Raw genomic sequence first — 144,179 nt, 5'->3', positions numbered from 1 at the left:
TAATTTAACCCGTACTTTTAAATCTAAATCAAAAATATAATATAACATGTATATAAATATTATGTGAAATATATATTAAAAAATAGAGTGTTGAACTTTATAGATAGTGTAGGAGTTTAAAGAGAAAATACCAAAAATACTATTTTTCCTAATTTTTTTTGCAAAAATACGTTCTTTTTAAAAAATTTGCAAGAATACGGTTTGCAACCAAAACCAACCAAATATGCAACTTAACTGAAAAATTACTGACTTTTTTTTGTTGCAATCGAGCTTGAATCGTGTTGCATTTGAGGTTACATCTGATTGCAGTGGGTTGCACCCGGTTGTTGCGGGTTATAAATTCGTATTTTTGCAAGAAAAAAAATTGTAAAATCGTATTTTTGCAAATTAAAATTACAAAAAATTGTATTTTTTCAAAAAATAAATAAATTAACTTATTTTTGAAAAACCACTAGTTTAAATTATAAAGTAAAGTACATTTGACCCTAAATGAAAATAATAAAGTTACATGAATAAAATCTTATGTGAAAATTTTATTTTAAAAAATAGAGTGCAGAACATATCGTAAAATTTTATAAATAGAGTGTTGTACTTCAAATTATAAAATTTATTACTTTTAAATCTAAATAAAAAATATAATGCAACGTGCATAATAAACAATAATGTGAAAAAATATATTAAAAAAATAGAGTGCAGAACATATCGTAGAACTTTATAAATAGACTGTAGTTTTTTATTTTTTTATTTTAGGTAACCCGCAGCCGCTATCTTCTGGGTGCGCACTGGGTAAACCCTACGGGTTCACGCAAACGCAATAGCCTGCAAATCACGTGAATCAAGATAACCAAATTTAAGCGACAGGCTCTGACTCAGGAGGCATAATCATAAATTCTCCTCCCGTAGGAATCGAACCTGTGACCAAGAGGATAGTTATCCCCTCTTTAATCAACTGAACCAAGTAGTACTTTTAAACCTAAATAAAAAATATAATGCAACTTGCGTAATAAAATATTATGTGAAAAATATATTAAAAAATAAAGTGCAAAACATATCATAGAACTTTATAAATAGAGTGTAGTACTTAAAATTATTAGATGTATTACTTTTAAATCTAAATAAAAAATATAATACAGCTTGCAGAATAAAATATTATGTGAAAAGAATTATTAAAAATATAGAGTGTATAACATATTGTAGATTTTTTATAAATAAAGCGCAGTTCTTTAAAATCTAAATAAAAATATAATTTAACTTACAAAACATATATTATGTGAAAAATATATTTAAAAATAGAGTTCTAGTGCATAACTAATGAAAACTATGGTATAATATATTTTGATGTAGAGTAAATAAAAAAAATTAGGCTTAAATAAAAAGTTTTTATACAAAAAAAAAAGTTTTTATATGGAGTAAGATAGAATAAACTACATGATGCGATGTAAATAAGGTACTGTAGTTTTTTATAGACAAATATGACTTATAACTTTATGAGTATGTGTTCTCATAAATTCGAGGATCGAAACTGGGACATGAGAAGACGGAGGATAAACTTATAATTACTTGAGTTATCTAATTGTGCTCAATAAAAGACTGCACTTAGTTTTTGGGTTTTATACACATCTTATCCGAGTCGTCCATTTTATCCAATCTAACGACCTATAAATAGGACTCCAGGTCTCCTTATAAAAAACAGGCTACACTAGACTTTTCTCATAAGTTATAAAAATGTTAAATATTCTGACAAAAATTACGAAGGAAAAATGTAAAATACATTAACTTATAGGTCACCAAATTTTACAATGATAAGTTTTAAAATTAATTTCTAAAATAATAGTCAACACATGCATTTTAAACTAAAAACCATTTATAAATGTAAATGTTAAAACTTAAATTATTAAGAAGTAAAGAAGTAAAGCAAAAGAAATAATCTAAAGGTAAAAGATGTTAATAGGAACTTTCCAAACTTATTATCATAAAGGTAAAATTGAATTCATAAGCTGACTGGACAACAATTGTAATAAATTATAATAAGGTGTAATGTACTTGTGAAAAAAAAGTCTTTTCCAAATCATGTTGCTAAATTTTGTTTTCTAACTACATCGAATATTTCGTAAATTGGTTAAATTTAAGTATAACATACCGTATTATACTTTTAAATTTGTGAAAAACTTTGGTATTAATATTTGTTAACAAATTATAAAAAAGATAGTCAATGTGATAGATACACGAGACAGAGAGATGGAAATGGTAAAAGTTTGATAACTATCTTTCCCGAAAATTGAATTTTACAATAACAGGTATAACGGAGATGAAGGTAATTTTGTGCAAACTAAGCGCTTTAAATTATTCAACGGGATTATGAAAAACCTATTAATAAAAATTGGGATCTTTTTAGCTTGTTACACTATGCCATAGATTTCATACTGCAACCCTCAACAAGCGAAACTTTTATAATGAAAAGCTTGTAGGAACTATTTGATTTATTTTCATATTTCCCAAAAATAAGAACCCTGTTTCGTCAATTTCATCAATATCAAACAATCATTACATCATTAATACATAGAATAAACATTCATCTAATAACCTAAAATGCTCGTTAAGCACCTTATTACTAGTACAAATGTGAGGACTATGTTAGATATATTTGTGATGTCATGTCTAATAATGATTTGTGTTTAGATTTCAGATCTTAACTAACATGACAAATCAGGACTTAACTGGAAATCAGTACTTATACTGAAGTCAGAACTTAAGATATCAGAACTTAAGTTATCAGAACTTAAGATATCAGAAGATATTTATCCGGAGATAATATCAGGACTTAAGAAGACATTTAGATGAGGAAGACGGCTGATTGAAGGAAAGAAGATTAAGGCAAACACAATAAGAGATATGCATGGAGAAGAATTCTATGAATAATAGAATACTTGGATGAAAAGATAACTAGTTGATATATTTTAGGATGCAGACTTATGTTCGATATCAATTAGAAGTTTATCTTGTAACTGTGTGTCTATATAAACACAACATAGGGTTTACACTATAAGTGTTATCTTAATCGAGAATATTATTCATTGTAACCCTAGCAGCTCTCGTGATATTTGTTCATCACTGAGAGAGAACGGTTCCATTGTAATACTGTTTTATTAATAAGATTATTATGTGTTTCATACGTGTGTTCTTAAATTGATTTGATTGTAGTATACACTGTATTCAACCCCCTTCTACAGTGTGTGTGACCTAACAAGTGGTATCAGAGCAGTATGTTAACACATATACAGTAAAGATCCAAAACAATCATGTCTGAAGAAGAGAAAACTCCAACCAAGCCCACCAAAACTGAAGAAACTCCAAAGACTCAAATCCATAATTGATATGAGACTATTAGGGTTCCCATACTGAAACCTTCTGAGTATCCCATATGGAAAGTGAGGATGACTATGTTTCTGGAAGCTACAGATCCAGAATACCTTGACAGAATTAATGAAGGTCCACATATGCCAACCAAGCTTTCTGTTGTAGTTGTAGATCAGCCAGCACAGACTGTACTAAAGGAGAAAAGTGAATATACAGCTGAAAATATCTCATCTATTGCCAAGGATGCAAAGGTAAGGCATTTGCTGCATAGTGCCATTGATAATGTCATGTCAAACAGGGTAATTAACTGCAAGACTGCAAAGGAGATATGAGATGCCTTGGAGATAAGATGTCAGGGAACTGATTCAATTAAGAAGAACAGGAGGACTATACTCACACAAGAGTATGAACACTTTGACTCAAAACCTGATGAGTCATTAACTGGTTTATATGACAGATTTGTCAAACTCTTGAATGATCTGTCACTGGTTGATAAGGAATATGATCTTGAAGATACTAATCTTAAATTCCTTTTAGCTCTTCCTGAAAGTTAGGATTTGAAGGCAACTACTATAAGAGACAACTATGCACTTGATGAAACTACTCTTGATGAAATTTATGGTATGCTCAAAACTCATGAACTTGAGATGGATCAAAGAAGCAAGAGGCATGGGAGAAAGTCAAGAACAATTGCTCTTAAGGCTGAGGAGGAATCCCCCAAAGGGGTTATCTCAAAGAAAGGCAAAGGAAAGGCTCTCATCACAAAGTCTGATACTGAGTCATCAAGTTCTGATAGTGATGAGGATTCAGAAACTGAAAGTCTATATGAGATGAATGCTGATGAAGAGATGATGAAATTGTGTGCTCTTATGGTGAAGGGTATCACAAAGATAGCCTACAGGAAATTCAGAAGGGGAAAGAAGTTTTCCAGGAAAAGTAGAAGTTCTGATAAGAAGGAGTTCTAGAAATTCTGAAGGTAAAGCTGGAAAGTTTGACAAAGGAGATTACTCAAATGTTAAATGCTACAATTGTGGTGAGAAAGGCCACATATCTTCTGATTGCAAGAAAGGAAAAGGTGACAAAGGCAAGCCACTTATCACAAAGAAGAAAAGCTGGACAGACACTTCAGATTCTGAGAATGAGGTGAACTATGCCTTGATGGCAAATACTGATAGCAGTTCTGAAGCTGCTGAGTTAAAGGTACCTCAAACAACTTATGCTTTTCATACTAAAGATATTACTAAGTTGAAATCTTATCTTAAAACCATATTCATTAGTTATAGAAATCAAACTTTAACTTGTGATAGGTTAACTTCTGAAAATCTGGCTTTTAAGAAAAGGAATGACTATTTAGAAAAAGAGTTAGTTATGTTCCATCAAACTCAGAAAGAAAGAGATGATGTTTTTTATGTTAGAGATGAAGTGTTAAAATTGAATCAATCTCTAAAAACTGAGTTAGAAAAGGAAAGAGAGATTATCAGGACTTGGACTAATTCTGGCAGAACAACTCAAAATTTATTAAGTAGTGGAAACTGGAAAGAGGGCTTAGGTTATGGAGATGATAAAAGTGAAACAGGAACTGAAAAATTAAGCCAATTATTGTTAAATAGACTACTAAGCCAAAGTTAAATCCTGTTAAGTTTGTAGCTAAATATGTAAAGTATGATTCTGAAAAGATGAAAGATACTGAGATAGAAGTAAAGGCAGAGTCAACTTCTGACAAATTGAAATATGATAAGACAATTGAAGTTAACATAGGCTTAATGACAAAGAAGCAGCTTAAGTACAAGCTGAAAGAGATTAAGGATGTAAACAAGGTAAAGCCACCTAGGAAAAATAGGAATGGAAAGGAAGGTGTGAATAAAAGCAATAATTATATGCCTGTTCCTAATGCTCCTAGAAAGAAATGCTATAACTGTGGAAATTCTAACCATCTGGCTTCTTTTTGCAGGAAGAATAAGAATATAAACTCATTATCTTCTAAGTCAGGAGTTAAGAGTCACTTTGTTAAATTTAAGCCACAAAATCCTTGTTTTCATTGTGGTAGTTTATGGCATTCCATTTATACTTGTAAGGAATATCATAGTTTATACTATGATTATTATCAAATAAAACCTTCTTTAAAGAAAGTTAGAATTATTCCTTCCAGTGTAAGTTCTGATGCAAAGTCTGATACTGTAAATTCTGATAAGAAAAATGTTAACATAAACTCTGATGTTAAATCTGTTGCAAATGTTAACAAACTTAATAAGGCCAAAGGATCCAGGAAAGTCTGGGTCCTTAAAACTAATCATTAGTTGTCTTTGTGATTCAGGGCAACAGGAAAAACATCCTTGTTCTGGACAGTGGATGTTCAGGACATATGACTGGAAATAAAGCCCTGCTATCAGACTTTATGGAGAAAGCTGGCCCATGTGTTTCTTATGGAGATGGCAACATGGGAAAAACTCTGGGATATGGCAATATCAATCTTGGGAATGTCATCATTGAAAAAGTAGCTCTAGTCTCAGGACTTAAACATAATCTGCTGAGTGTTAGTCAAATCTGTGACAAAGGTTATCATGTGGATTTCTTTGAAGAACACTGTGAAGTTGTAAGCAAATCTACAGGCAAAGTTATTCTAAAGGGATACAGGCATGGTAACATTTATGAAGCTAAGCTTTCAACAAGTTCTGATGGTTCTGCAATCTGTCTGTTAAGTAGAGCATCAATTGAAGAAAGCTGGGATTGGCACAAGAAACTCTCTCATTTAAATTTCAACAATATAAATGAACTAGTCAAGAAAGATCTTGCGAAAGGACTGCCAAAATCAGTATTTGCTCCTGGTGGCCTTTGTGATTCATGTCAAAAGGCAAAACAAAGAAAATCCTCATTCAAGAGCAAGAGCGAATCTTCAATTCTTGAGCCTTATCACCTACTACATGTTGATCTATTTGGTCCAGTGAATGTCATGTCTATTGCAAAGAAGAAATATGTTATGGTCATAGTAGATGAGTTTACCAGATACACATGGGTGTATTTCTTGCACACAAAAAGTGAAACTGCATCTATCTTGATTGATATGGATGGCAATTGGGTCGGTTGAAACGGGTTTTGCAAAAACCAAACCCGAACCCGATTGTCTTTGCCAAACCCGAACCCTAACCCGAACCCGAAAAAACCCGAATTATCAAACCCGAACCTGAACCGATTGGGTTTTATTCGGGTTCGATTCGAGTTCGGGTTTGTAGATCTCTACCAAATTGTACTTTAATTTTCACAATTTCTTTGAAGGATTAATAAGATTTTATTCGAGCAAAGGGCTCATAGATCTAACAATATTGAAATTTTTGGATTGAATTAGATGATTCAGAGTAGGAAATGGATCTGAATTCTAAGGACGAAGTTGTGGGTTAAAAAATGCAACAATCTTGGCTTAGAGTATACTTGTATCGAACTCTGCTACTGATAACATGTTTAACGATAGTAGTCCACTAATGTTGGACTTTTTACGTAATAGTTTGTACAAAGTATAATCATTTTACTACTAATATTAGTAATATATGATATCATAAATTATATTAATACTTTTAAGATATAAAATATTATTTATATATTAACACGGGTTTCGGTTCGGGTTCGGGTTCGGGTCGGAACAAAATGGATTTCGGGTTTTCGGGTCGGGTTCGAAACGGTATGCCTTAAACCTAAACCCGACCCGAAAAGAGTTCGGGTTTAAAAATCATACCCAAACCCGAACCGAAACCCGAAATATTCGGGTTCGGTAAAACCCGATCGGACCGGTACAGATCGGGTATCCATCGGTTCGGTATAAATTGCCATCCCTATTGATTGATCATGTCAAACAACTGGATAAATTGGTCAAAGACTCTGTTAAAATATTAAGAAGTGATAATGGCACTGAGTTCAAGATATTGATCATGGAAGAGTTCTGCAAAGACCATAGAATAAAGCAGGAATTCTTTGCTCCTGGAACTCAACAGCAAAATGGAGTTGTTGAAAGAAAGAATAGAACTCTTATTGAAGCTGCACGAACTATGCTTGATGAAGCAAAGTTACCAATCTACTTTTGGGCCGAAACTGTGCATACTGCTTGTTTTACTCATAATGCAACACTTATCAACATGCATGGAAAGACACCATATGAGATGGTGAAGAAAAAGAAGCCAAATCTGAAGTACTTTCATGTATTTGGATGCAAGTGTTTTATTCTTAAGACTCATCCTGAACAGCTATCTAAATTTGATCTAAAAGCTGATGAAGGAATTTTTGTTGGATATCCACTTTCCACAAAAGCCTTCAGAGTCTACAATTTAAGAACAAGGGTTGTCATGGAATCTATCAATGTCTCTTTTGATGATAAGAAGATTACTGGACTTGAAGATTTCAATGATCATGATTAGCTGAGATTTGAGAATGAAGTTTTAAATTCTGATTCTGTAAATTCTGATAGTCTAAATCCTGATACTGCAAACTCTGATGGGTTGAACTCTGATGTTATTGAAACTGTGGTGACTACACCAAAGGAAAATGCACCTGTGCAGGGGGAGCATATTGAAGATCCAACCACATCTCAAGAAGCATCAGAACCTAGAACAGGCTCTTCAAGTTCTGATTCGTCAAGTTCTGATGGGCCAAGTTCTGATAATTCTGGAAACTCAAATTCTGAAGGATCCAACTCAGAGAGCATGATCTCAGGGGGAGCATCAGATAATGTTGATGGAGACAACATGGATCATGGGGGAGCATCCAGTTCTAGAGATAATCTTCCATCTGCAAGGAAGTGGACTAAAGCACATACACCTGACTTGATTATTGGAGATTTTGAAGCAGGTATTAGAACTAGAACAACAACACCAAATGAATGTCTCTATCATTCTTTTCTTTCTCAGGCTGAACCAAAGAAAGTGGAAGAAGCTCTTCAAGATGCTGATTGGGTGCAAGCAATGCAGGAAGAGTTAAATAAATTTGAAAGAAATATAGTCTGGACCCTAGTGCCAAGACCAAAGAACAGATCTGTTGTTGGTACAAAATGGGTGTTCAGAAACAAAACTGACAGTGATGGCATAATTACAAGGAATAAAGCAAGGCTGGTTGCAAAAGGATATTCTCAACATGAGGGAATTGATTATGATGAAACATTTGCACCAGTTGCTAGATTGGAAGCCATAAGGATATTTTTGGCTTATGCTGCTCACAAAAAGTTTACAGTCTTTCAAATGGATGTAAAAAGTGCTTTTCTTAATGGAGAATTGGAAGAAGGAGTATATGTTGAACAACCTCCAGGTTTTGTAGATTCAAAATTTCCTCATCATGTCTACTTACTTGATAAAGCACTTTATGGCCTTAAGCAAGCTCCAAGAGCATGGTATGAGACATTAGCTCAGTTTCTTCTGGAAAGTGGATTTAACAGAGGGACTATTGATAAAACTTTATTCTATCTCAACCATGGAAAGGAATTACTTTTGGTACAGATATATGTTGATGATATCATTTTTGGTTCTACAAATGACAGACTTTGTAAAAGGTTTGTCAAGCTAATGGAGTCAAGATATCAAATGAGTATGATGGGAGAACTTAGCTATTTTCTAGGCCTTCAAGTCAAGCAGAATGAAGAAGGAACTTTTATTTGTCAATCTAAGTACATCAGAAATTTTTTGAAGAAATTTGGAATGCAAGACTGTTCAAGTGCATTGTAACACCCCCAAATCCGGGGTCGGGGATCCGGGTTGTCACGAGTTCCATTTCCCTTAATAACACCCAATTTTAATAAACAATCAACTACTCTGTACTGTGACCCCACAATATACACACACACACCATAAGTTATAGTCTCAGAGATGAATTCCTAAAAATAATCACAAGTCACTTTATTCCACAATTATCTGTCAATACACCTTAAAAGGTTTTCTGAATAAATTTACATTTTCTTTGCCATTATTACAATTGATAAAGATACATAAGTCTGGTACATCAAAAGTTGAAAGCCTAGCCTATTGGTAGTTCCTACCTCAGCTACAGCGACATCAACGCCTATAGGAAACTGCGGAACGTTTCCTAATCGCTTGCAAATTGGAAGCTTTGTCCTGGTTATCTTGTCTATCTGATGTTGTGTGATGAAAGAAGAAAGCAAGGGTGAGCAGCAAGCCCACCAAAATAATATGTATAATGATTAACAATATATGAGCCTTCTCATAGTACTCATGAAAGTCTTGGTCAAAAGAAATGAACCAAGTTGATATCTTAATGCGATGAAGTCGCAAAATATTCAGTATATATATACATATATACTTTTCAAAATATTGGAAGTCCTCTTCCATGCATAATACACACAGAGTTCCAGTGTATAACTGTATAAAAATACCGTTGCAAGGTGATCTCATATATCTAACCTTGTCTCAACGTTTTTCTGAAAATCTTTGTCATGCATAAGATAATCATTTACTAGATATAAGTTTAAAAGATGAAGTTACAAGATACTCCAATATACTTATATCTTTTCTAGATACTACTTGAACTACCACCGTTCAAGTTATAATTAGTTCAAAAGTTCATCACATAGATGAGACTACAAGATAATACTTGAATAGATTCAACCTTTAAAATATCAACAAAATAAAATGAAGTTATGAGATACTTCATTTGATGCAAACATCATTTTGAAAACTTGACCCTGCCAACACTCAACAATCGCCCAACCGTAGCCTATCTATCGAAGTGCTCTGGGTAGTGTTGCAGAAATATCCAATTGGATGATGAACTCATTACGGGAGTTTGCCGCGCCAGGAAGACCACTTACGATGATCAGTCGTAGTAGTACAACCCCACCAATTTCTACATGTAGAGGAGAACCTGTCGGATTTACTTGTCAACCGAACACTGAACTCCTAAGGAATGGACCGCCTTAGCGGAACTTCCAGGCCATTTGGGCCAATATAATAAGGCTGGGCCGGCGCCACTCGACCACTTACGCCACTCCTAGTTCAGATGAAATCCATGACTCTGAAACGTAAAGCTCGTTCCCCCTTTCCCCAAGTAGAAACTTGTTGATACGGCTCTACCAAGAAGTCGTATCTAGTTGGAAAGGAGAACTCACCGATATTTCCCAGGCGATGCCTGTTAATGGATTAACTTGTTCCAAGAATTTTACTTCCCGAGTGTTGGGTAAGTAATCAATTCATTTATCAAAACAGCAACCTTGTTGCGAATATAAAACACACCACTGAGCCGGATCCCTCAGGTTTTGAGCGAGTATTTAAATCCCCTTCGAAAGGAGGATCTTAAATATAAAAATGAGTTTTGGGATCCACTCTAACTTTTTTAAAAATCATTTTGAAGACTCGCAAAACATTTTTAAGAATGTTTGGAGTGATGCTGATTAAAAAAATAAATCAGTCCCAATATATTAGAAAATATCTGAATATTATTATTTAAATAATATTCCCATAAAGAATAATCTTTATAAAAATAATTGAAGTAGAAGTTTTAAAACTTATACTTGAAATGAATATTAAATAACCAAAGATATACCTATACGAAAGTACTATCTTTATTTGAATAATCAAAAGTGAGTTTGATTATCGACACCTTATTCTTTAATAAAATAAAGAATATATCTCAGCAAATAATCGGAGTCATAGATCCTCAAATGAATATTCAATAAATAAAATAAGCTGAGTCATAAGCCCTCGAATGAATATTCGAAATAATATTCAATAATAAAATAAAGGAGTCATAAGTCCTCGGATGAATATTCAAAATAATATTCAATAATAAAATAAAATAAAGGAGTCATAAGTCCTCGGATGAATATTCGAAATAATATTCAGTAATAAAATAAAGTTATCGAATAAAACTTATTCGATTAATAGTTTTGAAAACTATAACCATATATATATATAAATATATATATATATAAAATCTACTCGGGATCCTCGACTCCCGGTTTTAGAAAATGTTTTCACCTTTGGGTCCCTATACTAAGGGTATATGCAAACTACTGCTATTCTCTAGCATAGGTATTATCAACTGAACCAACAGATATATATGGCAAGAATACGAAACATGCATGCATATATATACCATATCAGCATGCTTCAATATATCGCAACATTTGCTAATTAACCAACATGCATCTATCGCAAGATAATGCATATAAATATATACATCACAACAACAGTATAACGGGTAGAAAACTTGCCTGAACGACTGGGGGTGATAAAAGGCTCGGGACGAGTCTGGTAACCTATAAACAACAAGTAAGTTGGAATTAAACCAAAGTCACTTGTAAATCTATACTTTAACCAACTTAGACTCTAACGTTCGTTTTGCGCTCACTGATTCTCTTAAGTCACTCGAGTACCCTCGGCTCCACCATTTTTAATAAATTAACCATTACGAGTTTTAAGGCGATTCCTTCGCGAGTGTCTTACCAACTGCCTAACACTCTTACCATAATTGTTTCATGCATTAATTAACCCTTTTTGGTCTTTAACCTATGTTTCAAAGTAAGGCGAGGGGAAAAGTTTCGTTCGCGAAACGCCGTTACTTGAAACGGTCGTTTCTCCTAAACCGTGCATCGGAATCGAACGAACTACATATCAAAACGAAGCTCGTAACATGAGCTATCTAAAAATGGCAATGGTCATAATCTAGGAGGGAGTTCTCGGGTCCTAATGTTATGAACAAAAGCAGTCTAAAGTAAATCGGACATTACGACGGCTATGTTTACGCGATTTCCCAAATTCAAACCAATTCAAACAACCACAATTTCAACTCCAATTCACAACCCAATCAAACCTCCATCTAAACTACATTACAACAGCCCCAACTCAACTCATTGTAATCAATTTACTTAACCCCAAAACTTGTATTTAAACTATACTACATTCTTTAACCAACTCTTAAGATTTCAACAAATCAACCACCACCATTCCAACCCAAACTCTTAAACAAACAAGTTTCAAGCTACTCTATCACCATAATAATCAAAATCATCTTATTATACATAGGAATCTAGGGTTTGGAGATGATATACCTTCCTTGAAGTGGTGGGAGTAGCTAGGAAGCCTTAAGAAGCTTTGAGAAGTCTTAGGGATGCTTGGATCTTAAAGGAAAACAAGAAAAATACAAGTTAAAAACTTTGAAATCACTATTCATTATCTTCTTCATTGATTTATTGAAGAAGATTGAGAAAGAATTGAAGGCTTAAACTCATGATATAGCCATAACTATGCATAAGGATGATTAGGGAATTATCTTACCAATTTAGGAAGCCTTGATCTTGAGTTTTGAATTTTCTTGCCTTTGAAATAGTAAAAAGCCGAGAGCAAGCTTTTGTTGAAGAGAAAGAAATGATTTTGTGTTTTGATGAAAATGATTTGTTTGGCTTGGTTGATTTGGTTTTGTTTTTGTTTTAGTTAATTACCTATTTAACCTTGGACTTTGTGTGGTTCTCATTCAACCACACCTCCTTCCTTCCCATGTCATGCTTATGTCATGTTATGATGTCATCTTCCCCTCTTTGCCCTCTTCTCATTGGTTGGGTGACATCATCTTCTCTTATCCCTTTGATTAACTTCCTAATTGTTTGCCTAATGACCGCTGATCTGTTATACGGTTCGCTTAACTTTCGTTTTCATTTATCGTTTGAGGGATCATACCCGGAATCTTATTACTTAGGTTCCCTTAACCTTTCTCAATATATTATATTCCTTTTATGATCCTCTCTTATAATCCTTTAATTTAAATCCTTTTTATCCTGTTACCTTATACTCAATTATTTCCGTATCTAGTGGATTTCCGGGAAAATCAAAGTATTCGGAATTGGATTCTGACGATCTTTACATACACTTATATACCATATAGAGTACTAATAAAATCTCAGAATATCCATAACAGAACCCCTATATAGTGTGGCATGAAAAATTTTCTCATTCAGCAAAAACACTATTCATAAGGGTTTGAAAAATTTCCAAAAATTGGGGTTATTACATGCATCCACTCCTATGGCCACTGTAACAAAATTGGATTAGGATACTGGTATATCAGTAGATATTACTGATTACAGAGGTATGATAGGCTTATTACTCTATCTAACTGCAAGTAGACCTGATATCATGTATGCTACCTGTCTTTGTGCAAGATTTCAAGCAGATCCAAGAGAACCTCACTTAACAGCTGTGAAAAGAATTTTCAAGTACCTTAAGGGTACAACTGATCTGGGATTGTGGTATCCTAGGGAATCGGACTTTAAGCTAATAGGTTACTCAGATGCAGATTTTGCAGGGTGCAAAGTTGACAGGAAAAGCACAAGTGGAAGCTGCCAATTTCTTGGAGGCAGATTAGTTTCTTGGTTTAGCAAGAAATAGAAGTCAATTTCCACATCAACTGTAGAGGCAGAGTACATTGCTGCAGGAAGCTGTTGTGCACAGATTCTTTGGATGAAGAATCAGTTACTGGATTATGGGTTAGAATTTTCTAAAATTCCGATTTACTGTGATAATCAAAGTGCTATTGCTATGACAGGTAATCCAGTTCAACACTCAATGACAAAGCACATCAGCATTAGGTACCATTTCATAAGGGAACATGTGATGGAAGGTACAGTGGAATTGCATTTTGTTCCAACAAATCAACAACTAGCAGATATCTTCACAAAACCACTATGTGAAGCTACTTTTACAAGATTGGTAAATGAACTTGGAATGGTGTCAGGTTCTTTCTCTAAATCTGTTTAGTTTATGTTCCGATACATCAGACTTTATGATCAGTATTTACATATATTACTCTCTTTATGTAATCTGTGCTTAAACTGAAATTTACCTAAGTGTTGATTGTTGTCTGATATGAATTTCTAAACTCTGATAGTGATATGAATGTTTCTATAACTATTCAATCCAATGAGGATAAATGTGCTAGATGCTGACCTAGTAGTCTTTAATATACTAAAGATCCCATGTTTGAAGTAATTGTTTATGTGGAAATCTTTTGACACAAGCAAATTCGGATATTGAGCTTGGATAGGTTTACTTTGTGTATCTTATTACTAAGTCAAAAACTAGAATGGTGCTTCTTATCTGTTAAGTTCTGATGTTTGTAAATCTTATGGGTGTACTAAGTGTTGATAAGCCTCACTTATCAAAAGAAAAAGAAAAGAAAAGAAATAAATATCAGGTACTCCTTTGAGATCTAGAGAAAAATATATGTGGAAGGGAAGACCCAAGTGCATTGCTGGTATTAAGTAATATGCATTAGAAAAGCAAAATAAAATTTTCTTGGTGACTTTTCACATTCTCCGATTATTGGAAAAATACTCTGATAATAGCATAAATTCTGATAAGCAGTCGTGACTCACTTACACTGAGAAGCCACTGTAAAAAGGAATTTCAAAAGATGCATAAAATGAGCACAAAACAATTGAGGTGGACTCATGCATGAACTCATTCTATAGTAAACTTCAGACTAATGACAGATTTTGAGCAAAGTTCTTAGTTATGCCTTATTTCTAAGATGTACTGAAGTGAATCAGACTTTACTCTTTGTCTGATATTTAGCTTAATGCACACACTTACACTCGATATGAATGATGAAAATTATTGTGGTGATCAATGTTATTTTAGATGAACAGTTTAAGTGTCGGTTGCATAAATTCTGAGGACAAGTTTGAAGGGTTTTTGGCACATAAACGAAGCGAAAACGTAAATTTAAATCTTAAAAAAAACCGAAACCCTTCGCAGGATCCATGCAAAAAATAATATTTAATTCGTAGTTCAGTATGTTTACCTTAAGAAGCTTTACGTTAATGGAAAGATGGAGGTCTTTAATGGCGATCCAAAAATAATGAACGGAGATCCTTAGCAGCTGCTCTTCAAGTGTGAAGCACTCCACCGGTATCCACCAAGAAAATGATGTAATGAAGGAGGAGGAGATGGAGAGAATTAGGGTTTTTTCAATCTTTTTGGTTGAGGCAAAAATAGGGTTTATAATAGTATATTTATAGGAAAAAATTTTAGCTGAAAATTTTCTCATAAAATATTATTATTATTAACCCTTTATTATTCTCACTAATAACTAAAACACCTTTTAATTATTAATCCTTTTTCTAAACTCTTTAGAAATAATTCTCTCACTTGATTTAATTTCCAAAAATTAAATTCTTAATTAATAATATTAAGAACCTTTTCTTAATTAATTTATAATCAATTAAATCTCATTTAATCAATTATTAAATTTTCCAATTAATTATTTATTTCATAAATAAATAATTATCAGCCATTATTAATTAATTTCTCCACCATTAAATCATTCTCTTTTATGGTGTGACCCTGTATGTTCATTATTAAGCCGGTAGTAGAAATAAATAATAATAAAACTATTTTATCATTATTTATATAAATTCTCTAATTCATTAAATATGATTAATTAATTAATCATATTTATTCTACATCGTGAGGGATACTTCTCAGCATATCGCGACTATCCGGATAATACGAATTCACTGCTTAGAATACCAAGAACCTATTCAGTGAGTAGTTACCGTATAATCAATTCCTTCTACCCTGCAATGTCACGATTAAATACAAGGCATGGAACTTGTGTCAAGCCTATCTTATTTAATCACTTGCTTTCCCATTCACTATGCTTAGTTCTATTTAATGTAAATTAGAAACTCCTTTCTAATTTCATTCACTCTGGCCAGAGATTCCTGAACTAGCATAAGTGGATCAGCATTGAACATTCTCTTCCTTCACTGGAAGGGGTAGATCCTTTATTGATCATACACTATCTTCGTGTAGAAATTCCTATACCCGGTAGAGCCCTAATAATTGTCCCTGGAGACTAAGAAATAAACCAAAGCATAGTTTAGTGTACACAAGATGACTATGATGACCTCAAGTCTAAGGATACTTGTACAACTATCACTATGTGAACAACTGCTGACATGTGAGTGAACTCCATCAGTTGTTCAGCTGTGCGAGTCATGTTCAGTAAACTTATTCCATAATAAGCACCTACATACTAGCTATAGTGTCACCACACAAATGTCTATGAGAACAGACATCCTTCATAATGAAGCAAGCATAGTATGTACCGATCTTTGCGGATTACTAATTACCAGTTAGTAATCCTACGACCAGGAAATATTTAAGTTTAGAGTTATCATCTTTTAGGTCTCATTATTATGATCTCATCATAATCCATAAAAAGCTTTACTCTAAACTATAGTATATCTTATTTAAACACTTAAATAGATAAAGCCCGCAATAAAACCAAAACAAGTCTTTTATTAATATCAATAAAATCAAAACAGATTACATAAAAGTTATTCCTAAATCATCATATATGATTGGACTTAGGACACATCTCTTTCAAAGTTCTGATGGAAATTCTGATGATTAAGTTCTGAGGAAACCATATCAGTATTTGTGTGAAGAATTACAGAAATAAACATTCACTTTTTGGGTCAAGAAGCCATATTCTGATGACTTTTAAATTCTGATAATAATCAAGTTCCGATGCTTACGTGGCAGTATTTATTTACTTGATTTATTTTTAAGTCAATACTTGAACGGTTATATTTTATCAGAATATTGGTTTATGTGAGATAAATCAGTCATAATCATTTGTTTAGTGGGAACAGTTTTTTTTTTGAAAAACTGCATGTACATGGTCATCATTACTTATTTCCCGTGCCCATTAACTTTTGTTTTAACTGCTGCATGCTTGGAAGGTGTAAAGTCTGTTCCACTTCTCAATAACTGTTGTCACGTGGGGTGTCTAAGTAAAAGAGATAAAAGATTTTCAAATCTTTTATTTACATTTCTATTCTACTTACTCTATCTTTTTTTCTTATTCTCTCATATTTTCTGACGATTTACTATACAGACATATTATCAAACACTTTTCAGGCATTCTAAATTCTCACTCATTTTCAATGGAACCCAAGGATATAATCTTTGATGGAGCAAAGTTCGTCCCCAACAACTATGTTGCCATTCTCACTAAGAGTAAAGCTCCTTCTGAATTTCATTTTATTCAGGATTTCTTATCTCATAGTGAAATTGGGTTCGTATTGACACAGCCATCCAGTATATCTGGAACTCAAGTTCTGACATTCTGGCATACTAAACATTATGATGATGGTGGTAAGCATGGGACTCCAAGCATCGTATTTACAGTAAATGAGGTTGAGTATGTTGTTACTCCAGGAGCAGTTCATAAAGTTCTACATCTACCTGAATCCTGTTAATTCAGTTCTGCTGTTGAAGAGCCCCTGCTACAGTAAATGATGGCTAATCTTGGGTATGACCGGAGTTTGGCTAAGTTGGGTCAACTCAAACGCCCATATATTCAAAAGGAATGGAGCTTCTTCTTCAATTGCATCACGAAGACATTTGCCAACAAATGCTCAAATTTTGATGTCATTCCTATTCTGACACAACAAATTGGGTATGCACTCTTAAACCGGTCTCATTTTGATTATGCAAAGACTATGTTATGTTTTATAGGCGATAGAATAAAAGAGGATAGGAATGTAGTTTACTTCGCTAGATTCTATCAGTTAATTTACAATTACTGTACAGAAGATGAACCAAAACTAGCAGGTGAACTCATAGAACCTTTTAGGTTAGCAAAGAGTGCTTTTACTGATCTTTTCACTGCTGACAACAAGAAGGGAGTTTTGAGACCTTTACAAATCCCTTTATCAGTAAAGCAAGCTCTGGTAAATACTGATGTTGCTACCTATTCATTGCTATATCCTGATGTCCAACCCACCAACACACAACAGCCACCAGCACCAACCATCACTCAACCATAAACATCAGCATATACCACTCCACCATCAGCACCTACAGTGAAGCCTTCTTCTTCTTCTAAATCAAAGAGGACAAAGATTGTACCTCAGACACAACAAAAGAGAAGGAGGACGATTCTGAGAGATGAATCAGAAGATGAGGCACAGGTTCAAACATCAGAAACTGTTGCAAAAGTAGCTGAGAAGGTCTCTTCTCAGAAAGTTCAGGAAACTGGAAGTTCTAGGCCACTCAAAACTCTAAGAAAGATAAATTCTGATGACAAAGCTCCCACCGTCTCTCCACCCTTGAAGAGATGGAAGAAACAAAGAGCTAACAGGGACACAGTTGAGTCAGATTCAGAGGATGTGGAAGCAGTAGCTAAGGAAGAGGATCAGGAATCTCTAATCTCAAAGGAGCCAATTGTGATTGAATCCTTTCCTTCTACATAACCAGAATTTGTTGAAGCCACTGTATCTACACCTCCACTGTCACCAATTCAAGCTGAAGACACTGCTCAAGACAGAGAGCCCAGGTACAAGTGCTGAAATAGATATTCACAACTTGGTTGTGCCTGAGGTTCTGTACTTAGAAGCTCCAACCATTCTTCAACAAACTACACCAACAACACCAATTTTAGATGCTAATCTCAATGCAGATATTCCAACAACACCTCTTCTAAATCTAGATGATGAAGCTCAGATATTAGGTGAGCATCAGAATTTGGATGTTGATCAGAACGTAGAGGATGATTTTGAAACCTCTATAACCTCACACACTATCATTTTATCAGAGGAAGCTGATTCTGAATTCTCTGTAAGTTTTGATGCTGCAAATGTTGACACTACTGGTGAAGCTGCTATAGATGAAAATGCTGATACAGCTGGTCCTTCAGGACATGCACCTCTACCAGCAGTTAATAAAGCTGATTTGATTAAGAAGTTTGTGAGAGGGGAAGCACCAGTACCTTGGAGTGAAACTCCAAGAGGACAAGAATGGATCAAGGAGTGGAACAAAGTTAATTTTGTTCCTACTACAAATATTCTTGCTGAGCACCTGGCTAAAGCTGATGAGATGCTTATGAATGATGATTTCAAAGCACAGCTCAGAGTTACTGCATTGAGTACAAGGCACCTTCAAGGTCAACACTCAATAACTCAAGCCAAGGTGAACAAAATTCAAGAAACCCTAATTCAGCAAGACATGAATGTCAAATTGGAAAAGAACAGGTTTTTTAAGCCAGCCTTTGACCGCATTGGGTACATAGAAAAGACTCAAGAAAAGCAGCAAACTCAAATATCTGATATTTTGAAGAATCAAGCTCCTCAACAAGATCAACTCAATGAAACCCAAAACTCTGTGGAATTGCTTGTCTTTCTCCTATTACCTGATGATGCCCAAAAGGGGGAGAAAGTGATTAAGTCCAAATGCAAAACTGATCAACCATTGAAGGGTAAGGATGATGATAATGAAGACCAGGGAAACTCTGAAAGGGGTAGAGGTCAAAGTCAAGGCTCTTTATCTAGGAAAGGCAGGAACTTCTACACAGAGAACAAGTTCTGATGCTGGGAGAAGAACAAGTTCTGATACTGTTAAAAGGATGAGTTCTAGTGAACAAACTTTGAAACTTGATGAAGAGATTTCTAAAAGGCTATTCCTAAAGGATAATCCAGGCATGGATATTGAAAGTCTGAAGGAAGAAGAAGCCAGACTTAAAGCAGAATATGTCAAATCCAAGTCTAAAGCTCAAGTTATTGCAAAGAAACCACCTAAGCGTAAGGGGCATTATGATTGAAGAGAAGACAAACTCTGAGGCAATCAAATCTGAATCCAAAGCCAAATCACAGGTGGAAGTTGATTCTAGATCCAAGGGTAAAGCAAAAATTGATGAACCTGTAAAGGTATATATGCCAATTATGGATCTGGAAGCAAAATCTGATGAAGATACTAGTCTGATTTTGAAGAAAAAGAATATTCAAACAACCTCTGATATAGTTCATATTGTTCAAGATCAGGACTTAGTAAATTCCGATATTACAATGAAGCAAGCAACCTCTGACCGATCTTAAGTTGGCTTGATATCATAAGATAAAGGAAAGGAAACCTCTGACATTGCTCATGTTAAACCTTCAAAAATTCTACTACCTGGGTTTACTAAAGCTCAACAATCTACAGAACTTTTGAAGACTACATCAAGTGTTTTTGAAGCAAGAGTTATTAGAGGAAAGGAAGCTAGAGACAAATCAGGATTGGGTAGTGAAAGGAATATGTCCTAAGTCCAATCATGTATTAGGATTTAGGAATAACTTTTATGTAATCTGTTTTGATTTCATTGATATTAATAAAGACTTGTTTTGTTTTTATTACGGGCTTTATCTATTTAAGTGTTTAAATAAGATATACCATAGTTTAGAGTAAAGCTTTTTATGGATTATGATGAGATCATAATAGTGAGACCTAAAAAGATGATAACTCTAAACTTAAATAGTTCCTGGTCATAGGATTACTAACTGGTAATTAATAATCCGCAAAGATCGGTACATACTATGCTTGCTTCATTATGAAGGATGTCTGTTCTCATAGACATTTGTGTGGTGACACTATAGCTAGTATGTAGGTGCTTATTATGGAATAAGTTCACTGAACATGACTCGCACAGCTGAACAACTGATGGAGTTCATTCACGTGTCAGCAGTTGTTCACATAGTGATAGTTGTACAAGTATCATTAGACTTGAGGTCATCATAGTCATCTTGTGTATACTGAACTATGCTTTGGTTTAGTTCTTAGTCTCCAGGGACAATTATTAGGGCTCTTTTGGGTATAGGAATTTGTACACGAAGATAGTGTATGATCAATAAAGGATCTACCCCTTCCAGTAAAGGAAGCGAATGTTCAAGGCTGATCCACTTATGCTAGTTCAGGAATCTCTGGCTAGAGTAAATGAAATTAGAAAGGAGTTTCTAATTTGCATAGAACTACGCATAGTAAATGGTAAGCCAAGTGATTGAATTAGATAGGCTTGACACGAGATCCATGCCTTGTATTTATTCGGGACATTGTAGGGTAGAAGGAGTTTATTGTACGATAACTATTCACTGAATAGGTTCTTGGTATTCTAAGCGGTGAATTCATATTATCCGGATGGTCGCGATATGCTGAGAAGTATCCCTCACGATGTAGAATAAATGTGATTAATTAATTAATCATATTTAATAAATTAGAGAATTTATATAAATAATGATAAAATAGTTTTATTATTATTTATTTCTACTACCGGCTTAATATTGAACCTACAGGGTTACACCATAAAAAGAGAATGATTTAATGGTGGAGGAATTAATTAATAATGGCTAATAATTATTTATTTATGAAATAAATAATTAATTGGAAAATTTAATAATTGAATAAATGAGATTTAATTGATTATAAATTAATTAAGAAAAGTTCTTAATATTATTAATTAAGGATTTAATTTTTGGAAATTAAATTAAGAGAGATAAATATTTCTAAAGTGTTTAGAAAAAGGATTAATAATTAAAAGGTGTTTTAATTATTAATGAGAATAATAAATGGGATAATAATAATATTATTTATGGGAAAATTTCAGCTGAAAATTTTGCCTATAAATACACTATTATAGACCCTAATTTTATTATAATCCGAAAACCCAAAAAGTTTGGAAAACCCAATTCTCTCCATATTCTTCCTCCTCCTTAACATCGTTTTCTTGGTGGATACCGGTGGAGTGCTTCATACTTGAGGAGCAACTGCTAAGGATCTCTGATCGTTGTCTCCGAATTATTTTAAAAGGTTAGATTCGATCCCTCGAATTTTTATTCACGATTTATATGCTTTTATTTGGATTTTGTATGTGTAAAAAGTGTTTTGCCATGCCCCGCTGCATTAAAAATCCAACAATGGTATCAGAGCATAGGTTGTATGCATATAGATCTGTGTTAAAAATTTCAGAATTTTATGTGCTTGTATGAATTAATTATGATTTTTACAAGTTATATCATGGATTAATTTTGTCTGATAAGAAATCGTTTCTCAGAATAATTTTGAATGTTGATTTGGGTTCTATAAGTGTTGTAGATCGTCTGGGTATTTTTTTCATAATTTTAGGATGCATAGATTTTTTATTATGAATTTTTGAAGTTCTTGTAATTAAATTCGTAATTAAATAATTATATATATATATATGAATTGTATGTATGTATATACATCTGTTATATGTATATCTGCTGTACAATTTGCTGCTGTACGGAGAAGAACAGATAGAACAGGTGAGAATGTCAGGCACACTGATCGAGAAAGAAAAAGGCGGCGGCAGCTGCTGAAAAAGAAAAAAATAATAAAAAAATTAAGGGGTGTCACGGAATGCGTTACACCCTTAAATGGCTTAAAAGGTGTGTAACGCATCACCGGAATGCGTTACAGGGCTTGTAACGCGTTCCTGTAATGCGTTACAGCTAGAGCCGGCCAAACGGGCGGTTTGGCTCGGCACGAACGTAACTCGGCTCGCCGAGTATTCGCCTAAATCGCCTCGTCACGGTCCGGTTCGTTATTCGGCACTATTCGTTTATGCAGACGAGCCGAGCACGAATTACAATATTAAAAATCGTAACCGGCCCGGAACCGTTCGCAAAAACCGAAGCTGAATAAGTAATGATTTAAACCGGTTAACCGGGGTTATTCGGCCCGCTTATTCACCTGATTCGCGGTTATTCGGCCCGCAAACCGCCCAGATTCGCCTGATTCGCGGTTATTCGCGGAGCGCGGTTCGCGGTTCAACCCACGCGTCTTCCCCCACGCGTCAACTGGCTCCTGCTGGCTGCTGCACGGTGCAACTTCAACGGCCACCTACAAGACTGCAACTTCAACGGCCACCTGCAAGTCTGCAACTCAAGCTCTGCACCTCCAACGTCTCTGCACCTCCAACGTTCATCTCCAACGTTCCAGTTTCTTTACCCTATAAATATACTTCCAGTCCTCCACCTCTCTGCACTTACAGTTCTCATTCTTAATCTCTGTTTTCTCAATCTCTCATTATTAATCTCTGTTTTTATTCAAATATACTCAGTCACGTATTCACCTCACCAGTTGCACACAATTGTCCGGCGAGTTTTATAAAATTCCGGTGAGATTTACAATTTTCCGGAGACAAGCTTTACAAAAATGGAGGAAGGAAGGGGCACACAATCATCCCAGGGCTCCAGTCAAGCAAATTTAATGCGACCCCCTCGACCTGCAGGCATGGAAGCTGGTAAGATTTTATTTTCGAATTATTTGTTTGAATTTTAAGTTCAAAATATTTATTTTGTTTTTTTTAATAAAATATTCTGTGATTTCATAAAATATCTTGTAATTTTTAACAATTGTTTATATATTATAATTTTGGTTCAGAAAATTCGAATGTTAATTTGAATAGGTAATTGATTGTTAACTTTTTTTATATACAAAATTTTCAGGGAGCTCCTGTACTTCGTGACATTCCTCACATGTTTGGAATTATTTTTCGAGACAAGCAATACCGGAAGATCCCAACAAATTTAAATGTTTTTGTTTACTTTGTATTCAAAGTGGCCGAAATCAATCCCCTTTTCATCACTCTAAAGGGGCCGGTACGGGTACACTTGATCGGCACTTGAAAACTCAACACGGAATTTCAAAACAAAGTCACGAAAGAGGAGAGGCACGTGGAGAATCACCGCAACAAACACAAATTGGTGGTTTCGTGCAAGCGTCTCCCGGTGGAGGTATGCCTTTCCTTTATAGTAGAGATAGAATGATTGAATCTTTTGCTACTTATGTTACACTAGACGAGTTACCTTTTTCTCACGGTGAGAGTCCGAATTTAGAACACATGATGAAAGAATCAATAAACCCGGCATTTAAAAGAATTCCTAGAAACACGCTTAAACGTCACACACAAAAACAATATTATAGTCAACGTGCGCAATTAATTGAATTTTTTCGTGATTATGATGGCATGGTTTCTTTAACTAGTGATTGTTGGAGTTCGAGTTGCGGTGAGCCATTTATTTGTGTTACCGTTCATTGGATTGATTCAGATTATTTTTTACAAAAACGAATAATTGCCTTGATGTTATGGACGAGTCACACACCGGTTATAATATAAAGACGAGATTTGTCGAAACTATTAATGAATTTAATTTGCAACATAAGGTGTTTACTATTTCTTTAGATAATGCTTCGGCAAATGATAAAGCTATTTACTATATTGCACAAGATATTCCTACTACTTTAGACGGTGTTTTCTTGCATGTTAGATGTTGTGCACACATAATCAACTTATCGGCTCAAAAGGGTATTCAACAGATAACTGAATTTTTAGCACCTATTAGAAAAATAATTAAGTATTTACGTATCGCACACACATTAAAGAGACAATATAAAAAATTGTGTAGAGAAAACAGATTAATACCCAAAAAGTGGGGAATTGATTGTCCCACGAGATGGAGTTCGACTTATAAATTACTATGCGAGGCAATTAAATATAAGGTAGTTATCACCGAGTTATATAATTCTGATCCAAGAAATCAAGTGGAGGATAGACTTATTACCGAAAATGATTGGGACTTGGCAATTAGGGTACGTGATTTGCTTGATTGTTATGCACGTGGTACTAAGATATTTTCTTACGTTTACGAGCCAAATGTACATCTTGTTATTATTGAGTGTGTTAATATTATTACTACTTTAAAAGCATATGAAAAAGATAATTGTTTTGGTGCAATTATTGTTGATATGAAAAAAAAGTGGATAGAATATTTTACTGAATTTCCTTTTATTTATGGTGTTGCATGTCTTATTGATCCCGGTGTTAGAAAAGAAGGTTTAGAAAATATGTTAGAACATTATTACTCGGTATTAGGAGTTTCATATAATCACGTGCTTTATGTGCAAAATTGTTTAGACTTATTACACCGTCTTATAGATCTATATACTCCTAGAACTCAAAATATTATACCACCTAAGACTAGTCAGTCTAGTAGGTTTAATCCCATATTGCTTGGTATCCTAACTAAAAAACAAAAGTGTAGAATTCCCGAAAATGCATCTACACCTCAAACTTCATTTAGCATGCTTAGAGAGTTTTTTTCACATAACTATGAGTTCGATGAGGATTTTTCAATACTAACATGGTGGAAGAATCACGAGAACCAATTTCCGGTATTAGCTAAAATTGCAAGGGACATTTTAGTAGTTCCTGCCTCTACCATTGCTTCCGAGTCTGCTTTTAGTGCCGGTAGAAGAGTGTTGGACGAGAAAAGATCAAGTCTTGCACCGGATGTGGTCAAGATATATGTTTGCAAAAAGGATTGGGATCAAGCGGCAAAGATACAACAAGGGAGGAAAAAAGATGATTCGGACGGCGAAGAGGATACTTGGATGACGATGGACACTTCATCGGAATCGGGCATGTCAGCGAACGATCCACAAGAAGAAGAATTTGAATAGTTGATAACATATTTTTGCCTTATATTTTTAAAATTTGTTCTGTTTTGTATTTTATTTAAAATGTAAACACGGTTTGTTCCGTTTTTTAGAGAGGAGTCCTCTCAAATCACTTGTAACATTTTTTAATTAATAAAATTTATAGAGATACCGTCCTCTTTTACTTATTTTAAATACATATTATATTAATACATATCAGTTTTTCAAGAAAATATATTTAAACAAAAAAAAAATCAGATCAAAAAAAAGGTAAAAACAAAATTAACATATACAGTTTGCATACAATACGTGTACAAAACAAAAACAAACAAAAAAAACAAAAACAAAAAAAAAAGAAAAAAGAAAAAAACGTGACTATAAAACAGAAAACAACAAAACAAAGATAAAAAGAAAAACATAAACAAAAAAAACAAAGTTAAAATAAAAGTAACACAGAAGAAGTAAAAGAAAATTAAAAATAATATATATACAAAGTACAAGTCAGTAACAGTAAGTCACTAAGTCTGTAAACCAATTGCTGTTATTCGCCTGTTATTCGCCTATTATTCGTGAATCGTGTAGCTCGCCTTATTCGCGGGCCGTACACGGGTTGAGCCTTTTAATAACCGGTTCGGCACGGCACGGACCGTTTAATTACACGGGCCGTTCACGAGTTATGTTGTAAGTAAACCGGCCCGTTAAAAATTCGGCCCGGACCGCACGGACCGTTCGTCTGGCCGGCTCTAGTTACAGCCCGTCTGTTGATTTTAAAATTGATTTTCTGGGAGTTTCATAACTCCGTTTTGGGCGTGCAATATACCGTTGGATTCGTTTTTCTGAGACGGATCTAATGGAGTGATTAATTTTAGTTTATATAAAAGTTTTGAACTGTTTATATTCCATGAAGTGTTTTAAAGCTGTTTTTGATTGTTTGAATTGATTTTAAATGCTTCATGTGATACATAGAGATGTATAATGCTTAGTTCTATGTGCTAGATAATGTAACATGCCTACCTTGATGTTTATTCATGTTTATATATGTGATATATGCTTAGTTTATCATGCGATGATAGATTTATGTGAACTTAAATAAACATAAGGCGTTTGTTAGACAACCTAGTATAGTGAAATTGTTTCATAACCTTAAGAATAATATTATGAATACAATCATGAGATTCTTGTGTTTATGAAACACGTAATTGAATATGAATTTTCGATATGAGAGAAAGGATGATTCTGTCAAAAACAGATTTCTATCTGTAAGAAAGGGTTATTAAGTGACGCCTTTTGACAATGCTCCACCCGATCTGGGAATCATCTGATTATTGATTATTGATTTGAAATATTTAATTTAAAAGGAAGAATCTCTTTATAATATGATTATGATTTTAACGTAATATAATCCCTCTAAAATTAAATAATATCAAGTAGTAATTGGCCAATGACACAACGGGCTTGTGTCGGTCATAGCCTTCCAACATGGTAGAAAGTAGTTCTTATTTTTGAATCATTATCGTTTCGTGCCACAGCCGAGGGCATTGATTTCGAAATAAGAAATACTTGTCTATTACATAGAGATGTGTACATTGAATAAGAATCTAAAGGTCGTTACGTGCCACAGCCGTGGGCCTTTGGGGACTGATTCAATTGTACGGAATGTTGGGTTAGACTTGACTTAGAATATTGAGTTTGTCGTGCCACAGCCGTGACTCAATTATTCAAGAGGCTAAAGTTTGATTAGGGAATAACATTAGATGTAATTGACAAGAGTTGTCTTCCTATTGAACATTACATGGCGTTTCGTGCCACAGCCGGGGTTGTGTAATAGAATGTAGGATCCCTATTCCCACTAGCATTATGAATGCTTAATTTTTCACGTAGGGGGTTGAATAAATTAGGAAAACTAGTGGGAGCCACTTATGAATAAAGACCCGATTCATATAGTGTTTTGAAATGAAATCGAATATTTGCTAAGTGTTGTTATGTGTTTATCATTTACAGATTTACTTTGTACGTTATGTCTTCTGCACTATCACTCAGGAGCATACTAGATGCTCACAAATTGACTGGTCCTAATTATGCTGACTGGCTTCGAAACTTGAGAATTGTTCTCAGGATTGAGAAGCTGGAATACGTGATTGACTCACCTAAGCCTACTGAACCTGCTAGTGATGCACATAATGATGAACATGTTGTGTATCGTAGGTGGATAGATGGTGCAAATGTTGCTCAATGCATCATGCTAGCTTCCATGAACATTGAGCTGCCGAAGCAACATGAGCATATGGATGCTCACACTATCCTAATGCATCTACAAGAGTTGTATAATGTGGCGGGGAGGACAGCTCGATATGAGATATCGAAGGAGCTGTTCGGTTATAGGATGTCTGAGGGATCATTTGTGAATGACCATGTACTTAAGATGATCAATTTGATTGAACGTCTTGGACAACTTGGTTTTGCCATGGATGGGGAGCTGAGCCAAGACTTGGTCTTGCAATCGCTTCCGAGTTCGTTCTCGCAGTTTGTTGTGAACTTTCACATGAATAAGTTGGATGTCAGCCTGCCTGAACTCCACAACATGTTGAAGAATGCGGAATCAAATTTTCCCCCTAAGAAGAGTTCTGTTCTTCTAATTGGTGAAGGTTCCAATCCTAAGAAAAGGAAGAGGAACTCTTCCAAGAAGAAGAAAGTAGGTGAGAAAACGCCGGTTCCACCAAAAGCTAAAGACCCCAAGAGCAAAGTTGTTTGCTTTTACTGTAACAAGGTGGGGCACTGGAAGAGGAACTGCAAGGTTTACCTTGCAGAAATGAAGAAGAAGAAGGGTAGTGAGACTACCGCTTCTGATTCAGGTATGTTCATGATAGAAGTGAATATGTCATTATATCAAATTTTTACTTGGGTATTAGATACCGCCTGTGGTTCTCATATCTGCAATTGTTGCAGGGACCAAGGAGAAGTAGGACTCTTGAGGAAGAGGAGGTGATTCTACTGATGGAAATGGAGCAAGAGTTGCTGCTGAAGATGTAGAATCATTTCATTTACATAGGCCTACGGGCAAGACTATTGTTTGAAATAATTGTTATTTTGTTCCCTCGATTGTGAGGAATATTATTCCTAAGTTAGACTTGGATGGATTTTCATTTATTATTGAGAATAATGAATGTTCTATTCTTAGAGATAATATTCTTTATGGACGTGGTGCTTTAAATAATGGTCTGTATATATGTGACATAATTTACTTCACATTGAACAAACTAATAAAAGAAAAGGGATGATGAAAATCTCACTTCGTTATGGCACTGCAGTCTCCATTTAGTAGACATGGAGAGAGGACTGCAAATTTGCTAGGAATGGTACACACAGATGTATGTGGACCAATGTCTAAGCAAGCCATGAGTGGATTTTCATACTTCATTACTTTCATAGATGATAGATCTGGATTCGGATATGTGTTTGATGAAACACAAGTCTGAGGCCTTTGAAAGGTTCAAAGAATATAAGTATGAAGTGGAGAAACAACCAAACATAGTATTATAACTCTTCGATTAGATCGAGGTGGTGAATACTTGAACGGAGAGTTTCTAGATTATCTCAAAGTAAATGGTATAGTCTCCCAGTGGACTCCTCCGGATTGGTATCTGAAAGGAGAAATCGAACTTTGTTAGACATAGTTCGGTCCATGATGAGCTATGCAAATCTTCCAGTATTCCTATGGGGTTATGTATTGGAAACCTCATCATATTTACTGAATAAGGTGCCTTCCAAATCTGTTCCTCAAACTCCGCATGAGATATGGAAAGAAAGGAAACCGAGTCTTAAACACGTTAAGATTTGGGGATGTCCAGCTTATGTCAAGAAAGTTGACCCAGATAAGCTGGAATATCGATCCGTAAAATGTAGTTTTGTGGGATATCCTAAAGAGACTTTAGGGTATTACTTTTACATCGATCATCGGGTGTTCGTCTCCAGACATGCTACCTTCTTGGAAAAGGAGTTTATCCTTGAAGGAAACAGTGGGAGCAAAATTGAACTTGATGAAGTTCAAGAAGCACAAACTACTACGGATCAAGTGGAAACACCTGTTCTGACTGAACAACCTTTTGTGGAACAGCCCATTCGTAGGTCAGGGAGAGTGTCTCGCCAACCTGAGAGGTAATATGGCCTTGTCATTGAGAATGACAATGAGTTGTCAATCATTTGATGATGACGACCCTGTGACCTATAATGAGGCTATGAGTAGTGTTGACTCAGAGAAATGGCATAGTGCCATGAAATCCAGAATGGAATCTATGTATACGGTATACAAAAGATAGATTATAGCAGATGGCCAGGTGGAGACCTTTAAGGCCAGGCTTGTGGCAAAAGGATTCAAACAAAGGCAATGGATTGACTTTGATGAAACCTTTTACCTATAGCCCTATTATAATCAGTTCGGATTTTGCTTGCGATTGCTGCTTACTACGACTATGAGATCTGGCAAATAGCCAGATGGTTTTCTTTCCAAGAGAAATGAAAACCTAGTGTGTAAGATACTGCGAACCATATATGGTTTAAAGCAAGCTTCTCGAAAGATGGAACATTCGTTTTGATGAGACAATCAAAGAGTTTGATTTTATCAAAAATGAAGATGAACCACGCGTCTACAAAAGGGTTAGTGGGAGCGCGGTAACATTTCTTGTATTGTATTGAAATAGAGTTGACACACATAACAACATAGCAGACCCACTCACAAAGCTACTTTATGAAAGTCACTTTGATCGTCATAAAGACAAGATGGGTATTAGATACCAGAGTGATTGACTTTAGTACAAGTGGGAGATTGAAAGGAATATGTCCTAAGTCCAATCAGGTATTAGGATTTAGGAATAACTCTTTATGAAATCTGTTTTGATTTCATTGATATTAATAAAAGACTTGTTTTGTTTTTATTACGGGCTTTATCTATTTAAGTGTTAAAATAAGATATACCATAGTTTAGAGTAAAGCTTTTTATGGATTATGATGAGATCATAATAGTGAGACCTAAAAAGATGATAACTCTAAACTTAAATAGTTCCTGGTCATAGGATTACTAATTGGTAATTAATAATCCGCAAAGATCGGTACATACTATGCTTGCTTCATTGTGAAGGATGTCTGTTCTCATAGACATTTGTGTGGTGACACTATAGCTAGTATGTAGGTGCTTATTATAGAATAAGTTCACTGAACATGACTCGCCCAGCTGAACAACTGATGGAGTTCACTCACGTGTCAGCAGTTGTTCGCTTAGTGATAGTTGTACAAGTATCCTTAGACTTGAGGTCATCATAGTCATCTTGTGTACACTGAACTATGCTTTGGTTTAGTTCTTAGTCTCCAGGGACAATTATTAGGGCTCTTCTTGGTATAGGAATTTGTACATGAAGATAGTGTATGATCAATAAAGGATCTACCCCTTCCAGTGAAGGAAGCGAATGTTCAAGGCTGATCCACTTATGCTAGTTCAGGAATCTCTGGCCAGAGTGAATGAAATTAGAAAGGAGTTTCTAATTTGCATAGAACTACGCATAGTAAATGGTAAGCAAGTGATTGAATTAGATAGGCTTGACACGAGATCCATGCCTTGTATTTAATCGAGACATTGTAGGGTAGAAGGAGTTTATTGTACGGTAACTATTCACTGACAGGTTCTTGGTATTCTAAGCAGTGAATTCATATTATCCGGATAGTCGCGATATGTTGAGAAGCATCACTCACGATGTAGAATAAATGTGATTAATTAATTAATCATATTTAATAAATTAGAGAATTTATATAAATAATGATAAACTAGTTTTATTATTATTTATTTCTACTACCGGCTTAATATTGAACCTACAGGGTCACACCATAAAAAGAGAATGATTTTATGGTGGAGGAATTAATTAATAATGGCTAATAATTATTTATTTGTGAAATAAATAATTAATTGGCAAATTTAATAATTGATTAAATGAGATTTAATTGATTATAAATTAATTAAGAAAAGTTCTTAATATTATTAATTAAGGATTTAATTTTTGGAAATTAAATCAAGAGAGAGAATTATTTCTAAAGTGTTTAGAAAAAGGATTAATGATTAAAAGGTGTTTTAATTATTAATGAGAATAATAAATGGGATAATAATAATATTATTTATGGGAAAATTTCAGCTGAAAATTTTGCCTATAAATACACTATTATAGACCCTATTTTTATTCGAACCCCAGAAACCCAAAAGTTTTAGAAAACCAAATTCTCTCCACCTCCTCCTCCTCCTAAAAGTCGTTTTCTTGGTGGATACCGGTGTAGTGCTTCACACTTGAGGAGCAACTGCTAAGGATCTCTGATCGTTGTCTCCGAATTGTTTTTAAAGGTTAGATTCGATCCCTCGAATTTTTATTCATGATTTATATGCTTTTATTTGGATTTTATATGTGTAAAAGTGTTTTGCCATGCCCCGCTGCGTTTAAAAATCCAACAGGATTTTCATACTTCATTACTTTCATAGATGATAGATCCGGATTCAGATATGTGTTTGATGAAACACAAGTCCGAGGCCTTTGAAAAGTTTAAAGAATATAAGTATGAAGTGGAGAAACAACCAAACATAATATTATAACTCTTCGATCAGATCGAGGTGGTGAATACTTTAATGGAGTGTTTCTAGATTATCTCAAAGTAAATGGTATAGTCTCCCAGTGGACTCCTCCAGATTGGTATCTGAAAGGAGAAATCGAACTTTGTTAGACATAGTTCGGTCCATGATGAGCTATGCAAATCTTCCAGTATTCCTATAGGGTTATGCATCGGAAACCTCAGCATATTTACTGAATAAGGTGCCTTCCAAAATCTGTTCCTCAAACTTCGTATGAGATATGGAAAGAAAGGAAACCGAGTCTTAAACACGTTAAGATTTGGGGATGTCCAGCTTATGTCAAGTAAGTTGACCCAGATAAGCTGGAATATCGATCCGTAAAATGTAGTTTTGTGGGATATCCTAAAGAGACTTTAGGGTATTACTTTTGCACCGATCATCGGGTGTTTGTCTCCAGACATGCTACCTTCTTGGAAAAGGAGTTTATCCTTGAAGGAAACAGTGGGAGCAAAATTGAACTTGATGAAGTTCAAGAAGCACAAACTACTACGGATCAAGTGGAAACACCTGTTCTGACTGAACAACCTTTTGTGAAACAGCCCATTCATAGATCAGGGAGAGTGTCTCGCCAACCTGAGAGGTATTATGGCCTTGTCATTGAGAATGACAATGAGTTGTCGATCATTGATGATGATGACCCTGTGACCTATAATGAGGCTATGAGTAGTGTTGACTCAGAGAAATGGCATAGTGCCATGAAATCCGGAAATAAATCTATGTATACGGGATACAAAAGAATGATTAGAGTAGATGGCCAGGTGGAGACCTTTAAGGCCGGGCTTGTGGCAAAAGAATTCAAACAAAGGCAATGGATTGACTTTGATGAAACCTTTTACCTGTAGCCCTGTTAAAATCAGTTCGCTTGCGAATGCTGCTTACTACGACTATGAGATCTGGAAATTAGCCAGATGGTTTTCTTTCCAAGAGAAATGAAAACCTAGTGTGTAAGCTGCTGCGAACCATATGTGGTTTAAAGCAGGCTTCTCGAAATATGGAACATTCGTTTTGATGAGATAATCAAAGAGTTTGATTTTATCAAAAACGAAGATGAACCATGCGTCTACAAAAGGGTTAGTGGGAGCGTGGTAACATTTCTTGTATTGTATTGAAATAGAGTTGACACACATAACAACATAGCAGACCCACTCACAAAGCTACTTTATGAAAATCACTTTGATCGTCATAAAGACAAGATGGGTATTAGATACCAGAGTGATTGGCTTTAGTACAAGTGGGAGATTGAAAGGAATATGTCCTAAGTCCAATCATGTATTAGGATTTAGGAATAACTTTTATGTAATATGTTTTGATTTCATTGATATTAATAAAGACTTGTTTTGTTTTTATTACGGGCTTTATCTATTTAAGTGTTTAAATAAGATATACCATAGTTTAGAGTAAAGCTTTTTATGGATTATGATGAGATCATAATAGTGAGACCTAAAAAGATGATAACTCTAAACTTAAATAGTTTCTGGTCATAGGATTACTAACTGGTAATTAATAATCCGCAAAGATCGGTACATACTATGCTTGCTTCATTATGAAGGATGTCTGTTCTCATAGACATTTGTGTGGTGACACTATAGCTAGTATGTAGGTGCTTAATATGGAATAAGTTCACTGAACATGACTCGCACAGCTGAACAACTGATGGAGTTCACTCACGTGTCAACAGTTGTTCACATAGTGATAGTTGTACAAGTATCCTTAGACTTGAGGTCATCATAGTCATCTTGTGTACACTGAACTATGCTTTGGTTTAGTTCTTAGTCTCCAGGGACAATTATTAGGGCTCTTTTGGGTATAGGAATTTGTACACGAAGATAGTGTATGATCATTAAAGGGTCTACCCCTTCCAGTGAAGGAAGCGAATGTTCAAAGCTGATCCACTTATGCTAGTTCAGGAATCTCTGGCCAGAGTAAATGAAATTAGAAAGGAGTTTCTAATTTGCATAGAACTACGCATAGTAAATGGTAAACAAAGTGATTGAATTAGATAGGCTTGACACGAGATCCATGCCTTGTATTTAATCGGGACATTATAGGGTAGAAGGAGTTTATTGTACGGTAACTATTCACTGAATAGGTTCTTGGTATTCTAAGCAGTGAATTCATATTATCCGGATAGTCGCGATATGCTGAGAAGTATCCCTCACGATGTAGAATAATTGTGATTAATTAATTAATCATATTTAATAAATTAGAGAATTTATATAAATAATGATAAAATAGTTTTATTATTATTTATTTCTACTACCGGCTTAATATTGAACCTACAGGGTCACACCATAAAAAGAGAATGATTTAATGGTAGAGGAATTAATTAATAATGGCTAATAATTATTTATTTATGAAATAAATAATTAATTGGCAAATTTAATAATTGAATAAATGAGATTTAATTGATTATAAATTAATTAAGAAAAGTTCTTAATATTATTAATTAAGGATTTAATTTTTGGAAATTAAATCAAGAGAGAGAATTATTTCCAAAGTGTTTAGAAAAAGGATTAATAATTAAAAGGTGTTTTAATTATTAATGAGAATAATAAATGGGATAATAATAATATTATTTATGGGAAAATTTCAGCTGAAATTTTGCCTATAAATACAATATTATAGACCCTAATTTTATTCTAACCCGAAAACCCAAAAAGTTTGGAAAACCCAATTCTCTCCACCTTCTTCCTCCTCCTTAACATCATTTTCTTGGTGGATACCGGTGGAGTGCTTCACACTTGAGGAGCAACTGCTAAGGATCTCTGATCGTTGTCTCTGAATTATTTTAAAAGGTTAGATTCGATCCCTCGAATTTTCATTCACGATTTATATGCTTTTATTTGGATTTTGTATGTGTAAAAAGTGTTTTGCCATGCCCCGCTGCGTTAAAAATCCAACAGGTAGTTCTAAAGAAAAGAGGGTAAATAATACTACCTCTGATCCAACTTCTTTGAGTAAACCAGGAGTAGGAACAATTCCTGAAAGATTGAATCAACTGGAGTTTGTACAAATGGTTTACCACTCTATATTAAAAGAAGATATCATGCTATACTTCATGAAAGATGAGAGGGTATTCCAGATTAGAAAGAATGTTATTCGTTTGAAGTACTTTGAAAAATTGCAACATGTGCTATTTCTACTTCAAGTGAAAAACAGTTCAACAGATGGTGCTTCCAGTTACTTAAAATCTGATATTCAAAGGCAGAAGAAACTTTACTCTGTAAAGTCTGACAGACCTTACTATGCTAAGTACAGAGCTCACAATGGTGATATAGTTGAGATGAAGCCTAATACCGCCAAAATCATCACTACATTTCTTGGTATTAAAGGTCTTGAATTCAATCTATAGTCTGATAAAACCTATATCATCAGACTGGATCAGGATATAAGGAAAGCAAAGATAAATGATCTCATGGCTGCTATCTTTCAAATAGGTGAAGATACAGTTGAACTTAAAGATGCAAAAAGGAGGATGCAGAATGAACTTGAATATGCTAAGAGGAGTTTCTTAAGGAACTATCTCAGAACAACTCCTGACATTAGAGAGATCATACACTGAAGCCAAGTCAAGAACTACAACTGTTAAATTCTGAAGGATATACAGGTTAAAGCTGATATCAGACTTTAAGGATGGTAAAAGCTATAAAGACTGTGAGTTGTAGTTACTTAGTCAAATTCTCATTTGCATTTGTACTTAATGTTTTTGACATCATCAAATATCTATTAAACTTGTATATTATGCTAATTTACAAGTTGGGGGAGATTGTTAGATATATTTGTGATGTCATGTCTAATAATGATTTGTGTTTAGTTTTCAGATCTTAACTAACAGGATAAATCAGGACTTAACTGGAAATCAGTACTTATACTGAAGTCGGAACTTAAGATATCAGAACTTAAGTTATCAGAACTTAAGATATCAGAAGATATTTATCAGGAGATAATATCAGGACTTAAGAAGACATTCAGATGAGGAAGACGACTGATTGAAGGAAAGAAGATTAAGGCAAACACAAGAAGAGATATGCATGGAGAAGAATTCTATGAAGAATAAAATACTTGGAAGAAAAGATAACTAGTTGATATATTTTAGGATGCAGACTTATGTTCGATATCAATTAGAAGTTTATCTTGTAACTGTATGTCTATATAAACACAACATAGGGTTTACACTATAAGTGTTATCTTAATCGAGAATATTATTCATTGTAACCCTAGCAGCTCTCATGATATTTGTTCATCACTGAGAGAGAACGGTTCCATTATAATACTGTTTTATTAATAAGATTATTCTGTATTTCATACTTGTGTTCTTAATTCGATTTGATTGTAGTATACACTGTATTCAACCCCCTTCTACAGTGTGTGACCTAACATACTACATTTAAAAATCATAAATATCCGACTACGAAGTGATGCATCAGTCTTGTACTTGCAATCTTCTACTTTTTGCAATCTAAACATTCACGTATCTTGAGCCTGGATAATAAATATTCATGTACATCAAAATGCAGGACATGAATCAGACAAGCAACTAAGTATATTGGTAATTTTTTTTACATAAAAACAGTCACATTCTCATCAATTACAGCTATGCATAAGTACTTGATCAGTTTATGTATATTGGTAAATTAATTTTGAACTTGATACATGTCATTGTGCATTTATGTATACTAGCTCTAATTTAGACAAAGCTCTACAAAGGAAGATTAAGGTAAGTCCCTGGATCCCAGTGGTTTAAAACATTATAATAATACCATCAGGATGAGTGAAAAGTATAGATGCAGTAGATTGAACTGCATTTTATAATTTCTCATTAAGAATGTATTATGACTTTCAAGTATGATCTGGTCATTCACGTCCCTATGTTCTGCTAAATTCACTGACAGAAAATGTGGGTATTTTGAAATATGGAATCTCCAGAATATTGGGTTAGAATTGAGATTATATTCACACACCTTTATAATTTTCAGATTTAATAGACCCAACTAACTGAGAGAAGTAGAATGAATTATATGTTTCTATCATTAAAATAAAAAATGATTTATTGCTTCAATGCAATCACAGTTTAAAACAATAAACTTACATCTAGGATATGTGAATTCCTCTGCACATGGAAGAATATTCTTTCTGTTGGAACTTTGTTATTAGAATAATATACGTTAAGATAGAAAAAATATAATTAAAAAGAACCACTTAAATTTGTTATCTCCTTTAGCTTACACAAAATTAGAACTTTAAGATTTAACGAGTAAATAGTCGATTTCACAAGGGGTTGTTGGAATAAGAGCTATTGAACAAGTTGATGTATAAATTCCTAAGAACTTGAATATTATATCATTAACAAAAAATCTGCTATTTAACTAGCTAGCATGAATGAAGTAAACAAATTGAAAAATATTTACCTGTTTGGCTGACAAGTAGGTTGCTCAGGGCCTTGCCATGTAAAATTATTGTAAGAAAGATCACTACACATAATGTTACTATGTCAAGATGTTATTTAACAGATGCAGTACGAAAACCTCACAACCTTAAATGCAGAAGCATGAATTGCAGAACAGATAAATATGATGTATACTCAAAATGATTTATTGCCCTTCGGCCCTTATCGATGAAAGAATCTATCTTAGATATTTTATGCCTAATTATATTACTAAATAATTATTCTCGAAGAAAACATATGCAATACTTACACCAACTCGAGAACTTCCAGTTTCCAGATATAATTACAATTTCTCCAGAGATATTACAATTTCTCAGGTGATCTTTGTAATAATTCAATAGGTTAATGAATAATATATAAGGAATATAACATCTCTTTCTCCAATGTTTGGCCAGAAAGAGAAAAAATAATAGCCCTTCCCACATCCAATGTTTGGCCAGTCCCTCATGTATTCAGTGATCCTTGTCAAGTTACGTCCATAGAAAAAACCCTATTAAAAACTCAATTAAAATGCCAAGTTGACCAATTAATTAAAGTAACAGAATCAATTATAAACTATAAACTCATTTCTGAAAGCTTGTATCTTAACGTGATGCAACTTTTTCTTTGCTTAATTAAATTAGTTTGGAACAACTTACATCTGCTTCCAGAAGAGCGCGCTTAATGTCCCTCATTGGTTCCACAATATTTTCTTTTGTCAATGTCTCTAAACCATAAACACATCATGCCTATAGTCAACAAAGTCGGCACATAGCGTCAGCAAAGTCGGCACATAGCTCAAACAACTTTCTAACATTCAATACAAACAACAATCCACAATCAAGTCATTCAAACATTCCTTGTCTATGAAAATCCACATTCAATTCATTAATAGAATTATAGGAACTCAATCAAACAACATTTCGATATACATTTTATAGGGTCATGTTTCAAATTTTCAATACAAACCATTTTAGGCTACAAACTCAAATAAAAAACAGTCATAGATCACGGGTACTACAAATCACGGGCTCGTAACTTGTAAATTAAAAGAAAACTAGTATGTAAAGTGGTAAACCTGCTCCTTTGAGCTTGTTCCAAGCAAATTCGATCGAGATCAGTAGTGAAGAAAATAAGGGAAATATAAAAAATTACGCAATCAAAATAAATATTGGATAATTAGAGAAGCATATTTTGTACAAGTACTAAGTATTCGAATAACATAGGGGTTTTGAGAACTTTTCACCTATATATATACCTCAAAGTACAGATTACCCAGCAATTGCAGTGAAATTGACTGTAAAAGCCAGACTCGATTGAAGCCCTTGAGTTGACTCACTGAGTTTCATCATCCAGTTGTCGAATTTTGATGCGGCCACCATTGATCTGAGCTTGATCTTCATGAGAAGTGCAAGGAATCGTCTTTACTCGCCTAGAATCGTCACAGGAGATGCAAAATCGCCATTGATGAACTAAGAGCTTCGAAATGATGACCGAATGATTGATTTGAAATTTAGACTAGTGAAATAAGTGTTTTAACATCGTGTCTAACACTATATCACTGAGAAGACACATGGATTTGATTGAATAATGAGAGAGAGAGAGAGAGAGCATACATGAAGAATAAATTAGGGTTTGAGAGATTGAATGATTCTGGACTAGAAATATTATGTTCTGTATATGAATCGAGAGAGAAAAGCAGGGATAATAAAAATTCATGATCGATTTGTATCAACAAATAAGGATTTGACCTGAATTTTTGAATTAAAATTAGGGTTTTAGTCGGGTTTGGAAAAGGGGAAATCAAAACGAGAGTATTATTCTTCTTAATGTCCTAGAAAATGAATTTTCAATTTTGTTGTTAAAGTTACAACGCGACAAGTTTGGCGCCTCTGAAATCTTTTTGGCATTTTCTTTTTTTATAAATATATATTTTGGTATCAAAATTATTAATAACTTTTATAAATTTTCTCATTCAAGTTTAAGATTTTAAATCATAAAATACTTTATCAATACTATCATAAATCACTCCTTTAACGAATAGCTAAATTTTAGAAATCAAAATTATTTGTTTCCTTTTTATAAAGTATATGTTACTTTTTAATATTTTAATCCTTTTCAAATAATTAAAAAAATTATTATTATATAAAAATATCATAAATATCTCTAATAATACCGTATTAACTATATGTGTTAGACCAGTGTTACAATTTAAATCATTAATTTCTCCTTTTTTAATAAATATTATTTTTAACATTTAATTATAAGAAATAAATAAATTAAACAATATGTAAATATTGTAAAATGATCAATATATATATATATATATATATATATCAACTAATTATTAATGGCTTTTTAAGTTTTATATAGTGTTGAATTTATCAATATAATATTGTAAATCACTGCACTAATATTATTAACTTCTAAAAAAAATCAATTATTATTTCATTTATATCTAAATAATTATTAATTAGTTAAATTAAAAATAAAATCATCTTTATATATATGTCATTTTGGTAACACATTATAACTATACCGCAATATCAAAAAAGAGAGGTTACGATAGATATTTGTTTAGAAGGCTACTATTACACTTTTCTTTGCAACCCCAGGATGAAGGGTTGTAGCATGCAATCTATGGCGTAGTATTAAAGCGTATCAAAAAGTTAAAGTGTTCTTATAGATTTCAATGTTAAAATATGTCAAATAGATATAAGAGGTAATTGGTTGATAATTTAAGATAAATGACTTGTTAAACTAAAGATAAAACATCGCTCCCCATTTTTTGAGATTATAAGGTTGTTCGGGACAGTTGGAATAAACTCGGTGAATCTGCGAATAAAAACATTTTTTTAATAATGATTCACTGCAAAGTTGGATATTTAAATACTAGGAACTCTATATGACTAACCTATTTTGCAATTATTACTTGATATGTTTGAAAATGGAGAAATTGTCTTACTTTTGGAATGAGAAATTACATGTTGGGTTTCAATCCAATATGATAATGTAGGCCTTTGTAATAAAGGACATGTTTGGTTTGGATAATAATTTTACGGGTAGACCATTATTATATATGGTATGTTTTATTAACAAAATTAGGTAATTATGATTAAATAATGGCAAAATTTGACCGCTACATTTTGTGATGATTATATAAACATAATCATATTGTTAGGAATATGTTGTAATCTTGATTATAATACACCAAAACACCTTAAGTAAATTTATTAGTGGCTTTTGTAGCCTACAACGGATAACCACATTATTTATCCGTTGAAGGAGTAGCTTGTGTAAATAAGTTTGTAGCACATTCTGTACACTAGAATAGCTGGGGGGGGGATTTGATAGTTTTAGTAGTTTCTAAGTCATGTTGACTACTAGTAAGATATACAAAATAGGTTGGTGAATTGTAAATAGAAAATGCCTTGTAATTTTGTATAAGTGAAAGAGTATCAACTGCCATGGAAACAACTTAAACTGTTAATCTACAAAGTTTCAACAAATGACTCTACAAGTTTTAACAAATAAATCAATATTGTGACGACTCAGAATTTTGCGACGTAATTAAGTGAATAAAGTATGTGTTATGTGATGTGATTATAATTATGTGACTAAGTGATGATTATTTGTCTTATCTGTATACTAGAGTTTAGGAGCATGGATAAAAAAAACGTTCCAATTTAAAGAGTCAGCTTAAAAGATAAGCTGTGGTGTCGGGCCGTCAGGTAGAACGGAACCCACCCTAATATGCAGTTAAAGAATATAAAATGTGAATTATGTGTGATTGAATGAAATGAATGAGTAAATAAAGTATTTCGTCCTAAGTGACGTGTTAATTGGTAAAGACGTTGAGAAGCGTAATCGAAACGCTGAGCGTCGGGCCGTCAGGCTGAACGTGACCCGGTACGCGTAAAAGAGGATAAAGATTAAAGAGGGATAGATTCTATGATCAGACCCGAGTCATTATGTGACTGTATATGTGTGATTGCTTGACTGAGTGCATGACTATGTGTTTTGTGTCAATTTTGTGAATTTTAAAGGAATTACGTGATTTAAATAAAGGTTTAATTAACCTTCGCGTATTTTTATAAAATCATTCGAGTAAGATAAAAACATGGGATTTGTTTTGTTATCTTCGTAGTGGTCCTAGAGACTTTTTAAAAATGATGAGTGAATTTGATAGTTGATCTTTGCATTTTTAAATTGATTTTATGTGAAAAATATATTTATTAAAGCAAGTTTGCAAAATTCATATAAAATCAACCGTTCGCTCAAATTCTTATTATGAGTAATGGATAAAAAGCTAATTTCGAGACCTACGTGTTAAAATTATCATTTTCAATAATTCTCGACTTTCCGAGAGAGATATATTTTATATTTGAATTTTGTTGTATTTGAGTAAAAAGAGAAAGAATGTGTGAGCCAAAAAGGAATTAATAGATTACCATTTTGCCCTTGCTTTGGTGGAGTATAAAATCACCCCTCCCTCCCCCATTTTCTTTTTCTTTCCCGTGCACACACTCTTTCCTCTCTTCTCTTTTCTTTCCTCTCTCTCTCGAACACTCCCTCTCACTCTCTCTCGGCTCTCTCATCTCTCACCTCTCTCACTTGCATGCAACCATCAAAACATACTCAAACACAAAGATATTGCTACCTTTAGTTGTTATTTTCGGTATACACTTCGATTCCTATTTGCATGTAAGTAATTATAAAAGTTTTGTTGGTTAATCACTATGGTAGTGTTCAAGAAAAACCATTTCTTGATGCATAGCCATGAGAGTGAATTCAAGCATGTTTGAAGGTCATAAACTCGAGAAGAGACCCGTTATGGGCTCTCTCAAGTTCGGCCACCACCGGCCATGATCCAGAGGAGAGCCGGTGGATTTTCCATGGTGTGATCATTTGATTTTTGCTTTGCATGTTATGATTTCTTGAAGATTTGAAAAAGGGTTTTGTTTATTTGATGAAAATCGAGTGTGTGCTTGATAAAATGATTCCATTGATTGTGTTAGGAAGTAAATGAATGTGTGCAAATGATTGTTGCTTAGAAAATCAAAAATTAAGGTTTACGTGTGGATTTTTGCTTTGGCTTTTAGCTAATTAAGAAGAGGAATTTGATTTTTATGAGATAATCTTGGTAAATACTAAGTTTATATGGCATAAAAGTGATTGCATGTTAGTTTTAAAGAAGATCAAGATATGCATGTCATTGATTTGTCCTTGAGATGTAAATTTGAGTTTTTGCCGAATGGGAATTTAGTTAAAAAGGGGTTAATTTGATGAATAAGTGGATGCATGTTGTGATTTAGGTGAAATTCGATTGTGTTAAGGAATTTAGTTGGTTTACTTGATGAAAATGAAGTGTTTGATATAATGATGAGTTGAAATTGAATTGCATGCAAGCTTGTATGTATGATTTGGTTCGAATTATTGTTGATAAAATGAGATGTTAGTTTAATTGTTGGATTATACTATGATTAAGGATGCATGGTGTAATTTTGAGAAATTTGATTGCATATATATATAATTATGGTTCGAATTTTTATGATTTAAAGAAAGGGGAATGATTCTTTAATGGTTTTTGAATGAGTTATGTGGTTATATGATTTAAAGTACGTATTTGATTGATTTTGTGTGATAAGGCCGAATAGGCCATATGGATTAAGAGTCAAAAACTTGAGTTTGATGATCACAAGGATGATTAAAAGTGTATAAATGAATATCTACGAATTTGTTTGCTTAATTGTAGTATGTGGTTCGAATTAAGGAACAAAGGAAAAAGGGAACTAAGTTGAATGATTTTAAAAGATATAAGTGATAGTTATGGACGTAAATGTTTGGTTGTGAATAAATCTTGTACTCGTATGAGTTATATTAGTGTGATTTGAGAATTAGCCAAGGTTAAGCGAGTACGCTTTGATTGTTAAGTATATAAGGGTATAAAAGCTACGAGAAAGGGATATGCTCTATGTTATGTGCTATGTGCTTATATGTATAAGCTATATTCGTATACTCGAGTCAAAGATATAATCGAGTTATCGTATAGAGTGATCGTTCCGGGAACGAGAGTTGAGAATCTGATTAAGATTTTGGTTTTATTGTAGATTCGGAGCGTGAGGGCATTCAGGCTAGGAAAGGAAAGGATTTACTAGGTGGCAGTAGTTCAACCTTCAGGAAAGCAAATTCAGGCAAGTAACTCTGATTAATTGTGTAAATGGTTATAAAGAGAATGTTGTTCATACCATGTAGAGTATTGAACTGTTTAAGTATGAAACCCTCATTTTATGAAACCCTGATATTGATTTGAAGTACTCTTGTTCTTGATAACCTGTTATTGATAAGCCTATTGATTTCACCCTTTAATAATCTGTCTTTTCTGTTCAAGTTACCTATTAAGCCATGAATTATATTGAACCTTTTAATTATCTATGTTAACCCTGTTTAATGATATCCTGTTTCTCTTGATCACCCTATTGATCCATAAATCAATGCTCATCCTTCTAATTTAGTGCTTTGTTATCCTTGATACAAAATTCTTATGAATTGTTCCTTGCGTATCTTTGAATCACTCCCTGAACTTTGTTTCCTTCAAATCTGAATTAAGAATGAGTTTTGACTTGAAAAAGTCCGAATGATTTCAAATGCTTGGTAATGATAAAATGAATTTTAGAAAACCTAATTGTTTTTCCAACTCAAGGTTTTCCAAATGAAGTCCTGATGGATTGGATTGGGACGTAAGAGGCTAGTGGGACTAGTCCAGGCATGGTAAGAGGCTAGCGGGGCTCGTCCAACTTAAGGCTGAAATTATGCTGAATGGTACCTTAAAGACCGGAATGGAGGTCGATACGGGCTGATCACCCGTATATAATGAAATGGAAAGATAAAGTGATCCAATCAGGGGTTCTAATTGATTATTTAAAAGGGAACTGAAACTTTTGTTCAGTAAATTGATTTTGAAAATGAAAATGGTTTATATTGCCTTGAAAAGAGTTGATTATGTTATTGTGGAGCTTAAAGCTCGAGAACCCTGATTCTTGAAATTGTTGATCATATGATTGATTCTATATCTTGAAATACGGTTGCTTTTCCCTATCAAAAGATCTATTTTGATCCTGCAATGATTTGTGATGAATGTCGGCTTTCGTCCTGCTTTGAGCCTTGTTCCTTGAAAGCCCCATACTATTCTTCAGAAACCTTTCCTTAACCCAAAAAGATGGAAATCTGCCACCTAGATTAAATAAAGTAGAATTCCTTAGTTTGTTAAAGCATATTATGATTTGATATTGTAGAACTGCTATATAGTTACTTGCTGAGTTTTATACTCATTTGTTTTGTCTTAATCTAACCATGGCAGTTAAGCAAGAAGATGGCCAGGCTTAGGCGCACTGCTCGTAAGAGCGTACCTGGTGGTCCCTACCGTGTTGAGGGCTTCCGGTTGCCAGAGCAGGTAGTGGTAGTCATGAGTGAGCTCGCGCCTAGAAAGAAGTGTATAAAGATATAATGGGTTATCTGTCGGTTCCCAGCCGGAATCGATGTTGGTTATCTAATAATATTTTGGGTTTGTAAGTTATATTTTATGATTGGTAGTTGTGATCTTGTCTCATACTTTATCCTGTTGATCCTGTTACTAGTTAATCGGGGTTTATGCATATTTAATTATTAGATTAGAGGTGTGTGAGTCCTCATTTCCTAACTCCGAGATTGAGGGCGTCACAAGTTGGTATCAGAGCTACAGGATCTAGTCTCTGAGACAAGTTACGATTTAAAAAAGGGTATTTTGGGAATATATCTATATCTCGAGAGAGTTCGACTCATATAGAGTTGAGTTAGACTATTAGGTATAGTCTAAGGAAAGTGTTAATTGGTAAAGCGGAAACTAGAGTTAGGGTGTGAGTTAGCTGAAAGCTTTATTTAACCCTAACATTGTTTCTTGGTTGCTATTTTGTGTTTTCTCTCAGGATCCTAGTAGTGGTAGTGACTCAGACTCAGAGATTAGTTTGACTGGTACCCCTGTGGACCCCGTTCCACCCTCTCCAGAGGAGCCTGTGTACGTTAGTTCAGACCCAGAGGAGGACCCTTATGAGAGTAGTGAGATCCCCATGCAGATTTCACCCTTGAGGCCTGATTCAGAGACCCCTGCCCCTGAGCTAGAGTCCGAGATGCCTAAGACTGTTCCTGTCAGTGTTGGTGGCAAGTTAGCCCAGGACCGAGACTTTGTGTACTCCCGCATTCCTGAGTTGGGAGCTTTGGTAGATAGGTTGATTCAGGATTCTAGGCAGAGGACTTCAGTGGTAATGGAGGAGTGGAGAGCTAGGATTCAGTTGGTGGAGCAGGTTGCCAGGAGGAGATTGGATGAGGGACCATCCACTAGTGATGCTGATGTTGAGGCCCGGAGGCTGCATAAGATCATTCGCTGGATGTTGGTTGTGTTGAGAGAGATTCTAGATGATTAGACGAGACTGTTGGTTGAGCCCGTAGATTGTTGTTGTTTTTCAGCGCCGGTAGGCTTTGGGATAGTTAGTCAGATGTCGGGATCCCTTTTTCATTTATCTTGTTGTATTTCAGACCAGTGTTAGTTGAAAGTTAGGGGTAGATAGGGGGATGTTTTCCAGTTTTTCCTCTGTTTAACCCTACTATTTATTGTACCTTATTTCAGAACCTTAATATCCAGAATATTCTCTATGTACCCTTTGATTAAATAATTCTATTGTCATTGCTTTCCATTGTGCACCTTGATTATCTTATAAACTGTTCTCAATGCCATGCTTTAATACAACCATGTTTTCGTACAACCATGTTTTAAAGTTCATAAAACCCTATTCCGTGCCATGGTAAAACAACACTGATATGAGAATTATGTAGTAATAAGGATTGCATGTGCAAATTGGGTAAAACTTAAAACCCACAAAAGAGATTTCATAGAAATTATTATTATATATACATGACATGCTATCGTATTGCTAAATAATTGCTCAATCAGGTTTGTAAGAAATGGCCAACTCACCAGATCACCAAGAAGAAGAAATTCCCACCCAAGACCCAGAAATAAACCCAGAAACCACTATGATGAGCAGACTTGCTCAGCTTTTGCAACAACCTGTGGCCCCTAAAGTTGGAAATTTCAAGAACTTTCAATCTGTTCATCCCCCAGAGTTCTTAGGATTGCCAGACCCGATTAAAGCTCAGTCATGGTTAAGAGAGTTGGAAAAAGCCTTTGAGTTAGCAGAAGTTAAGGATGATAAGAAAGCTCAGTACGCAAGTTATTATTTGAAAGATGAAGCAAGTTTCTGGTGGGAGTCTTCTAAGGCGTTGTTGGAAGGCAAAGACTTATCTTGGGAGAAGTTTACCGAGATGTTTCTGGAAAAGTATTTGCCAAGCTATATGCAAGATCAATTGGAGATGAAATTTCTGGATCTTAGGCAGGAAGAAATGTCGGTAGCAGAATATGAAGTGAAGTTTTCAGAATTGTCAAGGTTCGTACCTGAGTACGTGAATACGGAAGCGAAGAAGGCTAAGAGGTTCCAACAGGGACTCAAGCCGTGGATTAGAGGTCAAATAGCAATGTTGGAGATTAAGAACTATGTTGTATTGGTTCAGAAAGCAATGATAGTGGAAGGTGAGCGGGAAGCTACTAGAAGAGAAAATGAAGGAAGAAAGAGGAAGTTTGAAAGCTCTGAGCAAGAGCAAGGAAGCTCAAAGTTCAGAGGGAAGTCTGGGAAGAATGGTGGAGGTCAGAACCAAAAGTTCCAGAAGTTTAGACCCGGGAATGGAGCTCAGAAGAACCGTTTCCAGAAAGCTGGACAACCGGGGAAGGATAGCAGACCTCAGATGCAAGAATGCAGGAACTGTGGAAAGAGACACTCGGGGAGGTGTAATAAGCTGGATATAACGTGTTATAAGTGCAACCAGAAGGGGCATTATTCTTCAGAATGTCCAAGTGGAGTAAGGAAGCTTGATTTAGCTTGTTTCAAGTGTGGCAAAGTGGGCCATATGGCCAGGAATTGTAAGGAGCCTGTGCAGAAGGCTAATGTTCTCAGAATTGCTGGACCGCCGTCTCTCCCAGCACCATCAGCTCAACCCAGAGCTAGAACCTTTAACATGACAATGAAAGATGCGGTGCAAGAGGTGGACGTGGTAGCATGTATGCTTGTTATAAACTCAGTAGAAGTAAAAGTTTTGATGGATTCTGGAGCAACTAGATCTTTTATCTCTGAAAGTATTCTTGATAAGTTAAATTGTGTTGCGTACCCTCTAGAGCCTAATTTGATTATAGAGGTAGAAAATCAAGAGAAAGTTGTTGTTAATAAGATTTGTCCTGATTGTGATGTGTCTATAGAAGGTCGGCACTTTTCTGCTGACTTAATTCCTTTTAAGTTAGGAGAATTTGAGGCTATACTAGGAATGGATTGGTTGTCAAACCATGAAGCGCAAATAGAATGTAAAATTAAGAAGGTGAAGTTAAGAACCAAGGATGGTGAGGAAATGATATTTAAAGGAAAGAGGCAAGAGAAGAAATTTCTAATGGCTATTGAGGCAAGAAGATTAATACATCAAGGATGTGAAGTTTATTTGGCTCGTGTCATGGACGTGGAGAAAGAATCTGTAAAGATCGACGATATTCCGGTAGTAAGAGATTTCCCGGATGTGTTTCCTGATGAATTTTCTGGACTACCTCCAGACAGAGAGATCGAGTTTATGATTGACTTGGCTCCTGGTACGGAACCAGTGTCGAAAGCTCCCTATCGCATGGCGCCGTTCGAGATAAAGGAATTGGCAGCTCAGTTGCAAGAGTTGTTGGACAAAGTAGTGATCCAACTGAGTGTATTCCCGTGGGGCGCACCGGTGTTATTTGTAAAGAAAAAGGATGGAAGTATGCGGTTGTGCATCGATTACCGTGAGCTGAATAAGTTGACGATCAAGAATAAGTACCCCCTACCGCGGATCGATGACTTGTTTGACCAGTTAAAAGGAGCCTCGTGTTTCTCAAAGATTGATTTAAGATCTGAGTATCATCAGTTAAAGATTAAAGTGAAAGATATACCCAAGACAGCGTTCCGAATGAGATACGGACATTATGAGTTTTTGGTAATGGCATTTGGCTTGACGAATGTGCCAGCTGCATTTATGGATCTTATGAACAGAGTATTCAAGCAGTATTTGGGTAAGTTCGTTATTGTGTTTATCGACGATATACTGATTTACTCCAAGACGGAAGAAGATCATAAGGAGCATTTGAGAATTTCCTTGGAAATTCTGCGAAAAGAGAAACTGTATGCGAAGTTTTCAAAGTGTGAATTTTGGCTAAAGGAAGTGCAATTTCTCGGTCATGTAGTTAATAAAGAAGGAATTAAAGTGGACCCAGCCAAGATAGAAGCTGTAATGAATTGGGGAAGACCCAAGACTCCGACGGAAGTCAGAAGTTTTCTGGGATTGGCCGGATACTATAGAAGAATTGTGCAAGATTTCTCAAAGATTGTTGTTCCGTTGATAAAGTTGACGAGAAAGAACGAGAAGTTTGTTTGGACAGAAAAGTGTGAGGATAGTTTTCAAGAGTTAAAGAAGAGATTGGTAACCGCCCCAGTGTTGGTATTACCAGATGACAAAGGAGAATTTGTGATATTCAGTGATGCTTCATATAAAGGACTTGGATGTGTATTAATGCAACACGGGAAGGTAATAGCATATGCGTCAAGGCAACTTAAGCCGCACGAGCAGAAGTATCCAACGCACGATTTGGAATTGGCAACAATTGTGTTTGCTCTTAAGATTTGGAGGCATTATTTGTACGGGGAAAAATGCGAGATTTATACGGATCATAAAAGTTTAAAGTATATCTTTACTCAGAAATAATTGAATATGCGACAAAGAAGGTGGTTGGAATTGATCAAAGATTATGATTGTGCGATAAACTATCATCCTGGAAAGGCAAATGTGGTAGCTGACGCTTTAAGCTGAAAAGAAAGGTTGAATATGTTAACATCATCGGAAGAATTAATCAAAGACTTTAAAAAGATGGAAATAGAGGTGCAAACTCCAGAATGTGGAGGTGAAGCTATATATGCAATGCTGTTTTAACCTGAAATTTTGGAAAAGATTCGATGCTGTCAAGAGCAAGTGATGAGTCGTGAAAAGGATAAGTTGACGGGAGAAAAAATTAAAGCTCAAAAGGATGAAAAAGGAATATACTGTGTTAACTCACGTATTTGGATACCTAATATCGTGGAACTAAAGCACGAGATTTTGCAAGAAGCGTATAACTCGAGATTTTCAATTCACCCTGAAAGTACGAAGATGTGCCATGATTTAAAAAGAAATTATTGGTGGCCAAACATGAAAAAGGAAATTGCGGAATGGATAAGTAAATGTTATACGTGCCAAAGAGTTAAAGCAGAACATCAAAGGCCAAGCGGATTGCTTCAGCCACTGGACATACCCGAATGGAAATGGGAACATATAGCGATGGATTTCGTGGTAGGATTACCTAAAACCAAGTCAAATCACGATGCGATTTGGGTGGTAATCGATCGGTTGACAAAGTCAGCACATTTCTTGCCGATAAGCGAAAGGTTTTCATTAGAGAGGTTGGTCAAATTGTATCTGGATGAGATCGTGATGCATCATGGAGTTCCTGTATCTATCATGTCTGATAGAGATCCAAGGTTTAATTCAAGGTTTTGGCGACAATTCCATGATCATTTGGGAACGAAACTGAAAATGAGTACGGCTTATCATCCGCAGACAGACAGACAAAGTGAAAGGACAATTCAGACGATTGAAGATATGTTGCGAACCTGTGCAATAGATTTCAAAGGAAATTGGGACGATCATTTGCCCTTAATTGAGTTTTCCTACAACAACAGTTATCACGCGAGTATTGGCATGCCGCCTTATGAAGCATTGTACGGAAGAAAGTGTAGATCCCCTACTTATTGGGACGAAGTTGGTGAGCGCAAGTTAATTGGCCCTGAGCTAGTTCAGCAAACGAAGGAAAAGGTTGAAATGATTCAAAAGAGATTAATTGCAGCTCAAGATCGACAGACAAAGTACAAAAATCAAGAACGGAAAGATGTGCAATTCGAAACTGGAGACAAAGTCTTGTTAAAGATATCTCCTTGGAAAGGTTTAACTCGTTTCAGAAAGAAAGGAAAGCTGAGTCCAAGGTACATTGGACCATTTAAAGTATTGCGACAAGTTGGGAAAATGGCATATGAATTGGCGCTGCCGCCGCAAATGCAACATCTGCACAATGTGCTTCATGTATCTCTCATGAAGAAGTATAATGCTGATGCGAGCCATGTGATCGAGTTGGAACCAGTGGAAATCCAACCAGATTTGTCCTATGTGGAACAACCAGTGCGAATTTTGGATCGAAAAGAAAGGACGCTTAGAAATAAAGTTCTACCTCTAGTTAGAGTGTTGTGGAGAAATCCATTAGTCGAAGAATCGACTTGGGAATTAGAAAGCGAAATAAAAGAAAAGTATCCCCATCTATTTGCTTAGATTAGATTCTGGGTACAGAATCCTTTTAAGGAGGGTAGATTGTGACGACTGAGAATTTTGCGACGTAATTAAGTGAATAAAGTATGTGTTATGTGATGTGATTATAATTATGTGACTAAGTGATGATTATTTATCTTATCTGTATACTAGAGTTTAGGAGCATGGATAAAAAAAACGTTCCAATTTAAAGAGTCAGCTTAAAAGATAAGTTGTGGTGTCGGGCCGTCAGGTAGAACGGAACCCACCCTAATATGCAGTTACAGAATATAAAATGTGAATTATGTGTGATTGAATGAAATGAATGAGTAAATAAAGTATTTCGTCCTAAGTGACGTGTTGATTGGTAAAGACGTTGAGAAGCGTAATTGAAACGCTGAGCGTCGGGCCGTCAGGCTGAACGTCACCCGATACGCGTAAAAGAGGATAAAGATTAAAGAGGGATAGATTCTATGATCAGACCTGAGTCATTATGTGACTGTATATGTGTGATTGCTTGACTGAGTGCATGACTATGTGTTATGTGTCAATTTTGTGAATTTTAAAGGAATTAAGTGATTTAAATAAAGGTTTAAATAACCTTCACGCATTTTTATAAAATCATTCGAGTAAGATAAAAACTTGGGATTTGTTTTGTTATCTTCGTAGTGGTCCTAGAGACTTTTTAAAAATGATGAGTGAATTTGATAGTTGATCTTTGCATTTTTAAATTGATTTTATGTGAAAAATGTTTTTATTAAAGCAAGTTTGCGAAATTCATATAAAATCAACCGTTCGCTCAAATTCTTATAATGAGTAATGAATAAAAAGCTAATTTCGAGACCTACGTGTTAAAATTGTCATTTTCGATAATTCTCGACTTTCCGAGAGAGATATATTTTATATTTGAATTTTGTTGCATTTGAGTAAAAAGAGAAAGAATGTGTGAGCCAAAAAGGAATTAATAGATTACCATTTTGCCCTTGCTTTGGTGGAGTATAAAATCACCCCTCCCTCCCCCATTTTCTTTTTCTTTCCCCGTGCACTCACTCTTTCCTCTCTTCTCTTTTCTTTCCTCTCTCTCTCGAATACTCTCTCTCACTCTCTCTCGGCTCTCTCATCTCTCACCTCTCTCACTTGCATGCAACCATCAAAACATACTCAAACACAAAGATATTGCTACCTTTAGTTGTTATTTTCGGTATACACTTCGATTCTTATTTGCATGTAAGTAATTATAAAAGTTTTGTTGGTTAATCACTATGGTAGTGTTCAAGAAAAACCATTTCTTGATGCATAAACATGAGAGTGAATTCAAGCATGTTTGAAGGTCATAGACTCGAGAAAAGACCCGTTATGGGCTCTCTCAAGTTCGGCCACCACCGGCCATGATCCAGAGGAGAGCCGGTCGATTTTCCATGGTGTGATCATTTGATTTTAGCTTTGCATGTTATGATTTCTTAAAGATTTGAAAAAGGGTTTTGTTTCTTTGATGAAAATCGAGTGTGTGCTTGATAAAATGATTCCATTGATTGTGTTAGGAAGTAAATGAATGTGTGCAAATAATTGTTGCTTAGAAAATCAAAAATTAAGGTTTGCCTGTGGATTTTTGCTTCGGCTTTTTGCTAATTAAGAAGAGGAATTTGATTTTTGTGAGATAATCTTGGTAAATACTAATTTATATGGCATAAAAGTGATTGCATGTTAGTTTTAAAGAAGATCAAGATATGCATGTCATTGATTTGTCCTTGAGATGTAAATTTGAGTTTTTACCGAATGGGAATTTAGTTAAAAAGGGGTTAATTTGATGAATAAGTGGATGCATGTTGTGATTTAGGTGAAATTCAATTGTGTTAAGGAATTTAGTTGGTTTACTTGATTAAAATGAAGTGTTTGATATAATGATGAGTTGAAATTGAATTGCATGCAAGCATGTATGTATGATTTGGTTCGAATTATTGTTGATAAAATGAGATGTTAGTTTAATTGTTGGATTATACTATGATTAAGGATGCATGGTGTAATTTTGAGAAATTTAATTGTATATATATATAATTATGATTCGAATTTTTATGATTTAAAGAAAGGGGAATGATTCTTTAATGGTTTTTGAATGAGTTATGTGGTTATATGATTTAAAGTACGTATTTGATTGATTTTGTGTGATAAGGCCGAATAGGCCATAGGGATTAAGAGTCAAAAACTTGATTTTGATGATCACAAGGATGATTGAAAGTGTATAAATGAATATCTATGAATTTGTTTGCTTAATTATAGTATGTGGTTCGAATTAAGGAACAAAGGAAAAAGGGAACTAAGGTGAATGATTTTAAAAGATATAAGTGATAGTTATGGACGTAAATGTTTGGTTGTGAATAAACCTTGTACTCGTACGAGTTATATTAGTGTGATTTGAGAAATAGCCAAGGTTAAGCGAGTACGCTTTGATTGTTAAGTATATAAGGGTATAAAAGCTACGAGAAAGGGATATACTATATGCTATGTGCTATGTGCTTATATGTATAAGCTATATTCGTATACTCGAGTCAAAGATACAATCGAGTTATCGTATAGAGTGATCGTTCCGGGAACGAGAGTTGAGAATCTGATTAAGATTTTGGTTTTATTGTAGATTCGGAGCGTGAGGGCATTCAGGCTAGGAAAGGAAAGGATTTACTAGGTGGCAATAGTTCAACCTTCAGGAAAGCAAATTCAGGAAAGTAACTCTGATTACTTGTGAAAATGGTTATAAAGATAATGTTGTTCATACCATGTAGAGTATTGAACTGTTTAAGTATGAAACCCTCATTTTATGAAACCCTGATATTGATTTGAAGTACCCTTGTTCTTGATAACCTGTTATTGATAAGCCTATTGATTTCACCCTTTGATAATCTGTCTTTTCTGTTCAAGTTACCTATTAAGCCATGAATTATATTGAACCTTTTAATTATCTTTGTTAACCCTATTTAATGATATCATGTTTCTCTTGATCACCCTATTGATCCCTAAATCAATGTTGATCCTTCTAATTTAGTGCTTTGTTATCCTTGATACAAAATTCTTATGAATTGTTCCTTGCGTATCTTTGAATCACTCCCTGAACTTTGTTTCCTTAAAATCTGAATTAAGAATGAGTTTTGACTTGAAAAAGTCCGAATGATTTCAAATGCTTGGTAATGATAAAATGAATTTTAGAAAACCTAATTGTTTTTCGAACTCAAGGTTTTCCAAATGAATTCCTGATGGATTGGATTGGGACGTAAGAGGCTAGTGGGACTAGTCCAGTCATGGTAAGAGGCTAGCGGGGCTAGTCCAACTTAAGGCTGAAATTATGCCGAATGGTACCTTAAAGACCGGAATGGAGGTCGATACGGGCTGATCACCCGTATATAATGAAATGGAAAGATAAAGTGATCCAATCAGGGGTTCTAATTGATTATTTAAAAGGGAACTGAAACTTTTGTTCAGTAAATTGATTTTGAAAATGAATGGTTTATATTGCCTTGAAAAGAGTTGATTATGTTATTGTGGAGCTTAAAGCTCGAGAACCCTAATTCTTGAAATTGTTGATCATATGATTGATTCTATATCTTGAAATACTGTTGTTTTTCCCTATCAAAAGATCTATTTTGATCCTGCAATGATTTGTGATGAATATCGGCTTTCGTCCTGCTCTGAGCCTTGTTCCTTGAAAGCCCCATACTATTCTTCAGAAACCTTTCCTTAACCCAAAAAGATGGAAATCTGCCACCTAGATTAAATAAAGTAGAATGCCCTAGTTTGTTAAAGCATATTGTGATTTGATATTGTAGAACTGCTATATAGTTACTTGCTGAGTTTTATACTCATTTGTTTTGTCTTAATCTAACCATGGCAGTTAAGCAAGAAGATGGCCAGGCTTAGGCGCACTGCTCGTAAGAGCGTACCTGGTGGTCCCTACCGTGTTGAGGGCTTCCGGTTGCCAGAGCAGGTAGTGGTAGTCATGAGTGAGCTCGCGCCTAGAAAGAAGTGTATAAAGATACAATGGGTTATCTGTCGGTTCCCAGCCGGAATCGATGTTGGTTATCTAATAATATTTTGGGTTTGTAAGTTATATTTTATGATTGGTAGTTGTGATCTTGTCTCATACTTTATCATGTTGATCCTGTTAGTAGTTAATCGGGGTTTATGCATATTTAATTATTAGATTAGAGGTGTGTGAGTCCTCATTTCCTAACCCCGAGATTGAGGGCGTCACAAATATGCCTTCAATGGATAAGTCAAGCTATCAACGGATATCAGTTAAAGATGTCAGCGGATACTATCAAGAAAGTTTCAACAGATAACACCAATATAGTGTCAACGGATAAAAATTATGAAGTTTCACCGAATAATCAACAAAGATAGCTGTTGATAGTGACTTGACAGAAGTTGACAGAGTCACATGTGTTGATAAGGCACAAAAGGTTTGTGGTAGTCAGTTTGCAGGTGTTAGAAGAAAATGAAGCATTTCCATTTCTATACAAGACAAACTTGTTCAAAGATGTTGTATCTAACTTGGATTGCATTGGACAGAGAAATGAAGAAATATGTGATTGGACCTAGCTGATAGGAATATTATTTATCTTATTGCAAATGTAACTTGGTGATATATAAAACAAGTGTAGCAAGTAACTTAGAACTAAGAAATCAACTAGAACAACAAGTAGAAAGCAAGTTGTATCCTGAGAAATACTCTAGAGTTTTAAGTTGTGAAGATTACTTATAAACAGCTGTGTGCATTTTTGCATCACAAAGATTTCTTCAATATATACATCTCTGGTGGAAACTCAAATCCACCAGAATTTTTTTTAAATTGTGTTTATTTATTTTATGTTTGTTGAATACTTTGAAAGTCTTATTTGTATTCTTGTATATTCAAAACATAGTTGTATCTTTAAGAAATAATTTTTCAGAAAAGCAAAAAGAAATCAGAATTACATTTAACCCCCCTTCTGTAATTTTGTTGGGGTATTGTTAGGGAATAACACATATTATATTTGATATGTATACTTAAGTATTGTTTAGCTTAAGTATTGTTTGAGTGATACGAGATTGATTGTATTATTGATTATTATTTGGATTAATAATGCAAATTTGAACATAAATTTTTTGCATCATATATTATTGTGTGTATGTTCTACTTTCGTTTGTTGTGAATATCGATTGTTTGTGTGTATTACTCTTAATAGGTGGTATCAAGAGTCAAGGTTCGTGATGGATAAGATTGGAGAAAAGTTCGAGATTAAATTGTTTAATGGAAGAAATAATTTACCTTATGGCAGCGCACTGTGAAAGATCTGTTAATTCAGTGAGGGATAAAAGCGATTCTCGAAGACAAGAAGCATATGTTGTTGATAATACAAAGTGGGAAGACATGAAGTGACATGTAGTTTCAACAATCCAGTTGACCTTATACCGAAAATCAAGTATGATGATTTTGAAGATGATAAACCCTGAAAATTTATGGCAGCAGTTGATGAAGATATATGACTTAAAATATTTGGACAACAAGTTGTTCCCCAAAAAATATTTTTTCAGCTCAAGATAGAAGAAGATGGAGATTTAAGAAATTATCAGAATCATTTTAATGGTTTGATCAACCAAATACATATTTTGAATGAAAATTGAACGATAAGGACAAAGTTGTTCTTTTGCTGGTGTCTCTACCGAAGAGGTATAATAATTTGATTACTTCTTTATTGGTTGGGAAAATAAAGTTAACTTTGGATGAGACTATTATTGTTATTCTGGAGACCGAAAGATTGATAAAATAAGGATCTCTTGACATATCTAATGAAAGAACACTCGTGGTAGACGCGCGTGATAAGAAAAAGAAGTATGGTACGAAATATAACTCTAATATCAAGTGATTTTATTGTGAATAATCGTGTCGTGTACAATACATGTATCCAACATCAAGAGAAAACGTGAACAAATTGAATAAAACTCTAGGAAAGGAGTAGTGTTTCGCTTGTAGCGGTTGATGAAGATGTTTTTTGATTTAAGAATAGAAGATATCGAAAGAAAAATAGCTATTTGACTCTGGATGTTCTTATAGTGTATGTGATAGGGGGAATGGTTCTCGTCCTAAAAGAAGTGTGAGGGAAAGATGGTAGTTTTACCAAAATAGTAAATGGGAAAATATTGTTGGCACTGGTGAGGCGGCCATGAAACTTCACAATAGTCATGTTTGGAAGTTAACTTAAGCAAGTTATGTATCTGATTTAAATCAAAAACTAATTTTATTTGGTAAATTAGTTGATTTGAGATATATTGTTATGATGAAAAATAATATGATAGAGGTCACTGAAAATGATTAAGATATATTCAAAGGTTGAAAGGATAAGACCAATCTTTTTGTACTAGAAGGATACGTTCTTGTTCGAGGGGAGGCATTGATGGTTCGGCGTCAATGTCTTTATCATGACCATTAAATCAATTGTGCATGAAATCGTATTAGGTGTGATATAGGATATATTTGGGTTAAGTAATAGTTGTATGGCTAGACTATTATTATATATGGTATCTCTTGTATACAAAGTTAGTTAATTAGGTATCAAGAATGACAAGTCTTGGTGGTTAAGTTTTGTTATGACTATATATACATAGTCATATTACGTTTTATAGGGTATGATTGGGTATTATTTATCTTAAATATCATGTGAGTGATACACTGTTTAATGAGATTGATTGTATTATTGATTATTGTTTGAATTAATAATTCAAGTTGGGATATAATTTTTCACGTCATATGAAATTGTGTGCGTACTCTACTTTGGTTTCCTGTGAATATCGATTATTTGTGTGTATTCCTGTTTTTACTTGAGAAAAGAAAAACTATAAATATACATAAAATATAATTAATATACAAGCGTAATTAAGTTCTATGGAGTCCTTGTTTTTATGGAGTCCTGGAGTGCACATACGTTTTACAATTAAAATATTATGTAAAATATTACAGAACATAATCATGTTGCACAAATATTACTATTTCAATGCAAATCTTGCAAATCACATACAATTTACTAGTAGAACATTGCATAACATACTATTCTACATAAAATATTTAGTGTGCGGAACATACATGTTCATGTTGACCTCCCAGTAACTAATGTTAAGAGATTTGTAAGATTTTCATTAACATAGTGATTATGATGCAATATAATTCGCAAAATTATATGTTCTGTAATATTTTACGTAATATTTTAATTGCAGAACGTATATGGACTCCGGTACTCCACAAAAAAACAAGTACTCCATAGAACTTTACTCTATATAATCAATCAAGTTATAAATATGTGAGGTGAACGGGCAATAAGCTGCACCGCCAGATCTCGTTGAATTGCAAAATCTGATCTTCGAAACACGTATTCAGCAGACCAAGTTGTCATTACATTCTTGTTCATGACTTTCTTTACTTTTTTCATAAATTTAACGGTATCATAAGTCGAAAATCCAAATATATCAAAATTAAACGGTATAAAGTTGTGTTAATTATCCTTATACACTTGATCATGCTTGTTAACCTTTGCTTCAGCTACCTTAGTTGCCGCATGACCAACTATAAACACCCCATTACCAAAATTGCAGAGCGGGTAAGATCAATACAAATATATTTTCCAGCATTCCAGCTGTATACCAAAACATCCGGTGCCTCTTTTTTAGCTGGAATCCCTGCTGTTGAGTAACCAACTCATCTAAAACCTTAAGGTGTTAAAGGAAGGCCCCAATAGGATCATATAGTTAACACCCCCCTTAGTCGAAAGCCCATTTATAGGTCAAAAACTGGAACACCGACGCCCATCTTTGGGGTATTAATTGCTTTTAGTGTCCACAATAAATCGTGAGAATGTTGGGGGTGGCTGGGAATCGAACCTTAGTCCTCCCACCAGCCTAAGCTCTGATACCATGTTAAGGAATCAGTTACTTTAAATCTTAAGGTGTTAGAGGAAGGCCCCAATAGGATCATATAGTTAACACCTACTCTCTAAAGAATATCTACAACACATCTATGACCATGTCATGACGATACCTATAATGTGGTTGCTTTTGACAGTGAACAACATATTCTCTAAATATATCTATGCGAGATAAGTAGAAAGGATAATGTGTACTTTCTGAAAATATATCCTTGCGAGATAAGTATAAAGGAGAATGTGCAGTCGCTGCAAATAAGGGGATCATAAGTATGTTTAATATTACATTCATATATAATGTTAAAAAAATTATGATGTTTAGATTTGGGGAGACACGGAGTTCTATGGACTGAAGCAAATTCAAACACTTATTTTCAAACAAAGAAGAAGATTTTAGTGAGTTGGAAACACCACCTTCCGGATGATTTTTGATAAATAAAAATGATACCGTAAAAGAGAGTTTTTTTTATTGTAGGTAACCCGCAGCCATAAAACAGGAGATGAATTTATAGTTTGATGGAGGTATAATTCGAGATTACATGGACTTCTTTCATTCTGCTTTCCTTGTCAAGTTTGGTTTATGTTCGTTCTTATTTGCATCGTTGGGAGCTGTAATAAAGATTTAGAGTTAGCCAATAAGTTAAGTGTTCGTAAGTTAGTAATTCAGATGGATAACCAAGCTAGAGTTTTAGCCCTTTAAAATGATGAGCCTTATGGGATTAAATTAGCTCACCTTGTTAATCGTTAGTTGTGACATTGAAAATTGTAAAACGAAGAAAATTTAAATATTAATTATTATATCAGCCTCAGTTGCAGCTTGAACTATTGAGTTTACTACTGATAACATTGTATTCTACTCATAAAATAATATACTTCATCATATATATGTATATCTCTTCACTAAACTACCCATGCTTTTAATATTTATATAAAAGATGTGTTTTGTAGGAATTGAACTCGAGTTGTTTCATTCTTTTATACAACCTCATACCACTACACCATATTGTCAAATGTGTTTTTTATTATACACATAATATTTAAATGTGCTAAATGAATATTTTATTTAACTTAAAAGATAGTACTTGAATTCCGCAAAAAAAGATAATTACTTGAATATTTGTACAATTAATTTTAAAAAATTGAATTCCAGATATAAAGTTAGGCATAATACAAAAATGGATTATTATCTTATTTATTATTATTTTTTAGTTTGAAAATATTTCTCATATATTTTTAACATGTTTTTTATAATAAAAAGTAATTAAAATGTACACATATAATTTTTAAAGAAAATTTTGAAAATAAAATCGCTTATATATAAATAATATAGATTGGTATTAAATATTTAGATAAGTTCGAATTATAATGAGTCAATAAATTTTAGTTTATTTTGAATTTGAAATCAGAACTTGGCCCATTGTTCAAAAAACACTCGAAACTACATGACCGGCCGAAAAACATTGTCACATTCTACGTTTAGTAAATTTAAACTACAAGTTCGGCGAGAATATCTTACCAATAATGTAATTTTTTTTAATATCTTATATTAATATAAATTAATATGTTTGAGGTATTTATAGGATCAACTCAATTGATTATTTGTATTAAAATTACTAACTTCACTGGTAGCGCATTAGTGTTTTGGGACTTGTCCCGATTTTAAAAATATTTAAAATTTGATATGGGATCTCACGAGACTTGTTAAAACTACGATGATATATTAAATCGATTTATTTTTATTTTTCACTTTAAAAAAACTATCATCTTAAAAAGAATTCTTTTAGATGAACAAAATTCACTGATCAAGATAATATTGTACAAATATTTTGAATTATTCAAATAAAAGTTATATATATACTATATTGTAGAATTTGATTCAATGCATTTTATACTATTTAAAGAAAAAATATATATTATTCAATAATTTGAAGGAATTAACCGGTTCAACTGATATTTATAAAACTTTATCGAATTGAAAAATATTTTTAACTTCAGGAGAATAGTATACAATATTATCAAATAATTATCTGAAGAAATATTAGAGTTGTAATGAAAGTAACTTAAAAATAGTTTAAATAACAATATAATTACAATTTTTCGTTCGAATTCTTGGAAAAATTCATGAACATCAATAATAAGTCTTACAATATATAATTTATTTTTATGTTACAATCATGATTGATACTCGGTTGCGTAAAAAATAGATATAAATTGTTTGTCGGTGATAATGCGAAACCATATATAAATTATTGCAATTTATTTATTACATAATTTTAATTTTTGAATAATTATAAATACAAGTTATTTAAGTAATCATTTGCCTCACTAGATGTTAATAATAATTATACATGTACATAAATAAGATATTTAACATATAAATAAGTGAAACCATCGTAATTTCCTAAGAAAAGTATCATACGATAATTTACATGCTAACACAGACACATATAACTTAATCTTATTTTGTTAACAGTAGTGTAAAAAAACTAACATTCTTCCATACATACATATGTTGAATTTCAAAAACTAACAATTTTCATTAAAATCAACTTTTATATTAACAGTAGTGTAAATTTTACATTATTGTATATTATGATTGCAAGTAATTCTGAATTTAGTTATTTTTTTATCTTTTTAAATTGAGTAAGTTAATTGTAAGTTAATAGTGAACTCAGTAATAATATAGACCAATACATATAGTTTATTTAAATAAAATTCAAAATTTTTGGTCAACTCTGTATTCAACATATATGTTAATTTTTTAGTTTTTTTGTTGTAAACATAACAACGACATTCAGCATATTAAATTTAATTATTTCGTTTTAAACGTACACTGACTATCCTGTTTATATTCATTCATTAAATACAAATTATACAACACAAACAAGAATATATATATTTTGCTTAATGAGCGGTAATTTAGTAATGTCTTGTATGAAAATGATACACATTGATAAACAATTAACTTGTATTTCATATATGTTAGACATTATACAACATTTACAAATAAGAAAATAACTAAAAATATTATAATTGCATACATAAAAAAACTCTAGAAAATGACTCATGCCTCGCACAGGTTATTATGCTAGTTATATTATAATAGACGAAATATTAAAAATTTGGTTGGTCGGTCATTTTTAATTGTAATTGATATTGAAGTCAACTTTTTCTACCAATTTGAATTTTATGTGATATTGAACTCTCTATTATTATAATTTATATTAAAATCAAGTTCTTCTACCAATTTAAATTATAATTCATATTGTGGTCTATATTTAATGTAATTGATATTTGTAATTGATATTGAAGTCAAATTCTTCTTCTAAATTAATTATTATTTAATTAAATTCTAAATAGTCTTTACTATAACAACCAATTTAATTATTATTTAAATCAACTTCCTTATCAATAAAATTATTTAATTAAACAATGAAATAAAAATTATAATATGTATTAATTAGATAATATAAATATTTACATTTATACTACAAAACGATAATTTTTAACTCGTATAATAGTCTCGAGATAAAACGAAATAATTTACACTTTTCATCCGTGCTAAAATAAATTTATGTTATTGATCAAGGCTAAAATAAAATTTATAACAAACTAAATATAATTACTTGTATTTGGTTGGTGTAATGTGCCTCGGGATAAGATAAAATAATACTTACTCCGCCCCTCTCAATTCTATACATTTGAAAAAGATGATCTGACACACATTTTAAGATCCTTTTATAGTATATCTACATAAATTATTTTTTTTAAATAACAATTCTGATAAAAAAATCAATGTTTATATTTTTATTGAAAAATAAAAAATTTTAAAAATAAATTATGTAACTATACTTCATATAAGCCTTAGGATGCGTGACAAACAGTGAAAAAGAAATATAAAGAAACGAGGGGACGGAGGTAGTAGGTATTATTTATCCGGCTAAAAACATATTATACTATTGAACCGGGTTAAAACAAAATAATATATAATATTAATCCAGGCTAAAAAAGATATATAAACACTTGATCCAAACTAACACAAAAGTAAAATCAAAATATAATGCAGCCAAATAAACAAAATCATATATCCTATTTATCCGGATTAAAACAAAATTATCCTATTGATCCGGATTTAAAAGTTTTAAAATCATACAAAAACTAATTAGTTGAATTTTGTCGGTGTAACAAGTCTGGGGTTAAAACATAAAACAAAGTTAATATCATACTAAGCATAATTCGTAATTAGTATACTATTGATCTGAACTAAAACTTAACTTTTAACTAGAAGATAGTATTTTTTTTAAAAACACAATGAAATATAAATACACCTACATGGTTTGATCAATAACATTATCTTTTTCAATTACCTTTTATTAAAAAAAATATATGAACACATACGTGTATTAATACATTTATCATGAAATCATAGTTTTAAAAATTTTAAATAAACAAATTTAAGAAATCAATTCAAATTAATTTTTTACACTTTGCACAGATTCGACTCGTATCCGAATATGAATATTTATATTTTATTCGGTTCCACTCGATTAAGTGTCGAATTACTTGTTTTTATATATTCGGATTCGAATTCGTCTAAAATAAGTCTACAAAATTAAGAATATTACAATAAATAATTACAAAACTAAATTGTGATCATTTTGTAAAATATTATTTTTGATATATATATGACATGTAATATATATTACTAATATAACTAACGAATTCGAATAGAATATTTTTCATAAATATATACTCTAGTACTATAAAATTATTCGAAATATTATAAATAAATATAACTGAATATCAAAATGATGAAATTCAAGTCGATATTAACAAACTTTAAAGTAGGATTCAAACTCGTTCATTTTTTAACGATTATAAATTATATTCGTTATGAGATGTATCGTTGTATTCTTAACAAAACCCTAATTGGAAAAAATTGGTAACTCGAACTGAAACTCTAAAACACCAAATGATAATTGATAGAACTTGATAATCACAGAAGAAAGATGTTTACACACTGGGATATTCAAGAGACTCAGCCGCTCTCCTAACAAAAGATAGATAAGAATACACTCACTTTTTCCCTCACCCTAAAATCCGCTCCCCTCCTCTTTTTATCCCCACTTCATTTCTTTTTCCTTTTATTTTTATGTCTGTGGAATACCCAGTTTACCCTTATGTTCTTTTCTTGCGTCTTGTATACATTATCAGCTTTTCTGGTCCCACGCTTCCATGTATGACATTACTTTCCCCCCAATTGAGCACCTTGTCCTCAAGGTGGAAATCAGGGAATCGCTCGCTGATCAGTTCCATGTCTTCCCAAGTTGCTTCATAATCTGGCAGCTTCTTCCATTTTAAAAGAACTTCTAATTTCCCAGATTGATCACGACTATGACCTTTTACTCCCAACAATTGTTCTGGTTCCACAATTAACTCCAAGTCTGGGCTCAACTGATCTGGAAGGGTAGGAGATGCTGGCATGAGCCCCATGGCATGTCGTAATTGTGAGACGTGAAAGACTGGATGCAACTTGCTAGTGTCCGGCAACTTCAATTCGTAAGCAACAAGCCCAATTTTCTTTGTAATTGCAAAAGGACCGTAAAATCTCGCTGCTAGCTTTTCAAAAGGTCTCTTGGCCAAGGAACGTTGGCGGTATGGCTGTAGTTTCAAATACACCATCTCCCCAACTTCAAACACTTCTTCTCGACGTTTCAAATCAGCATATGACTTCATTCGCTGCTGTGCACGTAGCAAATTCATGTTTAGATCATCTAAGATATAATCACGCTCCCGTAACATCTCCTCCAAGCTATTAACTGAAGTTTGGCCCTGTGGTATACGCAGCAGCAGGGGAGGATCCCTGCCATACAACACCTTAAAAGGTGTAAATTTGATAGACATGTGGGGCGATGAGTTGTAAGAATACTCTGCCCATGGTATCCACTTGGCCCAGGTTTTTGATTGTCCGCCCACAAAACATCGAAGATAGGTTTCAAGAGCCTTGTTCACAATTTCCGTTTGCCCATCACTTTGTGGGTGATACGCCGTACTTCTCCGAAGGTCTGTACCTTGTACTTTAAAGAGCTCTCGCCAAAAGTGACTCATAAAAATCCTATCGCGATCAGATACGATAGAGGCTGGGAAACCATGAAGACGTACTACTTCCCGGATGAACACATCAGCTACTGACATGGCTGTGAATGGGTGTCGTAAGCAAATAAAGTGAGCGTACTTTGATAATCGGTCTACAACAACCAGAATGGTATCTACCCCTTTTGACACTGGGAGCCCTTCGATGAAATCCATCGAAATATCTTCCCACACTTGGGAGGGAATGGAGAGTGGTTGTAACAACCCAGCGGGTGAGAGTTGAGAATATTTTTGTTGTTGACAAATCTGACAGTTTTGAACAAACAACGCGACACCTTTCCGCATCCCAATCCAATACCACTCTGCAGCCAACCGTAAATATGTCTTGACATCTCCGGCATGTCCCCCCATTGGTGAACCATGGTATTCTTGTAGAAGCATACCTTTAAACTTGGATTCTCTAGGAATGACCATTCGACCTTTATACTGAAGTTTTTCCTCCACCAATATAAATCCCACATGTGTCTTGGTCTTGCTTGTCAAATCCTCCCGAATTTGCTGTAATAATGTATTTGCTTGTACTTCTTTATTCAATTCAGCCCAATCTAGAGTGGGTATAGAGATCAATGCCCTCAGAACTACTTCTCCTGTTGATTTCCTAGACAAAGCATCCGCTACCAGGTTGGATTTTCCAGACTTGAATTGAATGTCGAAAGAATAACCCAGCAGTTTGGTTATTCACTTTTGGTACTCATTGCCTACCTCTCTTTGCTGTGTGATGTAGCAAAGGCTTCTCTGATCTGTGCGTACTGTAAAGTGTCTACCCAACAAATAATATTTCCATTTTTGAACCGCTAAACAGATCGCCATTAACTCCTTCTCGTAGATGGCTTTTCCTTGAGTCCTTGGTCCCAATAATTTGCTAAAATAGGCAATCGGCCTGGTTCCTTGCATAAGCACTGCACCGACACCAAATCCTGACGCATCGGTTTCAACAATGAACGGTTTAGTGAAGTCTGGCATTGCCAAAACCGGGGGCCTGGTCATGGCTGATTTCAATTTGTTAAAAGCCACGGTAGCTTCCTCATTCCAGCCAAAGCAATCCTTCCGTAGCTGTGCAGTTAATGGCCCTGCTATTTGAGCATATCCACGAATGTATTTTCGATAGTATCCGGTTAAGCCCAGAAAACCCCGAAGTTCCTTTAAGTTTCCAGGAATTTTCCAGTCCAGAATTGCTTGGATTTTATCATTATCAATAGCCACTCCTTTTCGAGAAATAACGTGCCCCAAATAAGCCACCTTATCTCTTCCAAAGGCACATTTGCTAAGATTAGCCTTTAGCTCATACTTCTCCAATTTCTGCATCACCAGCCCCACATATTCTCGGTGTTCTTCCTTCGATTTACTATAGACAAGGATGTCGTCAAAGAATACCAATACAAATCGCCTCAAGAAGGGACGGAAAACATCGTTCATTAAGCATTGAAACGTTGTCGGGGCATTCATGAGCCCAAAAGGCATTACAAAGAACTCGTAATGCCCGTCGTGAGTCCTAAAGGCCGTTTTATGAGTGTCTTCAGCCCTGACCAAAATTTGGTGGTATCCTGCCTTCAAATCCAATTTCGAAAACACCGAGGCACCATGCAATTCATCTAAGAGCTCGTCAATTACTGGAATAGGGAATTTATCGGGAACCGTCGCCTTATTCAAAGCCCGATAGTCGACACAGAATCGCCACGAGCCATCCCATTTTTTTACTAGCAAAACTGGACTCGAGAAAGGGCTTGTAGATGGCTTGATTATTCCAGCTGTTAACATATCTTGTATCATCCTTTCAATTTCATCTTTCTGATATTGAGGGTACCGGTAGGGTCTCACTCCTACTGGATTACTCCCTTCCTTCAACAGCAGTGCGTGCTCATGGCCCCTTGATGGGGGAAGGCCTCTGGGTTCGTCAAATACTGTTGGGTGTTGCTGTAATACAGGAGCTAGAAAAGGAGGGATGACAGGGCCTGACTTAGTGTGGGTGGGTTCGAGTGAAGTCTCCATTTGGTTAATTTCAACCCAGATTCCTCCACGTTCCTTCCTGATTGTTTTTAGCATTGCTCTCAGTGAAATTTGCACCCTCTCTAGGGATGGATCACCCACCAAAGTAGCAGTTCTGCCTCCTACTTCAAACTGCATTACATGATTTTTCCAGTTCGTCATAATATTCCCCAGCTTTTCTAACCATTGTACGCCTAGTATAATATCTGACGTCCCTAATTTTAAGGGTAAAAAATCCTCCTCTACAACCACTCCACCATCTAGCTGCAATACCAATTTCTTACACTCCCCGTTTTTCCCTTAATCGTCTCTTCATTACCCAGTGAAACGCCGAAACTACCCGAATCAGTCACGGGAATTTTAAACTCCTTCACCTTATCCAGTGACACAAAATTGTGTGTCGCGCCTGGGTCAATCATGACCACCACTTCTCCTTCGCCCAACCACCCTCGCAACTTCATAGTTTTGGGGTTAGATAACCCAATCACAGAGTTTAATGAAACTTCAGAGTGGACATTTACCTCCGTGGGACTTCCCTCTGTTGGTGATTGTGGGGGATCGCTACTCTGGTCGTCAACCCCATCTTCGTCTCCGTCATCCATTAGAAGAACGCTCAACTATCTCCTTTTACAGCGATGGCCCAATGACCACTTGTCATCACATCGGAAGCACAAACCCTTGGACCTCTTTTCTTGCAGCTCTCTCTCCGATAACCTTTTTACCTCCGTAGTGTTTTTGCTGCTAGTTACTGTCGGGTATTTGCTCATATTCACTGAAGCTACTGAATCTCCCCCACCGGTAGCCCAGCTTCTAACTGGATGCGGGCTGGTTTGACTGGCATATGAATGATTCCCTGATGGGATCGAACTCCTTGTTGAAAATGCGTAGGAGCTCGTCTTGACCGACCCTAAACTCGATGTTTTCCATCCCACTGCCCTGTTTTTTTCCTCTACTCTCAATGCCAGCTCCATGGCCTGTTCCAAACTCATAGGATAGAGTACCCTAACCTCAGCCTTGATGTCTTCCTTAAGACCATTGAGGAACTGTCCCAGTAGCATCTCTTCTGAAATCTGTTCCAAGGGAGCTGCTGTTTCGATGAACTTCCTCCGATACTCCGCTACTGTAGTAGTTTGATTATTGGCTAGCCACTGTTCGTACAAAGACCCTCCCGACGATGAATGAAACTGCCTTAATATGAAATCTTTTAAATCTGACCAGCGCCTAATGGGGTGGCGCTTGTTTTCCCACAAATACCACTTGAGAGCATCCCCCTCTAACGCCACCACCACTGCTTCTAATCTCTCATCCTCCGTTAACTTATAAAAATTGAAGTAACGTTCCACCCTCATGATCCAACCGTCTGGGTCTTCTCCATCAAACAGTGGCATATCGAGCTTTCGATATCTCCAATTTCCAGCCCCACCTCCATTGCCAAAGCCCCCATTTCCCATACCCCCATGACCCATAGCTCCATTTCCCATACCTCCATTCACTCCTCGAGTTAACTGTGGAGTTCCATATGCCAACCCCAAATCTACCCCCTTCACTGGTGAGTGATATACCCCTTTCACCGAAGACTCCCCTTGACTGTTTTGCCCTTCAATTCTCTCCAGTGGAGCTTGATTACTCGAATGCATATGTGTCAGCGTTGACCTTACCTCCATCAAAAATTGTTCTTGGTCATGCTTCATCGAGTACAACATCGACTCTTGGTGCTCCCTAGCCCTAGAAATTCGCCCTTCCAAACGATTCGCCAATTCATCCAAGGACCCACTACTCTTCTTCGCTGCCTCTGCTTGACCTTTGAGAAGTAACTCCCCCAACGATAGCTTCATTGCTCCCATCGCCTTTTCCACAGCTTCAGAAACGAGACCCGTCACTTTCGCCTCTAAATTCCCCAACACCTCTTCCATCTCTTCTATTCTTTGATTCACCGTGGGTGTAGTTGGAGCCATGGTTCGTCACCGCTCTGATACCACTTGAGATGTATCGTTGTATTCTTAACAAAACCCTAATTGGAAAAATTGGTAACAACTCGAACTGAAACTCTAAAACACCAAATGATAATTGATAGAACTTGATAATCACAAAAGAAAGATGTTTACACACTGGGATATTCGAGAGACCCAACCGCTCTCCTTTTGTACAAAAGATAGATAAGAATACACTCACTTTTTCCCTCACCCTAAAATCCGCTCCCCTCCTCTTTTTATCCCCACTTAATTTCTTTTTCCTTTTATTTTTTATGTCTGTGGACACCCAATTTACTCTTATGTTCTTTTCTTGCCTCTTGTATACATAACCAGCTTTTCTGGTCCACACTTCCATGTATGACACGTTATTAACTAGTCGTATCCGAATCCGAACGGAATTACTCAGATTCGTTTTGGGCGGGGATTCAAAATAGGCTAGGACTTTGGTTCGACAAGCCGTTTTGTTTACCGAACCACCACCCCCTTTTATCTTTCTATTTGTAAATTTCTACACTTAATTATCTTGTTTGCATTTCTTTCCCCTTTTTTCTCAACTCAAAATACATTTTAAAAAACGCCCCTTGTGTGTGAGAGAGAGAGAGCGAGATCGAGAGAGATCGAAGTCTTCTACATCTAGCTCTCTCTTTGACTGAGTAGTGAATACAAATACATACATATATGTATACAACAAGCAATACGTACATTATCCACGCACAACAAGTAAAGCTAGGGTTTTTACGATGTCGATAAAGGAGAATATCTGCGCGATTAATTCCAAAAAAAGCAATATACTTTTAGGTAATTCTCCTTTAATTTCATTTCTTTTCGAGTTTTCGTGTCGATTTAGCCTCTCGCTTTTGTATTATTATTCGCATTTTTGAAGAATTGCGTCTCAATTATCCTTTTTCGAGTGTCATTGTTAGGGTTTTACCTGTTTTATTGTGATTTAAGTCTACTTTTTTAGTTCAGATTTTATGTATGCGGTATCGTAATTTGAAGTAATTGATGTCGAAATGGAGTGTTATTTGTTTGATTTTTGTGCTGAATTTGATACATTTGAGGTGATTGAGGGATTTTGTGTGTTGTGTTGTTTAGTAGTATTGTTTCGTATGTAAAATTGGGGGTTTGCTTTTCTTATGATTTTTATTTTTCGTGAGGACGATTAGTAGTATTTAGTAGTATTTGTAGGACTTAATTGCTGAAGTTAATACATTTGAGATGATTGAGCTTTGCTATTCATTGCAACCATTTAGTGATTTATCTTTACAGTGAACATGTATGTGGGTAGTATTTAGTTAGTATACTAGTCGTTGATTGTTGATATTGGTAATATTTGGTGTCAGGATCAGAATTCGAGAAACCTAGAGTGCGGAAATCGACTGAAGTTCTTGGAAGCGCTGAAAGGAAGCGTCTTGCTAATATAACAAACATGCAACAACCCAGGGTGTCAATGCTAGATGAGAAGTCGCAGTTTATACCAGCTACTAAAGAGTACATTGAAAAACTGAAGAAGGTTTGTGTCTTGTGGCCTTCGATGTTTTCCGCAAGATTCTGTTATGTTAACTATTATTCTTAAGCTTAGACTAATCGGAGGTTTTCTGATGCATTGAATCAGGAGAATATGACACTGATGAAGCTTCTGGCAGACAGAAAGTATACTTTTGAGTTCTGTTTGCTATGTATATATGATTACTCATGTTTGTTGTACAAGGACTTACAACCCTTCATTTTCCGGTTTTTCTTGATGCTTTTTCAGTAAAATTATTGAATTGAGCGGGATTGAATTGCATAAACTGAGGGTCAGTGTGCAGAAACTGCAGCAGCAAAATCTTCAGCTTGCACAATCGAACAGCCAAATGCTTGCGGTCTGTCTTTCTTCCTCTAGTGTAGTAAACTTCATAAATACCTCAAAGTTTTTATGAATTCCCACTACAAGTTTTCACATTAATATAAAGTACCTAAATTAATTTTTTTATTATGTCAATCTTGCAGGAACTAACAGTAGATAAAGACAGGGTAAGGTTTAACTGATGATTTAGCTAGTTTTTGGGTCATACTATCTATCTGAAGCCTCATATTTGTATGTTTTTTCTTCATTTAGTTAAAGCAACTGCAACATGAGCTGGGATGCAAGAACGGTTTGCTTGTAGCAAAAGGGCTGGAGTTAAAGGTCAGTGCATGATCAGTTAACAAAAAGTCTTATTAAATTATGAATCATATATGATTATATCGCCTTTTTATCCAGGAGAAAGATGAAACTTTGCCCTCTCAGAAAGTTGTTGAAGAGGTACTAATATTCATGTTTTTTAGTAATTAATCGGTTATCTTCTGAAAAAAATCCTGTTGTCTCACACTTGTAAATTTATCTCAAGGTCAAAGTGCACAATGAGAAGTTGGATTTTTCACAAGCATCTAGTGATAATGTCAAACCTATTAATATAAGGAGACAACTATCCAAAAGTAGGTCTTACTGTTTCAAATAGATAGTAATTGATATATGCCGCCAGTTACTGATGCTTGTTCCCTAAATATACTTTCTCTTGATTATAGGTTTGGGCCCGACAACTATCAAGGAATCTAAAGATAAGAAGGCTGATAATAAAAGGTTTGCAGATGCTAATTCCTGTTATGCAATTCATGTCTCTGTGCGGCTATTTGGTTTCTCCGATAATATGTTAGAAAAATATATTATAATTATAATTTTAAATTAAATTATTTTTTGAAAGGCAATGTGTTAGAAGGCAGTCTGCTAGACTTAAATCTCAGGAGCCTGAACCAGCAGATGGCCTGTCTGAGGTCGAACTTAATAGCCTGGCTAGTGAACCCCTTCACAATGATCGAATGGAAGAAGATTTTTCCAAATCCTCGACCGTAGCAATAGAAGTAGAAAAGATTTCTGGCAGCAAAAGGTTTGTGAGAAAACATTCTTGTAGTTTATTGTGTTTTTGTTTAAATATATAGAAGAATGACAATATTGCTCATTCTTTGTCAAAGCAGGATCCCTGCGAAGAGGCAATCTGCTAGATTTAAATCTGAAGAGCCAAAGCCTGCTGAAAATGCAGTAGACTCCATTACCCTTGTGTCAGGTCCACATTGTGATGATCAAATGCAGGATGATGTTTCAACTTCCATCCGTCTATCAGCGGAGGAAGATGACAAGGCTTCTGGCAACAGAAGGTTTGTAGGCACATTCTTGGAGCACAATTTATGCTTTTATTTTTTTTCAATAAAATTTAGCTTTCAATATATGCCGAGGAAGAAAGTTACTAAGTTTTGCTTTTGCTTGACAGACTCTCTGCTAGAAGACAATCTGCTAGAGTTAAATCTGAAGCAGAACCTGATGCAAACGACTATATGCAAAATGATGTTTCAACAACCGCATGTTTATCAGTCGAAAAAGATAGTATAGAAGGCATGCATGCTCCCAGCCATGAATCACAAGATTTTGGAAGACCATCTCTTGGTAGGCCGTCACGCCAGGCAGCTAAGAAAGTGAATTCCTACAAGGAAGTTCCTGTAAATGTGAAGATGCGTAGAACTGAGTGAGTCAACTACTATCTGAGGAAATCTTCTATTTGTAATGGGCCTTGGCATCTTATGATCAGTTAGGAGGCCAACGTAAGGCTAGCTAACCAGTAAATTGTTGCAATTTGATGAACTGTTGTACTTCCTTTTTGTATCATCTGCCTTGTGGTGCATCTGAAATATTTACCATACAGTTGTGTAGACTTCAATGTACTGTATTTGATGAGATTGAACTTCCTGTGTCCAGATGGATTATGTTCCCCCTTGTCTGGAAGATCATTTTTTCTTGGAAAAACCCTTATTAAGCAACTTTGTGTTGGGATTATTTGAACACTTATTTGGCAAAGAAATCGCGTATGCTGGGTTGAAAACGTATTTATCAAAAGAAATATAATGCTTCTATTCAATATAAATCTGATGTGGTAACATTGTGGTTATGAAAAAATCCCCTAGTTATCCAGATCATGGGCCTGAGTCAGACTTTGCATCATATGATGCCCAAATTAAGTTGTCACGACTATGATCTGGTCTTGGGAGGCTGAGTTGCAGAACATTTGTAAAAATCAAATAGTAGGATAAACTGATATACACGGAAGCGGTCTATGGAACATGATACCGAAAATTAATCGCTCGACTCCACATCTAAAAACCTATTCACCCATCTCTATCTTTGTCAAGAAACACATTCATTTCTTGAAATCTAAAACAAAAGAGAAAGTCCCCATTTTACAGAGTTCGTAAATTTGAACAAGACTGAAAATCAGATGCTACGCTAGGCAGACCTCATAAAGCTGCTTCATGCCTTCATCCCAACAATTACTGCTTTAATTATTGATGTACTAGTTCAAACAGAAACTATGAGCATAATTACCCTTATATTTAAATGCATAATCAACCTTTAAAACTATAAAACAAATGATCGTGGCTAGTTTAGAGAAAAATAAATTAAAGAAACTATTTATTCTGAATGAGGTAACAACAGGTCAATAAAATGATATTAATAACTCCAGTAGAGAAGATTAAATAGATATACAAAATTTCCTTGTCCTGCATACTATGTTTATTTGTTCGACAGATGTGCAAATAAAGTTATTATCTTTGGCGAGAACGCTTTACGTTGATGGCTTCAGCTTCTTTATGCACCCCTGAATTACCAAAACACCAATATTCTCTAGCCACGTCACATGTAGAAGTTGCAAGGTGATATAGAGATTGGATAGATCACCGCCTTGCCTCGCAGATCACTTGGAATCTCACTGAATATACTTATAATCATCTAGTGAGTTTGCAATGCAAATTAATCTCTGCACTCCACAAAAACAGATGTTGTTCTGGAAGGCACCTTGAAGTGACCGGCAGAGGCATCATAAGTTGAGTTCTTGACAATATTATCAGTAGAATTTATCTGAAACGACAGGCAGTAGGATTGATGAGCTGATAATGCAAAAAGATGGCGTAGGCAGGCAAATTTCAGAACTGCTTTCTGTTTACTTCTAAGAACTTCATTATTAATTTCTTAGATGAGAATTTTATTCTTGATTCCATAGCTTCTTCCCTTTGAGGAGTTTAGACATTCAAACAACTCAATCTTTATCTTTTTATTTTCAGTTCCACTTGTTCGGATTTTGCTAGAAGAAATACGAGTTACGCAAAATAATTTTCAATCTAGCATATCTTAATTAAAGTTCCTAATGCAACCTTCATCTGATAACATTCATCCATCTAACATATCAATCATATAGGCAAGGTTTCACATAAACTTCTGCGTGTATGTTCCAAGATTTGTACATCAGTTCAATGCATTTCTCCTTATGATTACTAGTACTTTGTTTTTAATGTGAAGTGGACTTGAGGAGGAACTGCTTTTTTGGGATATTCACCTGCAAACACCATTTTCTGAAGGATGTTTAAGACTCTTTTATAGGTTAGATTTTTGGAAAATTTGCCTGAATAGTTGTCCAAATGTAAGCCAAATGAATGATTAAATTCTAAGAATAAATTAAAATACAAACATACATACTATCCGAATAAGTATCTCAAGAGAACTTCTTACTTGTACTGGATGCAGTTGGAAACTTTTTGCTTGTAATGCATGACTGGAGAAAGAGACTTCATTTGGGCATACATTGATCACAACAACAATATGGGAGTAACTGTTGGAAGAACAAGACTTAATCATCTAAAAAGAAATAACATTAATGCGATATAGGTTACAAGAAAGATGTTGTGTTAATATATATTACTCACATGCTATCCAGTTGAGACAATCCTGGAATGCCATTGTGACCATCCTCGATGCCCATTACTATGACTCCTGGGATCCATGATGGACCAGTATTGTAAAATTGTACTCGTTCCTGAAAACAGTTGAAATCATGTCTATTCAGATATTAAAGTTAAGTTATCTTGAGAGTAATTTAAAATTTACTGGGACTCCTCAAACCAGCAGGAGGACTCTAAGGCAGGCAGAAGCATATATTACATAATGATTTCACATAACATTTTCATTGTAAAAATCCATGTACACAACAGAAGCATATACACAAAAAAGTCCCAAGTTATGGGTAAAAGTATTACCATATTTGAGAATAATGGGGGGACATATATAACATTATTCACTTTTTTTATAACTAAATTAACATTGTTCACTTTTGATGTCTTGAATCAATCGTTTAAGGGAATCATAATGCCTTGGTAATGTAATTAGGCCCCCCAACCAAATCTTGGCGGTCGAAGATCAGCAGTGACCGGGCAAATTTAAGAATGTCATATTATACAAAGTCAAGGTTAAATAATGTAATATGCATATGCGAGGAAAACTCTATTCATGTTTGGTCAGGAAGCAGGCAGTGGGGTTGTCAGTTGGACTTGGACCCTAGCCTCAAATATGCAAGACAAGATGGATCAATACTCTCCCCATTATAAAGTATGCAAGTCTATGTTAGAGTCTGCTTTTTCAAACTACATTGCTAAAAAGCAAGCGGTCAATGTTTTTGCAGAAATTGATATATGTTCTCTGTCAGTCTCTTGGCTCACATTATTTATGTCAAGATATCAGGTGAAATGGTCTAACCTGAATAGCGTTAGCAGTTTTCAATCGGAAGAGAGGTGACGAGTATCTAATTTTTAACAAGTTTAACAAATTTTCAACAGCAGCCAGGATGTGATGACTATGCGGCTTGAAGGATGGATCTGCCAGTCGGGGTTTCATGCTGAAGAAAAAAGAGATAATATAACTTAAAGATATACACAACTTATAACTAATTTATAGATCAAAATATTGAACCAGAATTATGTGAACTAATAGATACTATACATACAGAATGATTGAGTCTTACAGCGGCCAGTTCTTCTCATTTTTCTCTTTTGGAGGAAGGCCAACACCCCAATTATTAAAACTGTAGCTGAAATCCATCCTGACAACAATGATAATAAGCAAATATTACACTGAAGATCCTTGACACATACAATAACTGTACAACGACTCCCTCCATAACAATATTAAAGCAGTTTCACCATTATTACTAATGTGGCACTGACTTCTATCATATAACTGAATTTAAATAATTATATATTGATCCTCGTGGGGATGCAAATGTAAGTACGGTATATGACATCAGTAATAAATTTAGACCTGTTGAACCAGTCTCCAGAATTGTATGAATCACGGTCTAATGATTTTGAACGCAACATCTCATCCCCAGCATGAAAAAATGGTATTCCCTGTAATCTGAAATTCCATTAGTAGTATTCATAAAAAAATAGCAGAAGCAAGACACCATTACAAGCCACAAATATTAACAGTGGTAGTGTTTTACACATAGTTCAGACCTATGATATAAGTAATCATCAAGTGATTTGTAAGCACAGGCGTGGAAGGGAGAAGTTTCGGCAAAAGCATGTCAAACATGTTGATTTTTCTCGAAACTTCACTAATTTGTCCATAAATTGTCTGTATTATGCAGACTTTTTCTGAAATAAATTTGTTGATAAACAGCATTTTTCGGCCTCTACATAAGTACATATAACAAGGAATTAACATAAACTAGACTACTCCTCACTGTCTCCCATGGATTAAGATTCAAATGTTTTTGTTGGTATCCAATATAAGATCCTAGTAAGTTCTTTCCCTAACACCTTAGGGTTTAAGTAGAAATGGTAACATAACATGGTATCAGAGTTCAGTTCTGGCTGGCAGGGAAATTATTATAGACACAAAGATAAATTATTGCCCCAAAAAATGGGCATCCATGATCCACCCTTCAAACATAAATTGGGCTTTCAAATGAGGGGTGGTAAGTCCAAACCCTAACACCTTAAGGTTTTAGGAGAACTTGTAACTTTACAATTTTGTTTTGGGTTTTCCTTGAGGCTCCTCAGTCCTCACAAATGATACCTTTTAGCTCAGATGTATAAGCATTTCATAAAAATGCTAATCTAACCTGGGAAAGTGCTACTATACTTGTTGCCAAATGGTTTATCCTGCACCTCTCATCCACAGATATATCCATCGGAGTCTGTGAAAGTTGACATCATAGAATTAGTACACAAAGATTCTGCAAATAAAACTGAAATAGGACTCTGTAATGGCACCCTTACCTTTAAGCTTATTATGTCGAATAGGGTTTCATTGTCATGAGCAGATACATAGTTCACCTGGAAACACAAATGATATTAGTCCAGTTTCTAATTGTTCTTGGCACTAAAAAAAGTTTAGAAAAATTTCATAGATAAACTTGAACAGATGATTCATTTTAAAAGCATTAGACTCGGAACCAGTAATGTCCCGAGTACTAGGAAGTAACTATTTCATACAATCGGCATGTGCCTCAATCCTTGTGCTTATAGAAAATGCACTTGCATTCACAGTATGAAGAAGTGTGGAACATATTATTGTAAATAATAAAGCTCATGATAGACTTACTGTTTCAGCGGGGCATGAAGCATATGCAACAGGTATCCCATCATATGTTTTAACTTGAGATCCTTTAACCTATAAAGATGGAACAAAATTATATGCAAAGAAGAACACATACGCAGAAAATATTATTAATACAAATTAGCTGGTTATTGACTCTGAAGCCTGAACTCATACAATCGAAAAAGTGAATCATTATGTTTCCATTCAACCGCCTTCTGTAGAGTATGTGGTACCAGGTAGGATTTTTTGGAGGTTTAGGGTTTAAAAAGTAACTGTCTAATTGTTCAATTTGTTAAGATATCTAATCTGTTAGTCCAAATTGTACAGATCATGTTTACCATATAAATACTTAAATAATAGACTTTACTCTTTAAAATAACAATTTTTCACATTGAAATTAAACCTTCCAAAGACAAAAGTTGGTGTCCACGATTTCTTGTTTCCGCCACAGGGCGACCCTTCTTCAGCAGACAATTAAAAACAAGTGACCAGGGAATTAGTAAAGATGAAGAATCTGGTAACCAGACGGCAACAAATCTTACCAATAATTTTTTTACTTTTCAAAATTGAACCCTGTATTAGAAGAAACAACATGCAAAACATGCGCCTCAATAAAAATTTATTTAAAATACATTTTATCTTCTTTTTTTAACCAAACAAAGTACATTTTATCTTAATGACACAAGTATGAGGTTCCAAGTTCGAGATATAAGTTCAAATGAAACTGCTTACGAATCCACACAGCTAAATATTGATCGAAGCAGAATTTACTACTGATTAAGATATACCTAATTTATATTTAAAAAAAATCACAAAAATACTTGTATGACTATTTTCTCTCCTGCGTAGAGACAAGCACATAATAGGGATCTATGAATTTTTCTTGTTCACATGTTGGACTTCGCTATTAGCTTATTTAATTTTAAGTAACCAGCCTGTAAGGGGTTATTTTACATGGTACTACATGTCCTGGTTTAATTCAGTTAACACAATATCAAAATTTGTAACTTACAGATAATTTTGCTAGTTCAAAATATCTGCAGCAATTACAAACTACATTTCAGAGTTATGCAACGACTGCGGGAGTAAAGAAGAAATAAACAAACACGACAGAAGAAAAAAGCAAGCTCTAGATTCACAGAGCAAAACAAATTAAAAAGCATAATTTTTTTTTATCAGATCAAGGAGTGAAGTAGCATCAATAAACATTAAAAAACCTGAAAAAGTGAAATTTGTGATACTGTAGATTTTATTACAATAGCAAATTTTATAAGATGTACAAAATATATTCATTTTTCGGCATAATCAAGTGGCATGCTATACAATACCTCTTTCCCGTCACAATCAGTAAGCACATAGTCCTTTAGGTTTGCAGCCATTCCAACCTGAGTCACATAATTTATCAATATCAACGCAGTACTTAAACTAAATGAATTGAGAATTTTGGAGAGGATCTTATCTAAAATGCAGAGACAGTCATAAGAGCTGAGAGAGAGACCAATATTAAAATAACACATAATTTTTTTTTGAAGAATAAACCCCATTTAAGTACGGAACTGTTTATTGGTTTACCTTGGGTTAGAAGTGAGGGTAGGGATACATGTCTCTTTGCCTTAAAACAAGTAGTTCTCAATATACACATACAACAAATTCGGATTCCATACGTTTAACTTCAATTCACCCAACTACTTCTTGACTAGTCTCTACCTAATTGTTACAATCTACATCTTCTATCAAAAAAATTATTAGGATTTAAAAAAAATATAAAAGGGGCCTGCTGCATCAGATGGTCTACTGTGCGTAGGCAACTCTAGAACTCAATAAAAAATCTTAAAGAAAAGGGACTGAAATAATAACAAAAGCCGATTGACAAACTATATGATTTAAAACTGTGATTACAACTTTGTTTTTCAATGAGCTTGATGCATCTAACGAATTAAGATTAGGACAGTGTTTTAAGTAGGGACATTCGATTCCCCATGAAATGGCTAGGGCTAAAACCTAAAGGAATGGAATTAAGAGATGATAAACATAAGGAAAACAGCGATAACATAAGATTTTCTTTTCTATCGGATTTGCTCCTTGATCCTCATAAGAAAAATACAAAATGTGATATATATTTTATTTTAAATATATGCGGATGGAAGAAAATATTTAGTTTGATGAACGGAGAAGTTATAACACAACTGCATGGAGCCGTTTAGCTTCATCAGGTCCTACTTCTACGTCAACAGATGAGAACAATGATGACGAAGGTGACATAAAAATTAGGAACAACATTGATATATTTGTCTTTACTATTTAAACTTTAAAAGAGACTTCTCTGATGATTTTTTATATATAAATTCTTCTTTTTTTGCTAGTTTGATATATGAACATCAAACATAGTAGAAAAATAATATACAAAGTTTCCTAATTTTATTCTCGCTTCATATGGTAAATGAAGGAAAGAAAGAAAGAACGAATGCTTGGGCTATTCCTACTATTATTGTTGCCTTGTAGCCTTTAGTGAGGAGTGATTGCTATATCTACAAGTTTACTCTCTTCAAATACTGCAGAACTCATATTTGTGCCTAAGATTGGTAGAAACCAAAGAATATAAGAGTCCGCTTAACATTGTTTTCATTATATAAAAAATATTTGAGTATTGCTATTCCAGTATCTGCTATTATTTTCATAATAATATACAGAAATATGTTCTTCCAGTTCCACTGTATTTTTAGTAAATGTCATACTTTTTGTTACAATGTTGCATTCGGTTGTAATTTCTAGCATCTCACTTCTGCTATATTTATAATTACAATACAATATATTTGTTTGGAAGGAAAGACTTAAACTCTGTATTTCTGCAAATTGATTGCTTACATGATAAGTGAATGCCCCTCGCCTAAAATGAATAACTTTTCTGTCCTAGGCAACTTGAACTAAAACACACCACACACGAAAGACTTTTTACTGATAAGTACATTCGGTACTTATGGTGTTATTTCCAATATATTTTGGTCATGTACTTGTGTGTCTGCTCATCTGCTGGGTTGGAATAAATTTGACTTCTACTGAACTCTCTATGTACTGTAAAACTGTAATTTTCTCCCTCATGTCTTTATACTTGTATCTTAATAACCAAAACAGAGAAACTAAAAAAAGAAAAGAGTTAATTGCACTTTGCAACCCCCACCTTTCATTTAAGATCAAAACAGTATACCTACTTTGCAAAATACAGTTTGCAACCCTTAACTTTCAATACCAACTACAACATGCATCTCTTGCGGTTATAAAATTGAAATTGAGATGTTAATATTAATAACTAAAATTTCAAATTAAATAAAATATTTATTTTAATAAATTTTTTACATGAAAAAAATTATAGCTATTTTCTATTAGTAATACTCTAAATAATAATAATGCTAAATACTTAAAATATATTTATTAAGCAAAATATATGTTTATATATATAATCATAAAGTTTCTAAATATATCTATATTTTTAAAAATTTTAAAATTATACTGAGTAATAAAATAATTGACATTACTATTATTTTTATAATTTGAAATTCTAAATTTTAGTTTAATTTAAAAAAATTAAAATTATTATTTAAATATTTTGCTGAATTTCAATTTTACCATTTATAATATAAATATTTTTAACAAAATGGTTAAAGGGATGCATATTGTATTTGATGTCTAAAGTTAGGGGTTGCAAACTGTATTTTTGAAAGTAAATATATAGTTTTGTTATTCGATGAAAGGTAGGGGTTGCAAAATGCAATTAACTCAAAATGAAAAAGAAAAAAAATTCAGCAGAAATGCCAGAAACTGTTCGATTAATCATATCAAAGCAATGAAAAATGTTTGGTAGTAGACACTTTATTACTATACCATACATCAGCTATGGTTTGGTAACACTAGAACACCCAGTAACCCAAAAACAAAACTAGAGTCGAATTTAATAATTGACTAGCATCTGTTCTCATATTCCTACTGGAACTGTAAACCAGGAAAAGATAAACCAAAAGTTTACATCTGTTGTTACATATATTAAAGACAAAATTTTAGATACTTGACTAAACTAGATATTCCTGAGTCTGATCACAAGGACCAAAGAATTGTTTAAATTAGCAATAAAAATAAAGATTCTGAAGACATATTTACCTGTATATGATCCTTTGATACAGCAAGAGTACGCTCTGCATCAGATTTGCTACCATGATCATGACCATTAGCCTGTTAAAGAAGAGTAGACCTTGATGAACAAATGGCTGCTAATAACCAATAAAATCACCATATTCCCAAAGGATCCAAGGCCATCAACCTTTATCACGATAAGGCTGTAATTTCAAGATTCTTGTTCGAACATTAAAATTATAAAATACTAAGTTGGCGTAAAAATGTGGTATTAATTATAAGAATGTTATTACCTCCAAAGCCAAACCTGTGACAAAACCTTGCTGAAGTGGATGGCCAAACGGAGATCCACCAAGAACTGCATCTCGAATCCGATCGTTGAAACTGATTGTATTTATTTTCAAGGCAATTAGAACAAGTGCCTCATGCGGTCGAAAGACTCCAAGAAAAATCTTTTTATTTTGACAAAAAAAACTAATAAATAGAGAATCATGTACCTCCCAATTCCAGTGTTAGAAATGTTGAATTGTGATGCATTTGTCCCACGGCCATTTTTTGCCACTTCACCGAAGTCCCATCCTTCTCCATATCTACACCAGGCATTTAAAACATAATATAAATACAGTGGTTCCATCTGAATTATGATAATTATGTATTTTATGATAAAGATCCTTAACTGAACCTATCCAACAACATAAAGGAAATAAAAAAAAACTATAAAGTTTCACTAAATTGCTGAAAAGGAATATTCTTTTGCAGCAGCAAAACCTGGAAGAAAATTGCATGGTACAAGGAATTCACTAATATTTTGAAGCATGTTAAGTTATTTGTTACTACAGCATATCATAATTTTTTTATTAGAGGTACTTAATGCTTTGATAATTTTCTTGGAGGAAGATCTCCTCACTGGCATTAAATTCAACGGGAAAAGAGTGTATGCATAACATTGGATTATGGATATGTTGCAGTCATTGTACAGTGTGATATACAAATCCAGTAGTGTGCATAAACGTATACAAAAATTCTAATTTAAATTCTAAAGAAACATACAAGTACAGTGTAACTGGAGATGTAATAGGCAGCTATATTTAACAACTGTAACCTGAGCTTGAACTACTAGACAGTCTTTCGTATGACATACAGTGAGCAATATAACTGACTCATGTGTGATTTGCACAGTGTATAACCGGTGCTTTACCCAAGTCATCATGACATAGTTCATAAGCTCGTGATGATGCGGTTACAGAAGATGAAAAGATAACTTAGCAGCTCAAAGCTTACATATATATTTTTGCACCTTCTACTCCATGTTTAATTTTTGATAGATCCTGGAGCATATTCTTTGCCTTCACCTGTGTCCAAAACATTCATTACAATAATGGCTGAAAACATTTAGGCTGATATCAGTTTTCTTTCCTATTTATCTATATCTACAAACAATACACACTAGTTGTTTCTGTTTGTAACTATCAACGGGGGCACATAATTACGAAGATAAATCCTGCATTTCTTCCTTCAAAATTCATTGTGCAAAAGGACATTCATAAGACACCAGTTTTGAAAAGAGTTACTCTCATAATCTATAGACGTGGAAAGATAAATCACTAAAGACATAGTAAAATGATCTATCCGGACTGGTTTAATCTCACTGGTGCAATATCAGATAACTAATATATGTACACATTGCTTTTACTTTTGTACATAGTGGTCCACTTACTACTGTTGAAACCATATTCAATCAAAAGTTGAACAAGTTTTTGCCAATCTGATCAACTTAGATATTGATTGTCAAAAAGTTGCTGCAATTCCAGGTTGACTAGCCACTATAATTTTACAAGAAATGGGTACTATGAAAGATTACTCAAGTTTTCGAAACTAAATAGAGAAAGATACCATGCAAGTAGAACTTGAATTTGCTAATTACGAATTGATAACAAAAAAGCATGAAGTTATGTTTTGACTCAACAGGAAAAGTTCCCTGGAAACAAGAGTCACAGCCTCGTACCATTGTATGTTTCATTAAATGACCCATAAGATCAAATCGAAAGCCATCAACCTGCAAGAATTCCATAAATTGTACAGTAATCATGTCTCTGAGATATTATGAGAAATTGAGTATGTAAAAAGTCATTATATAATCACAGCAAGTCAAAGTCTCCCTTTTGGAAATAATACAACTAATATCCTTCTCTGAGGCAATATATGTATACAACAAAAGAAAATTAGAAGGAGAGGGCAGGAGAGTGTGACTAAGCGTAAGTTGATTTTATGCGGGATTTGGTAAGAGTTTGTGCATGCGTGGCGTGTGTGCGTGTGTCGGTGAAAGAGACAGACAGAGAGGGGGGATGGACATACGAGATTCTTCTAAACATGTCAACACTCATCAAGAAAGTCCTATACACACTAAGCTAGGTCTAAGGTACTTCTAAAAGTTCCTACAAATTGCAGCACATACTTCCGCTAACGTTCTACAATTCAAGAATAACATCCAACTATAAATCATTGGTTGTATGGACTACTCATATGAGTTGCACTAAAGCCTATATTGACGGAAAAGAAAATTCTCTGGAGGACTGTCATCTTCATTAAAGCGAAAGTAGGGTCACCTAAATTTTTCTTAAAAGATGGTTCGTTGCTATATCAGTGCAGTTAGTAAAGTATCACCGACTTTAAGGGTACATGAGTATTAATACCAGGAACAACACCAAATGCACTTTCATACTCATAATCTTAGAAGAGTCCAGCTAATCTAAGCTGCGAAAAAGTAAATTTTCTGTGATGAAAAGTTTTAAAAAACTATCAAACAACCGCACAAAGAATTTTTAGTAATTCATCTTAAAAATATCAATGTTATCCCAACAATAATAACGATGACACTTGAAAAAATTCAAAAATAATCAGTAATTTTTGCAATCAAAAGTTGTTAAAACCTCAGCTTTATGCACAGAATCTCCTCATAATCCAGTGAACAAATAACTCATGCTAATGTCCCAACACTAGTTTATGATGATGAATTGTCATTATAGCACTAGGAAAAAATTAAAAGCATTTCGGATTATTATTCAACATTAGAAGTAATAAACTCCTTACCAACCTACACAGGATGACTGAAATGCGGCTCTTAAAATAGGCACACAAGCTGGGCGTTCTACCAACACAACAATAGCCCCAATCTATCTATAATACTAGTTACACGAGCTCTCCTTCAAAGATCATGTTATAGTTTGGTGCTCGTGTGTAAAACAAGATGTTACCTTATAATCAACTGCCCAGCATAAAAGATCATCAATAATCAGACGTTCGACCATAAAATGCTCGCTGGCTGTATTATTCATGCATGCGCTGTTCTCAATTTGACCATTGGTGTTCATCCTCAGATAGTAACCTGGAACAATCTGTACAAGTAATAAGTGACAAAAATAGATTGGGCAAAACTGTTAAGCCAAAAGCTGCTTATGATCACAAGTTTGTACTTCTGTAGGAATTAAAAAACAATAAACAAAGCTTTAATCAACGGTCACCTTGTCAAGCACCGAATTTTCACCGAAAGGACCACTTCCTTGCAAATGATTATAAACAACATCCAACACAACCCGGAGACCAATTCGGTTGAGTGCCTGAAAATCAATAATTTCAAATTCGAACATAACATAAGCTCACAAACATTTTTCATCTATGCATATTGGAGATTTGAAAAACTGCATTATGCAGTCTTTCTCATACACAGAAGAATAGAAGAAATAATTACCTACCTGGACCATCTTCCGAAACTCAATCGTACGTGATGGACCATTTGGATTACTTGCATAACTTCCTTTAGGCACTCCCCAGAGGACAGGGTTATATCTTTAAAAGACACGAAACAAGGACAAAGATCAGAGAAGTAAAATAAAGATAAGATAACACACTAGAAATCAAGAACTAATATATCAAGTTTGCTGTCAAAGACTTTCTACCCCCAATTGTATCCATCCTCGTTTTGAATAGCTGTTATGTACTCCTGTTGCTGAGCTGAATCTGGTGGTAAAAATTCGAGCATCTGGGTATCTGCTAAAGCTTTCAGGCTAGTTACATATATAATGACAAGAACACAAGAATTGTAAATTATTAAACTCTAGTGAACTCCATCAGAACTTACAAGACTAAAATTCTCTACTGAAGCTACCATAAGTGCTTTCATCTCATGCAGCAAATAAAGGCAGTTTATAGGTCACATCAATGATTTCAAAAACAGTTTTAGGTATATATACTACAAGTACAAGAAAAATGAAGATGTCACTATACTATTTTAATCTGCAAACTGAAGTTATTTGAAAAGGACCCATTCATTATATGCTGGTTAACAAAAGCAATTTTACTTTACTACGGGGTAAAGAATTAACAAAAGCAAATACGGCTATACTCTTGGCATAATCTTACAGAGATCACTTTCAAAATTTTGAATGACCTCATATCAGGGATAACACGTATTTGTGTCACCCTTCTACATATGCATCACAGCCTCACATATATGATATTTTAGCAACCTCATCGAAGATTATTTTGCATCTCCCTGGTGGGTAATAATGCGCCCCAGGAATAGCAGGAGTTTTCATAATATTAATTGGCAAAGAGAAAAAGAAATAAACTCACCTACACTCTTCCATTTATCTTTCTCATCCTTCACGCCGTCAAACTGGAAGGCTGGCAATAGATGAACATGCGTGATACCAGCTTTTGACAATTTCCTCAAATGATGGATACCAGCTGATTCCTTCAAGAAGAAATGGTAGCTCAAAACTATGTCCTGTATGGCTCTTAAACAAAAATTGTAATCTAAAACGTTTTTAGTCCTCAGAAATTACTAGGCAAGAAAGAGAGGTAAGTGATTTCCCACTCTTTAAGGCGAGTTAGCACTTACAAACAGCTAGCAATTTCATGGGTACCCCTCAATTCTATTGTACTTAGGTTAAAAGTTCAGATCCTGACTGTTTGCAAGATTATTACATTCCTGCAAGTGACCGTTTTAAAAATAATAATAATAACATGGAAGCCCTATTCCTTTTCAAGTTACAGTCTAAAATTATCCCTTGCCAACTTCACCTTAAAAAGTGAGTAGTTCCTCACCTTTCCAAGACCCGTAATATGGTTTATCTATACACACACACACATTAGAGTTACAAATAGTTAGGTTCTACAGCCTTTTTATTTGTTTGGTTCAACATTTAAAAATGATTTTGACAATTTTGTATTAGTCTCGTTAACAATTTATCTCATATAAATTGTCGAATATATTTAAAAGGGCCCCATGGCATGCATTACTAACCTGTAACTGGATTCAATAGGTGTACCAAATATATCTTATTTTTAATGCAATGAAATAAGTGTATGTTTACTTCAGTATAAAGCATTTTGGTGTAGACATATAAATAACAATGAAAGTATAATTAGACGGAGAGTTGATATATTTTCGTAGAAAAGCCAAACATATGTTTAAAACGTTGCCGTATACTAGTCCCTAGTCCAGTTATGCGATAACAATCATCATGGAGTCCAATACAGGGTGATTAAATTCATCATGTGCTACTGGAATCTACGTCAAAACAACCAACAAGCAATTTTGGCCGTTTTTTTCAATTTAACATTTTTGAGGTCACAACAACTAAAAACACACAAATAAAATTACCTGGGAAGTAAAAGCAAGATAACCACCACGAAAATCTGGATCCACAGTATAGTCATTAACACTGTAAACAGATCACAACATATAAATGAATACATACACCAACCTAGATTCCAGAACTAACAAAACTCGAACTACAGCAGTACTATTGATATTTTTATTAATATCACATGTGTAATCCAATGAGTTCCAATAGAAAGAGAATACTCTAAAAGTTTTTGCTGTGTGAGGTCTATGACGGGGTATAGCGCATCGAATTTCAATCTTCTGGTTAGATATTATGGGTGGTTTTACCAATAAGTGGAGGAATCTTTAGTCAGCAATACATGTATATACAAGTTACAAGGATGCTTTAAATTACTATCTACTCTTTTAAGGCAAGTAAACAAATCAAAATAAGATACAGTCCACTGACCTGAAATCTCTTATATGCAATTCATATATACTGATGTCAGAGAAAGAATCAACATCAGGTTTTTCATCTGCCAAAGATTCCCATCCTTGAGGTTTACAGGCATCAGAGTCAATATTGACCAACAATGTCCTCTTGCCATCAGCCGAGAGCCTAGACAAGTTTAACATGTTCACAGATACAATAAAATAGATTTACATTGGTCGGGGGTATGTGTATGTAAGGATGGCATGCATGTTGAGTTTAACAAACTATTACCCTCTAGCATATGGATCATTTGCTAAGCATCTTTCAACTCGTAAGGTGCTAGGATGATATACGTAGACTTCATAGACATAGTAACAGCCCTCCCAAGATCTTGGCCCATGAGCAGTCCAAACCCCATTCGTCTCTTTCAGCTGGACATTTTTTAAGGGATCGTCCCTAGCCGCATCTCCATAAATAAGAACATGCACCCTCTGTTTCATGATAGACAATGAATAAATATTCTGCGTTGATGAATAAAGGAAGAATTTTGTAGGGGACAGATAATTACTGATGTAAACATCTGAAAGGAAAATATGGGCAAAAAGCTAATCAAAGTTTTACTTGAGCAGTTGGGGCCCACAGATAAAATGTGATAGTCTCATCTGAGAAAACAGCACCAAGGGGACCAGTATAAGAGAACAATTCGTCAACGACTCCTGGTAACTGAATACCAGTAGCACTGATTAACGTTCCTGCAGCTACATACAAAAAACAGATGGCTACATTTGTTAAAGTAAAAACCTGGTTATATATGTATAAGAAGTGATATTACAAAAACAGATGGCTATATTTGCAAGTGGTCAAAATCATGCACACAACAATAAAATGAAGCATGGAAAAAGTGATAAAGTATTATCCTGGTATGCCCGCCTCTAACACCTTAAGGTTTAGATGTGCTGGTTACTTAAGAAAAAGCAGAAAACATCGTCATCAATCCACATAAATCCCAATTAAAGCACAGAGTATTTTAATCGGCAGCATTAATATGACAGAAGCACAACAGTTGAATACTTATTTCTTATGCAGAAAGGTAATATACTCAAATTGGAGGCAATAAAAAAATAGACACTATCATGTGGTTTATAAATACCAGCAACTATAACAAAGATAAAACCTTACAACTGAATATGGCAACGGATAATTGGCATTTGATTCGATCTTTAGCAACCAAAGCAGGAGGGACCATATAAACTTTATACTCTCGAAGATGAGGAAACTTTTTAATCACCTACAATTAAACTTTATCAACATAAAAGAAATAGAAGTGGTATTCAGAACTTAAAAAGCAAGATTGTAGATGCAAAAATAAAATATAGTAAAACACCTGAAACTATAATTATTTCTAGTATAGACATATTTCTCGTTTTAGAAATATCATTGCACTCGTGTTTATGTATTATGACATTAATTGGTATCACCTGAAACTACAGGTTACTATTTATAACAAGGAAAGATTGTTGAATGTATCAAAATCTTACATATTCTGGAAGCCCGTCACTACAAACGTCAAGCTTAATTTTCTTATCATAACCTGTGTGCATGAAAATGTTAGCAATGCTTATAGTTGCTATTGCATGTGTAAAGAAAATCAGTATAATAATTACATTCATTCTAGTATATACTGCTAACCTTCAATTCCGTTGTCTACTGCAGACAAACTAGCACTTCTACTGGAATACAGATAACAAGAACCGTCAAGAGCATCCACATTCCATGCAATTAATGATTTACTGACCCAATATGCTCTTGATTGCTCTAACATCACCTGCAATTTAATGACCCTAAATAATTTAACTATGCCGACTATTCCAACTCGTGACCTATCTTCTTGCACAGCACATCTTAAATCAAATATTTCTTTCCTAACTGTAGACCAGAATGTAATATTATATCAAACTGACTCGATAATAGTTTGAACCCTAATGTGCACATGTCTGAACACATGAAACCGTACTTAAAAAAAGGCGGTGCATTATTTTTAGTAAACCAAACGGTCCAAAACCAAGCAGACCTAGTGCAGACATCCCTCTCTTAGAGAGAGGTAAAATGACCTTATCTCTACTGCTGTAAACTATTCTTTATAATTAATATAAGTTTAAGCACACGGGAGGGGATCTGATCATCGAACTCTCGATCACTTTGACACTCCCTAAATCTCAACAATACAAACTTGAACCATAAAGTTTAAAACTTCAAACAATTCCAACCCAAACAACCGCACTACTCAATAAAACTAATCCAAATAGCAACCATTACAATTCACATTATTCGAATAATCAAAAAATATGTGTCAAAGATCACATTTTTTCGACGTTAGGCTCCAATGCAATCAAACAATCTAAAACTTAACTTAACTTCTAGCTCTCATCAAGTCTTCAACTTTCATTCTTTAAAATAGAATTTCTTGAATATTTAAAACACCAATCAATTAAAAAATCTAACCCATTAACATATAAAAACAAATTATAACATTATAATAACAATACTATATAATCTTGATTGTAAAAATTAATTTTTTTTTGAGAAATTAAAGAAATGAGAGTTACCTGAGAAGAAACTTCAGTGGGCATTAAGGAGCAGTTACAAAAGCTTTGAACTTTGCGTTTGGGTTTGGAAAATGAGGTAGAACTGAGTCGGGGCCGAGTGAAGGAAGGTGGGAGTGTTTTGTGATGGTGAGTTGGTGGGTTAACTCGGTGTGACTCGTAGTGAGTTGAGAGAAGAGGGAGGGGAGGATATAAAAGTGAGAGAGACATTTTTAATTTAAGCGAGCCACATGAAGTAAATGCTAAATGCTAGATTCAATGCTAAATGTGTTTTCACTAATTTCTCTCTTTATTCTTTTGTTGTCGATAATAAAATTAATGGAACAATAATGTACTTAATTTAATTTTTATTTGAAATGTGATATTATTTTAGTAAATAAATATTTTACTAGAAAATAATATTGTAACTCCTGGTTTTATATTTGAGGTGTGACGGTATCTTAGCAAATGATCTTTATATTATGAATTCAAGCTCCAGTGTCCCTTAATATGTCCTTCTTTTTTATTTGTCAATTTTAACTAGGATTGTCAAAATAAATTGAAAAATTCGATATTCGTCCAAAAAAACTGCATTCATATCCGAGAAAAAACGGATATCATCTGTATACGAAATAAAACAGATATTATCCGTATTCGAATCTGAAACTACATACATATATAATATTTAAATTATATAAACATATAATTATATATAATTTAAATTTTTTTTTTAGTATTGTGTGTAAATGCATTAAATAAATACATTTATACAAATTTTATATAATTGTACCAATATTTTATACATATATAAATATATCATTTGTATTTAATCGTAAAAAAATGTTCAATAATCATCGTAAATACTAAATCTGGCAATACTGATATATGACACGTGAACACGGTACGAAACGACACGAATAATTAGTGTCTAAGTTCGAAAATTTGGTAGACGAACACGAAAAAACATAAATATAATTAGTATCAGGTTTTGGTTTACAATCTAGATACACGACACGGGACGAAAGTACACGGAATAAATAAATAGTTAGATTTTTAAAAATATATAATATACATATATATAATACATATCAAATGTGAATTTACCTATCGTAAATAACATATATATTTTTGTAAATACTAAATTATATTTTATTATTCAGGGACTATGCGAGCACTTCACTATTTCACTTTTAGACTTGGCATTCATGTTTTTTAAGACATTTGTTATCTATAAATTTGTTAATTTCTTTTTGAAACATTTTAATGGTAAACTAAATTTATGCTATTTATTTTTAGATTCGTGGTCGTGCATGTAAAAAAAACAAGCAAGATCGATTTTATGTTTTTAATTTCTTTTGAATGTCGAACAATTTATAGTTTGTTGTAGATAAAAATATTTTCATTTGTTTCATGTTTTTTATTAGGAACTTTGTTGTTCATTATTCAAGACCATTTAATTATCTATTGCATTTTTTAACAATTAATTTTTTTCGTATATAATCTGTGCACTTTAGTGTACTAAAGCGGGTAAACACGAATATATTAGTTCTGAGTTAGTGTCACCAAATTGGTACACAAATTCAAATTTGGGTCGAGTTCGAATTTAAGTTTTGGTACCCGAAATCACGAAAGTACACGAAACGTTTGTATACAACATGAAACGTTGTCAGGTCTAGTCAATACAGTAGGGCCATCAATTTTTTTTAAAAATCCGATATTCGTCGAAATATTCGCATTCGTGTCCAAAAAATATCCAAAAAAACGGATATTATCCGTATCCAAAATAAAACGGATATTATCCGTATTCAAATATAACAATTGCGGATGCGGATAAGGATATAGGATCCATATATCAGTTATCCGTTTGACAGCAATAATCTTAACCTTTTCACGTTATATCTATTTTCTTCCTAGAACCCTGTGTCTTTTCCAAATTTAATAATATTATGAAAATTGTTTCAAAAAAATAATATATTTCAAAATTATTAAAATATTAATTTTATACAATATTTAATCAACAAAAAATATATTTTATTTATTATCAAAAATAAAAATATACTTTATTTATAACTAAAATTATATTAAAATTTTGAAATATTTTTTTATATAATGCTTAATCTAATAAAATTAAATTTTATATAATTAATTTTTTAAAGCAAATATATTGACATTGTAAAGAAGTTCACCGCTGAATGGATTAATTAGAATTTAAGAAAATAACCGACTAATAAGAAAAAAGGAACATATTACAGGACACAAGTAGGAAGTAGCGAGTCTTGCATATCACGTTAAATAATTCATAAAAAAAATCTGAAAGAAACAGAGATTTTATGAATTTGCATTTGCATCACAAGTGGGGTTGTAAGATCAGTGCCCAACAACACTACAATAATATCTACCGCCGATGATCATGACATACCCATGTTTATACATTAATTTCAAATGTGATCTCAAACTGATCAACTAGAATTCTTTACAACCTACACTATTCACCATGAACAATACAATAGCAGCTACACTATTACTAATTTCAATTGTTATTTCTTAGATCGGATGATTCATTTTCTAATTAATCTTTGCATCATTATATGCACAAAAATAACCACCAATAAAAACATGCAAATTCATAAAGATGCCTAAATTTTGGGGTTTAGAGTGTGCGCCCATTCTTACATTTATCATTTTGGTCTTCATTTGTATGTGATCTGATTACCTATGAAGTAGTATTTATCACCCTCTAGCCTCTATATATACTACACTTCTAAGTTCAATTTCACGTACACTGCACAAGGGCTTACAGAAAGAAGCCTAGGGGTGAACGCGATGCAGGCGCTATGGTTTTTTCCTCAAACTGCAAACCAAACCGCACATGCGGTTTGCTCAAATTTCCAAACCACAACCGCACCGCGTACCCTCGAAAACCGCATAAACCACATCACGAAAATGCGGTGCGGTGCGATTCACTGCGGTTTGTACTTTACGAGTTCAAAAAAATTAAATAAATAAAAAACTTAAATTTAATCAAATTTCCGAAAATAGTTTTAGTCAATCAGAATGCAACATCTTAGTTCTCTAGTATAAATATTTGGATTTTGATTTTACTAGTGAAGAAATACAACAAGAGATTGTGTAATCTCTTTTTTATTTGTCAGAAGATCGTGTGGTCCATTTGAATTTCTTAATGAATTTAACATATAATTCTAACTCAATAAGGATGATGCTATGGCCACCTGGTGGTGAAATTCAGTTTAACTAAGAACATAAAATGGTTCTTTATGTTACCCGATAGTAATATAAGTATGTATTATATATATATATATTTATAATATATTAAATATTGAGTTGCGGAGCGATTTGAACCGCATTTCAGAAATTTTAAACCACAACCCGCACCGCGCGGTTTATTAAAAATTCAAACCGCAACCGCACCACAAAATTAAAAACCGCGTTTTGCGGTATGATTTGGTGCGGGCGGTTTTTGCGGTTTTTGCGGTTTCTGCTCACCCCTAAAAGCACCTACAAAATTGTTGGTTAAAACATTTAAATAGCACACAGCATAATAAAGTCTATTTATTTTATACCGAGGTGCTCATCCTTTTCTCTCATCTTCTGTTGAACAGAGAACAAACACTTTCTTTCCCTTCTTGAAAAGCATGAAAAAACCTTGAATAACAGTTGCACTACTCTAAAGACAAACTGCTTGTTAATGATGCACAAACCGGTATTTGCATAAGAAATTAATAGATGAAAAAAAAAGACGCCATCAACTATTTTGTATTAAAACAGATTACATCTTTTATGTAAAAATAACTGAATTAGTCCAATTCTATTGCACACAAATTGCTTTGGCTAGAGCTATTGCACACAGATTAGATCTTGTTCTGCTTTTTCTGCTTCCAAAATGAATACGTTCTTTTTACATAGCCCTCATTTCTCTTAACCAAACTTGATTAATGATACAATCGGAAAGAAAAAAAAGGAAACACTCAAGTGGCATTTGACCTTGATAAGTAATCTCCAACGGTCAAGTAAATATGCTTGCCTACACACAGTTCAACCTGAGGCTGATCAATGACACGGCTAACAATAATCTGCAGAAGCAAAGGGGTAAAAAGAGAAGAATCAAACCAGTACCTCTGAATCCAGACAAAATAATTTTAAGAGTTAATTGCACTTTGCAACCCCCACCTTTCATTTAAAATCAAAACAGTATAACTACTTCGCAAAATACAATTTGCAACCCTTAACTTTCAATATCAACTACAACATGCATCCCTTACGGTTATAAAATTGAAATTGAGATATTAATATTAATAACTAAAATTTCAAATTAATTAAAATATTTATTTTAATACATTTTTTACATGAAAAAAATTATAGCTATTTTCTATTAGTAATATTCTAAATTAATCATATTGCTAAATACTTAAAATATATTTATTAAGCAAAATATATGTTTATATATATAATCATAAAGTTTCTAAATATATCTATATTTTAAAATTTTAAAAATTATACTGAGTAATAAAATAATTGACATTAATATTATTTTTATAATTTAAAATTCTAAATTTTAGTTTAATTTAAAAAATTTAAAATTATTATTTAAATATTTTGCTGAACAATTTTACCCTCCATAATATAAATATTTTTAACAAAATGGTTAAGGGGATGCATATTGTATTTGATGTCTAAAGTTAGGGGTTGCAAACTGTATTTTTGAAAGTAAGTTTATAGTTTTGTTATTCAATGAAAGGTAGGGGTTGCAAAATGCAATTAACTCATTTTAAAAATAAGAAAAAAAAGATTTCAAACCTTTCCATTATTAGTTTGAATCTCTGATTTCAAACTTTGATAATCCCTCGACAACAAATAAGTCTGCAAATTTTCAGAGAATTGTGTATTTCCTGCAACACAATTGACGTCCTTTGAGTAAATGTAAGGTGAAATAAATCAAACAAAAGAAAATAGCACTGAGTCTTGATTGCTGGAAAAGGTACTGATAATGAACCTGCGTATAATGCGACTATAGCGTCAGTGTTGAACATAAAGGTCGGCCTTGCCAATGTGATCACAAACTTTAAACTTGAAGTGTCAATGATCTCTTCAGCAATAACCACCTGCAAATAAAACGCCAGACAGCTATGAAAAAAATAATAATTTAGAAGTGATATTTGGGATGCATGATCTTTTATCATTTTCTCCTTTTGCCTAATAATGTCAGAGACTATTCAATTATAGCCTGGCCCATCCTAGAGGTCAAAGGAATAGTCACCACAATGATCCAACAAAAAACATAAAAAGTCATTGCATTCTACTTCTAACCCAACAAAAGGTTTCCAGCATCTAAGGGTGGACTCAATCCTTCCTAATTGTAACATACCCCCTTCCACAATCGGAAATCTAAATATGTACATCTTTCGTCATATTTTCCTTTTAAGGTTCCAAATTAAAAAGGCTGTGTTTCTTTTTAGACAAGTACTTTTACACAAAACTTTCACTAATAACCTTGAATTTATTAAAATTAGGGATTCCCAGCTATTTGTGTCTATAAAAAACTCATTGTATCCATCCAATATCTTGTATACATGTAGAAATAGGGTTTAGTAGGTTGGGTTTAGTTCAGTTGACGAGAGTGGCTAGGAGTTCCTGCTGTTTTAATGAGCTAGGAGTAGTACTCTTAGATAGAGTACTATATGTCTGCATTATGTTTCGCAATATTCTCAAAGCAGAACATATAGTACTCCAATTATCACTCCCCTGAACTTTTGCCAGTATAAATAGATGACAACAATTTTGGGAGGATTAAGCAACACAAACACACACAATTATTTTGCTTCAAGTATACACACACGATATATCATAGTAAACTCAATGTTCTATTTTACATTTATAAGTAAACTCAACAAAACAATCGGATCAAATTGGGTTGGAGGTTATGGTATTGTCTAAATTGTGCGAGGGAAATAATAACTTAAATCGTATTCAATTCACAATTTTCCATACTAAAATCAAGCAATTGTGATTTTATAGGGCAGCAATTTACAAAAATTCAAAACTCTCAACTACAAATGCTAAAAAAATCAATAAATTCTCTGCTCGCGATCCTTCTGCTAAAGATGTAGCATATATTTTTAGCAAGCACAGAACTATTGGAAAACTACCAAATGCGTCTCTAGAAAAGGTGTAGAAAGTAGAGCCGCATAAAAATTAAATATTTTTATTAAAAATAAATGGCAATGACATTTCAGTGAGCCATTTATAATTGTTTACAACGAATTATATGCTACAACAATTCATAAGACTAAGTTCTCGAGATAAGGAAAAGAAAGTGGGAATAGAACAAAGTACGTTTTCGTGATTAAAAACCACGCGACAGAGTTAATTTATATATCGAAAGGAAAAAAAAGATAGGTCGAATAATGATGGTGATGATGACAAGGACGACAATAATAAAAGGACAAAGAAAATAAAAAAGGGCTGCGGAATTTCTAGCAGGCAAAACTTCCTTTTTCCAGAAACTACACTTTATCTGAGCAAACTGTTATCTCACATGACTTAATTTAAGTTTTAACCATAGCTACAGATAGGAATACCATCACCCAGCAGAAACATACGTTCACAAGTACGAGTCATAACGCAAACACACTACGTATATATTAATAAATAAAAAAATGTTTAGTGAACCACAGTGATTGTAAACTATGTTGGTAAAAATAGTTTACTAACATTACTGCAGGCACTTCAATGCAAGACAAACAGCAAAAATAAAACCTACTAACAATATTGAGATGTAACATTAATAAAACAACAATTTACCGCGTGCCGAGGAATCATGTCTGCAGGAAGTAAAGAAGATCCCAGTACATCCCTGATGTATGATTCCTGCATCAAGACATCACTGGGTGAAAAAGTGGACACTTTCCTCTGTTTAAAAGGATTAGAAACGAATCATGCATGAAGAAGTAATAGAAATAAACTTCCAGCCCAAAAGCAAACAGGAGTGGAAGAAAAAGTACTGTTAATCAAAATTTGCCATGTGTGACTCAAGACTTTAAGCTAAAATTAAGGTTGGCGGACACCTAGAAATCCACATTCTATCAGACACATTGTTTTATAACTTCTTAATCATTCAGCAAGTACCAGAAAAAAACGAAGGATTGGAGAATTTCTAAAGCAATAACAACCAAGTCATATAGCTGGATAAATTGTTCTCTTCATAATGCTTACATTCCCGTTGTACCAATAACATCCATTTTAACATCATAACATACTTGTACAAATATTAGTTTAAGCATTCCACGTTCATCCACAGATTATGCCTCCGGTCTTTAGCTCATACCAATTACTAGGGAGTGCTTTCTTGATTCCAGTAGAAAACCTATTCAATCATAGGCTTCACCAATCACCTTTTAGAGCCCCAACGGCCCAACCTTTAACTTAAACCAATTATTGTGGATAAAAATGTTATTTTGATTTGATTAGACACATCGACTGTTTGCACATTTCTATAACTACAGTATTTTTGTTTCCCGCGCATATGATTTACTATTCTCTCACACATTACATATATAACAAGCTAGTTTCTCTTCCCAATTTCTCATTTATCTTTCCTTGATTCATATAACTCTTATTTTTCTTATTTAAATTCATAATTCTATTACTTTACCTGGCCTTTTAAACTTTTTATTAACAGATTTAAAAGTTTAAAAATAAAAATAACTATATCAACGCTTTATAAAACAAATATCAATATAATCTACTCCATTATTCCATCAAGTGGGACATGGACTATCACATTAATTAGCAAAAAAATAAATTAATTATTATACACTCATATCAGTTACGCTATTAGTAAGACGTCTAAAACTTTTGTACAATAAACCATGTACTATCAAAAATAGTAAACATACTAACACCACGTAACTTTATTATATATAGAAAAACTACCAAAATTTCAACTAATACTAATAAAGGGAACCTGCAAATTTAATATCTGCTGAGACTTTGATGCATCGTCATCTAATGATCTGAAGAAAACCTCTACCATATCTGTAGGGTCTAAGGCAGCCTTCTTCCTTAACTTCTGGATCCTATTTACAACCTACAATAGAGCAAAGCTCAGCAGGCCAGAAATTTGTCCAATTTGCATATGGTAGGACATGGCATGGTAAAAAAACAATTAGCTGACTACTTTAACAATCTGCGGATAATATTGGTCTTGCGAACTACCTCACGAGCAAACCCAGCCTCAAAAAGTGATTCATCTTGCCTTAAATCCAATATTACCAAAACATCACCTGATGCGGAACCGGAGGAGAAACAAGTTATAGACATGACTAAAAATTGTACGTTATTAAAGGGAGGAAAACAGAGAAAGGGTCATTGTTGTCAGTACCATCTCCAGCCGCATCCATTTCCTCTTCTGTCCTATCAGCAGGTCTTTTGAATGCCCGAACAATCTGCAAGTTTATGCATGAACATGAGTCTTATTAGGAGGCAAGCTAAGCAGAGGTTGATACTAAAAAATAATAGGAACAGTAATCTCTGGGACATTGATTACGACATTCATCAATATATACAAAGTATTAACAGATCACCAGTATCATAAACTAGAGGAACAATGTGGCCAATCTTGAAAGATGACTTCAGGACTAAAAATCACAGTTTAAATGTACTCGCATCACATTGTGACAGTAAGCAATTGAACATTGTCTGTGGAGACTAAAAATCATAGTTTAGATGTACTCGCATCACATTGTGACAGTATGCAATTAAACGTTGTCTGTATTATATACTAGCAGCTCTACTAGTTATAGCATATAAAAGTTCTAATAAAATTCAGGGAAAGCATTTTTACAGGCTACAGTTATATCTATAAGAACTTTCCTTATAGAACATGGCAGATAAGTTCTAGACAGAAGTTGTAACAATCGTTTTATGTACATATACATGACACAACAAAAGACTAACTTTTCAAGAAACCACAAAAGCCGATCAAAGATATAACCAAAATTGAGAGATATGCAGTTGTGGCCTTGTGGGGAATAAGATGTAATAAATCTACTGTTTGTAAATATAAAACGTAATCTAGAGATAGAAAAATCACTCCAGTAGGTTGATCAATCTATATATATTATACCTTCATTATATATAAAAGATGAAAACTAGAGGGGGGTCAATAAGAAAGATTTCAACCCAATTAAAACGTAGTAAATTTATACTACTCATCTTGGAGGGGATGTGTGTGTGTTTGGGGGGGAGCTGGGGGGGGGGGGAGAGAGAGAGAGAGACCTTGATATCACTCAATTTCAAGCAATGAGTACCCACGGTTAATTCACCAGATTTTTCGAAAGCTAAGATGTCTTCTTGTGACATTGCTTTCACTTCTTTGGAGACCATTCCCATTGACTTGCCCAGCCTCTTACCTAACACGCTAATATTATATATAAAACATATAAGTATTTAAGCATTAGGCTTATGAATCTTATGTTCTGATAAAATCTTGTATGAAAAAGAGATAAGCATCGGAAATGTTTTGCTTATATACTCCCATTAAATACCTAAAGTCGGGTTCTGCACGCAAAGAAGCATACTTCAGAGGATCATTACATGTAATAACGGATTGCACATTAAGTTCCTCCAGCACATACTGCAATGTCAAATATTAAACGAAATGAAAACATGGGATAATACCTCGATATATGATTCTACATGTCAATCTGCTATAAGTTAAGATCCAAAAGGTCAACAACTATCTTCGGTTTCCACAACTTTTTTCAGATTTCATAAAACTTAAGAACCAATATTCTGAAATAATATGGATACACCTACAGTTTCCAACATAATTCCGCTCACTTTGAAATGCCTAAACACGCATTTGTCACTAGTCCACCCACATAATGATGTAAATATAACAGAGAAAGTACAACACAACAAATATACTTGCTGCTCATTACATCCAACTCACATACAACATGACATCCTATAATACTATAGGAGCTCCATGCAGCTAGGATGACCCCCACATAACATTACAACTGCTTTAGACGTTACATGTAGTTGAGCATATCAGGAACAAATCAGCTAGCATAATACGACCCTCACAATTAACCACAACCAGTGAGCACTTAATTTATTCTGCAAAGCTAATCCCTTGGTTTCAACCCTTTTCTTGATCATCGTCCCACGTGAACTTGCAAGACTTTATATGTTCTTAGATTGTGCGTGTGCGTGTGTATCAGTGTATGAGAGGGGGGGGGGTTATTGTCAATTTGTCATGTGTTAAAACCTAAGAAATTTTAAACAGTGTAAGTTCTACTGCAAACCTCTTTGAGTTTTCCTGCGATGTCGTCAAGGAACTCAGCATCAGGATGTACAACAGTCATCTCTCTGAAACAATATGATACATTAGATGTATTAGAATAAGAAGATTACAGACCAACACCGGGAACATACGATAATAAACAAGAAGCTATACTACTTTCTGTTCGAGTATGGGAATCCATGAAGCTTACTTGAGTGGTGTTTTGAGAGGTTTACTGTTCCGCTCACGGATATTTCGGGCCAGATCAATAATTGTCATCATCCTGTTGACACTTTGTTCAAGGCGTTCCCCTCTCTGAGATGACGTAGTAATCTTAGAGTTCACATAATAATATGAATAAACAAACAAACATGCAAGCATGTAGTTATGTAGTATGTACGTACATACGTACGTATGTATGTATGTATGCATGCATGTATGTATACGTACGTATGTATGTATGTATGTATGTATGTATGTATGTATGTATGTATGTATGTATGTATGTATGTATGTAGCATGGGACAGAGATCCCAATTCCGTGTATCCGGTTAAGCAAGCCCTGCCGCCTGCTTCCATGTATGTATGTATGTATGTATGAATGTATACATACACAAACACACACCACAACTTTTGTAAGTCAAACAGTAGAGGCGTAGTAACCTTAGAGTTCATATAATAATATGAACAAACAAACAAACATGCAGTCATGTATGTATGTACATATGTAGGTATATAACATGCGACAGAGATCCCAATTCCGTGTATTATCCGGTTAAGCAAACCCTGCCGCCTGCTTCCATGTATGTTTGTATGTATGTATCTACATATACATACACATACACAATCACACACCACAACATTTCTAAGTCAAATAGTAGAGAGTTGTACCTTTCCTTCTACTTCAGGAAAAGTGCAATAGTGAATGCTTTCTTCTGCCCCAACGGAAACTTTTCTCAAGTTCTGGTACAGAACCTCTGTAAAGAAGGGTGTAAATGGAGCCATCGCTTTGCAAGATGTTAGAAGCACCTAAATACCACAGCATTGAAATAAGATTTCTATGATGTAAATAGAGGAATTGACTAGTTGAGTGGTACAATGAGTTGAAAAACACAACAGTTATTTGCTGAAAATGTTATACTACTACATAAAAAAAATTGAAAGATAGTACATTAACAAATATAACCAATTTTGCTAAATTTTAAACAATTCCCTTCAGGATTGCAAAAACTTAATATAATAACCAAAATACTAGCTTCTCTGACAGTCTAAACTCACGGGAGTATATTTGGTAACAAATAACAAGTGATCATAGAAGTGTGGTATGTAGGATAGTGTTCGAAGAGTTCATTTAGGGGTTCAGATTAATTTGATTTAAAAGTTCAGGAAGATTGTGCATAACCCCAATACTGTGAAAAAAAAGAGGCAAAGAGTTGTAAAAATATTATGGTTTAATTAAGCATTCATTTACACAACTGCCCATATGACTGCTATTTCTTACTTAAACAAAACCCGATTTAGCTAAATGATAAGACTATAAGCCGATGACCGTTCAATAAATGTAAGCTCGACCTATGGATAGAAATAAAGATGCAGGAAAGGAAAATGAAATCTAAAAGAGAAATATAATTTAGAAGTGGGAGATAGGCGGACGGGGAGTATGCAGCAAAACAACTGCAGGGGCTTCCAGCACTGATAACTGCACTAAGCAGATGGGCCGCCCTGGAACTTACATTGAAATCGTATATTAACGTCAGATCCCAGCTATCCGAAAAACGCAGATTGAAGCGGAGGGTCAAAATATGCAACACAACAAGGGGCGAACCAAACGCTTGCGCAAAGGAAGAATCTAATCAATCAGAATGGAGACAGGGAGGAGAGGCGAAAGATCGATTTTCGAGCTTGCAAGCAGCAAGCAACAATGGCTAAAAAGCCGTTGAGCACTAGCTTGTAGTGTTAGTGTAGGTGCCCTAGAGGCAATACATTATTCTTTTATCTTTATGTCAGTTGATCATTCAATAAATGTATTTATTATGACCTTAATTACTGCGATATTTTGTTAGCATAATAAATGTCCTTAGAATCATGATACAAATTGTATAATTTAAGTACATGACTTGAACTTGAGATTATATAATATATCATATTCTTAAAGGTCCCTAGTCGAGTATTATTATATAGGACAATAATAATACATAGATAGACTAGTATGTTGTTTGACAAGATAACCACATCTCATTGGTTATAAGTATTTGGTTATAAGTATGGGGATACTAAAGTCAATACATAGGTACATGTGAGAGTACATGGTACTGGACATACCCACAGTGAGATTCTTCATATTTAATAAAGTCATAAGAAAGACTCACAGTGATAATGGTGTAACGATCCTTTGACTTGAAATCATTATATTTCTATACGAGGATTAATATACTTTGACTACATTAAAAGTTACTTTTGATCGGGTGATGATAAAAGTGGACATCGGGTATATCATGAGTCGTATGAGAAATATGAATGATAGGTAAAGAATTTAACCCTCCTATAATTAGGAGAGATATTATTGGCCTCTTGATTGAGTGAGATTATAAAAGCATGGCCATGCTCAAATAATGATTTGTCTCGATAATCTACTCATGGATCAAGTAAACCCGGATTAAATGTTGAAGAGGATGACTAAATACATGCCTCAAGTTTAATCTATAATATGTATGGTTAAAGGGATTATATTACACGAAAAACATTAATCACGAAAGATTTTATCTAATCACGATTTAATTATTGTTTATTTGGGTAACAATGATGTATTACTAGATACCGCTCATTGTTTATAATTTTATTAGAGAATAAAATTATTGCCAATTAAATAATAGCCTATAGGGTCGCACAAATAGAGCACTTAATGGAATAGTTAATTTAAATTATGGATTTAAATTAATTGATGATTATTTGAATTTTATTATAATTAAGTAAGACTTAATTGAGATAATATAAATTCGAATTAAAAGGAATGTTTTTGCCCATAATAATTAAGTATGACTTAGTTATTAATTAAATAATAGAAATTCGTTTTTATTATTTAATCCAATACCTACTAGGGTTGGGCTTTGCTATTATGGGCCTTTTTCAATCAGTCATTATAAATAGATAATGAAAGGTTAAAAAGGCTTGTACGTTTTTTAAGAAAACCCTAGCAGCAAAGAGAGGCAGAGGCAATTCAGATCGTCAAGAAGGAGGCTAGTACATCCATTCCGTAGTCAAGTTCGTGAGACGTTCTTGAAGGTGCTCGTGTGGATACCATAGAGGTGTTTCTCCGAGAGGTAGACACAAAGCGTGATAGCTAGGATCTCCGTTGAGTTCGTGAAAGTTAATCTCTTGAAAGGTATGATTTGTTATCTCCATAATCTGCCCATAATTATACATGGATCCTGTTTTTGGGTTTTGAAATTTTTGTTTTATTTACGTTTATCCGCTGCGTTTTATGCCTTCGGAACCCAAAAATGGCATCAGAGCTACGTGTATAAGGGGCTGATTTGGTTACGTGTTTACTGTATTTTTACAAGTATGCATGTGAGATGAGTCTGCCATGATAACGGTTATGTTATATGAGTCTGCCATGATAACAGTTATGTTATATGAATGATATGATGAATCTGTTAATGATCTATATGATGATACTCGTATGTTTAAGATCTGCCATAACTCATATGTATGCGATCTCTTAAAATATGTATACTGATACACGTTTTTGGTAACTGGGATATGGATCGTGTGTATACTGATACATGCTTCTGGAATAGTATTCTGATACATGTTTTTCTAGTATTCTGATACTTGATTTTGCAAAAATTTCCGCCCAGCGACCTTACCGCGGAGGTCGATCCGCGTGCTTAGGGTTTCGTTTTTAATTTGTGCTTATGACATATGCTTTACTTATTTATTATTCTTGATTGGATCATGATAAGTGATAAATAGTATGTCATCTTTATATGATCTATCATGTTCTTTAATGGTTACTTGAGCATGGTGCATAGTTATGGCCTTAAGACCTTAGTTGTAATGGTTTATTCTTTTGGTTTGTAATAAATACGATTTGCTTGTCGTTTTCTATTTGTAGTTGTTTTATCTCGAATGTAACTCGAGTTCTTTTGTAAGTTCATTAGTATAATTCTTAATGTAACATCCAAGAAGGACAAGGGAAAGAGAAGGCATCCTATGGAGGCCAAGGAGACAATGGAAGCAATAGAGAAGACATATGTAATAGTTATTTTTACACCATAGATTGACCTTGATCTTTTCATTAGCCTGAAAAGATCACATAGGATTGGGCCATAACTATTGCACGTTTACTTTACGTACTTTTCATATGATGTATAAATAGTACGTGTAGAGTAGAAAATGCATGTTTTAGTTAGATTAATGATGCATGTATGTATTAGATACATCACCCATGCCATGCCTTTAAACAAGATAAAATCTGTAACGACTCAAGATTTAAAATTAACAAACGATCATGAGATTCTCGTGTTTATGAAACACGGAATAAAATACGAATTTTCTTTATTTCTGACATGGGGCGATTTTGTCAACAACGGGTTCATAGAACTTGTAAGGTTGTGGGTTTTAAGCGAGACCGATGTGACTCCTCCACTACCTGGAAATCAAACCATTGATGAGTATTGATTTGAAGTATTTTATTTAAGGAAAAATTGGGAATCTCTTTATGATGGGATCATGATCGTTCTAAATTAAAAATCCCTAAGTAAAAATATTAAGTTTTAATCAGATGCTTTCCAATGAATGAACACTCATTAAATCCTAGATCGATAAGGGGAAGGGCTGTCAGTGGCAGGGGACTCCTATCTATCATGGTGAAATGCGACGAATATAAACGGTTATATTCGGACGTTGTATCATTGGGTCTAACTTAACTGAGTCATCATAATAAGGTGAATATAAACGGTTATATTCAACTATTATGAACTTAGAAGCATAGAGTTTGGTTAAAAATCTATTAGATAGATAAGATCAATTGTTGTTCACCAAATTATCCAAGAATTATATATGATATAATTGACAACTGTTGTCTACCTAAATAATCATGTTTTAAGGATACCAGTGGTTGACTTAGAACATGACGAAATATGGATCTTGGCTCACTAGAAAGATTTATGGGATATACTTTCCGAATTAATAGTTAGGGCTATTAATTTGATAAAAAAAATAGTGGGAGATATATTACGAATATATCATAATCATATGAACATAAAATTTTAACTCAGACAATCTAATGTTTATTTTGCGCTTTTATTATTGTAGATACTGAGTAATGGCAAACAACACAAACACACTATCCGTACTTTCAGTCCTTGAGAAGGACAAGCTGACAGGAGGAAACAACTTCCTAGACTGGCACAGGAATTTGAGGATTGTCCTCAGGCAGGAGCGCAAGCTTCATGTCATTGATATTGCTCCTCCAGGCCCCCTTCCCGAGGGTGCTACTGCTGATGAACGAGCAGCACGCACAAGGGATGAGAATGATGCAAATGATGTTGCATGTCTTATGTTGGCAACTATGAGTGCTGAGCTTCAAAGACAGCATGTGCATATGGATGCATATACTATCAATGAGCACTTGCAAAGCATGTTTGCAAGCCAAACTCGTCAAGAAAGGTTCAACACGAGCAAGTCACTTTTTAATTGCAAACAAGGGGCGAGTGAACCAGTTGGCCCACATGTTCTGAAGATGATTGGTTACATTGAGTACCTTGAAACTTTGGGTTTCCCGATTGGTCCGGAAACTGGTATTGACCTAATCATGAATTCTTTGAACAACAAATTCACTCAGTTTGTTGTGAACTACAATATGAATGAATTTGACAAAACACCTACTGAATTGTTGCATATGTTGAGAACATATGAGACCAACATGAAGACAGCTGAACCTGCTCCCATACTGATGGTGAGAAATAAAGGTAAGGACAAAGGGAAGGGCAAATGGAAGGGTAAGAAGAAGATTGGATCTGATTCTACACCCAAGCCAAAGTCAGGTCCCAAACAGGCTTTAAAGCCTAAAGGTGGTGTGGCCAAGGGTGAATGTCACTAATGTAAGAAAGATGGTCACCGGAAGAGAAACTGTCCAATTTACTTGGAGGATCTGAAGAAAAAGAAAGCAGTTCAGATTTCTGGATCAGGTATTTATGTTATAGAAGTCAATTTGTCTATTTCTACATCTTGGGTATTTGATACTGGATGTGCTTCTCACATTTGTATAAATGTGCAGGGCCTGCAGAGAAGTAGAACTTTGACTAAGGGAGAAGTGGACCTAAGAGTAGGCAATGGAGCAAAAGTTGCTGCTTTAGCTGTAGGGACTTATTATTTATCTATGCCCTCTGGGCTTGTTTTAGAACTAGAAGACTGTTTTTACGTGCCTGCGATTCGCAGAAACATTATTTCTGTTTCTTGTTTGGACAAGAAAGGTTTTTCGTTTACAATAAAGAACAACAGTTGCTCTTTTGCTTTGAATGATTTAACCTATGGTGTTGCGCGTTTATTTAATGGTTTATATGTTCTTGATTTAGGGTAGATAACCCTGTTTGTAATATAGAAAACAAACGACTTAAAATGAATGACTCAAATCAAACATACCTCTGGCATTGTCGTCTAGGCCACATAAATGAGAAACGCATATCCAAATTACATAAGGATGGATACTTGGATAAGTTTGATTTTGAATCATACCAAGAATGCGAATCTTGTTTGCTTGGTAAGATGACTAAAGCCCCTTTCACTGGTAAGGGTCAAAGGGCCACTAAACGTCTGGAGCTAATACATAGTGATGTATGTGGCCCAATGCGTGTAATGGCTAGAGGAGGCTACTACTACTTCATAACATTTACTGACGATTTCAGTAGATATGGATATGTATATCTTATGAAGAACAAATCCGATTCTTTTGAAAAATTTAAAGAATACAAGGTTGAAGTAGAGAAGCAAATTGGCGGAGATGCAAGTATTAAGATCTTACGATCCGATCGTGGGGGTGAATACTTAAGCACCGAATTTAGAGAGTATTTGAAAGAGTGTGGTATTGTATCACAACTCACTCCGCCAGGAACACCTCAATGGAATGGAGTTTCAGAGAGGAGAAATCGCACCTTGTTGGACATGGTGCGATCGATGATGAGTCATGCAGATCTTCCAATTAGTTTCTGGGGTTACGCTCTAGAAACAGCGGCTTTCACACTTAACCGTGTTCCTACTAAGAAGGTTCAAAAGACTCCATATGAGATATGGAAAGAGAAACGGTCAGGCATGAACTTTATGAAAGTTTGGGGATGTATGGCGTTTGTGAAACGTCAAGAATCTGACAAGCTTGGACCTAAATCCGAAGAGTGCATTTTTGTAGGATACCCTAATGAAACAAAGGCGTATTATTTTTATAGTCCTTCTGAGCAGAAAGTGTTTATTGCTCGAGATGCTGTCTTCATGGAAAGAGATTTTGTTTCCAAAAGAAACAGTGGGAGAACTATAGATCTCGATGAAGATCGAGAACCGCAAAATAGCATTGAACCTGAAGTGGAACAAGAGCAGAATAATGATAATGCTCAACAAACACAGGTTGTTCGTAGATCTGGTAGATTTCGCCATGAGCCAGAGAGATATGGATTTCTCATGACTCAGTGTGGTGATTTGATGCTCATAGATGAAGATGAGCCTCTCACATACCAAGATGCTATGAACAGTCCAGACTCTAAGAGATGGCTTGAAGCCATGAAATCCGAGATAGATTCCATGTACGAAAACCAAGTATGGACTTTGGTTGATCCACCTGAAGGGGTAAAACCCATAGGGTGCAAATGGGTTTTTAAGAAGAAAAAGGGCATGGATGGAAATGTTCAGACCTATAAAGCTAGGCTGGTTGCAAAAGGTTTCAAACAAATTCATGGTATTGACTATGATGAAACTTTCTCACCAGTGGCTATGGTCAAGTCTATAAGGATTTTACTTGCCATTGCAGCATTCCATGATTATGAAATCTGGCAAATGGATGTCAAAACAGCCTTCCTTAATGGAAGCCTCGAAGAGGATGTGTACAGGTTGTGTCGATCCAAGGAATGCTGGCAAGGTATGTAAATTGCGTCGATCCATTTATGGATTGAAGCAATCCTCTAGGAGATGGAATATCCGTTTTGATGAAATAGTCACAGAGTATGGCTTTGTTCAAAACGAAGATGAACCGTGTGTTTACAAGAAGGTTAGTAGGAGCTATGTGGCATTCATAGTACTATATGTTGATGATATACTACTAATGGGGAATGACATACCTTCTCTAAAGGCTGTTAAGACTTGGTTAGGGAGCAATTTCTCCATTAAAGACTTAGGAGAGGCATCCTACATTCTAGGAATGAGGATCTATAGAGAAAGATCTAGAAGGATGATCGGTCTAAGTCAGAGCACATACATTGATAAGGTTTTGCATCGTTTTGGAATGCAAAATGCAAAAAGGGGATATGTCCCCGTGTCTCAAGGGATAACGATTTCTAAGGACCAGTGTCCGAAATCATTGGATGAGAAGGACCACATGAATAAAGTTCCATATGCTTCAGCAATTGGATCTATCATGTATGCAATGATATGTACTCGCCCAGATGTCTCGTATGCTTTGAGCATGACGAGCAGATACCAGTCTAATCCGGGTGAAGGTCACTGGACGGCAGTTAAGAATATTCTTAAGTACCTGAAAAGAACTAAAGATTCATTCTTGGTGTATGGAGGAGAAGAGAAACTCGTTGTAAAAGGTTACACCGATGCAAGTTTCCAAACAGACAGAGATGATACTGTATCACAGTCTGGTTTTGTGTTTTGTCTAAACAGAGGTGCTGTAAGCTGGAAGAGTTCAAAGCAAGAAACAGTAGCTGATTCTACAATGAAGGCTGAGTACATTGCAGCTTGTGAAGCAGCTAAGGAGGCCGTTTGGATTCGAAAGTTCATTTCTGATTTGGGAGTGGTTCCATCGATCGCAGATCCCATTGATCTATACTGCGATAATAATGGAGCCATTGCACAGGCTAAAGAACCTAGATCACACTCCCGGGCTAAACATATACTCAGGAGATTTCACCTTATTCGAGAGATTAATGAAAGGGGTGATATACACATATGTAAAATGCACACAAATGATAACATTTCAGACCCACTGACCAAAGGCTTGTCGCAGCAGAAGCACGATGGTCACACTAGTTCCATGGGTATTAGATATATGGGTGATTGGCTCTAGTGCAAGTGGGAGATTGTTAGTGTAGGTGCCCTAGAGGCAATACATTATTCTTTTATCTTTATGTCAGTTGATCATTCAATAAATTTATTTATTATGACCTTAATTACTGCGATATTTTGTTAGCATAATAAATGTCCTTAGAATCATGATACAAATTATATAGTTTAAGTACATGACTTGAACTTGAGATTATATAATATATCATATTCTTAAAGATCCCTAGTCGAGTATTATTATATAGGACAATAATAATACATAGATAGACTAGTATGTTGTTTGACAAGATAACCACATCTCATTGGTTATAAGTATGGGGATACTAAAGTCAATACATAGGTACATGTGAGAGTACATGGTACTGGACAGACCCACAGTGAGATTCTTCATGTTTAATAAAATCATAAGAAAGACTCACAGTGATAATGGTGTAACGATCCTTTGACTTGAAATCATTATATTTCTATACGAGGATTAATATACTTTGACTACATTAAAAGTTACTTTTGATCGGGTGATGATAAAAGTGGACATCGGGTATATCATGAGTCGTATGAGAAATATGAATGATAGGTAAAGAATTTAACCCTCCTATAATTAGGAGAGATATTATTGGCCTCTTGATTGAGTGAGATTATAAAAGCATGGCCATGCTCAAATAATGATTTGTCTCGATAATCTACTCATGGATCAAGTAAACCCGGATTAAATGTTGAAGAGGATTATTAAATACATGCCTCGAGTTTAATCTATAATATGTATGGTTAAAGGGATTATATTACACGAAAAACATTAATCACGAAAGGTTTTATCTAATCACGATTTAATTATTGTTTAATTGGCTAACAATGATGTATTACTAGATACCGCTCATTGTTTATAATTTTATTAGAGAATAAAATTATTGTCAATTAAATAATAGCCTATAGGGTCGCACAAATAGAGCACTTAATGGAATAGTTAATTTAAATTAATTGATGATTATTTGAATTTTATTATAATTAAGTAAGACTTAATTGAGATAATATAAATTCGAATTAAAAGGAATGTTTTTGCCCATAATAATTAAGTATGACTTAGTTATTAATTAAATAATAGAAATTCGTTTTTATTATTTAATCCAATACCTACTAGGGTTGGGCTTTGCTATTATGGGCCTTTTTAATCAGTCATTATAAATAGATAATGAGAGGTTAAAAAGGCTTGTACGTTTTTTTAAGAAAACCCTAGCAGCAAAGAGAGGCAGAGGCAATTCAGATCGTCAAGAAGGAGGCTAGTACATCCATTCCGTAGTCAAGTTCGTGAGACGTTCTTGAAGGTGCTCGTGTGGATACCATAGAGGTGTTTCTCCGAGAGGTAGACACAAAGCGTGATAGCTAGGATCTCTGTTGAGTTCGTGAAAGTTAATCTCTTGAAAGGTATGATTCGTTATCTCCATAATTTGCCCATAATTATACATGAATCCTGTTTTTGGGTTTCGAAATTTTTGTTTTATTTACGTTTATCCGCTGCGTTTTATGCCTTCGGAACCCAACATGTAGTTCAAGCGTATGGTAGGGGTGCCCCTTTCTAAAACTGTTCTCTAATATAAGGAAGAGAAGCTTTTTGGAACCCTAGTTTCCGCAACCTATACCTTACTAATCAAAAAAGAGGCTTCTGTTTTTCAGCTGCAATTGCACTGCCTCATAAACAATGGATCCGCCGGGATGGATGAGCAACCTTCTCTGGAAAGGAATAGTATAGAGCCATGTCACTTCGAAGTGGTTGCTTACTTTTAGTAAGACCCCTTTTTTGGTAAGAAAAAATAGATTATTATTAGATAGGCATGGTTGTTGACAAGAGCTAGCTTCTAGATGTTTTTCTCCTGAACATACATATAGAAGAAGCAACCTTCTATCTGGCCTCCGTACCAGTACAGTAGTGGAGTGGCTTGCTACTTTTAATCAGAAAAGGAAGATTGAGCAAGGCAAAGGAGAAAGAAGTTGTCCTCTCTTCTATGGTAACCCGCCGCCGCATATGTAGGAAAAGAGGGAGCGGGGAAGGAAGAACAGCCGTTTTTATTTTGGCACATGAGGCGGCGGGCTTGGCTAGGTAACTGGAAATGTATCGGACTGCAAATCCTGGAATGACAGTTCGACCCCATCCTTGGCGTCAAGGAGTGGTGAGCAGCATGGAACTTGAATCAATCAAATGGCAGGGATTTCCTTTGTTAGGAATAGACAGAAAAAATTCTGGAACTTCCAAACCAAATGCAACATCATTTGCACAAAATGGTCCATACTGACTTTAGTACCACATTTCACATCCAACATCTTTAAACACAAATCATAATGTTGCAGGCACTAATAAGATACAAACAAAGCAGCTTTAGTAGAATAAGAAATATAATGAAGTCTCACATAGTAAAGAGTCGAAAGTGCTGTTCTACAGTCCTCTTCTGTTGTTCCCCTTTGCCCCTTAAGCCTCTTCCGGTTGAAGCGTACATAAATATTGGTTAAATTGTCCAAATATTTTAAAAGATACGGAACGACCTGCAGATAAAGAAGAAACATATGAATTTTGCATATATATTACTGCACCTTGGTGTAGTCATGCATTTTACGCTCAATGATGCATGCTGGTTAATATTGGTCAGACAAGCTTCTAATTTACAAATTTTTCAGATTGTAAAAACAATTGACTGTCTTCATAACTTAATTTTTTCATAACTTAATTTTTCTCAAACTGGCATGTTACTACAAGTTCCCAGGTAACTACAAATGTGAACACTTAAAAGTTGCAACATGCTAGTAATGAAATCATAAGAAAGTTAGCCAAGGTACTCGGTAGTACTGGTAGTACTAACAGAGCCATTATTTTTTCAAATCAAATTATGTTACAATTCATAATTCAAATTCATCACCAATATAGTAAACAGTTCAATCAAGGTAAACATCTAATATAACAGTGAGTAAATAACTTCTTGATCATAGAGCTGTGAATTTATGTTACTGGGAATCATATAGTATAAGTTTATATATATTACATCTTGATAACAATATAACATAATTCAATTACTAAAATGATATCTAGTCACAAGTACATGCCATGTACGTCCAAAAACTTCAAATAGCCAACACGAAACAGAGAAATCAACAGAGCTATTTTTTAACTAACCGTGTACAGCCGGTAAGCATCCATCTCTTGCCGAACAAAATGAACTAGACTTTGAGTTGCTGAATTGATCCACTGGTCAAGAACATTGGAAGACTTTTGAAGGGTGGCTTGATCCAAAGGTGCAAATAGTGCAAGGCCCTCGACTTCAAGTCGTTTTGCATTCTGAACCAGAAATCTATATGCATTGTACCATGGCAAGAAAACATCTTTTACCTGCATGAACATTACGTGAGAAGAAAATTGTGCTGCAAACCTGCAGCCCTACAGGTATTTATTCTTCTCATAACCAAAGCAGGAAATAAAATAGTCACAAGGATACTTACAACACCATAAACTCCTTCCTTTTTGAACCTTAAAGGCTCAGCACGTACAACTGGGGAATTTATAATGTATAATCTCAACGCATCCTGAAAAAAAACAGTATCTCAAAATCACTGCTGAAAAGGATACAGTATAGTACTTAAAAGGTTATTTCCACGTGCTAAAGTTATTTCTCAGAAATTTAGAAAAGGTAATAGACACACTTACAGCACCATAGTCATTAATAACTTCCATTGGTGATGGATAATTCTTCAATCTTTTACTCATCTTTTTTCCATCCTCGGCTAGGACTAGACCATTGCATATAAGATTTTTAAAAGCAGGTTTACCAAATAATGCAGTAGATAAGACCATAAGAGTATAGAACCTGCAGTATAAGTAGACATAAGTTAATCCCTGCTTAGCAAGTTTTCCAAAGAAGTATGTGCATCTGCTTGGTAATATAGTGATGGTATAATAATGAGGTCAGCCACAACTTTAATATAATTTGTTCATTTGACCCTCATATATTGAACATAACAAGAATAACTCGATCCCCAAGATTAGCCACCTCTCATTGTTGTCACGGCGCTCGACTAGTCGGTTTGAGAAAATCAACTGGAGAGGTCAACTAGCGAATTGTCGACTAGTCGGTCGACCTGGTCGACTAGTCGGCCGACAAGTGCAAATCGAATCAAAAATTTTGTATAAAAAAATAGAAAATTCTAAGAACCTAGACAACATCAGCAATAACCAACATGCTAATTTCAGCGTGTGTGCATATGTTTATGTATGTTTAAAATTGATAAAAACTAAATATACATGTAATATAATCTGTTATATAATGGTACAGTCATCATATTTATGTGTACATGGAAGGGGAAAAGAAATATGTTTGTGATTAATAGATCTATTTTGTGATTGATATACATATGAGTACGGGAGTGATAGAATTTTATTGTAGTAAACCATGTATATAAGATATAAATTATTTAATTAATTATTTTAAATTTGTCAACTAGTCATACCTCCATCGACTTATCGACGTGACAACCATGCCACCTCTACTACATATAATTATGAAACCGAAAGACTGGCTGCAGGTATTTTGAAAGTAATCAATCATATTCAACTGGCTCTTGCAAGTAAATGGAACAATCCATCGACGCTAATAAGTAAAATGAAGTAAAGCCATACAGAACTTCAAACAGTAAACTATGTGTTGGTCCTAGTTAGCGAGGACACACCCAGGGTGGCAGATATCCACCTAGTTAGCAAGGACACACCTAATTAACGGACCCTAGTTTTGATATCCCAAATAATGATCATAACACAGCTCAGTATTGCCCCTAAAAGACGCAGGAGCCAAGAACCTTGGCCATTATAATGCAAAGCAGGCCACACTACAATATGATTACTGCAGTCCGATTAAATCATCATCCACTTTCTTGTGTGATCCAACTTCCACGTATTTACATCAATTAATTCCATTGTATAACTTAAGATGAAAATCAATGTTCAACTAAGTTTTTATATTTTTCAAATATCCCATTTCCAAATAAAAAATATCAGAACTGTATATAAATAACATCTACTTGAACTACCATAAACACCACCATAAAAAATGATGCAAATAGTGGGTAAGCCGTAAGTGTATTCACTCTTTTAGAAGTAATTGTTTTTTTTAAAAAAGAGTAAAGAGAACTGACCACCCACGAGTTTGATCCAACCCCTCGGCCACAAAATGACCAGGAAAATTGTTCTCAAATAGCTCAACATTTTCAAATGGGTAGTGAAGATAAGCATAAGGCATGGACCCACTTTCGAACCAACAATCAAAAACCTGCAATCATAATCATAATGCTTTTTAAAGTTTAAGCTTAGAGTTAAAATTCTCATGCATTTGCATTAAATTTTGATAGTAATTAAAAATGTGTTCTCACTGAAAGAAGGCCAAGACCAGAGATATAAATAAGGATCAGGCTCAGCTACACCATAAATTGAAAATGAGTAAATTCCCATTAGATGGCTTCTAGCATAATTTTTGCAGTTTGATGACTTTATTTTTAATTTTAGAACTTCAATGGCTTGCCCTATTATATTTTAAGCAGATAAAGGGATTCCCGCAAATTCCATCCAATTCAGCTAACGTCGTTAGTTTAAAAAAGGGCATAATCATCTTTAAACCTTATGTTATTATTATGTCCATATATTTATACACACAATTTTTATGTATATCCACACATCCCAACCAGCTAGCAATTCATGTAAATAATTCTATTTGCTTTTAGTCTTTTACCTTGCACTTCTGTATCTGCTTGTCTGATTTGTAAATTATCCGATATGAACTTCTCAACTTTTCTAAACAAATATACTTATACTAGATAAAGGCACATACAAACTTTATTTACAGATATAGAAAAACAAAGATAACACAAGGAAATTGAATTTGATCCTTTCTTCAATAATTATACATACATCTATATAAATAAATATATATATTAAGGACGGAGAATTTTAAAAAAATATCAATAAAATATGATTAAAAAGTGTTTTGGATCTTTGGATCTGACTTGAATTTAATTACGATACTGGGAAAACCTGTATGGTGAAGAACACCAAGGAAATAAGACATTAGGCTCCTTTCTACATTATGATAGTTGATTCCATTCGATTTGGAGTTCCGGTGAAGTGAGAAAAATAAAAATTGTGTACAAAAGGAAATGGAAGCGGATTTGCTGTTTGTATAACATTATTTAAAGGTTAAACTTAAAAAGACACTTATATCCATACTGCACATAACAGAGCTAGTTGTTTTGACAGAGTTTGTCGAAAGTCATTAATCTGCTTACAAAATAATAGTAAAAGCCACTGAAGATCTAAAATTACAAAAACAGCTACTGAACTGCAAAAAATATCTTACAAACCATGAAACTGCAATTTACTCAAGAGTAAAAATCAATTTATGGCAGTGTTGCAAGAGGCCGGCCACAAATCAAAGCTACATGCAAGGTCGCTGGGAAACCAACACAGCAATCAATTTTAAGCCTAATATAAGTTAAACCAGTGCGACTTAAAATGATCACAGATTTACAGTAAACCACAAACAACTAAGGTGTCTCGGTCCATTTACATTAAAAGTACTGCTGAGGGGAGTGGCTGCCCAAGTATTAAACTGAAGACCACAATTAGGCAAACACCGACCACGACCATGACAAATGAGCAATTAAGTGTCTTCTTTTTCTACTGCCAGATTATTTTAATCAGCCACTTCCGATAATAATACGTGTTCAGTAGTGCTGAAACCTTACTAATTTTGACAGCTACATCCATGGCATAAACCGCGTGATACTATTTGTGATACTCAATGACTGAAGCATCTATTTTACTCCATCTATACATACTAATAAAAGGACCTACTAAATAACGATGTAAGAGGTTTCTAAAGAGTAAGATGTATTAACAATGTTTCAAGTACTTATTAAATAAACAATATCATATTATTAACACGTATAGAAAAGGTTACACATATATGCAACTAAGTCCATAATATGCACAAGTGTTCAGAGCAAGAAGCAAAATATGGAGCCAAGTCTAAGGACTTACATCTTCCACACGTCGAAGTACGCCATGCTTCTTAGATGGAATTGTAATATGATCAATCTTGTGACGATGCAAATCTTTAACCTATTGGTGGAAAAAAAGTAAGGCAGGCTTTAATAGCAAATTTAAAATGTTCAAACTTGGCAAAGAAAACTATTGTTGTTTCATAATAAGAACGCAAATAATTATATAAAAATTGCATTTCGATAAAAGTACTGAACCACTCTAAAACAGTAATAAGCCAGGCAAGAAGTGTGACATATACATATATACTACAGCGACACACTCCCCATTCCCCAGAGCTACATTCATGTTCAATGACAACTTTAATATTTCAAATCAAATGATGATATATATACATATATATATTGATGAACAGAACAAAATTAAGACTAATTTTTATTTTGTCAGAACTCAGAAGCTAATCATAAACTTTATTTATGAAACAGATAAACAAAACCAAATAAGCAAAGGAATGAACCTCTGCGCCAGAAAGTTTTTCAAGTTCTTCGACAGAACCTATAACTACAATTTCTTGACCATCCTCACTAGCCCACACCGGAAGTGGGGTGCCCCAAAATCTACTTCGGCTTACAGCCCAATCTCTTGCATTTTCTAGCCAATTGTGAAAACGTTTTTCCTGAAACGAAAAATTCAAACGAGTACCAATAAGTGTAAAGCTACTAAAAAGAAAGTAATTATTGCACTAAAAAATGCCCTCAAACAAAAAAACTACCCGATGATCACATATGTCAAATCAATAGCAAGCAATTAGCAGTCCATATGATAAAAAAGAGAAGAATTATTGAATACTATACTTCAAATGTTGGTTATTACGGAGTAGTAATTTAGTTGTAGTTATGTAACTAATTACTTAGGACTGTATTGTTCCTAATTATAAGGAATACAATAGTGGTGGTAGAAGATAGAGGGCAGTTATGTTATACCAAAATATAGTCATATGTATTTCATCAATTGAAATATCAAGGATAATGCATTACAGTTTCTTTGAAGATATACGTGTTTTAATAGTTCTCTTTTATATATAGAACATTTAACATATTATCAAGAGCCTAATGATATAAAGAGATTGGGAGAGTTTTATCTTAGATATACAAATATATTAAAGAAACAAAGGAAATTAAAAATTTGACAAAGACCAAGGGAGAAGGAGCAGGTAGAAATTACATATAACAAATAAAATAAAAAGTCATAAGGTAACATTCTAATATTTACATAGGTTTTATGAATATATATATTCTTAGTTACCCGGACTCTTCATTTTGCTTAGAGTACCCGTGTCGGACAATCGACACTCGGACATGGGTATGGACATTTGGACACTTATTTTAGGCCAAAAACATGTAAATTTTTCAGAATATTGCCGAGTCCGACACTTGGATACGAACCCGTGTCCGACACCCATACCCGAGTCCGGGTAACATAGTATATATTTTAAAGAGCAGTTGAGAAAATATATGAAGATTCTGAAATCAAAGGTAGGTAGTAGAGAATCCCAAATGGGAGACTACTTGTCACATGGGTTCTACATGAGGTGGCAAATATCCCCAAAATCGCTTCGGAAGAAATGGAAGTAAAGGGACCGCATTTTACTAATATGGTCATGGTGCAATAGTCATTTTCCCATTATGGATGCTTTAACAGATTACAGAAAATCAATTTACAAGACATATCAGTCTTACAGAAAATACCCTCAGAATATAGTGTAAAAATAAAGAAGCAGAATGAGATTAAAAGCATGAGGATTAGGTAGATTCAGACCTTCACAAAATCAGGAACCCAGTATGTTCCTTTATTATTTTCTAGCAGCTGATCTTTTAGTTTTTCCACAGCAACGAACCTAGCATAAGATGGTGATTTTGCTTAACGATGGTTAACTTTTAAATGAATAAAATCTAATAACACAATTAATGATTCAAAATGAACATATCGAGACACAATATATATTACAACTGTTTTATAGTATTATATTCACAATAAAATAAGATTTGAATTCTTACATCCTTGCAACCACACCATTGTTATACTAGGACACATTAAACACAAGAGTTTATGATATCACATTCATTATCATAATAATATTCATAGAGATGAAGAAATTCAAATCGGCTGCCTTTAGGTAAGAAACTTAAGCAGTGCTGCTCTAAGTGGGTCATTTAGGAAGGTACATCTTTTTTTATATATCGTGTGACACCTGAAGGGTAAAGAAGCCCTCTAAACTCTACCTGGGTAGAATTTTTTACAATATAACAAACAAACAAATAGGAGGTATATTTCTTAATTGAAGTGCCCGTTTGGGAAATCTTAAAATAAGTAACTTATGACTTAAAATGAATAAGTGACTTATAAGTGATAAGTAGATAAATACTTATAAGCTATGTAAGTGTTTGGATAATTTTATTTATAAGTTAAAATTTTTTTACTTAAATGAACTAAAATAAATAACTTTTAAATATAATCATCTTAACTCGTGAATTTTATATTAGATTAACATTTACAAATATATTTTTTAAAACTAAAATTAATTAAAAAACGAAAAAACATAATAAGTTGAGAAAAAGTGCGTCGTTGCTAACATTCAACTTATCGGCTTATAAGTTGTAAATTCAACTTATAAGTTGAGTCGACAAACAGTCGTCGATAAGCTGTTACGGGCTTATAAGTCACTTATAAGCCCTACACAAACAGGCCCGAAGTCCGCCTTATTCTGGATGACTTATTTATCATTCTTTTACTGACTTGACGAATTACAATCTGGTAATCGATCATTCATCTTACATTCTTACTCATAACTTTGAATACTGGAACTGGATTTAGGCATTTAGCCACAAAATTGGGTTAATTCATTTTCTAATGTATCTAGTACCCATTAGTGAATTTACTTCCTACTATAGTTCATTTTATCATTTTGAACCTATATTTTGCAGGCTGTCTTTTGTGTTTTACCAGATTGCCACCCTTCTTCGTCTCACGTCAATATGAAGCTTACTAACACCCCAGAAACAATGCAAAATTTGAAAAAGCATACCAGCTAGGAACGGCTCTGTATATAAGTGGAGTATCCGATCTCCAACAGAACGGATATGAATGAGTAAAGCTCCCAGATTTAACCAGTCTGCCCTTCTCCTGCACAGTAAACAACATATTACTGAGCTGATCATTAAACTGATCAAACACAGAAGCATGCTAAACTAGCAGACAGGCTGACCAACTTAATAAAGTACATGCATTTGGTTTTTTTAAAACAATTTAAAGTGTATTAATTACACATTCATAGATAAATCAACCTTGAAAGTTTACCAGTTTCCAGTAACTAAAATATAACTACACGAGACCAACAATTTGGGAATTTTCCACATATACATCACATGTCTTTTCTACTTGCAACTACAACACAAAAACTCCCCTTAAAATAAGGCCATGTCGACCATGATTACCTTCACAGCTAAAATAATATCTTTATCTGCCTCCTTAACATTGCGGCCCTTGAAGTCGGTAATTCTATCTGTAAAGTGACCATCATCATCAACTGCCACAACCAGAGACTCTCCCTACGAAGTCAATCAAACACAAAAGCATATCAGTACATTAAAAAAATTAACATTAACGAACATAAATAACCATGCAGAGCCCTCAAAAGATAATAAAACCAATTGCAACACCAATGGAGAAATGTAAGAAAGGCGACACATTAAACATAACATCAAACAGCAATTATAATCAAAAGCTCAATTAGAAATAAGAATGCTATACATGCATTCTGTAAGCACAAGGATTAGATTCTCCATGATTTGTCTTTTGAGTGCTTTGAGAAATATTGATATTTGATAAGTCTCCTACAATAGTAAATGCAGAATGACATGTTGAACATGATAATTATAAGATTACAAAATCCATATAAACATGTTCGAATATTTTTGCTAAAGGTTCAAGTCAAAAAGTATAGCTACTTAGATCACCTTGGTGATAATTTGATTACTAAGACAAACTCGGTAATCATCTTCCCCAAATGCTGGAGCACAGTGTACAATCCCACTTCCACTGTCCGAAGTAACATAATCATCTGCAACAACCTTGAATGCCACATCCAAAAAATCCTCGAAGTAATCAAACAACGGTACATACCTTCAATGAGAGAATTTTATGTACATCATTAGGGTCACAGAAAATCAGTGCATCTGCCAAAGTTACTTAGAGAAGCTAGGTTCAGTTCCAAAATGCAGTATATCAACTGCATGGCATAATCTCACGGTCTGTGAAAAGCATATACTTTAGTGTTCATTTCATCTTTGTTGCTCCTAAATCGAGCGATAAGAAAGACACCCCTAACCCCAGCAATGTGCCACTCGACAATGCATTGTCAAAAGAAAAACTCAGTGATCCTCCAAAAAGTGGGGATCAGATGATGGGATATTATGTTGCCATCTGGCATTAAAATTCGGTTGAGGGTAAAATTTAAATCAAGAATTTAGATGGGACCATGTCATGAATAGTTAAGTAGTGTGGAAACTTCACATGCTAGCTTTATTGCACAAGTATAAAGAAATAGTTGGATGAACACTAAAATCCTAAATGTCTAATGAGAACAGCTGCGGTATTGAGGGTATGAGCATTAATACAAGTATTACTTTAAGATCTATTAGTGCTAAATCATTTCTTGATGAACACTGTTTTCCTAAGTTCAGCATCCACTTCTACACTCTGTAGAGATTTTTATTTTCAATTATTCAATTATCTTCCTAGATACCATGTATCCCAGTACTAGATACTAAATGCAGTTCACCAAAATCATGAATACAATGTGAAAAACAATATATAGTACTAGCAGCAGCACTTTAGGGCAAGAAAAGGGATATAAAAGTGCTGTTCATTTACATCTAAAAAGACTTACAAGTCTTTTGGCTTGTTCCAACTTAGGCCTTTAGAAATAGGAATTAAGACATAAGCCCATCATCCAAATATGCAACTCGCACTACCAAGCAGCTCTTAAAATAATCAAGTTCACTGCCTAACATAATAAAAAAAGTAGTACTTCACTCCTCCACTCATGCTCCAGCACAAAATTACAAACCATAGAAACAGCTGCTAGAATAATCAACTTAGTTGCCATAGGCATAGCTAATCAAAAAAGTGGAACTAGACAAACTCTCTACTTATGGTCCAGCAAAAACTATCATAATCCGAACTGCAACAAAAATCCCGATCCTAAGTATGATACAACCTTCCAGCCTGATAAACCATATCCTACTTATTACAGTGCACAGAGTTCCCTCATTTCACAAGATTATACACCTCTTCCCAACCAAAAAACCATAACCACATCCACTAGACTTAAAAAAATATGTACAAGTTCCCAAATTTCTATTTCTAAACCACCCTGCTTTTAGTAACAGTGTAAAGAGACCCCCAAATAAAGATGGAAGAGTAGAAAGATAATCATAGGTTAAAAAGAGAAGCATATATATGAACAGCAGAGAAACATAGTAAACCATGTCGCAATAAGTAAAGTTGATAGAAAATCCACAAAACTAATAACCCAACAACTGATGTGCTTACTTGGTTCCAACAAGTGAAGCCCCTGAAAATTTATCCAAAACCTCATAAGTATCTGTTGCACTTTTACTCTTCCCACCAGAAGAACTTTTACTCTTTGAGTCAGCAGTTTTGGAGTCGCTGCCTGCTCCATTTGGTGCACCCTTTTTAGTCTTCTCAACTGGAAGCTCTGACAATCGTGTTTCAGCCACAATATAGATTTTCCCTGTTACCTTGTTTCGGACCTGCAATTTCTTCCACTTAAAAAATATACCAGAAATAGATGACCAAAATAATAATTAAAAAAACTCATCTTCGAGAATTGCTACACACAGAAACGTTCAGTTCAAATTCGTAAAGAAACAGATGATGTGTATCAAACGACTATTGAAAACTTTGCTAATGCATTGATAGTTACCATACTAACAAAAGAAAATTATAATACATAAGGAACTTGCCATAAAAATACAATTACATGCATACACACACGTATATATAAAAATATATAATCCAAAAAACTAACAAAAGCAGTTTGTTTTTTGTTCATCACGAATTTACAAATAAATTTCAACTAACAGTAAAACAATGCACCACATAACAGTAACAGGTTTAAAAATAAATGGTAGCTCAAACGTCAGCATATTGCTACAGTGTGTGTCTATAAATAGGTACTGGCAGCCTAACCTTGATATACACAAAATTAGCATTCACGCAGAGGGCAAGATTACTGGGAAGCGTCCATGGTGTAGTCGTCCATGCCACGAATGCGGCACCATCTGAATCATCAACAATTGGGAAAGTAACCATTATCTCGGGATCAGGCACTTCCTGTACAAAAAAAGGAATGCAAGTGCTACAGATTTCAGAGAAGTTGTCTTATAAAGGTATGATGGAGTGGAGTGAAAATGTATTAATTATAATGGCCAACTGTGAATTACTTTTGTTAAATAGATAAATATAGTGTTGACCACTACAAACTTTGTTTGCGGACGCTTACATTAGTACAATTGCAATCATCTGAGCAACAAAGAATTGCATATGTTTACAAACCTTATAATTTGAATTTGCTTCAAAGTTGGAGAGAGGCGTTTTCAAGCCAGTACTGTATGGCATAACCTGAAATTAAATCGACACTTTTATTAATATAATTAAAATGTAGTTGAAAATAATAATGTAACATTCTACATTTTAACAGCCCAACCAGCTTAATCCCTCAAACAATTTACAAACCTAAACATTTCTAATATAAACGACTACACTCGTAATATAAGCCCCACAAGTAACCTAAAAACCCGTCGTGATTCTCATTTTCTAAATTTCCACCTGTAAAATATAAGAAAAATATTTCCACATTACTCCTTCAAGCAATTAAAAACCAAAATATGTGTAATAAAAACTACTACACTCATAATAAAATCCCCATGATTAAGCTAAAAAACGTCATGTTTCATATTTTCTACAAATTTCCAGCACACCTAAAACTCTCGATAAACAATTACCTAAAACCTTCAATTAACAATGTACACATTCATGTATCTATCTAATTACCCTAATTTAGAATTTTAATAAATTAAATGTAAATTTCACCTAAAAACGATTAACAAATTATTCCGACATTGATAACATTACTGATAAACACACCTTAAACCCGCGATAAACAAGCCCCTTCTTATGCAACTGCGAGAACACCCACCAAACGGACTCCATAAACTTCAAATCCATAGTCTTATAATCATTCTTAAAATCAATCCAGCGTCCAGTCCGCGTAATAACCTTCTCCCACTCCCCAACATACCTCGTAACAATACTCCTACACTCCTCATTATACTGCCCAATCCCCATTTTGAACACATCGTCTTTGGTCTTAATCCCCAATTTCAAATCAATCTCGTGTTCGACAGGCAAACCATGGCAATCCCACCCGAATCGACGCGTAACGTGGTGGCCAGTCATGGACTGGTAGCGAGTGACAATGTCCTTGATGGTGCCAGCAAGGATGTGGCCGTAGTGAGGGAGGCCGGTGGCGAAGGGTGGGCCGTCGTAGAAGATGTATTCGGGGAGGTGGGCGGTTTTGGAGAGCTGGGTCTCGAAGGCGTTGGATTCGGCCCAGAATGTCAGAATGGACTCTTCTTGGGCTGGGAGTGAGAGGTGTTTCGACTCTACGACGTCGTCCATGGTGGACTTGAGTGGCGGTTTGGGGGTTGTGGTGGTTAGGGTTTTGAAGAGGGAGAGTGTGGAGAGGGGTTTGTAATTGAGAGGACGGCGTGAAAGGGGCGTTAACATATAAAGCTTGGAGTTTTGCTTGCTGCTTACTTAAAAAGCTAATTACTTTAGGTGTTACGATGGGGATTATTATTTAATCGCTTGCTAATGACCAAATTATTGAAATTCTACATAATATTCACATATATCTTTCGATCTAATATTTGTCTACATTTGATTTCAGTCATGACAACTATGTTTTCTGATAATAGTTTCTTATAACATTCGCATAAAAATAATTTGTACTCGTCACCCTGAAATCTTCGTATTATGAGATTAATAATCTCTTAGGAGTATGTGTCATAAGATTAATGAACTCACAGATTTGCTCAAATGTTTTTCTTATATACATTAAATTTCGATATATGTTACATTTATATACGTTTAAAACTTTTAGCATTATGTTTTATTCGTGTGACAAGATTATATGTCTTGTTCTGGTGACAAGGAAATAGGCTATCGTATTGTATCATCTCTGTTAGGTGTATGTAACCGCGAATGGAAACTTCATCAATGAATCTTGAGGATATGTATTCAAGGCTAGTATTAGACGAGGAGGATGGAGGGGTGATTATCCTAGAGGGAGAGGTGACAAAAAATCAACGAACGTATGTTTTGGTTGGGAAATTTCTTACAGAAAATAATATCAATTTTAAAATTTTAATGCCATGAGAAATGTCATTGCTTCATTATGGCGGCCAAAAGAAGGAATGAAAATACATGATTTGGGGGTGCAATGATATTCGTTTGTGTTCTATCATACTATGGATTTGCAGAAAGTTTTAGATGGAGGGCAATGGACTTGCGAGCAGAGCTTGCTAGTGTATCATAAATTGGAAGAACATGAAGATCCACATTTGGTTAATTTACATACGAGTGACATCTGGGTTCAAGTATATGATCTACCTAAAGGGCTTATGTCCTAGACTATCTCTAAGAGTGAGGGGAATTTTGTGGGGAAATTTGTTAAGTCTGATCCTGCAAACCTAACTGGAGGTTGGCGAACGTATGCTCGGATACAGATAATAATGAACATGGACAAGCCATTAAATAGACATATGAAGATAAAGAGGGAAGGAGGAGATTGGAGTTGGTTAATTTCAAGTATGAACGATTGAGTATGTTTTGTTTTGTATGTGGTTATTTTGGGCACTCTGAGCGAGACTGTAATCTAGTCTATGTCAATCCTGATAAAGAAATTATTCAGGCGTATGGAGTGTGGTTAAGAGCCCCGACAAGGAACACTAGTAATCAGAATCTGGGAACAAAATGGTTGCGTAATGGAAGTGATGGTGATAAGGTATGGGAGGAAGCAAAAAGAAATTCACAGGTGACAACCGTCGTACGTGGAGGGGATAGGGTGGCAGCGCAATCCATGGAGGTAGATGAAAAATTATCCGAGATTGTTGGAGACGTTGGTGAGGTTAGGATACGACAGAAAAATCAGGAGAGTGATATCGGGGATAATATTTTTCCAAATCAAAAAGCTGAAAATGCGGGAGAGAAAGATGTTGAACAAATAATTGATATCCTCGATCCGAAAAGAAGACGGATTGATAGTGAGACTATTACGGAGAGTAATGTAAAAGAAATAATATATGGGCCTGGTTTATAAAATGGGTCAAAAAACTTGCTAGAGGGAGGACATGTGGATCAGGCCCGCCTAATCCAATGAGTATCATAGCTTGGAACTGTCGTGGGTTGGACAACCCACGAACAGTTAGATTTATGAAAGAAATCACATTACAGATTAAGCCCAGTTTTATTTTCCTTTTTGAAACGTTAACTACAAAAAATAGGGTCGAAGCTGTTTGTAAAGAGTTAAATTTTGTGGGGTGTGCGGTGGTAGATGTTGTTGGACATAGTGGGGGATTAACTTTGTTATGAAAGAATGAAGGAGGATGCACTGTTATTAAGTTGCATAAGCACTTCATCGACTTTGAGGTGGGGAACGATCAGGTAGGACGACGGCGATATACTGGCTACGGGTGTCCAGAACGAGGGAGGAGACATGAATCATGGAATCTTATTCGGTATTTGGCTGGTAAATCAAACCTCCCATGGTGTATTCTCGGAGACTTCAATGACATGCTCTTTGCGGATGAGAAACGAGGAGGTAACACTCACCCTTGTGGGTGCTTAAATGGTTTTGAGGATGCAATTAGAGATAGTGCATCCATGGATTTAGGCTTTATGAGGGAAAAATTTACGTGGGAGAAGTCTCGGGGGAAAACTAATTGGGTGCAGGAGCGACTTGACCGTGGATTTGCAAATCAGGATTGGCGAGATATGTTTCAATCGGCTGAGGTTCGGGTGGGTGAAGTGGCTACTTCTGATCATCTTCCGCTCCATCTAGAGCTAAATAAGAAAGTTTATGTGTCCAAATACAAGCGTTTCATATTTGAAAATGTATGGATCAAAGAGCAGGAGTGTTTTAATTTGATAAAAAACAGCTTCGAACATATGGAGGAAAAAGAATTATTAGAGAAAGTTGAATACTGTTGCCTGAAACTTGATGAATGGGGAGGGGTCAAAACCAAGACTTCAAAAGAAAGATTTAGGATTTTCGGTATAAGTTGCGGAACTTAGAACTAGAAAAGATATAGAGGGTATAAACTCTTATAATGTTGTTCGATGGGAGTTCCTGCTTCTACTAGAAAAGAAAGAGATCTATTGGAAACAACGGGCTAAGTTGTTTTGGTTAAAAAATGGGGACCAAAATACCAGGTTTTTCCACAAATATGCATCTGCTCGTTAAAATAATAATGAAATCCGGCGGATAAAAGATGAGGCTGGAGAATGGGTGGAGACCGAAGATGGAAAACAAGAGGTTATTATAAATTATTTCTCTCAGTTATTCAAGTCTTCTTGTGTAAATGGTCGATTATCCGAGAGAGAAAGAGTTAATCAAGTTACTGCATCGAATAATACAAGTTTACTGGAAGAAGTTACATCTGAGGAGGTTAAACATGCAGTTTTCTCCATGCATCCGGAGAAATCGCCAGGATTAGATGGGTTGAACCCTGCTTTCTTCCAAACGTACCGGAGTATAGTTGGACAAGATGTAGTTATATTCTGTAAGCATTATATGTGTACAGGAGATTTGCCGAGTGGCATCAATAAATCGCTTGTTTGCTTAATTCCAAAAGTGAAAGTGCCAGAAGCTATGACTGATTTACGGCCTATTTCCTTATGCAATGTGCTTTTTTGTACATTATCCAAAGTGTTATTGAATAGATTAAAGTCTTGTTTGAAGTACTTAATATCGGATAAGCAAAGTGCTTTCGTTGAAGGAAGAGTGTTAAATGATAACGCCTTGATTGCTTTCGAGGTTAATCACTATATAAGAAGATTGTCTTAAGGAAAAAATGGCATGGCAGGTTTCAAAATAGACATCTCAAAAGCATATGATAGATTGGAATGGGACTTCAGACGTAATATGCTAATAAAATATGGGTTCTCTGAGCTATGGATTTCAAGATTAATGGGGTTTATCACCTCAGTTTCATATACTTTTGTTAGAAATGGTAAAGTATTTGGAGATGTGATACCATATCGGGGAGTGCACCAAGGGATCCGATATCTCCTTATATTTATATCTTGTGTGCAGAGGGTCTTATCTCTATTATTCGTCGGAATGAAGAGGTGGGACTACTACATGGTTGTACTATCGCTCGGGGGGCGCCTACAATATCACATCTATTGTTCGCGGATGATTGCTATTTTTTCTTCCGGGCAAACAAATCAGATGCCTCTATTATGAAACGAATTCTGGAACGATGTAAAAGTATATCGGGACAGAAAATCAACTATACAAAGTCATCAGATAATTTCTCTCTAAATACAAGTGTGGAAAATAAAAGCGATGTTTGTGAGCAGCTGGGAGTAAATGCAGTTCAAAAAATTTGTGAATATCAGTTCTTTTTGCTCATGGTGCCAGTTGAATGTCGAGGATGAGATACATGTCCTCTTTGATTGTTATTTTGCAAAGGAGGTGTAAGGAAGGACGGGACTTGCGAATGTGGTTCAGGTATGGCCAAATGATAATGTCATGGCAGTGTTAAAGCGAGCCTTTCAAAGTGACAACAATGATCAGAATGGGTTAGTGGGTCTGGTATGTTGGAATTTATGGCATAGAAGAAACAGTTGGGTTTGGAATCGATTAAATGCATCAAGTTTTGGTATTCAGTCATGGGCGTGCAGTATGCTTGTTGCGTGGAAACGGGCTAGGGATGAAGCTGTCAAGCAAGCCAGGCAACAACATGGCAGTAGTACTCGATGGTGCAAGCCTCCAGAGGGTTGGGTTAAAATTAACACTGATGTTGCATGTAATTTAAGTACTGGTCAGATGGGGTGGGATGTGTTATCCGTGATGACCAGGGATGTTTCATTCGGGCTCATTGCAAAGTGATTCATGGTCGCATTCAGCCTAGAGAAGTAGAAGCATTGGGTCTTCGAGAGGCACTCTCTTGGACAAAAGAATGGCGGCAACATAAATGTATTTTTGAATGTGATGCAAAAGCAGTGGTGGATGCGATTAATACAGAGGGATGAAGCTCCTATTTCCATACCATCATTGAGGATTTTCGGGATATTATGAAACACTTTGATGAAGTGTTAGTCATGTTTGTTTCTAGGTCTGTGAATTCGGTAGCGCACTTATTAGCAAAAGTTACGGTTTCTATGCCAGACTCTCAGGAGTGGTTAGTAACTGCTCCAGATTTTATCATTTGTAATGTTACTATTGATGCAGCTTAAGTTAATGCAAGTACGTTTATTCAAAAAAAAACTTTCAGCATTATATCATGTATATTTTTCGATCTAATATTTGTGTATGTTTAGTTTTAGTCATATGACGACAACTATATTTTTTTATAATAGTTCCTTGTACCATTCATATAAAAATAATTTGTGCTCTTTACGCTGAATTCTTAGTACACTAACCTATTATTTTCTTAAAAATAATCTTCGTATTTCACTCAAAATAACAAATTTTTAGAATCGTGTTAAAATCATGTTCAGTTTAAAAATATATTAAGAAAGATGAAATCTATTTATACAGTTAAAAATTGTTTTAAATGATAAAATAGTAAACCTTTTAATTTATATATAACAAATATCTAACTTTCATGTATGTTAGAAATATAATTAAAAAAATTGAGGATCATTAATATTACTACACATACTTCGAGGCGAATGGATCATTACTCTAAGAAAATATACTTCCGTCAAGATTAACAATCATGCACCCCAATTATCCTACTTTTAGCATTAAAATGTATCGTTATTTAAAAATATTATTTATTCGCATTTTAAAAATATAAGTGTCTTGCACATGTAAGCATATCACTTGAGACCTTCATTGTTTCAACTTAATCTTAAATATCGAAAATAATATTTTGCGACAATATAATCACATGCCAAAAAAGCAAAAAATACTTATATACATAAATAAATACATTAATGTCATCAATTCACCACTAAATAAAATGAATATACTGTCAAAAACTGCAATTAAAAATTTATCAATTCGAGCAATTTAGAGGATGTCCGTGCATTGCACCGGCTATAGAGTTAGTTAATGTCTAATTATTAAGTAATAAGTAATGATTATTAGGCATGACTACCTAAATATCAAGTATAAACTAGTAATTTTGTGGGTTTTTTTATAAAACTTTCCTCTTAAATAATAATATTAAACTAATGATCATATTTGATTTTTTTAATATTATGACAGCTTAAATAAAATTTAAATAAATCCATATATTTTAATTAATTAAGTTAAATTGCTTTAGATTAATTACCAAATTTGTACTATTTATTAATAAGGGAAATCATCTATGTATGTAAATACTTATTGTTTGTATGTATGTATGTATGTATGTATGTATGTATGTATGTATGTGTATGTATGTATGTATGTATGTATGTACGTATGTACTTATTTATAATACAATAATTGATAATTTTTAATATATGAATGAGAATGTGAATTAAAATATTACATAGATATTATTGTAGAGGTATAATTGTCATACGAATTAATTTGCTCCACAAACCCCTTACGATGTTAACAACCTAAGAGGCGGTAGGGGTATATGATATATCACGTAATTATTAATAGTGAAGTATAAATTGTACATATATGTATAAATAGTTTATTTTATTTTTTATTTCCTATAATTTAATATAATATTTAGTCATTTCATTGTTTTGGAGGACGATGTTAAATTTATGACAAATAAGAATATATGAGTATATATCTATGTATGTATGTGTGTATGTATATGTGTATGCATATATGTATGTACGTACGTATGTATGTATATATGTATGCATGTATGTATGTATGTATGCGTGTATGTATGTATATATATATACATATATGTATGTATGTATGTATGTATGTATGTATGTATGCATGTAGTAATTTATATATATATAGAGAGAGTCATACTCAAATAGAAACTAAATTAAAATAGAAACTAAAAATTGCACCACTACCAATATAAATGCACTCCCCCACACACAACTCCACCTAATTCCCTTAAATTTTAATTGAATTTTTCCCGTCAATTGGTGAACTATTTTTAAAATCTAACTTCGCCATATTTTCATAACTTGACGTATGTTATTGTTATATAATGTGTAGTTATATAAGTCAAATATATAATGTGTAGTTATAAACGTATGTTATTGTTGTATCATAAATTTCACCCGATTATTTCTAAATTACTTTTATGTTTTTATATATATTTTTAAAGTTAAAATTTGAAAAAAGAAATAAATTCTTAATGTATATTTTAAGGACGGTACATAATTTAAGTTATTTATGCATTATTTGCCTTTAAATTTTGTATGGCTTTCACTATATTTTAAATAAATTCACCATGGATAAATTATTGTCATTTTCGATCAAATGTATTGTACATTAAATTTAAAATTTTGATAAATTGATAGATTTAAAAAGATTAATTATCATTAGTTTGTTTATATTATTGCTTAGATTGATATTAAATTGAGAATTTGTTACTAATATTAATTAAAAGAAATGGGTTATCCTTTTATGACAGGCTTTATATATGATATAAAGCCAATATAAACTAATATTTTATCATAACATATATAATATTAAACAAATATTTTATCCTAACATATATTATATTAAACCAATATTACGTTATTTTAGATTCAACGTAGTTTTACCGATTTTTCAGTACTATAAAGTATTATAAAATCTAGATTTAACTGTTTGTACAATTAAACAAATATGTATTGTTAAACACAGTATGACATTTGTGGGGATATTAAAGTTAAAGCATTTTATATATTACATCTCCCAAGAATAATAATGTCATGCACAAGACATATGTAGTAAAGCATAATTATTATGGCGCGTATTATACACTAAAGTATGATGAGCATTCTTATATCATCAAGTGCAAAATCTAAATTAAAGATCTTTTGGTTAAAAATATAACCATAAAATGTGAAGGGTCTATTTAGCCTCACTGTTACACATGCATGGATTCACTTTGATGATAAGTTCATTAAGTATAATTATAACTAATTTAATACACCTTTTAATTATCTCAGACACCTATTCACAGTGTTCTTACTCTATCATATTATCTACTCATACAACTGTCATTTCTAAGACTAACCAAAACTATGGAAAATCTTCAATCGAACATTATCAGTTTGATCTTTTCTTACATTATTATCCATGCAGATTCTTTCAACAGTTTTGCAAGACTGTTAATGGCTTGGTTAAATAGGCAAACCTCACTGAGAATCAAAGAAGTTTTGGACAAGATGGATTGGGAGGCACTATATCAGTTTCATCATAATCCAATCGAGGTTACACGTGATTGATTTCATAGTTTCATAGCTTTTTCAGTTCGTAACAATGTTGACCAAGCGATGTTCTACGACTCAGTTCGGAATCTGTTTCTCAGGAAAAATGTTGATCACTATCTCTTAGTGTTGGCTCATATATCATGTAATAATTTCCCATCTTTGTTCGGTTATATTTTCTTTAAAGCTATATTTAGAGGCCTTGAAAGAAGGCAGACTTGCCAGGAGATGTATGAATTGCTCAATAGAATTGACATGAGGTCGAAGTTGATCAAAGTTTTTAGGTTGTTTGAAGAGATGTTTGCTTACATTACAGGCATAAACTATCTTTTGCATGTATATAAGTTTTGTCCAAATGCACGAAATTTAGACCCAATGTACCAGTTAGAAGGTCATCCTTATGGAAATGAATTATGGGTATCACTTTGCGATAAGACTGTTGAGCCTGACTTTCGTGTTGAGGGTGAAGTACATAGCAAAAGTTTAAATATGTCTCATTTGTGGAACACTAATTGTGAGCATTGTGCTACTTAACTCATTCTATACAAGATTCTCCGAAGTAGTTTCACTGATTAAGCATGTTAGATATTCTCCTACATTGCATGTGTTTTAAAGTACAATGCAAGGACATGTTACGGATTTTTGTATTTTTGAACATATGTTGTGAATTTTTAAGGCCTATAGAAGGAGCAATGTACAACTGACTTATTGCAATTGAATTTACATGTGTTATTAGTTTTATTATTAATCATATCCAATAATAGAAGTAGTTAATAAACAAGTATTCCAATGTTAAAAGCACCTTATTCTTTCTTAGTACCACCATATGAGGAGAATTCATCACGTAAACAATTTAATACCGTGTACCACTCTTCCTTAACTTTGCAAATATAGAATATTTTGAACATTAACTACATATTTTAGTACAATGTATAGTTTATAAAATCGTAATCATGTCAAGGTTTAATTCTCCTCATATATCTTTGCATGATAGGCTTTATAACAACCATTCATTTAGTATATAGTTAGTAATCTTGGGCCTCATGTTCCACAGAAATTTAATTCCAAGCTCCTCAGAATAATCATCAAGAACTTCCACCATCTCATACCTATGTCTTACCTCGTCTGGAGTTGTGTTGTCCAATTTTCTTGACCAGTTTCAATATATTGCCCATATGTCTCCCTTTTTATGATAAATCCTAACATATTTCTCGCTGCCAGCCATCTCCCGACCAAATAATGAGAAAAAATATTAACTTGATCAAGAATGTATGTGTTCATTACTCTGAAATATCCACAAGATTTAGTATACCCTGAATCCAGCCAATTCACTAATCCAAATTCAGTATCAGTTTTGGAGCTCAAGTATCTAAAATGGACCTTGAATGGTTGCGGTGATATGATTTCTCAGATCAAACAGTACAATCGAGGCATGCCATCTTCTTCATCATATAATGCCGATATATGCTTTGGTTGGATGCACTCTTTTGATATACCCTTATCAAAATCATGGAGTTTGAGTTTGGGACTGATTTTGGTACTGACTTAGCTTTCTTGAGTTTTTGCTGTGAAGCGGCCTCTCTTTGATTATACCAACCATTCCTTTAAGCATTAATTCATGATAGTTAATCCTTCATGTTGTATCTTTTCATTAACCCACTTCATATCATAGTAGCACTTTATTAATCCTCAACTTGATCATCAACATTCTGTTTGTCATCACAATACAATTTAGGCATTGATATTATGCACTATTGGATTTCTTATAATCGTCATTTGCTTAATGCAGAAATCTTATTAGCGAAGATAATCCTCACATTGATTTTAGATTTTAATGAAGCAATATGTTCCTGTAGTTTTTTTAAATGGTGATTAATCCTCGCATTGATTTGAGATTTTAATCAAGCAATAGGTTCCTGTAGTTTTTTTTTGAAATTGACGATTATGTTTTTTGGTCCATCTTTATTATTTTTTATTTATTCGTTAATATAATTAAGAGTTCACCATCTCAGAATACGATATACCAATTACTTACATTTATCTAACATATCACATTTAAAAAATTGTCGGATAACAAGCTTGCGTAGCGCGGGTAAAAGTCCCTAGTTAAAATAGAAACTAAAAATTGCACCACTACCAATTTAAATGCACTCCCTCACACACAACCCACCTAATCCCCTCAAGTTTTAATTGAATTTTTCCCGTCAATTGGTGAACTATTTTTAAAATCTAACTTCACCATATTTTTATGCATCCCCCAACAATCAGTATGAATACCATATATGATATATGTCGACGATAAATCACTATTTTTACCTACGAGAATCACTAAACTCTACAGATTCCGAAAATAGTACCGATTTAACTTAGTGATTCGGATAGTTTAAATACTGATTGATCGTCGTAATATACCAAAATATGCTATGAAAATTTATGAGAGGGAGATGGAGAAAAATACGGTGAAGTTATATTTTAAAAAAAGTTAATCGATTAACGGGAAAAATCAAATAAAAAATGAAGGAGAAAATATATATATGAATACATAGTGCACATGTAGGAGAGAGAAAGAGGTTAAATATGTGGTTGTTATTGGTTTCTATTTGATCATTAGCCTATATATATTATATGTGTGTGTGTGTGTATGTATGGATGGATGGATAGATGAATGGATGTATGTATGTATGTATGTATGTATGTATATGTGTGTGTGTATTATTGTGAACTTATAATCCAAATTATAATCCAAGTATTATACGTATCTAAATAAGAATACAATGTTTGTTTTTTCATTCGAAATAAAGTTTCTTGTACTGTAATTGGAATAAGTAAAAATTACATATGATATATTAAATGCGATAATAAAAAAATATATAAATTATAATAATATTATAATTTTAGTCCGTACTTATGAAAATACATATGTAATTATAAGTATAAGTCCTTAATATATAATAATGGAGTAGTAATAAAAATATATATTTTTAGTAATTAATGAACCAGATGTAATTAATATTCATGAGGGGTACATAAGTAATTTCAAATTATTAAATTGTCTCAATGAACACCCTAGTTGTTGTATTATATATATAATAGATAGTTTAACTTTGATGATAATATGTGGATATTTATTCTCGCTTGCTAATACCAAAATAAAATAGTAAAATAAATGTATTTTTTTGTCAGGTAGATACATGTATGCTCACTTATTGTTGTTGGGGTGTTATGAAATAAAAGATAGTGGTAATAATTTTAAGGACTTTTCTTAAAAGTATTCAAGGTCAAAATATTTTTGACAAAAATACTATTATTAATTAAAAAATTGTAAAAACATTTTTTTTAATTTACAAATATATACTATTTTTCAAAATATTTGTACAAAAATACGGTTTTCTGCAAATCGACTAAATGCAACCTTCAACAATTTTATGCAACTCCATGCAATCTCGTGCAACCTCAAATGTAATAGAAAAAACTTGATTCAACTACATGCAACGTTCAACAATTTCGTGCAACTCCATGCAATCTCGTGCAATTTCAAATACAATAGAAAAAACTCGATTCAACTAGTTGTATATATGCTTGATTTTGATTGCACCGTATTTTTGCAAATATTTTTTGAAGATAATAAAATCGCAAAAATACTTTAAAAATTAGTATTTTTTATAATTTCTCTAATTTTAATATATAAAATTAGTGTGGTGAGAGTGTAATAGACAAAATTACTACTATTATGTTTGATAAATAAAATTCTAGAGAATACTAACAAATTACAAAAATCGTTTATATTGTATCACAAAATGTGATTTTAAATTTTTATAGTATGATTTTTGAATTGTTAACAAATCAAAAGATATGATTAGTTTGCATTTTGATATTTTATAATGCGATTCAAATTGCATCAATTATATATTATATAATATCAATACATATATTTTCGCTCAGTTATACCATTTTTTCAAAAAAAATTATATAAGATAGTTATTTTCTTTAATTTCAATTATAGACTTAAATAGTTTTTTTATTTCTAGGTTCACGAACAAAAATACCGAAAATATAAAATCACATGAAATTAGACCTCTCTTCCACGAGGAATAAAAGCATAACATGGAATCTCCCTCATTTAATGAACACATATTTGCTAAAGTATAAGTAACTTTATTAGCATTTTTATAGTTAAACCCAACTTTAACACAACCACTCCAACAAATTAAATTTCTGATTCGAAATATCAACGCATCTTTCATTCTACAACCTTCATATGAATTCGTCATATTAATTGCTTCCTCACAATCAAAAGCTACAATAAACTTAATATATTGATACTTCACTGCAATCATTAAACCCTCTTTAATCACAGAGAATTCCGTTAAAAGATGAATAATCTTAGTATTGATATATATACTTATTGCCCACAAAACATCACCAAAGTTATTTTGATATATAACAGTGTTACCTTTTTAAATAAGTTCCGGTATACTCACGAGGAGCCCATTTTGCACATAACTTATATTTGTTTACTTATCTTCTTCATCACTTCTGTCATACATAAGTGATGATGTCAAAGATTACTGAAGATAACAATATCATTAGTGTCCCTGATCAAGGTATGAAGCAAAGCTATATGGACATCTGATCTAAGGAGAATAATGAACTGTTACTTTTCATAATTTGTTAAGCTTGGGGTTAGTCTTGTTAACATGCATGAATGTGTGAAGCAATATTCTCACCAATTGGGAGAAATTATTGTGCAAGATATACATTTACTTCAACAATACTAAGACATTTTGTCAACCCTAAGTAAGTTGTATTGTGATCTTAATATGTATTTTGTACTTGTAACATTTATAGTCTATAAAATGTCAAAGGAGCGGACTGGAGCCTTTTTCTATAAACAGTATCAAGCCTAAGAATTCTATCTGGAAGAAGATCAAGAAGATCATGTCTCAGAAGAATTATAAAGAAGCTTGGAGTTGAATAAAGTTGTTTTAGGAAAAATACTCTAAGTCAAGATCTCTACAAGTCACATATTTAATATTACAGAGAAGTCATTCGAGAACTCCAGAATAGCTTATAGAGAAGTTAGGAAAGCTACTAGAGAACTCAGAGAGATATCGACAAGTCAAGAAGACATGAAGATTGGAGATATCGACAAGTCATTTCTTCACTAGAGAACTCAAAGTTATCGGCAAGTCTACATTCATTAGAGAACTCTGAGTTATCGATAAGTCTAAATCTACTAGAGAACTCAGAGATATCGATAAGTCAAAATTCACTAGAGAACTCTAAGTTATCGACAAGATAAAGTGAAGACATGATGCTGAGAAATCTCGAAAAGCTAAAGTTTCATTCGAGAACTCAAAGACCTCTATAAGTCAAATTTACTAGAGCATTAGAGATCCAAATAAGTCATTTTACTTATCGAGATGTCAAGATCTCCATGTGCCTAAACTGGAGATCTCGAGTAAAATTCTCAAAGTAGAGAATCACATACCAGTTCAATATCCAAGATTAACAATCAACAAACAATCCAACCAGCTGGATTGACAAGTCTACAAAAAGCAGATTGAAGAATGTACAAGATCAATGGTAGAGATTAACTGACAAAGGAAGATCAAAGTGAACACGGGATGCTAAAGATATGCTAAGCCAAAAATGGAAGATCTACTTTTCTATAATTAGAAATGACAAGTGACAATTTAGAAAAGCTAATAGCATGTCTTATTGTACATTGTGTAAACCAGCAGTTAACTAAGGTATAAAGTTAACACTGGTCCTTTAGTCAGTTGTAACAATTTAGATCAAAATTCTTGTAACACTCAAAAGGAGAAGCTAAACTCTTTATCAACAAAGAGCCTAAAAGTTTTGTAGAAAAATAGTCTTAATTTTAGTATAAAATTAAGTGAGTTTTGAAGATCTGTGTTCTTTATTTTCTGCAAGCTTAAATACTGCATGAACACATTTCATTACAAGATTTAGTTTACTTTGTTCAACCACAAACATTCAAGAAAAGCACAAAAACAGTAAAACACATTCACACCCCCTCTGTTTGTTATTCATTTCCTAATAACTTCTTCAAAATCATTGACAAAATAATGACACTAGTCTATAAGATTAGCTAAACAAGTTTATATTCTTCCATGTTTATGCCCAATCCTAATGTACTAAATATGTCAACCTATAGTTGCAAATAACTTAAACTTATTAATATAAATATCAACAGTAATAGAAGAAAGAAATGATAGAATATCATCTTGAATATATTTTTTAATTATCTTTAGAATCCACTTACCTTCCAATAGGGTCGACATATGGGTAAGGCGAGCACCTAGAGTACCACATCAACAACGGGCACCAAATTTTTTAAATACATGTAGTATACATGACATAATTTTAGTTCTATACATATATTTTTATGCATTTTAATAAGCATTCAAATGCTAAAAGCATTTATATATTATTTTATCATTATTTATTGTAATAACCCCAATTTTTGGAATCTTTGAAACACTGATGAATAGTGATTTTGCTGATTATGCTGATTAAGAAAATTTTTCATGTCACACTATGTAAGAGTTCTTTTATTAATATTCTGAGGTCTTATTAGTACTCTATATGGTATATAAGTGTATGTAAAGATCGTCAGAATCCAAATCCGAATACTTTGATTTTTCCCGAAAATCCACCATATACTGAAAGAATTGAGTATAAGGTAACATGATTAAAAGAATTTAAATTCAAGGATTATAAGAGAGGATCATAAAAGGAATATAAATTATTAAGAAGGGTTTAGGGGAACCCAAGTAATAAGATCCCGTATATGATCTCTCAAATGATAAACGAGAATGAAAGTTAAGCGAACCGTAAAACAAATAAGCGATCAAGAGACAAGCTTGTACAAGAAGCCAAGGATTGTGACATCATCAAACCACAAGGAAGAGACATGTGGCAAATGGATGACATAGGCATGGTGACATAAGCATGACAAATGGAGGGATTGGTTGGTTGATTTTAAGCCATTCATTTTTTACCATGATAAAAGGATAATTAACAAAACAAAACAAAGCAACCAAGCCAAAACAAATCAAAAACACAAAATACAAGTTGACTTTCATTTCCTTCAAAAAGCTCTCGGCCAAAACCAGAGCAGCAACTTCAAACTACCATATCTCCTTCAATACTTACTCAAATAGTATGTTCTATAGCTCTTTGGAAAGGTATTGAGATGGCCTACAACTCTTGTTCACAAGTCTCGTCCAAATAAGCATGGTAAGACCCTCGTTTTGACAGTTCTTTAAATCTGACTTTTAGAAATTTCAAAACCTAACTTTGTGTTCTTGATTTTTTTGGAAAGATCAAGCTTGTAGGAGGCTCCCTAAGACTTCCTAGCTACTCTAATCACTTCAAGGAAGGTATAACACCTCCAAATCCTAACTTTACTTTGAGTATTATGATGGTTTTAATGGTTATAGTAAATGAGAAGCATGATGCTTGTGTGTTTAGAGTTTGGATTGGATTTGTAGTGATTTGGATGTTGAAATCTTGTTTATAGTTAATGAAACTTAAGTATAGCTAGTAGTTCATGTGTGGGGTTGTATAAATTGGAAAATCTTGAGGTTTGGGGACTGATGTAGTAAGGTTTGGATGAGGATTGGTTGTATTGTTGGTTGTGAGTTGAATGGTGGTTGTTTGGAGTGGTTTAAAAATTGGAAATCGCGTAAACATAAACGTCATAATGCCCGATTTTCCTTAACTGTTCTGTTCTTAACTTTAGGGCCCGAGAAACTCACTGAAAGATTCTAACATTTGCCATGTTTAGATAGTTCATGTTACGAGCTTCGTTTTGATATGTGGTTCGCTTGAATCCGATGTACGGTTTAGGAGAAACGACCATTTTAAGTAACAGCGTTTCGCGAACGAACCATTACCCCTCGCCTTACTTTGAAACCTTGGTTAAGACCTAAAAGGACTAATTGGAGGATAAAATATTTATGTAAAGTGTGTTAGGAAGTTGGTAAGGCACTCGCAAAAGAATCGCCTTAAAACTCGTAATGGTTAATTTATTAAAAATGGTGGAGCCGAGGGTACTCGAGCGACTTAAGAGAATCAGTAAGCGCAAAGCGAGCGTTAGAGTCTAAATTGGTTAAAGTATAGGTTTATAAGTGACTTTGGTTTAATTCTAACTTATATGTTGTTTATAGGTTACCAGACTCGTCCCAAGCCATTTGTAACCCCCAGTCGCTCATGCAAGTTTTCTACCCGTTATACTGTTGTGGTGATGTATACTTTTGTATATGCATTATCTTGTGATAGATGCATGATTGTTATTAGCAAATTTTTACAATATATTGTAGCATGTGATATGGTATATATGCATGCCTGTTTCGTATTCTTGATACATATATCTGTTGATTCAGTTGATAATACCTATGCTAGAGATAAGCGGCAATTTGCATATACCCTTAGTATAGGGGACCCAAAGGTAAACATTTTTCTAAAACCGGGAGTCGATGCTCCCGAGTATAATATATATATATTTATATATATATATATGAATAGTTTTTAAAACTATTATTCAAATAAGATTTATTCGATAACTTTATTTTATTAATGAATATTATTTTGAATATTCATTCGAGGGCTTATGACCCCGTTTATTTTATTATTGAATATTATTTTGAATATTCTTTCGAGGACTTATGACTCCGATTATTTACTAAATAATACTCTTTATTTTATTAAAGAATAATGTGTCGATAATCAAACTTACTTTTGATTATCCAAATAAAGATATTACTTTCGTATAAGTACATCTTTGGTTATTTAAGATTCATTTCAAGTATAAGTTTTACAACTTCTACTTCAATTATTTTTATAAAGATTATTCTTTATGGGAATATTATTTAAATAATAATATTCAGATATTTTCTAATATATTGGGACTGATTTATTTTATTAAATCAGCATTACTCCAAACATCCTTAAAAATGTTTGCGAGTCTTCAAAATGATTTTAAAAGTTAGAGCGGATCCCAAAACTCATTTTTTTTTATATTTAAGATCCTCCTTTCGAAGGGGATTTAAATACTCGCTCAAAACCTGAGGGATCCGGCTCTGTGGCATGTTTTATATTCGCAACAAGGTTGTTGTCTTGATAAAAGAGTTTTTGATTACTTACCCAATACTCGGGAAGTAAAATTCTTGGAACAAGTTAATCCATTAACAGGCATCGCCTGGGAAATATCGATGAGTTTTCCTTTCCAACTAGATACGACTTCTTGGTGGAGCCGTATCAACAAGTTTCTACTTGGGGAAAGTGGGGACGAGCTTTACGTTTCAGAGTCATGGATTTCATCTGAACTAGGAGTGGCGTAAGTGGTCGAGTGGCGCCGACCCAACCTAATTATATTGGCCCAAATGGCCTGGAAGTTCCGCTAAGACGGTCCATTCCTTAGGAGTCCAGTATTCGGTTGACAAGTAAATCCGACAGGTTCTCCTCTACATGTAGAAAATGGCGGGGTGGTACTACTGCGACTGATCATCGTAAGTGGTCTTCCTGGCGCGACAAACTCCCGTAATGAGTTCATCATCCAGTTGGATATTTCTGCAACACTACCCAGAGCACCTCGATAGAAAGGCTACGGTTGGGCGATTGTTGAGTGTTGGCAGGGGCAAGCTTTCAAAATGATGTTTGCATCAAATGAAGTATCTCGTAACTTCATTTTATTTTGATGATATTTTAAAGATTGATTATATACAAGTTTTGTCTTGTAGCTTAATCTATGGGATGAACTAATTATAACTTGAACGGTGGTAGTTCAAGTAGTATTCGGAAAAGATATAAGTATATTGGAGTATCTTGTAACTTCATCTTTTAAACTTATATCTAGTAAATGATTATCTTATGCATGACAAAGATTTTCAGAAAAACGTCGAGACAAGGTAAAATATATGAGATCACCTTGCAACGATATTTTATACAGTTATAAACTGGAACTCTGTGTATATTATGCATGGAAGAGGACTTCCAAGATTTTGAAAAATATATATACATATATACTGAATATTTTGCGACTTGGTCGCGATAAGATATCAAACTTGGTTCATTTCTTCTTGACCAAGACTTTCATGAGTACTATGAGAATGCTCATACATTGTAAATCATTATACATATTATTTTGGTGGGCTTGTTGCTCACCCTTGCTTTCTTCTTTCATCACACAACATCAGATAGACAAGATGAACAGGACCAAGCTTCCAATTCGCAAACGGTTAGAAAATGTTCCGCAGTTTTCTGGAAGCGTTGATGCCGCCGTAGCTGAGGTATGAGCTACCAATAGGCTAGGTTTTCAACTATTGATAAACCATACTTATGTATAATATGAATTGTAATAATGGTAAAGAAATATAAATTTATTCAGAACCTTCTTGAGGTGTAATGGCTTATTATGTTGAATAAAATGACTTGTGTTATTTTTTTGGGTATTCATCTCTGAGACTATAACTTGTGGTGTGTGTGTGTATATTGTGGGGTCACAGTACGCAGTAGTTGATTGTTTATTAAGATTAGGTGTTATTAAGGGAAATGGAACTCGTGATAACCCGGATCCCCGACCCCGGATTTGGGGGTGTTACATTTATAACTAGTTTCGTTTGAATACAAAAAAAATTATGTTGTGCAAGACATGGCTGTACACAAGAAGACTAAGTCATCTTGACAGCCTTAAGGATAAGTTGTTTGATAATCTAATTTTGTATTATGAAATTGTATTCCTTGATTCTGTAAAAATATTAAGTAGATTAGACCCAAGGATTTTTCTGTGAACAACCATTAAGTTAAGGAATAAACTCTGTAAAAAGATAAAACCCTGATCATGTCTTAGAGAGGAGTGTAGCAGCTTGTATTTGAATAATATTGTTCAAAGAAAAATGTTCTAAATCATATATCGACAAGTCACAGATCAAGAAATATCGAGAAGTATGTCAAGAAGTCCAAAATGACTTATAGGGAAGTCTCAAGAGATATCGATAAGTCAATATGCATGTAGAGATCTAAGATATCGACACGTCAAAAAGAATATGTAGAGAACTGGAGATATTGACAAGTCATTTTTTCATGTAGAGATCTAGAGATATCGGCAAGCCAAATCCTCATGTAGATATATCGGTTACTATTTAGACAGTGTAAACAACAGTATTAGACATGGGTAGTTTAACAAAATCGACGTGTTTAACATTATTTAACTTCATTTTTTAAGCGAACGGATGTTATAAGGGACATTCAACAACGGCTAACTAAAGCTAACCGGTGTAAAAATATGTAATAAACATTGGCTAGAAACCGATGTTAAACGCTAATGACATTTAACATCACACGCGAAGACATCTGTTCAATTTTTTTATAACAACGGCTAAAAACTGATTCCTGATGCCATATTT

General features: G+C 34.0%; 3 protein-coding genes and 1 long non-coding RNA gene across 9 annotated transcripts; 2 read left to right on the top strand and 2 right to left on the bottom strand.

Annotated features, from left to right (window-relative positions):
• The first annotated feature begins 69,637 nt into the window (after positions 1-69,637).
• Positions 69,638-73,086, top strand: LOC141707168 (SHUGOSHIN 2). Of its 2 annotated transcripts, none has more exons than XM_074510200.1 (12): positions 69,638-70,034; positions 70,586-70,749; positions 70,852-70,889; positions 70,993-71,101; positions 71,229-71,252; positions 71,338-71,406; positions 71,482-71,523; positions 71,609-71,696; positions 71,787-71,841; positions 71,963-72,145; positions 72,234-72,413; positions 72,527-73,086. In XM_074510200.1, exons 1-12 carry the CDS (start codon positions 69,977-69,979, stop codon positions 72,780-72,782), a joined length of 1,266 nt encoding a protein of 421 aa, XP_074366301.1. In that variant the 5' UTR covers positions 69,638-69,976; the 3' UTR covers positions 72,783-73,086. The 2 variants fall into 2 exon arrangements, with proteins under 2 accessions (XP_074366301.1, XP_074366300.1); XM_074510199.1 differs by having other exon boundaries at positions 69,640-70,034; positions 70,580-70,749.
• A 616-nt stretch (positions 73,087-73,702) lies between these two features.
• LOC141707166 (pullulanase 1, chloroplastic) lies at positions 73,703-90,709 on the bottom strand. Of its 5 annotated transcripts, none has more exons than XM_074510196.1 (28): positions 90,455-90,707; positions 89,538-89,689; positions 89,387-89,439; positions 89,028-89,136; positions 88,470-88,606; positions 88,140-88,339; positions 87,885-88,034; positions 87,473-87,533; positions 86,440-86,560; positions 85,764-85,854; positions 85,560-85,653; positions 85,329-85,424; positions 85,062-85,202; positions 83,813-83,863; positions 83,089-83,159; positions 82,305-82,397; positions 82,101-82,191; positions 81,835-81,906; positions 79,011-79,067; positions 77,686-77,754; positions 77,361-77,417; positions 77,204-77,278; positions 76,396-76,484; positions 76,100-76,177; positions 75,835-75,973; positions 75,009-75,118; positions 74,815-74,926; positions 73,703-74,166 (listed from the first exon to the last, which is right to left on the bottom strand). In XM_074510196.1, the coding sequence occupies exons 2-28, from the start codon at positions 89,668-89,670 to the stop codon at positions 74,059-74,061; spliced, it is 2,658 nt and encodes an 885-aa protein (XP_074366297.1). In that variant the 5' UTR covers positions 89,671-89,689; positions 90,455-90,707; the 3' UTR covers positions 73,703-74,058. The 5 variants fall into 5 exon arrangements, with proteins under 5 accessions (XP_074366297.1, XP_074366295.1, XP_074366298.1 ...); XM_074510194.1 differs by having other exon boundaries at positions 89,538-89,673; XM_074510197.1 differs by having other exon boundaries at positions 89,028-89,147; positions 89,538-89,673; positions 90,455-90,706.
• A 3,464-nt stretch (positions 90,710-94,173) lies between these two features.
• LOC141707165 (isoleucine--tRNA ligase, cytoplasmic) lies at positions 94,174-124,916 on the bottom strand. The gene is made up of 27 exons (XM_074510193.1): positions 124,267-124,916; positions 123,676-123,741; positions 123,310-123,453; positions 122,650-122,870; positions 121,053-121,218; positions 120,531-120,644; positions 120,122-120,219; positions 118,855-118,933; positions 117,554-117,712; positions 117,076-117,156; positions 115,179-115,312; positions 113,698-113,857; positions 113,493-113,576; positions 113,170-113,382; positions 112,413-112,544; positions 101,628-101,765; positions 100,948-101,051; positions 100,759-100,822; positions 99,994-100,082; positions 99,725-99,866; positions 98,829-98,892; positions 98,663-98,730; positions 98,412-98,534; positions 97,250-97,315; positions 95,442-95,550; positions 95,246-95,337; positions 94,174-94,521 (listed from the first exon to the last, which is right to left on the bottom strand). The coding sequence occupies exons 1-27, from the start codon at positions 124,906-124,908 to the stop codon at positions 94,417-94,419; spliced, it is 3,657 nt and encodes a 1,218-aa protein (XP_074366294.1). The 5' UTR covers positions 124,909-124,916; the 3' UTR covers positions 94,174-94,416.
• Positions 124,917-139,849: 14,933 nt separating this feature from the next.
• On the top strand, positions 139,850-143,173 carry LOC141705874 (uncharacterized). The gene is made up of 3 exons (XR_012568516.1): positions 139,850-140,010; positions 140,096-140,153; positions 142,971-143,173. It is a non-coding gene; the product is annotated as an uncharacterized LOC141705874 (long non-coding RNA).
• The last annotated feature ends 1,006 nt before the right edge of the window (positions 143,174-144,179 follow it).

Source organism: Apium graveolens, chromosome 2 (assembly GCF_009905375.1).
Source record: "Apium graveolens cultivar Ventura chromosome 2, ASM990537v1, whole genome shotgun sequence".
Lineage (NCBI taxonomy): Eukaryota > Viridiplantae > Streptophyta > Magnoliopsida > Apiales > Apiaceae > Apium > Apium graveolens.
The sequence above is the reverse complement of the archived record's forward strand: the minus strand, read 5'-3'. Positions and strand labels throughout refer to the sequence as shown.

Excerpts from the sequence above, each read along its gene's own strand:
- LOC141707168 (XM_074510199.1), top strand. The coding sequence starts at position 69,977 with ATGTCGATAAAGGAGAATATCTGCGCGATTAATTCCAAAAAAAGCAAT. Across the intron at positions 71,102-71,228 it reads CGAACAGCCAAATGCTTGCG|GAACTAACAGTAGATAAAGA; the intron begins GTCTGTCTTTCT and ends TCAATCTTGCAG. Across the intron at positions 71,253-71,337 it reads TAACAGTAGATAAAGACAGG|TTAAAGCAACTGCAACATGA; the intron begins GTAAGGTTTAAC and ends TTCTTCATTTAG.
- LOC141707166 (XM_074510194.1), bottom strand. The coding sequence starts at position 90,661 with ATGTCTCTCTCACTTTTATATCCTCCCCTCCCTCTTCTCTCAACTCAC. Across the intron at positions 85,654-85,763 it reads GAGGATGGATACAATTGGGG|ATATAACCCTGTCCTCTGGG; the intron begins GTAGAAAGTCTT and ends TGTCTTTTAAAG. Across the intron at positions 79,068-81,834 it reads TATCAAAGGATCATATACAG|GTTGGAATGGCTGCAAACCT; the intron begins GTAAATATGTCT and ends TATGTGACTCAG.
- LOC141707165 (XM_074510193.1), bottom strand. The coding sequence starts at position 124,908 with ATGTTAACGCCCCTTTCACGCCGTCCTCTCAATTACAAACCCCTCTCC. Across the intron at positions 118,934-120,121 it reads TACAGAGCCGTTCCTAGCTG|GTTCGTTGCTGTGGAAAAAC; the intron begins GTATGCTTTTTC and ends ATCTTATGCTAG. Across the intron at positions 113,858-115,178 it reads TTGGATCAAACTCGTGGGTG|GTTCTATACTCTTATGGTCT; the intron begins GTCAGTTCTCTT and ends CTTATACTGCAG.